At 37.4% G+C, this 144,179-nt stretch overlaps 1 protein-coding gene across 5 annotated transcripts; it reads left to right on the top strand.

Moving 5' to 3' along the window:
• The first annotated feature begins 65,153 nt into the window (after positions 1-65,153).
• LOC149814703 (alpha,alpha-trehalose-phosphate synthase [UDP-forming] 1-like) lies at positions 65,154-139,991 on the top strand. 5 transcript variants are annotated; one of them, XM_089990344.1, is made up of 19 exons: positions 78,493-78,976; positions 79,080-79,155; positions 79,526-79,990; positions 80,678-80,775; positions 80,952-81,340; positions 94,417-94,531; positions 94,744-94,845; positions 111,580-111,730; positions 122,611-122,699; positions 123,755-123,803; positions 124,398-124,498; positions 132,224-132,411; positions 135,352-135,469; positions 136,627-136,806; positions 136,898-137,020; positions 137,131-137,218; positions 137,306-137,436; positions 138,587-138,685; positions 139,342-139,991. In XM_089990344.1, the coding sequence occupies exons 3-19, from the start codon at positions 79,615-79,617 to the stop codon at positions 139,741-139,743; spliced, it is 2,799 nt and encodes a 932-aa protein (XP_089846470.1). In that variant the 5' UTR covers positions 78,493-78,976; positions 79,080-79,155; positions 79,526-79,614; the 3' UTR covers positions 139,744-139,991. The 5 variants fall into 5 exon arrangements, with proteins under 5 accessions (XP_089846471.1, XP_089846474.1, XP_089846475.1 ...); XM_089990345.1 differs by lacking the exons at positions 78,493-78,976; positions 79,080-79,155 and adding an exon at positions 65,154-65,217; XM_089990348.1 differs by lacking the exons at positions 78,493-78,976; positions 79,080-79,155 and adding an exon at positions 69,941-70,030.
• Positions 139,992-144,179: the final 4,188 nt, after the last annotated feature.

Raw genomic sequence — 144,179 nt, 5'->3', positions numbered from 1 at the left:
TCCATTTAGTGAAGCAAGCATAGTATTTTGCATGACACCCATAAATAGATTTAGGTTCCAGTCATCCATGTCGCCATTCCTGTGATTAGGACCTCACCAATGCAAGTTGTTTTCATCAAATTGGACCCTGTGTATGTGATCTACATCATCCATTTAATGAAGATCGGCATTTGAATAGACAGAATCCGACTTATGTGCAAGACTTTTTTGTTGATTAAAAAATCAATAACCAATTAATAAAAACATGATTTTTTTTGTTAAAGAACACTGTCAAAATAAATTGAAAATCATGGTTTTTTTTGTTAAAGAACACTATCAAAAGATTGATTTCTATTAAATCAACTGTGTTGAACCCATCGATAGGGCCAGATTGATCAAAACAACTTAGTACCAATGAGATCCCAGAGGGAGTTATGACCACAGAGGATGATACAGGGATGAGTGGAACCGGGTTCCCCATAAACGTAGGTTACACGGTTTCACAAAGAACAAATGACGAAAGAAGAAGCTGGGTGATAAGCACACAGATCTTCGTTGAATATTCACAAGAGAGAACTCCAACTCCCACGAACTAATAACCCGTCTCTTTTGCAGTTTTTACACAGTTCAATAAGGTAAAAAAAATTAAGGGAAAAGATTAGCACTACCATCGTCAGAAGAAAACACACATGGACGCATATTCTTTCTTTAACATCGTCAGAAGAATTTTTTTTTTCGGTTTCTAATTCTGGGGTGGGCGACCGCCCACCCATGCCCACCCCTGGCTCCGCCGGTGCAAACATGGCACATTTTATGGATCATCGATACGATCTTCGGTTGAGGAGAAATTGTTCTGGCAATATGACCGAGGGTTAAACAAACAATACTTAATGGTTTCAGGGAAACAGATTATAATCTCAGATAAAAGAAAAATAGCAACCGACCATAGAAATTTATAAAAATTTCACAGAATAAACTAGACACTCGGATGAGAAAGTACTTTTTACGGATCGTTAATACAATCTCTAATGAGAGAGATATGACCTCAGAAAGATGCATTTGGATTTTCACAGCATTTTCTCAGTTCAGAAAATAGGTTCCAACTTTGATTTTTGAAAACAGGGTTACAGATCTTAAAAAATATGTTTTTTTATTGGAAACCTTGGACAAAAGCATGTTTATACCATAAAAATTTTGGATTTAAATAACAAATATAAACATGTGAAACTGCATCATTATCAGACGACCAAAATTGCATATCTCAAAAATAAAACCCTAATCATGATATATTCTGATTTATGCATGTAAAAATCATAAAAATATGAGATCAAGGGCTCTTGATCATGATTGAACATGTAGATGATGAAAATAACATAAACACAACATGAAAACAAATAAAAAATCACTGAAGCATGAGTCAAATTTGATTTAGCCATTAAAAGAGAGATTTGATCTATAGAAGGGTAGAATTTTAATCTTTTTTTAAGCATTAACAAGATAAATGAAATATAAGCATGATTGATGGATCAAAAATATGTAAAAAACATTCGATGATCAGTGGATCGTCTTCTTGGAGCTGTCATATGGTTTCTTGAAGTGAAAAGAAAAAAAAAGATCCAACAAAGGGGGCGACAATGGGGTTTTAATGGAAAATAACATAAAAAAAGAAGAGGAAATCTCACCTTGGGCTACAATGGAGGCTGCTAGGGTTTGGAGCTTGAGGAGGAAGACAGAGAGAGAGAAAACCAGATGTGGGGGTCGACCCCTAGAGGGCCCTATTTATAATTTTTAAAAACACCTAATTAAGATAGTTGGATTAGTTTTCAAGAGTTTTAAAAAAAATCAAAACTAAGGGGGGCGATTTTCCTTGGAGAGTTCCAACCTAACACAACTCTAACTAATTAAACCTAATTGACTTCTAATTAAACTCTAAAAATTCTCTAATGTAGCACCATCTATGTGGGCCCACATTTGGTTTTTAAAACCCTAAATAGAAGTTAAAAACAAGGTTAAAATACCAAAATAAAAATAGAGTTTTAAAATCAATTAGACTTTGACTTTTCAAACTTCTATTTAATTAAAACTCTACTTAATTCTAAATGGACTCAAATACCCTCAAATGTGGTGCCACATGTGTGGGCCCCATTTGGGTTTTCAAAAAAAATGATTTAAAAAAAGGTAAAATAAAGGGGTTAAAAACAAGATTTTAAAAGGCACCTATATTTATGATTTTTTTTGTATTTTTGAAATAAGACATGAAATGAGATGAAATTGAATAAAGATGAAAAAATTAGGGTTTGGTGCCCCTTACAGGGTAGGCCCCACTTGAAGAAATTGATAAAAATTAGAAATTGATTTAGAAATCAAATTTAAAACGAATCCAGATCATTTTTCTAAGGAAAATGTTTGAGATAAAGGAATATAAAGACTTAAAGGTTGGCCAAATGACAAATTTCGATTTAAAACCCATGTTTTTTAAATTAATTTTGAAAAAAAAAGGTTTCAAAATTGAATCTAGATTTGAGATTTTGAAAACAAGAGTGTTGGATCTCGAAAATGATATGCAATAACATGAAATTCAATCAAATGAAAGAAATAAAAAATTCTTGTTTGAAGATGAAATTAGGTATTGGATATTAGATTCGATATCAGATTTGATCCAAATGTGAATTGAAATTCGGATATAGCTAAAATTTTCAGGAAAGAAATTGATCTGAGCCCAGATTGGCAATTGTACCAGCTTAGAAAATGATAAAATTGATATTTTGGACATAATGACTTGAGAAATGATTTTTCCCCTACAGTGCAAAGAGTGACACTGAAAAATAGGGTTTTAACTGGTTTAAACTGAGTTTTAGGGTTTCTAAACTTAGAGAAATTAAAAAAACACTGACTCAACTAAACTCCTACACTAGATGACCAAGAAATGACATCATTCTCAGTGAAATGGTGAAAAATGAACATTGGAGTGAGGTGAGTTACGAAAATGTATTGGGTTTGAGCTGGAATGAAGGACAGTTATACTGAGATGAACTAAATCTAGAGCTCAAACACTAGCTGAGTTGTGTGGACTTAGCTCAATTTCAGCTGAAATGAGCTGAAATGGGCTAAAGTGAACTTCCACAGTATGAAAAATAGATTTGAATTGAAACTAGATCAATTGAACTCCTGGTGAGCTCAAGTTAGACACAAGGAAACAAGATTGATAGACTCTAGAACAATTGGCTAGAATTGAACTCATTTCTCAAGAAATGAACCAATTTTAGCTGAAATGATCAGAAATGAACAAGATTTACTCATCGTGAGCTTAGGAGAGCTAGAAATGACAATTGTTTTGAACTTAAAATGAGCTTGGTTGACTCTGACTGACTGAGATCTAAGGTGACCTAAGGGTAAAATAGTAATTTCACTAACAAAAGTGGTGAAATGATACCTAAATTGGGATAGATATGGAGATAGACTGACCTGAGAATGAATGAGGAAAATTTAGGGTGTTTACACTCTTCCAAATCATCCCAGCAATATTATTGGGATTAGGGGTCGATCCATCATGGTGAGCACTATTACGAATTTTCTAGAGTTGCCAACAAACCATATGAAAGACCATGTCCCAACATTGTTTCAACCAGGACACCTTAAAAGGAGACGTCATCCACCATTTAAGTTCATGGACAAACTCCCTATGTAGAACTCTTCTCTCCTCAAATTTCAATATATGTTTCCAATTTTTTTGCGAGATAAAACACGAGAAAAATAGGTGAATTGAGCCTTCTTCACACATTAACACTCCAAGCTACTCTAGGGGGAACGTTCTTAGCCCAAACATACACAGACCACAGAACAGGAGGAGACGTCTTCTGTATAGCAGCCTAAATATCACAGCGAGATAGCTTCTGGACATCATAAGACCCTTTCCACCACAACTGATCTTGCCCATCAGACAGCGAAAAGGATTGAACAGCATCACAAATATCATTCAGAGCTGGAAAAGGTGCAGCATTCCGGCTCCCATATTTGTGAACACCATCCTTCATGGTAAGCTTTTTCAGATTAAACAACAAATGCCTATCCGAATCTGAAATTAACGAATCTAGTGGAGGACTGATCCAATGATCCACCAAGAATCTAGTAGACCACCATTCAAAACTCGACATGAAATGAAGCACTCAATTTTCTTCCACACCCCATAAAATACCCGTCCAGCCGCTAGAACCAACATCCTCATTAACGCCCCACATCCTGATAGGCATTTGGCTATCATAAAAGACGCCCACATGGAATCCTGAAAATGGATATCCAGTGCAAGCCTGGCCAAGTACGCTGCATTCATCTCCTCAATCCTCCTCAGGCCAATACCCCTTCCTCCTTAAGTTTGTAAAGAACCTCCCAGGACAATAGATGAGGCCGCCTACCGGAATCCAGATCCTGTCACAGAAAATTTTTACATTGTTTCCAGCTGATTGATAATTTTTTTGGGTTGCTTAAAAAATAACAGCCAGAACACTGAAATACCTGATAAGGTATTTTGGATCAATAAAATACGTCCTACATAAGAAAGTAACTTCCATCTGCCATCCGTCAATTCGTTGTTACACCTTTTGCAGTGTCTGTTGGCACACTACCGAATTCAGTAAACCAGTAAAAAAAAGGCAAACCCAAGTATGTCAATGGCATCACACCCAGCTGCCATCCAGCGTAAGAAGACAGTTGAACGGCCTCAGACTGCCCTATATTAAGCAGAACAATAACTGATTTGTTATTATTAACTTTCATGCCCGCTACTGACTCAAAATCTAACAAGATTTTTCTAATAACCATGAGCTGACCCTCATACGGTCTACAAGACAACAATGCGTCTTCAGCAAAAAACAAATGAGACACATGTTGGTCATTGTTCAAAAAATTCAAAACCTGCAGCTGATTATGTGCCACATTCAAGTTTAAACTTCTCGATAAGCTTTCCATAATAACCAAAAACAAATAAGGAGAAATGGGATACCCTTGCCTCAACACTCGATCGATGACCAAAAAACTTCCGCACAGGGCTGCCATTAACCACTACCTTGTAAGAGGCTGTAGAGACACATAGCATAATTCTATGTATAGGGTGAAAACCCAAACGGAGTAAAGAAATCTCTAAAAAATGTCAAGAAACCCTATCATATGCTTTACATAGATCAAGTTTGAGGCAAAGTGTGTCTCTCTTATGAATAGAATCAATAATTCCATGGGCAAGCAAAACACTTGAATATCCTTTCCTTTTAGGAACGCACCCTAATTCCTGGAAATGATTCTAGTTAGGATAACCCTCATCCTGTTGACCATTGCCTTTGAGATAAACAAAAGTTCTTAAGCTAGTCCACACTTGAAAAATTTGGAATGAGAGAAATGAGCGTGGAGTAAACCTTTTTCACTATTTTCCCCTTAAGAAAAAAGTCTTTCACATCTGCAACGACGTTCACACCAACCACATGACAACATTTTTTGAAGAATAGTACCGGGAAGCCATCTGGCCCAGGCGCTTTCTTCCCATTTGCTTGGAAAACACACATTTAATTTCATCATCTGTGACCGGGGCCAATAACGCATTATTTTCAGATTGGGAAACCAAAGATCCATCATTGAGCGTCATTAAATCAGGTTGCACCTCTACTTCCGAAAAAAGATTTTTAAAAGCTGTTTAACATTCATCATCTATACTCGAAGGATCAGTCAGATAAGAGCCCTCTACTAGAAGTCTATTAATCTGATTATATTGATGTCTCTCTTTAACCGATTGCATACAAAAAACTTGTGATCTTATCACCCTCTTTAAGTTATAGTGCACGAGATTTTTGGTGCCACTGCAATTCCTCCTGGGCCAGCACATGACTTACGTTCTTAACTCCCCTCTCCAACTCAATGTCATCAACTAAAGGGCTAGGACAGTCCATCCTACTCTGCACCTCCTCAAGTTGTTCACGCAAGATTCTAGCATTGTCTTATAACTTTCTGTTTTTGCACCAACAGAAAAGTTTAGCTTTAACCTCATCCAGCTTATTAAGAATGTGAATCATGAGACAACCCACCTGAGGAGTTTCCCAACACTAAGAAATTGATAAGAATTTATGCAAATTATCTCCTTGTGATATGTATGCTGCTGGTAGTTGTGAGAAAACATTATGGTATTTGGTGCAATTTTTGCAAAACGGTTATTTTAAAACAAGAACTGCACACCAAATAATAAATTTAAAACCAGTCCTTGCACTCGTGTAGAATGACAAGTCGAATCATCTTCTTAAGGAATAAGAAATAAGGCATACTATTTCACTAAAAAACCAAACTTTATTAATATTTTAAAAGAAAGTAAAATAATTACATTATCTTTTTAATTACAATGCGAAAAAAGTAAGCACAATTAAAATGAAAGCAAATCTTAAACTAAGCTCGAGACTTTATCTCTTTGAGCTCAATTAGAGAAGTAATGATAGATATCCTTCTCTCCAAAGAAGCAACCTCTAAGAGAAAATACCTGCAAAATAAAATACACAACTATATATACTCACAAGACTATTATCAAATAACAAAAAGCCCGCACGACTAATAATTGAAAACTCACACAAATTAAATTTAACTAAATTTGAGAACAACTGAAAGGAAATCAATAACTAATCAAATAATCAACGATAAATCTATCTAATTTAACACTACTACAAAACAAAAACAATAAGATTATACTAACGGTCAACATAAAAACCTCTATTTTTTTGACAAAAATCATGCACACACACACACGTACCAGACCTAATCAACACTAATATATCGACTAAACACAAAGCGACAACAAAAAACTAGAGAAAACCCTAAACTATTTTACCCAATTTGTAAATAAAGAAAGTCTGAATTCAGTAGAACCTATCAACTTTGGACCGAGGATAGGCAATGTCAAAACACATCAAAATCTCCTCAAATTTGGCATAGACCTCACCAATATCCTCTAGTTACGTGTTCGCTTTGTCTCTGAATGAAACTCTACACAAATTCACATGAAATGATGCAGTAAGACACAAAATTCACTTTACTGATTTCTAATTCTAACGATAATGTAATTAAAATTTAATTAAAACAAGCCAAATTAATCTAATTAAATACTAATCACAATAAAGACTTCTAAAATCAATTCTAAACTAAAAAAAATAATAACTAACATGATGATGCCATGCTGGAAATTAATTAAAGATACAAGAAAAAACTAAAACGCATGCTAAATGATCTACTTCTAACTCAAGCAAACACTCAGCTAAAATTGACTAATTTAATCCTAAAAATATGGATGAAAATAGAATATAACATAAACATCAAGATAAAAATAAATTTAATCTAACTACTAGTCACTAAAATGAATAAACAACTGAAATTAACTAGGACATGCTAAAATTGTAGGGTACGGTATACCGATTGATGCTATTTAAGTAAATCTAATTCTAATTAATTTTAATTAATCTAATCTAAATAATATTTCTAAAATATGAGAAAATAATTTAATTAACAAATTAATAATAAACTATATGTCTAATCGAATTAAATCTATTCTATGCCTAACTATAAGCAGTGGGTGAGAAGACTTATCTCAAGGGTTATCCGACGAATTTTAGGAAGAAGAGAGCAGTCCACCTTTCTTGAAACCATATACCCACATTTTCCTCTTGCTGCAACGTTGATATCCTCTTGTTGCACACGTCCTGGAGTCAAGTCTATGAAGGGAAAGATCGATGGATAAGAAAAGATGGTCGGTGGTTGCTAGACGAGATTCTTGATGGCTGGCAATGATGGTAATTAGAGTTTTCATGCCAAATCTGATTTAAAGATCCAAAAGATTATACCTGCAGCGATTAGATACAAAATACAACAAGAAGAATAAAGAGAATGTAAAAAACACAAAGAGAATCATAGAGAAAACTAAAAAGAAAAGAAAAGAAGATAAAAAGGATAGAGAAGAAGAAGAAGAAGAAGAAGAAGATGTAAAAAAGAAAAATGACACGGTTTTTAACGCTGCAGAACGAGTTTAGGGTTGTTGTAGCTTTCGTTTTATATAAAAAATTTACCCTATTTCCTAAAATGGCCCTTAGTTTAAGCCATTTTCAAGAATCACCTTCAAATTATTAAAAATTATAACTTACCTCAAAGCGCCACATCTTTGAGGGTGATTCGATCTTTTCTCACCTTAGATCTTCAGATCTTAGATGGTTTCAAGTATGGATCTGATTCAAGGTCCATGGTAAAGGCTTTGGGTCTGATTGGGATCCAAATCTCCTCGAAAACCATTCCCATAACCTTGAAATAGCCCTATCTCTTTCATTTTAACTCGGTTTCAAGCAAAATTTGAACTGAAACCTCTTTGCACCTAAAATAATACAAACATGGATACTTAAGCCATAAAACCATATATAAATGCATGAATGTATGATAAAATAATATGCATTTTATGAATTAACAAATGACCCTATTTCTGCTTCTTTGCCAGTCCCTGAGCAACCCAATCCTAAGCAACCTCTAACTAGATATGCTAAGAAAATGGAAATAGCAATGCATAAATTCAAAAGCAATACAATTACAAGTCCTAGTTAGCCTAACTCACTTTCGTACGAATCGTGATTGCATTTAGTATATGCAACAAGCCTTTTAAACCCCTGGGTTACCCCAGTGGGCGAGTTTGGTCTCATGAGGGTTTACAGTGATGCTACCCATAAACATCTTTGTCATGAATATATTAAGTCTTTTCCAAAAATCATTAGACATTCGAGAAAAAAAGTTTGAACATATATTTCATGCAAATGCATTCTCATAACATGTTTAGAGTCTAACACACCTCCACAGTGATAAAGATTTTCCTTCTACCTTTCTAGAGTTTGCAATTATCTATGCTTTCCCTTAAAAAAGCAAGTACATCCATATTATTGCCCATCTATCCTCACATGTATGTTTTTTGAATAGTTTTCAATATTCTTTCTAAGCAATGAATTTTTATTAAGTTTTTTTTTTTAATTCAAGTACTATATCAATTTTCAAGATTTCGCAACCTATATAGCGAGCTTTGGGTCAGTGACTCCCAAGTGAGATGACCTTAGGGCACCAGATACAAAGTATCTCTCGGACTTAATTACTCGAGTCACTAAGCTCTAGATTTTCATAGTTATACATAGTTTTCTTCCTATCATGTGCAATGCCTACACCTCTTAGGCTTTCAAATGGGTTCATGTAACGAGTGTTGGGCTGGTGACTACCAAACTAGACGGCTTTAGGACACCAAGTGTAGAACATCCCTTGGGCTTACTTGCTTGAACCCACCAGACCATAACTGTTGACTAGACAAAGAAGTTTGAGCATCCCAGTTGCCCTATTCACGTGAATGCAAGCAATTTGCATTGTACCTAAACCCAACAACTAAGGAACAACTACGAATTTCAAGACAAACTACACATGTGCTCTTTTTTTTATCACTTTATATTTTCATTGCTTAGTTTTTTATAAAATAATTGTTCATATTCATTCATGTAATTCAAAATGAACTCGAACAATTATATCCTATCATTTCTTTAAAATCCACACAAATAACTACTCCTTCTAAATTAGAATTAGAAAAAAAAATCACATCGGACTCAAAAATCCTCTAAATTGTTAGATCATGTAAAAACATTCATATAATGCTAAAACTTGTTTCTCAAAAGCCTAACTTCATAAGTTTTTACCAAAAATCAATGTATGAACAAAAAAAAATTGGGGTGTGCATCTCATACCCTCCCCCATGCTTGAATGATATTGTCCTCAGTGGCATACTAGAATGCAAGAATGCAAATGTTCATGCACACCTAAGAAACATAAAAGAAAGATGGAAGAAAGAAAATATACAACCTATTTCTGTGCAGAACCTGATGAGTTGAATGTTACCTCATTCATGCCCCCACTGCCATGCACACGCAAACACACAATTTCTTGTTGGTTTGGTATATGAAATGCTCCCTTCAAGGTTCTATCTTGTCCTGTAAACTGTAACTCATAAACACTAAAAGTGCAAATGATTAAAGCAACTTTCATGATAGTTTATTAAAAAACTAACTAACAACAAAAAGAAAGTAAAGTAATCTAATCTATTCCTAATCTATGATTATGATAAAAAGTCCCTGCTCAGTCTTACTTCTCAGCAAGATCCAAGACTTTGCACTCTCCTGCATGTGAGCCATTTGAAATATAGGGATTGAGTCTTTGCCCATTGACCTTGAAAGTATCTCATGTGCAAGGATTGTATAGGGTCATTGCACCATGCATAAAGACCTCATGCACCATGTATGGACCATCCCATCTTGATTTGAGCTTTCCTGGGAAGAGGTGAAGAGGAGAATTGAAGAGACACACTTTTTGCCCAGGCTTAAACACTTTCCTGATAATGTTTTATTATGAAATACCTTGGTTCGAGCTTTATAGATCTTCACACTCTCGTATGCATCATTTTTAAGTTCTTTGGGCTCACTTAACTGCAATCGTTGCTCCTTGCCAGCCTGAGTCATATCAAAATTAAATTTTTTGATTGCCCAGTATGCCCTATGTTCTAAGTCGATAGGGGAGTGATATGCTTTCCCGAAGACTAAACGATAAGACAACATGCCAATAGGAGTCTTAAAGGCAATTCGATAGGCTCACAATGCATCATCAAGGTGTTGCGACCAATCATTTTTCTATGGCAAAACTGTCTTCTAAAGAATCCTCTTAATCTCCCTATTTAAAACCTCTACCTGCCCACTGGTCTTAGGATGATAAGGGGTGACAAACTTGTGGTGCACATAGTATCTTCTCAAAAAAGAGGTAACCTACACATTCTTGGAGTGCTTGTCACTATTACTAATCATCGATCGGAGCACACCAAACTGACTAAATATATTATGATTAATGAACTTAAGCACTATTTTATGATCATTGGTCTTAGTTGTCAGGACATCGATCTTCTTGAAAACATAATCAACCAGCAAAAAAAATATATATATTTTTGAATGATGGTGTGAATGGGCCCATAAAATCAATGCCCCAAACATTGAAAATCTCCACTACAAGTATGGGGAGCAAGGGCATCATGTCCCTCTTAAACATGTTCCCTAATTGATGGCAATAAACACAATGTTTATCAAACTCATGAGCATTCTTGCGAAGGGTGAGCCAATAAAGTCCAGACTACAAAACCTTGGCTGCACTCTTTCTACTGCTGAAATTCCCTCCATAAGCCAAAGAATGACAAAAAGTAAGAATGGACTCATACTCTTCCTCTGGGATGCATCTCCTTATCACTTGGTTTGCACAATACTTGTATGAATCTGGTGCATCCCAAAAATAGTGATTGACCTGCACTAAGAATTGATCTCTTTCATTCCTTCCCCAATGCACAGGTAGTTATTTGGTTACCAAATAGTTCATAATATTGGCAAACCAAGGCAACTGCAATGATCCTACAACCATAATTTGTTCATCTGAGAAAGAATCGTTGATTGGTATCTGATCCATTATGGAATCCACAACTAGCCTAGAAAGATGGTTGGCTACTACATTCTCACTGCCCTTCTTGTCTTGAATCTCGAGATCAAACTTCTGTAGTAGCAAGACCCATCGAATGAGCCTAAGTTTGGTGTATTTCTTACTCTGTAGGTATTTCAATGCTGCATGATCAGAATAGACAACAATGTTGGAACCAAGTAAATAGGACATAAACTTGTCTAATGTGAACACTAGGGCAAGCAACTCTTTCTCTGTCATAGTACAATTCATTTGAGCATCAGAAAGAGTCATGCTCGTGTAGTAAGCCACATAAGGCTTTCTATCAATCTTCTGCCCTAAAATGACTCCTATGGCATAATCGGACGCATCGCACATGATCTCAAATGAGAGCATCAATCCAAAGACGTCAAAATTGGTGCAGTGGTCAAGGCATCTTTGAGTGTCTCAATTGCCTTTCAGCACTCCTTATAAAAAATCACAGAGTTGCTTTTTGACCAATAAAGCACACAATGGTCGAGAGACTTTGTTAAAATCTTTAATAAATCATTGATAAAAGTATGCATGCTCTAAGAAAGAGCGCACCTACCTCATAGTAGTAAATGGGGTCAATCTGAGATTGACTCAACCTTGGCTTGATCTACCTCAATCCCTCTCTTGGACACAATATGTCCAAGCACAATCCCCTCGTGGACCATAAAGTGACTCTTTTCCTAACTGAGAACAAGATTTGTATCCATACAATGTTTGAGCACTTTGATCAACTTATGAAGACAATCATCAAAAGAAGAGCCATACGCTAAAAAATCATTCATGAAACTCTCCATAACATTAACCACCATATTGAAGAAGATTGCCATCATGCACTGCTAAAAAGTAGTTGGGGCATTGCAAAGCCCAAATGGCATACTTTTAAAAGCAAATGTGTCATAAGGACATGTGAATGCCATCTTCTCTTGGTCATCAGGGTGTACTGCTACTTGATTATATTCTGAATATTCATCTAGGAAACAGAAGTAGCTCTGTCTAGCGAGTCTCTCAAGGATCTGGTCAATGAATGGTAACGAAAAGTGATCCTTTTGCATTACAATATTTAGCTTCCTATAGTCCATGCTAACTCACCACCTTGTTGTGGTCCTCATAGAAATACTCTTCCCCTTATCATTTTCAACTATTGTGAGTCCAAGACTTCTTAGGGACCACCTAAACTGGACTCACCCACTGACTATCCGAGATGGGATAAATTATCTCTGCATCAAGCCACTTGACCACTTCTTTCTTGATAACTTCTTTCATGTTGGGATTTAGTCTCCTCTGCATGTCTCACACATGCTTGAATCCTTCTTCACAATAGATTTCATGCATGAAAAAGGATGGATTTATCACTCTAAGATCTGCCACCGCCCAACATATCGTTGCCTTGTGCTCTTGCAAAACCTCAATCAATCTGGTCTTTTGATCTTCTGTGAGGTTTGCAAAGATGATCATAGGCAACGTATGGTTGTCTTCGAGGTATGCATATTTTAGTGAAGTTGGTAAGGGCTTCAACTCAAGCTCTGAGGGATATTCTATTAAAGACTTGGCTGGTGCCTCAGCTAAAGCGGGGAGAGGCTCGAATCCTCCTCTCTAAGGAAGGGTACTGAAAAATATCGATGACACAGTTAAGGACTCCCATTCTAGGTTGTCTTCTACTGTACAATAAGCTTTTAGTGGATCTCTAATCAATAATAAGTCAGAGTCTTCTTCTATCAAATCCTCAACAATATCCATATGAAAGCAAGCCTCATCTCTAGCGGGTCTCATGGCAGCATTTAAGATATTCAATCTTACTTTTATGTTGCCAAATGAAACATACATCGCTCTGATATGACAAATGATACATGCATTAGCCGTTGCCAAAAATGGTCGGCCCAAAATGATTAGAGTCTGATGATGCCTGTCTATGCCCTCCATATCCAAGATAATAAAGTCGACTAGAAAATAAAACTCATCTACTTTGACTAGCATGTATTCAAGGATTCCTCTCAAAACCTTGATAGAATGATCTACCAGTTGTAGGGTCATAGGAGTCGGCTTTATCTCTCCTAATCTAAACGAATCATAGAAATGCCCTAGCAAAAAATTAACACAATTGCCCCAAGATCTAGCAATGCTCGCTCAATCTGGATATTTTCTATGACACATGAGATAACAGGAGTACCATGGTTTTTGAGTTTAGGTGGAGTTTGGTGCTGAAGCACCGAACTCACCTACTCTTTCATAAGGACCATAGTAGGAACCTTGCCTCTTGATTTGTGTTTTTGTGTGCATAGTTCCTTTAGAAACTTGGCATAGGCAGACACTTGGTGACTGGTATCAAGCAGGAAAAGGTTAATTTGCACTTGCTTAAAAATTTGGAGCATGTCTTGTATTTTAACTCCTTGCTTGTTAATCCCTCTTGGAGACTCTAGGGCTTTGCGATAGCGTGGTTTTGGGACATACACTGGAAAATTCTTTTCCTTTTGAGGAGACTCACCTCTATCATTGCCTTTATCAGAGTTAGATGATTGAGCAAAAATTGAAGGCATGGTCTCTCCTGGCTCATTTTTCATCTCTCTTAGAAATGACTAATACTCTTGTCCACTCCTAAAGGGTCTTAACTACCTTAGCCTGCTGCTAGTGAGGATCTGTCATACACAGGCTAGAAGACATGGGATCCTTGTCCTTGGGGTTTACTATAGGTTGGCTCGACAAACTACCCTCATCCCCCCTAGTCAATGCCTCTGCTAATTGTCCCATTTGTGTTTCTAATTCAGCTATGGACTGCATGTGCGAGTTTAGCACTTGGTTGCACTTTTCAAAGGCAGTTTGGTTGGAGGTTTTCACCTCCTGAAATACCTAATGAAGTCTCTCCTCAAAGGACAATTGTTGGGTGGTCTCCTACATAATTGTTGTTGAAAACATAGGAGAGAGCTGGGGATAGCTTGGCGTCTGATACGTCTGAGTGAAAGCATTAGGCCTAACCTGCTGTGTTGGAGGGACAAAGACTGAAGTATGTGAATTCTTTCATGAAAAATTAGGATGGTTTTGCCAACTCGGATTATAAATAGCATAAACTGAGTTTTTCATGGGTTTGGTGAACCTCTGAATAGCTTGAACTTGTTCTTAAATAAATTTAGGGTACTGAGATGCTGAAGAACAGTCATCAACATGTATCGGGCTAGCATGTAGAGCGCACACCATATGAGTAGGTGATGTGCTAGCAAGAAGCTGATTCATTTTCTGAGTGAGCAAGTCCACTTTGTTGTGCAACTCAGCTATTGTACCCACCTCAATAGCACCACCTTTTTTTACAATCCCTGGTGTGTCCCTTTCATCCCATGAAGTGGAGGCATGATGTAATGAATTCTCGCTCAAGGTGTTAAACAGATGCCATGCCTCATCAACACTCTTTAATGTGAAAGTACCCTCACACGAAGAGTCGATCATCTGACAATCCTATTCAAATATACCATCATAAAATCATTGAACTAGTTGTCATTTTGGCACCTAGTAGTGGACATTTTCTAAGAAGTTCTTTCATTCTTTCCCAGATCTCATAAAATTGTTCACTATCGAACTCTGTGAAGCTTGTGATGGCTCATCTAAACTAATTAGTACAACCTATCGAGAAATACTTCTTGAGAAACTTCTTTTGTATTTGATTCCAAGACCTTATTTCTATGGTATCTAGGGACTTAAGCCAATACTTGGCTTTGTCTTTCAATAAGAACGGGAACATGGTCAATTTTAAGGCATCATCCCTGAAAATTTTGATTTTGACAGTGGAGCATACCTCAAGAAACTCGTCTAAATGCTTATAGGGATTCTCTTGACTATGGCTATAAAAGGAAGGTAACATCCAAATATCACTAGCCTTAATCTCATAATATGGTCCTCCTACATCAGGTCTCTTGATGCATGATGTCTGGGTGTACTCTATGGGTAGAAATTATACCCTCAAAGGGTGTGTAGGTCCAGTAAGCTCCATTTCACTTTGACCTCGAGAAGAATGAAGCAATATCTCAGGATCTTTGATAAAAGGATGCAATGGTAAGCCTAAAGATCTACACCCTTGCATACACTGATGTTTGTGTCAGGTACGAGTGCACTAACTATTCTAAACAAATAATCTTAAATATGACAATGCAAAAGATCATGTACCTATATTTACTAACTAAGTTAAAGCCTATATTTACTTACTAAACAAAAAATAATAATAGAGTAATGAATTAGACCTTATCTGCATTGTTTCCCAACAATGGTGCCAAAAATTTGGTGTGATTTTTGCAAATGGTTATTTTAAAACAAGAATTGCACACCAAATAATAAATTTAAAACCAGTCTTTGCACTCGTGTAGAAAGGCAAGTCGAATCGTCTCCTAAGGAAAAAGAAATAAGGCATACTATTTTACTTAAAAACCTCACTTATTAATATTTTAAAAGAAAATAAAAAAATTACACTATCTCTTCAATTACAATGCAAAAAAAGTAAACATGATTAAAATGAAAGCAAATCCTAAACTAAGCTCGGGACTTTCTCTCTTCAAGCTCAATTAAAGAGGTAATGATAGATATCCTCATCTCCAAAGAAGCAACCTCTAAGAGAAAATACCTGCAAAACAAAATGCACAACTATACATATACTAACAAGACTTTTATCAAAATAACAAAAAGCCCGCAGGACTGACAATTAAATGCTCGCACAAACTAAATCTAACTAAATTCGAGAACAACTAAAAGGAAATCAATAACTAATCAAATAATCAATGATAAATCCATCTAATCTAACACTACTTAAAAACTAAAATAAAAATAATAAGATTATATTAATAGTCAACTTAAAAACCTATATTTTTTTTAACGAAATCAATGCACACACACATACCAGACCTAACCAACACTAATATATTGACTAAACACAAAGCAACACCCTAAAATAAGAGAAAAACCTCAACTATTCTACCTGATTTGTAAATAAAGAAAGCCTGAATTCGACAGGACCCGTCAACTTTGGAACAAGGATGGTCAAGGTCAAAACAGATCAAAATCTTCTCAAATTTGGCATAGATCTCATCAATATCCTCTAGTTACATGTCTGCCTTGTCCATGGATGAAACTCTATAAAAATTCACATGAAATGATGCACTAAGATACGAAATTCACTTTATCGATTTTTAATTCTAACGATAATGCAATTAAAAATTAATTAAAACAAATCAAACCAATCTAATTAAATACTAATCAGAATGAAGACTATTCCAAAATCAATTCTAAACAAAAAATATTAATAACTAACATAATGATGTAATGTTGAAAATTAATTAACAATACAAGAAAAGACTAAATTGCACGCTAAATGATCTACTGCTAACTCAAGCAAACACTTAGCTAAAGTTGACTAATTTAATCCTAAAAACATGGATGAAAATAGTCTGACATAAACAGCAAGATAAAAATAAATTTAATCTAACTACTATTGACTAAAATGAATAAACGACCAAAATTGACTAGGACATGCTATATCGATTGACGCTATTCAAGTAAATCTAATTCTAATTAATCTAATCTAAATAACATTTCTAAAATATGAGAAAACAATTTAATTAACAAATTGATTTAACAAATTAATAATAAATTATACATCTAATCGAATTAAATCTATTCTATGCCTAACTTTGAGTAGTAGGTGAGAAGACTTATCTCAAGGGTTGTCTGACAAATTTTAGGAAGAAGTGAGTGGTCCACCTTTCTTGAAACCATGTACCCATGTTTTCCTCTTGCTGCAACATTGATATTCTCTTTTTGCACATGTCCTAGAGCCGAGTCTATGAAGGGAAAGATCGATGGAGAAGAAAAGATGGTCAGTGGTTGCTAGACGAGATTCTCGACCGCTGGCAATGAAAGTAATTAGCATTTTCACTCCAAATTCAATTTGAAGCTCCAAAAGATTATACCTACAATGATTAGATACAAAATATAGCAAGAAGAATAAAGAGAACACAAAGAGAATCATGGAAAAAACCAAAAAAAGAAGAAAAGAAGAGAAAAATTATAGCAAAGAAGAGGAAGAAGAAAACATGAAGAAGAAGAAGGGAGAAGAAAGGCACGGCTTCAAAGGCTGTTGGACGAGTTTAGGGTTGTTGTAGCTTTCTTTTTATATAAAAATTTTACCCTATTTCCTAAAACAACCCTTAGTGCAAGCTATTTTCAAGAATCATCTTTAAATTATTAAAATTTATAACTTACTTGAAGGCACCATCTTTGAGGATGATTTGGTCTTTTCTCACCTTGAATCTTCAGATCTTAGATAGGTTCGAGTATGGATCTAATCCAAGGTCCATGGTGAAGGCTTTGGGTCTGATCTGGATCCAAATCTTCTCAAAAACCATTCTCATGACCTTGAAATAGCTTTATCTCTCTCATTTTAACTCGGTTTCAAGCAAAATTCGAACAGAAGCCTCTTTGCACCTAAAACATCACAAACATGGATACTTATTTCATAAAACCACATATAAATGCATGAATGTATGATAAAATGATATGCATTTCATGCATTATCAGTGTTAGTGGTACCTAGCTTTTAGGTAGTAAAGTCATGTTGTGGTAATGGGTGAGTAGTGTAGGGGTGTAACTTAATGGTAGTAATGGGCCTTATAAGTGGCAGTTGTTGGCCACTTGTTATCACTTTTATGTTTTTTATAAATAGCAATAAGAAGTATAGTTTGCAGTTTATAGTGTGTTAAAATTTTTATACATTTTTCATCCAATTCAGTAACAAAGTTGTTCTATTTTTACTTTTTTATTCTCATTCTTGTCTCCAACATACTGGTGAAGAGAAGTTCATTCTTCCTTGTTATTTCAACATTTTTGGTATTAGAGATAGGTTTTGATTGTGTTGGGCATAGTGTTATGTTGCAAAGATTATTATCGAAGCAAGAAGTCATCAAAGGAGAGGTGATGAATTGGAGGTGATTCATCATGACGAATATTTTGAACACACTCAACCTCTCATAATCCTTGGTGCCTATTTTTAATGGAAAAAATTATGAATTTTGGAGTATCAAGATGAGGACATTTTTTATTTAACAAGATCTTTGGGATCTAGTTGAGAATGGCTATGAAGAAACATAGAGTTCAAAAGCCATGAAGAAATAAACAAATGTGAAGGAGTTTTGCAAGAAGGATATGAAGGCTTTACTTGTTTTGCAAGAAGTAGTGACAGAGGCAATCTTGCTTCGTATTGCTACTACCACCAAATCAAAGGATGCTTGGATTACATTACAATACAAATTTCATGGTGACAAGAAGGTAACAACATTGAAACTTTAAACTCTCCATAGAGAATTTGAGACTTTGTTCATGAAGGGTGGTGAGTTTGTTCAAGATTTGTTTTCTAAAATTTTTATTACTAAAAATCATATGAGGACATATGGAAAAATTATCTCAGACCAGAAAGTTGTATAAAAGGTTCTGAGAAGTTTGCCACCAAAATTTGATCATGTTGTTACTGCCATTGAAGAGTCTAAGGACTTGTCTGTTTATTCTCTTAATGAACAGATGGGTTCTCTCCTAGCTTATGAGGAAGGAATGAACAGGTCAAGTGAGAAGAATATTGAGCAGACTTTCCAGGCCAAGTTGAAGGTCAACAACAAAGATAACAATGGTGAAGGCACTTTTGACTAAAAGCATGTCGGTCGAGGTCGTGGTAGAGGTGGTTACCGGGGTTATGGTCATGGATGTGGGTGGTTTGACAATGGCTATCAAAAGTCTGAGAATGGTGATAAAGACAGTCAAAAGCAGACCCAAAAGAATAGATATTGCAACTTTTGCAAGAAGATCAGGCTTACAGAACCTTATTATTGGGACAAGTCAAAGCAACAAGCCAATGTTGTGGAGGAAAAAGAGGATGGTAACTTATTTGTCCTTACTCACCTGGATTTAAAACAAAATATGGCCAATCATGTGTAGTTTTTTCATAGTGCCTGTAGTAATCACATGACAGGTGACAAACTTTTTTTGTAGCATTGATGAGTCAGTGAGATTGCAGGTTCATCTTGGGAACAATAAACTTGTGCAGATTGAAGGCAAGGGTACTATTGCAGTTAAAGTCAAATTAGGTAATGAGAAATTAATTCATGATGTTTTCTATATACTTGGTTTAGCTTATAATTTACTCAGTGTGGGCCAACTAGTTCAAAAAGTCTACTCTATTTTATTCCTTAGAGATATATATGAAATCAGAAAGGACAAGCCAACCTTACCCCTTGTGACAATCCCCATGGCTGAGAATAGAATGTTTTTACTTAAGCTTTCTCACCTTGAAGATTGTACTCTAGTTGCGGATCTCAACAAAATATCTCATCTTTGGCATTTACGGTGGTCACTTGCATTTTAATGGGTTGAAATTATTAAGTCAAAAGCATATGGTTAGTGGTTTGCCTTCCATTGGTTGTGTTGATGATGTGTGTGAAGGATGTGTTCATGGAAAACAACACCGCTTGTCATTCCCAATTGGAAAAGCATGGAGAGCCAAAATACCACTTGAAATAGTTCATGTCGACATATATGGACTGGTAAACACTCTATCTCTGAACAAGAGTAAATATTTTCTATCATTTGTTGATGACTTTTCTCATATGAGTTGGGTGTTTTTTCTTGTTTAAAAGTCAGAAGCATTTGAAAAATTTTGGAAATTTAAGGCTTTTGCAAAAAACGAAAGTGGACATGTCATAAGGTTCTTCGCACCGACAAAGGAGGAGAATTCATATCTGATGAGTTTGACTCATTTTGTAAGAAAAATGGCATTCATAGGCAGTTGACTGTGAGAAAAACACCATAGCAAAATGGGGTTGCGGAAAGAAAGAACAGAACAATAGTAGAGATGGCTCGAAGCATGTTAAATGAGAAGCATCTACCAAATGATTTTTGGGCTGAAGCAGTGGCTATAGCAATTCATCTTCTCAATATCTCTTTAACAAAGGCAGTGCACAATATGACACCATATGAAGCTTGGTGGAACCAAAAGCCCAATGTGAGTAATTTAAGGATTTTTTATTACATTTTTTATGCCTTGATTGATTCTAGCAGCCGTAGCAAGATGGATCGAAAGAGCGAGAGGTACATTTTTTGGGGTTACAGTGATGAGACAAAGGGTTATCGCTTGTATAATCCAATAACCAAGAAGTTAATCATTTGGCAAAATATGGTTTTTAATGAACTAAAGTTATGGGATTGGAAAGTGACACAAAATCAACATCTATCCATTCGAGAGAATGAAATACGTCCAATGCAACTTAAAGAAGAAAGTGTGACTTCTCACTCATTCCCTACATCTAGCAGTGCATTAAGGATTTCACCTATGGATGTAACAACTCATGACAACAATGATCTTGGTCTAACATGTGATACAACACTCCACCAAGAAAGGTATGGTCCTTGCAAGAAATTTATGAGTCTTGTACTTTTGCCTTTATGGTTGTAGAACCCATAACCTATGAAGAGGCTAGTGAACAAGTTGAATGAAATGAAACTATGATAGAGGAAATGACTGTCATTGAAAAAATAATACATGGGAACCTGTAGACTTGCTATTGGAGAAGTCTCCCATTGGTGTGAAATAGATTTACAAGGTAAAATACAATGTTGATAGAAGTGTTCAAAAGTACAAGGCAAGGCCTGTTGTCAAAGGATATACACAACAACATGGTGTAGATTTTCTTGAAACTTTCTCTCATGTTGCTAGATTTGAAACTGTCAGAATTATTTTAGCACTAGCAACTCAAATAAAATGGCAAGTTTTTCAATTTGATGTAAAATCTGCATTCCTAAATGGTTTTTTAGAAGATGTATATATTCATCAACCACATGGATTTCTTGTTGTTGGAAAAGAGGAGAAAGTATACAAGCTTAAAAAGGCTCTTTATAGCCTTAAACAAGCTCCCCGAGCTTGGTAAGGAAGACTCAATTCATATTTGATAGCAAGTGGCTTCCGTAGGAGTGAAAATGAGCCAAGCTTATATGCAAAGGAGAATGGTAATGATATTCTCATAGCATGTGTTTATGTGGATGACATCATTTACACAGGGTCTTCTGGTGCTCTATCAAAGAATTTAAAGAAAATATGATGCATGAATTTGATATGACTGATTTAAGATTATTACACAATTTTCTTGGTCTTCAAGTTCAACAGGCAGATGATGGTATTTTCATTTCTTAAGAGAAATATGCATTAGATATAATTGAGAAATATAATATGTTGAATTGTAAGACCTGCTCTACACCTATGATTGTTAATGAAAAGTTGACAGTGAATGATGCCACTACTAAAGCTGATGAGAAAATGTACAGAAGCATAGTTGGGAGATTGATGTATTTGACACAGACATATCCAGATATTGTCTTCCCTGTTAGCTTGATTTTTAAATTTATGCATTGTCCTTCAATACATCATCTTGGAGCGGCAAAACAGATTCTTCGTTATGTCTAGGCAACAACCAACTATGGGATATGGTACAAATCCATTTCTGGTACTGATAGTGATTGGGCTGGTTTTGTAGATGATAGGAAGAGAGCACTAGTGGTTTTGTATTTAGTCTTGGCTTAGGGCTTGTTTCTTGGATGTCAAAAAGCAAACATTTGTTGCTCTCTCATCTTCTGAAGCCAAGTACATTGTCACTTCTGCCGCAACATGTCAAGCAATTTAGATGTGAAGGATACTTGAAGATTTGCACCAAATTCAAGCCCATACAACAGAGATCTATTGTGACAACCAATCAACAATAGCCATGACAAAGAACCTGGTGTGTCACGGGAGAACCAAAGACATTGAGTTGCCCCGGCACTTTATTCGAGACATTGTTGCAAAAGGTATGATCGTGACAAAGTACTGTGTATCTAGTTTTGCAGACGGATTTACTAAAGCTTTGAGTTATCCAAAGTTTGCTAAGTTCATATAGTCACTTTAGTTTTGCATGAAGGAGTGATAAGAATTGATGCAAATTATCTCCTTGTGACGTGTATGCTATTGGTAGTTGTAGAAAAACGTTATAGTGTTAGTGGTATCTAGTTTTTTAGGTAGTGGAGTCATGTGGTAATGAGTGAGTAGTGTAGGGGTGTAACTTAGTGGTAGTAATGGGCCTTGTAAGTGGCAGTTGTTGGCCATGTGTGATCACTTTTGTTTTTTTATAAACAACAGTAAGAAGTGTAGTTTGTAGTGTGTTAAAAATTCTGTATGTTTTCCATCCAAGTAATAAAGTTATGTTTTTACTTTTTGTTCTCATTTTTGTCTCCAATCTCAAAAAGGCCCCCGGAAGATAAAAAGTCATTGAAATTGGAAGCACAGTACGAATTAGGAGGCAAACCGGTTTTCTTAGTCTCATTAAGAACACAATTAAAATCATCAATTATAACCCAGGGCTTGATAATAGCCTCCATCGTAGCCAACAAAACCCCAAACTGCTGCTAAGGGAGACCATAATGATTACTAAGGTACAGACCAGCCACCATAAAGCTCTTACTATGAGAGCGATTCTCATCGAGTCCCAAAAAAGACATAATATACATTCTATTTGTAGCACACAAAGCAGCATGGATAATGCGGAAATCAACATACTTTGTAATGCCTTGAACCTCCTAAAGAGATCATAAGTTCAATAATAAACATCATCTCAGGCCTAGACGGTCTCTGTGAGCAGAAGCCTTAGCAAAACCCCCAAGGTTCCAAAAAAAGAATCTTCAAAGATAAATAATTTTCTTCCCTCCCCCACCTCCATGAGGCCTAAGAGTGATATTACTCATTCCCACTGGATCCAGGCCAGCTACTTTTTTAGGCCTGCCCCCCACCTTGAGCTTGACGTCATGCTGCTCCCTTTTGGATGCCCCATCTGAAATATCACTACGCTGAATTAACGTCTCCTTAGATAAAGTGTCCTGCTCTATGGTCGACACCCCCACTAATGGTAGGGCCTGAACTTCCTCTATGTTCAGATCATCCTCATCAGGCTAAACTTCCTCAACGTATTGCTTCAATGGCTGGTCATTGTTAACAGCACCAATACTAATAGATGATTTACCACCACCAGCAAAACTATTCTCCAGAGATACAATTTTTGCCTCCTTCGCAAAGGGCTCCTCAAGCCGAACAGCTGATACACCCTCATCCACCTCCTGCACAACATCCTCAATATGCTAATCTGAGCAGTGCCTATCCTCCACCACTTCATTAAGGATTTCAAATGGATTATGGTTGCCCTTGCTAGGTTGCTTAGGCACCAGTGATTTTTTTCTTGCAAACTTGGTTCCACCCATCATATGTATCTTTCCTGATCCTTCTAGGACAACCGTACGAGATTCATATTCAAAACTGATAACTTCACTAAACGAATCTCCAAGGAAAAATAGGTAAAGAACTGCATTACTCGCAATTAACAGGAACTTTCAGCAGGATTCTAGCAAAGTGAAAATGCACCTTAGTAGCCGTGTGCTCATCCACAACCACTAGCTTCCCTTCCAAAGCACTTGCAATCATGACAAACATGTCGTTACACCACATAGCGGGAGGCAGGCCAAAGATACGCACCCAAATAGGAATGGAGCGTTTGGGATCCCGGCTCCATCCCACTGCTCCATTAACATAGTCCTCCCTGCCAGCGTCCATGGACCCTCATCATGATCGACATCATATCCTCTTTAGAATCAAAGAGCACCAGAAATTCGTTGTCATGTAAGGATGAAAAGGAAGGAGCAGATTTCAACTTCTAGCATTTTGTTGGGTTGGGTACCGGGTCCGCCCATGATGGGCGAGATCCGAACCCGGCCCACCACTTAAGGAGGGGACGGTTTTAGAAACCGATGCCTCCCTTCTTTTTTTGGGCACTCTCTCTCATTTTGAATACACAGAGAAGAAGTGCAAAAAGAGAGAAACGGTTGTGCACATTTTGCTGTGCAAAAAGAAGAGAAAGTGCTGTTCACATTTTGCTGTGCAAAAGAAGAGAAAGTGTTGTTCACATTTTGTTGTGCAAAAGAAGAGAAAGTGCTGTGCACATTTGCTGTGTAAAAGAGGGAACCGGCTGTGCACATTTGCTGTGTAAAAGAGGGAAACGGCTGTGCACATTTGCTGTGTGTGTACACAGTAGTTAAATGTGCACAATAGAAGAAAGAAGAAGCAACGGTGATAGTGAATCAGTGGGCATTTGGTCTGTGGATAATCATCCTCTCCAAGTGAGAGCACGAACTCGTTGAGCAAAGCAAGCATCATCGATCCGCTGTTCTTTTCGCTTCCGCAACAAACTGAAAGGTATGTATTCATATCTCTACATTGGTATCAGAGCAATGGGTTTTAGATGCTCGTTTTTGCTTGCGAATTTATTTTTTTGTTGATTCATGGCCGGAATAAGAAGGGGTTCATGCTGGACTCATTCTATGGGGCTTGTTTATATCCCTAGTGCCGAGGGCAACCCGATGGGCCAAGCCTACTCGGCTTGCCATGGGACAGGTTAGGGATGGCATGGGCTGGGCATGAGCCATGTTGGGTCTGACCTGCAGCCAGAAGGGCTGCTAAATGCTGCAGCACAGGCCCGGTTTTGGACCAAATGCTGCAGCACAGGCCGCAGGTCATGCCTTGGCAGGCAGCACAGGCCGCAGGCCTGCCCAAGACCTGTGGCGGCAATGGCTACAATTTTTTTTCCCAGCCTGCAGCATATGCCACAAGCTCAGTCCAGCCTTACCCGGCCCTGTGACACAGGCCGCAAGCTTTCTCATCCGACCTGACCCGGTTTTGCGGGTCAAACCGCAGACTTGTTTGCTCCTGGCCCTGCGGCATAGGCCGCCGGCTTAGCCCGGCATGACCGGCCTTGCGGCAAAGGCCGCAGGCCGAGTTCTTGGAACTGCAATGCGGGCTGGAAATTTTTTTTGAACCTTAGAAGGGCCAGGGTCCTTGTGGGTCGAGGCATTTTAGCTAATGGTTGGAGCCACGAATGAGTCGGGCATTCATGAATCCATTTTTTTTATTATTTATTATATATTTTATTCATTTATGTGAATGAATATGATATAATCATATTGATTATACGATAAATTTTTAAGTACTTTGGAAGTACTTACTCTATGTGTTAATTTTTAAACAGTCATAATACAGTTTAGGTAAATATAATTATCTTAGGGAAAGCGGGAGATGATTGTGAACATAGTGAGCTTTCGATTCCACGCCCTGTGAAAATTATATGTTATCTAATCGTGTGATTATGACTGCATATAGATGTGCTAATGATTAGATCATAACATGCTTGAATAACATTTTTTTGCGCATTGTTTTATTCTTATCTAAAAGGACATGGCTGCACCAAGTAAATCAATAATGGACTTGGCACGTATTGAAAAACTGAATGGTGATAATTATGATATATGGCATAGAAAGATTCAGTTTACACTGGAGGAGGCTGAGAACTTGGATGCTCTCAACCATACTGTGGAACGACCTGAAATTGCTACTGGGGCACAATCTTGTAAGGATATGGAAACCTATGAGAAATGGAAGCGCATGAATACTGTTGCGCGTGTCACCATGCTATGTTCTATGCAGGATGACATCATGTGCCAATTTGAGCATTATAAGACTGCTCAATAGATGTGGATGGCCCTTAAAGATAAGTTTGGGGGAACATCAGCCACAAAACTAAGGAGGCTGACCATCAGGTTCGATTCATACAGAAAGTCCCCTCAGCACACCATGAGCCAGCATCTCAGGGAGATGGCAAACATGATTAGAGAGCTCAATAGTGCAGGGCATACCCTTACAGATGAACAACAGGTCCAAGCTGTGATTCGTTCTCTGCCACACAGTTGGGAACATATGAAAATCAATATGACTCATAACGAAAGTATTAAGACTTTCGAGGATATCGCCCGTCATGTAGAACTGGAAAATGATCGCCTTGAAGCGACTCAACAATCTGTCATGAGGGCATATGTGGCAGAAAGTTCGAATAAGCAAAAAACTTTTAAGAAGGGATTCTATGGACCAAGAAGGTTCAAGAAGGGTAATAAGAAGGGACAAGACAAAGAGCAAGAAAAGAAGCCTTATCAGCGCTCTGGGAAGCGTGGAAGCAAGAAAAATAAGGCAAATGCAAAATGCTTTAAGTGTGGCAATTTGGGTCACTATGCTCGTGAATGTCATGAGCAGGAGAAGGTACATTCTCTTATGACTCCTGTTTTTTGTACAAATGTTTGTAGTTGTACACTAATTATTGAATCTAATCCTATGTGGATTGTAGACTCAGGAGCCACTGACCATGTGACCAAAGACCGCACAAACTTCGTCGAATATAGGAAGATGCCATCTGGTTCGAAGTGGTTGTTCTTGGGGAATAACACTAGAGCAGAAGTCAAAGGAATCGGGACTTGCAAATTGGATTTGCAAGGAAGACGATCTCTATTATTATATGATGTTCTGTATGTTCCAGAGATTCGACGAAATTTAATTTCAGTTTCTGCTTTGTTTATGTTAAACTATAAACTTGTGTTTGGGGATGTCAATGTTGACATCATTTGTGGACAAACTTCAGTTGCTTCTGGTTTCTTGATGAATGGTTTCTATGTGTTGGACACAGAACTTATTAATTTGAATGTTAATGATGAATGTTTTTCACTTGTTTCAACTGCTAATAATATGGATGTGGATGTATCTGTATGGCATGCTCGGCTTGGACATATAGGGCAAAAGAGAATGGATAGGCTCGCACGAGAGGGTCTTTTGGGATCCCATGCGAAGATTGAAATGCCTATATGTGAGCATTGTCTTGCTAGAAAAGCAACTCGATTACCTTTTGGAAAGGCAATTAGAGCAACCAATTCTCTTTAATTAATTCATTCAGATATATGTGGGCCAATGAATGTGGCAACGAGGCATGGAGCTTCATATTTCATCACTTTTATTAATGATTATACACGATTCAGCCATGTGTATTTAATTACGCATAAATCTGAAGCATTGGATTGCTTTAGATCTTTTATGAACATGGTAGAGAATCAACTTGATCGTAGGATCAAGGCTTTGAGAACAGATCGTGGACGTGAATATCTATCCGAACAATTCAAGGGATTGTGTGATGATAAAGGGATAGATAGACAATTAACTACTCCTCGAACTCCGCAACAAAATGGTGTTGCAGAAAGGAGGAATAGGACCCTCTTAGAGATGGTCAGGTCCATGATGGCGCAGACAAATTTACCTATTTCCTTTTGGGGTGATTACTTATTAACTGCCGCTCATGTATTAAATTGTGTACCATCTAAATCTATTTCTTCAACTCCCTATGAATTGTGGAAAGGCAGAAAGCCAGAATTGGCTTATCTCAAACCCTGGGGGTCTGCTGCATATGTCCATAATCTTTCCCATCAATATGGAAAATTGGGTCCTAGGGGAAAGAAGTGTATCTTTATAAGATACTGTGAACATTCAAAAGGATATGTATTCTTAGGAGAGAATACTGATGGGAGTATTTCTAAAATAGATTCTAGAGATGCCACATTTATTGAAAGTGAATTTCCTAAAAGGGGAGAGATAGAGTGTCACTTCCAGTTCTATGAATTGGATGATGAAGATCAATCTAAAGAGATTGATCATCATGTTTTAGAGACACAAGAGGATGTGTCTATACCACTATTGGATAGTGGGAGTAAGACTCAAGTGGATATAGATTTTGATGAAGATCTGACAACTCGAAAGAGTCTGAGGAAGAGAATTCCTCGTCGGAGATTCCAAATCGAAGGGGAAGCCTTTGTGGTTTTGCCCCAAGATGATAATATACCTAAGAGTGTTAGAGATGCTCTATCTTGTCCTAAAAGAAATGAATGGCACAAGGCAATGGAAGAGGAAATGAAATCCATGGCATAGAGATAAAAAGAGACCGTTCAAAAAAAAAGACTTCTTTCTCTTTCACAAGAGTCATATATAAAGAAGGTCTTAGCACGATTTCATATGCAAGATAGTAAACTCATAGATACTCCTGTTGCAAAAGGGAATGATTTAAGTCTTAAGATGTGTCCAAAGGAATCTAAAGAAATAGAAGCTATGTCCAAAGTCCCTTACTCCAGTGCAGTAGGCAGCCTTATGTACCTTATGATGTGCACCCGACCTGACATATGTTATGCAGTAGGGTTGGTGAGTAGATATCAAGTTAATCCAGGACAAGACCATTGGAAGGCTGTCAAGAGGATTATGAGATATCTTAAAGGCACATCGGATTCAGTTCTTTGTTACCATGGTGGTAACATGCGTGTGGTAGGCTATACTGACGCAGATTGGGGTGGGGACCCTGATGAGCGTAAGTCTACGTCTGGCTATGTGTTCTTGATGAACAATGGAGCTATATCTTGGTGTAGCAAGAAGCAGACGTGTGTAGCCTTGTCCACAATGGAAGCTGAATTTGTTGCAGGATCGTTCGCAGTGCAGGAATGTGTTTGGTTAAGGAGATTCATCAAACATTTGGGACTCTCTTCTGAAGCAAAACTGCCAATGACTTTATTTTGTGATAATCAAGCGGCAATTGTGTTTGCTAAGGATCCCAAGTTTCACAATAGAACCAAACATATTGATACAAGATACAAGTATATGCGTGATATTGTATCTAAAGGCAAGGTTGCCTTGGCATATGTTAATACCCAAGATATGGTGGCAGATCCCTTTACTAAGCCAATCAATAGGGATTCTTATGTTAAACATGTAAAATCTTTGGGTATTTGTAAGATTTGATATGCTAATGTTATTCATATTTTCTTTCTATGATCATTGTATAGCATGTTGCACATCTATAAGAGTATGCTACCAGGTTTGAGATAAATCTTCTCACACGGATTTATCGCCTCAGACGCTGCTTGTGGGCGGGCTGAGATGAGATGTAACAAAATCCAGGATTGCTGAATTAAGAAGCATGTCGGATTTTGGGGATATCATGTAATTATAACTCAAAAGAGTGGGAGTACAATGAGTTATGATATCCGCCATATATACATATATGGGATGCATCGCCCTAACCGGGTTAGGATGAGGTCTTGTGTATATTTAACTATATGGAGAGACCGACCTTGATATCTAAATATCAAGGGTAACCTGGTTGACCAGATCTGAGGATTTGGATAGACATTGCATGGGAATGTGGATCCTGAAGGACTCAAGTTAGTTTCTCGGGGAGGAACTGAACTAATAAAAAAAAAATCTGTACGGCAAAGAATTTATGGTGTATGTATACACTCACTGGAGTGAGAAAGTCTTGCCGTAATACGTGAGTCATACCACGTATGTCACACCATGACTATAAGTCGACCATAAAAGGAAATGAAGAATGGTCACTGCTTCTTCATTGTGTGAGTCCTTAATATATATATAGATATAGATATATATATTTTGATGTCCTTATTGACTTTTAACCTTATTTAAGGAGAAAGATGAGTGTTGCTACTTTAGCATGTTGCTTAAGGCCATGTATGATTCGGTCTAAAAGAACATGTCTGGGAAAGCAACTTATCTTGATTCAAAGAATAAGAGTTGGAAAGGAAGATCATTTGACATTTTCATATTATACACATGTTAAAAGCTAGCTTATTTTTCTGCATCCTGGGGATGTTTTGGGTTTATGATGAAACATGTGGCATAATGAAAGGCCTTGTCTAGCATAGCTTAGCACTATAATATGTGCAGAGGGATTCAGTATGCTAGAGTATGAAAAATGTATTTGATCTAGGACACAGTGAGCTTCTTACTTGGCTTGTGCAGGTATACCTTGTGTTATCTTATTGTTTGCAGGTTTAGACTATTATGTTACACTAACCGGTACATAATATGTCTCCACTCCCTAAGCTCACGGGTCGCACGGTCCATTTGCCAGTATGAATACTTGATGTTATTCACCATATGAACACCTTTGGTGTTCTTTCTTCTTATATCTCTTCCCATCATGTGCGAGTGGGAGAATGTTGGGTTGGGTACCGGGTCCGCCCATGATGGGCGAGATCCGAACCCGGCCCACCACTTAAGGAGGGGACGGTTTTAGAAACCGATGCCTCCCTTCTTTTTTGGGCTCTCTCTCTCCTTTTGAATACACAGAGAAGAAGTGCAAAAAGAGAGAAACGGTTGTGCACATTTTGCTGTGCAAAAAGAAGAAAAAGTGTTGTTCACATTTTGCTGTGCAAAAGAAGAGAAAGTGCTGTTCACATTTTATTGTGCAAAAGAAGAGAAAGTGTTGTGCACATTTGCTGTGTAAAAGAGGGAACCGGCTGTGCACATTTGCTGTGTAAAAGAGGGAAACGGTTGTGCACATTTGTTGTGTGTGTACACAGTAGTTAAATGTGCACAATAGAAGAAAGAAGAAGCAACGGTGATAGTGAATCAGTGGGCATTTGGTCTATGGATAATCGTCCTCTCCAAGTGAGAGCACGAACTCGTTAAGCAAAGCAAGCATCATCGATCCGCTGTTCTTTTCGCTTCCGCAACAAACTGAAAGGTATGTATTCATATCTCTTCACATTTAATCAATTCCCTCTCCATGGGTCGCGAATCCCATTTACAAACCAGAGAGTGTTCATAGAATTTCATCTTCTGCTCGTATAAAATCTAGGGGATACAAAGAGCTTTCCTACAATCGACGAGATAAGGTTGAAGCCAGTCCAGGTCTGCTGGAATCACACCACACCCCACAATCTATGCCCAAGATTTGTTCTATTGAACACGTTGCATGACCATCATTCCTCTATGATCCCACAGCGTGGATTGACCCATCCGTTGAGAAGATAAACTCAGCACTACCCACGTTCTTGGGGGTCGAAACACCCACCGAACTTGACGGAGATGATGACTTATGTATGCCTTTGTACCTCATCCCTAGAACTAGGATTGTGATGTGTTAATATAAAATGGATCGCAGAAGAGTCACTTACCAGATGCGGTCTTGGACGATCCAAATGGCATTATGCGGATGGCATTATGCGGGTGGTCGACGTTCTACTCAACTTATCGACGTCCTCAATGAGCCCAGAGAGAAAGATCACACACGAATGTAGCACTCAATAATCACTCATGGTAGTCCTCATCAAGCTACCATGGATCTCTCCTCTTTAAAGGGAGATATGGGAGAGGCCTATAATGGGTCCATAACATGTTCATAATGGTTCCTAGTGGAGGTCCCTAATGGGCATGAATGGATAACTATAACCCCCCAAAACCCAAAAGCCTCTCTCATTTATGCCCTTCATGTGTTCATGTCAATATGGGTCACATCTAGGTTGGATCCGATCTGATCCAATCCAGAATATAACATTTTCCCACTTGACACATTGATATGGAAAAGCACATAATCGAGGTTCTTTATTGTTATCTCGATTTAATTTTCAGGTAGGTTCACATGCTATTCGGTATCACAAGAATGAATCATATGAGTCATAGAGATAAACATCTCTATATCACTACAAGAAAAACATCATTTAGCGATAGAAATTTACGACGGATTAGCAAGAGAAAACTATATGTCCCTAAAATTGGAATTAGTTGCAGAATTAGCAACAGAAAAATTTTATCTCACACTCTGTCGCAACTTCACGACACCATTTTTTCATCGCTACTCCATCGCAAATTTGCGGCGGCATTTGCGATGGAATTTTTCCGTCATTAATTGATCGCTAAATTTCTCATAAAAACCTAATGTGAGCCCCCTTTCTTTTCTCTTTCTGTTTCATTTATCGCACACCGGTAGCTTTCTCTCGCCTTGTTGCTCGCCCTCCCTTTTTCCCCTTCCAGCGACCGCCTCCCTCTCTAACAGCTTCGTCGGCACCACCTTTCTTCTCTCTCCTTCCCTCTTGCTCGTCTGTCGGCGACCTCCTGCCCCAGGTATGTCTCCTCCCTTCCCTTCTTCCTTCCCCTCATCTCTCTCTCTCTCTCTCTCTCTCTCTCTCCCTCTCTCTCTCTCTCTCTCTCTCTCTCTCTCTCTCCCAGCGAGCCGGCGGAAGGGGTCGGGCCCTTTTTTGTCTTCTTGGTCAGGGAGGGGCCATCAGCCCCTGTCCCTCTTTTATTTTCGACAGGGGTCGATGCCCCTGCCCCTCTTTTCATTCCCGGCATGGGTTGATGCCTCTGCCCCTTTTTTATTTTCAGCAAGGGCCGATGCCCCTACCCCTCTTTTATTTTCGGCAGGGGCCGATGCCCCTGCCCCTCTCTTGCCCCCGCCCTTTCTCTCACCCTTTCTCACCTTGCTCGCTCGATGTAACCCCAGCCTTTGTCTCGCTTCGCAGCCGACCTGTGATCGGATCCCCTTTGCCGGTGAGTCTGCAGGTATACCGCCTCTCTCTCTGTCAGGCGGTGGCGGAGCCCCTGTCGCCTCTTGATTTGTTGCTACCTCTATCGTATATAAATGTGTTTTGCAGGTGTGTAGCTGAGCTAATTGCGTGACGCTTAGTACTAAGCATCGCATGAGGCTAAAAATGCAATACAAAAAGAAGTAAGAAAAAAATGCAAAGGCAATTGCATGCAAATCGGGTAAATACCTGTGGTGAGTAAGTGATGCAAGTCCATCACAAGTTATTTAATTTCTTGGATGCAACAATTTTTTGTTCACACACTCACTTAGTTGTGGATATCTAAGACTACTTTGATGGAGTTCGGAGATCATGCTGAGCATGATTTTAATGTATGAAAATAGAAGTGCTTTTATTTTTGGAGTTTGGATTCCATGCTAGTCATGGTAATAGTTAGCAGGATATTAGAGTGTGTTTGTTGCAGGTTTATGTTTGACATTGTTTTGATATGAATGATTTGAATGTATTGCAATGTTTGATGTGACTGTATTCATGCTTGCATAAAGTTATTTTCAATTTGATTATGCTTTCCATGTGAAATTGTATCATGAAAACATGCTTCAAATAAATGTATCGTGTTATGAATGAGTTTGCACATAAAAATGAATGATAAGTTATCAATGCTTCAAACATGCTTCAAATGAATGGTTTTGCATGTGAAAATATTAAGTTATCAATGCATGCATCATAGTTTTTGTGATTGAATGACATCATATATATATATATGTGTGTGTGTGTGATATATATATATATATATATATATATATATATATATATATATATATCAAATCATTATATCCACCATGTATGCATGATAAATTAGATATTTTTTTCATCATAATATTCTTATGGTTTCCTTTTAACTGGTTAGGATAATATCCGTAACATTATAGGACAAAATGACTGCAAACCGTGAATAGATGTATTATAGGATAGTTGACAATGAGGTATGCTTGAATATATGGATGGTGTTGACAGTTTTATTGAATTTGCAATGGCAAATGTTAGTACAATGGATCCCAGAGGTCGGATCACGTACTCCTGCACGATATGTAAGAACAATCGATTTGTAGAATCTCATGGCGTTAGACATTACCCATACAGAAAGGGTTTTGTGAGTGAACTCCATGAGATTTGTACAGTCTCAGCCTTCATCTTCACGAGCTGCTTCGATAGGTATATCATTTAACTAATTGTATACTTGATTAGTTTAAATGCGCATTATGTGAATTTCTAACTCATTTTTCTATAGATGATGTTTTGCCTACACATGACCCACTTACACCAGCTATTCATACACATCACGAGACAAAGCCGGATACAGGGTCTTCTTAGTCTGACAAACGATGACTCATTCAAATAGTGTATATCGATAATCGATCGTAAGTATTTTATTTTTACTTATCCAATACTTATCTTATAAATAGTGTATATCGATAATTAATATGTATCAATTCATGTACAATGCGAGGTTCGATCCATAAGAAGTAATACAAGAAATTAGGCGGTCACTAGTTCAGCATCTTCCAAGATCGATCGCTCAATGAAAAGAGTACCCGAAGGTGGTGTTGGAGAGACTGTGGTCCTCATTCATGTTATACAATTGTTTATCATAGCTAATGTGTTTCATATTTAATTTTTTGTTATAGGCATGTCTACTAACTTTCTGAAATTATTTATAGGTTTCGAATCACTTCGTGACTGCGATGGAGGAGCAGGACGTGAGATGGGTGTAGTAAAAGGTGGTTGTCAGTCAATTTGCAAACATGCTGCACAATATGAAGACTGCAGCAATAAAAGCATCTGGTAGAATAGATGATCCACTGCAGTGTAAGGGCCATGACCCTCCTACTATCAGGTCAGATTTTTGGGATGTAATGTGCGACAAGTGGGCAGGGCATGAATTTTGAAATCACTCAACAAAGGCTGCACAAAACTGAGTGAAGATGCCCAATGCCCATCTACACACAAGTGGATTTAGGACTTTTGGGAGCCACCTGAAGAAAATGGTAACTCGTCAATATATATATATATATATTGTCAAATTTATAAATATTGTTGCATACTTTTTAAATAATTTTTTTATCATTTAACCTCGCAGGAAGTAGAAAAAGGAGGCATTGTGCCTTACAATGATGTGTTTGTTGAAACACATAAACGTAAGAGTACAAGAGAGTTTATATTAGAGAAGGCGAGAACGACAACGGTATGTATTTATTGTATTAATAAACATTGTAATATACAAGTTACCATAAACATTATAATTCTTAATTATTAATCCATACTGTAATCATTATTTTGTATGAGTCATACGAGCAGCAGATGGTAGAGCGATATGGCGATGACTCCACTCAGCATCCACCTTTTGATCCTGCAGCATGGGTGACTGCAACTGGTGAACCCAAAAAGGGTCGTGTGTTCGGGTTTGGGAGTAATATGAACATCACGCCAGTTGTTGTCTCCTCTAGCCAGGACTCTTAGAGTTCTCTCACCAGCATTAACTCCAAGCGTCCGATTGACCCAGTTAATTCTTGGGATGGTGTCCACCAGCTTATTAAGGACACAATGCGTGACTATTTACATGAAGCAATTTTCGACATTGTCTGTAATGAGTTATGTAGTTTTTTTTGGAACATGGGAACTTCGTTTGTAGCTGCCTGTCAGGTATGAAAGTTTCATGTCGTTAGATTTTAAGCTAGTATATGCATGATTTCAGCACATATGAGCATGATTTCATCACTATGAAAGTTTTTGACTGCCTTATAACACATATATGCATGATTCAATCACTATGAAAGTTTTTTGACAACATTAGAACACATATAAGCATGATTTTATTACTATGAAAGTTTTTGACAACCTTAGAACACAAATATGCATACTTGAAGCACTATGAGAGTTTTTTTTTACAACATTAGAACACATATAAGCATGATTTCATCACTATGAAAGTTTTTAACTGCCTTATAACATATATATCCTTGATTGAATCACTATGAAATTTTTTTGACAACATTAGAACACATATAAGCATGATTCCATTACTATGAAAGTTTTTTGACTGCCTTATAACACATATGCATGATTGAATCACTATGAAAGTTTTTTAACAACCTTTGAACACATATATGCAAGATTGAATCACTATAAGAGTTTTTTGACAACATTAGAACACATATAATCATGATTTCATCACTATGAAAGTTTTTGACAACCTTAGAACACAAATATGCATGATTGAATCACTATGAGAGTTTTTTGACAATATTAGAACACATATAAGCATGATTTCATCACTATGAAAGTTTTTGACTGCCTTATAACACATATATGCATGATTGAATCACTATGAAAGTTTTTTTATTGCATTAGAACACATATAATAATGATCCCATCACTATAAAAGTTTTTTAACTGCCTTATAACACATATATGCATGATTAAATCACTATGAAAGTTTTTTGACAACCTTAGAACACTTATATATGCATGATTGAATCACTATGAAAGTTTTTTTAGAACCTTGAAACACATATATAAGCATGATTTCATCACTATAAAATTGTTTGACTGCCTTAGAACACATATATGCATGCTTGAATCACTATGAAAGTTTTTTGACAACCTAAGAACACATATATGCACAATTGAATCACTATGAGAGTTTTTTGACAATATTAGAAAACATATAAGATTGATTGTGATACAGAAGACATTTATTTGACAGCCTTATAACACATATATGCACGCTTGAATCACTATGATATTTTTTTGACAACCTTAGAACACATATCTGCATGATTGAATGACTATGATTTTTTTTTTGTTAGCCTTAGAACACATATTTGTATTTTGTTAATGTCCTTCACTTTATTGCTAGCTAGTCTATGTGTAATTCATTCATGTTACTTTGATTGCCTTAGATTAGGTGCATTGCATATAATTTATTTCATTATATTTTGTTTATCAATAATAACCTTTCTTTTCTCTTGTAGGATGTTAGAGATAATCAGCGTAGAGGAGCTGATGGAGGCATGGATGAAGGGGCAGATCGAGACAATGAAGAAGATGATGCTCAGAATCTTGGCGATAATTAAATTCATGTGTTGAATTTATTATACTTTCTTATTGTTTCAAAAGAGACTCTTTGTAAATGTTCACTTTAAATAATTAAAACTTGGCGAGGATTATAGTAAATCGATAAATTGTTTCAGCTATTTTGTATATGTATTTTGTATGTGTACTTTGTTTTTTATACACAAGATATATAAATTGTATAACGAGAAAATTTTTCTTGATATTTATATTTTAAACAATTTTTTTTATTTTTTTTAGCTTTTGCGATGAATTAATGATGGATATTATCTGTCGCTAATTAGTATTGGTCTCTAATTTAGCGACAAATTAGGGATGGATATTTATCCATCAAAAAACTGAATCGACTGATATTTTGTGATGGATTATAATCTATCATAATTTTGTTGCTACATTAGCGATGGATGTGTATCTGTCACAAAACCAAATCTCTGTGAATTAACGACGGCCTTGCGATGAATCATGACATTTGCTAATTCATCACAAATTAGCGACGAAAGTAGCGACACATATTTTTTGTCGCTAATTAGCGACTAGGAAATTGCGATGAAAGTTATCCATCGCTAATCTGTCGCTAACCCGTTGATAAATTGTTCAGCAACATATTTGTGATGGATTAGCGATGTATTACAACCGTCGCTAATCTACAAATTTCTTGTAGTGTATGAGATGTCATATTTTTGTACACTATAATATTATTTATTTTCAGTGTTTTAGCATGTTAAGATTATCTTTATGAATATGTTGGTCTCTAACACATTTTATTGGTTCTTTAATATTATTATTCTGTTATTCTCTATACCTAAATGAGAGATTCTTCATGCATAATTAATAATACACAAAACTATAGATAATCAATTTAGTTTCACGAATGTGATCACATATAACCATAATGTATTGTCATATAATAAAAGAAATCAAACAGACTCATCCCCATTACATGTTGAAAATATAATCTTGGTGCTAGCCTTTTAGTAAGGGGATCTGCAGTCATATCCTTCGTATTAATTGTATTAATACACATTAAATGATCCTCAGTCTTTGTTTTAACCATAAAGTATTTTAACTTCATGTGTCGACATAAGGTAGAACTTTTGTTGTTATTCGAGAAGGACACGGTAGCTTCGTTATCACATAATATTTTTAGTGACTTCTCAATAGAGTCCACTATACAAAGACCCATAATGAAGCTTCTAATTCATATGGCCTGAGATGAAATCTCATTTAAATCAATAATTTTTGCATCCATGACTTTTAAAAATTCTCTCATTGTCTTGCAGTGAGAAATGATACCTCGAATATTCTTAGTCACTCACAATTATAAAAGTAGCAGGCTAAAATTATTTGAGCATTCTCACTTCTCATAGACATCTTTCTAAGCACTCCCACTTCTCATAAACATCTGTCAAAGCGGTTGTTCTATTCTCTGTATGAGTGGAAAATTAATCACTCTATACGATATTCATATCGAAGACTTTATTATTTATCTATTCTAAGGCCTGCATAATAGAGTCATTATTAATTTACTTTGGTAAAAATAATAATATTTTGAGTTGTTTCATCTCTTCAATTCTCAAGAAATTAACTTCAATTAGTGAAAACTAGTAGATCATGTAACCAGAGACAATTTGACACTATACATTTGGTTATGAACATATTTTATAAGCTAGTATATGCATTGAATTTGGAATACAATGACCTACCTTTGGGTAGAATGATTGTTTCATAAAGTCACATACAATCATAATATTGAATCTTAACACGATCCAAAGAATCTATAATTAACACAACTCAGATCACTTTGGTGATTGTATGAGTCAGATAGTCAAGATCTTTTACCACAAACATATTTGTATTATGGATCATGTTCATGCACACATGATAATGCATGTATATTCTTAATAAAATATATATTATATCATAAAGAACATAAATTCATGCTTAAACTTATATGCATAAATAACATTTTGATGAAAACACATTATATATGTTATGAATTTAGTCATAATTCATGCTTAAATATCATATATAACTTAAACAACATAAAAAAACATGCATAAAATATGTAAAAAGTCATGCTTCCATGATAATATACACCTATAAACTATGAAAAAATGATAAAAACATGTTCTTATAGGTAATACCTGGGGTCCCCATGTTAGAACTAATAAAAAAGTACTCTAAACCGGTCTAAAAAGGCCTTGAACCAATCAACCTAGGCCCAAGATAGGTCCCAAAATAGCTGAACTAGTCTAAAACATATACAACGGCCTATAAACCCTACAAACCGAATTAGAAAACCCTTATTCCTTCACTGATTCATGAAAACAGGGTCTTTACATTAAGGAACCGATAAAAAAAGGCTCTGACTTGATACCAGAACATCTCGTATCGGTCACAAAATCGATTCAGTCCTTTAAAAGGTTTAAACAGTGCATAGACCTTATTTCAGACTTGATCTAATCCAGTTCGAATCCAAATCTTATTCTAATGGATCTCGGGTTGGATTATATGGTCTAGATCCAGATCTGATCGTGATCGAATCTCGGGTTAGATTGCATGATCCAAACCTAGTCTAGATCCAAAACCTAATCCAAATCAGATCATGTCTGAGTGATTTGAGCGTTATCGAAGTTGTGTGGAGGGATTTTGGCATGTTTTTAGGCAACTCTACAAAATTTTGGCAGAAATCTGTCTATGCATGGTCCAGCACTTTAATTTACATTTTTCAATGAACTGATATGGAATTTGGTAACAACATCAAAATAAAAGTTGTTCGCAATTAAATTTTGAGAAACTTTTATTCAGACCTTATTAGCATTTGAGATATTCAACATGATGTATTTAGAGAATAGCATGTTCATAACCATTGTGGGCTCTAGGCGGATCAGGTATTGAATCTACTTGTTGTGGGCCCATAACTCAATTTTAGCATAAAATGGCTCATAGAAAAGCAACTTACTAGATGCGTCCTTGGACTATCTGAATGGCGCTTCGATGGGTATGGGTGGTTGGTGTTCTCCTCAGCCTATCGACACCCTCGATGAGCCCAGGCCAAAATGTCGAGAGGTGAGCAAGACCCTTGAACCCAGAGTGGGAGATCATACATGAATGTAGCACTCAACAACCACGTATGACCTCATGGTAGTCTTCGTCAAGCTACCATGGATCTCTCCTATTTATAGGAAGATCTGGGAAAGCCCATAATGTGTCTATAATGGGCACTAGTAGAGGTCCCTAATGGGTATGAATGGACAATTATGAGACCTCATAATTGTCCTGTAACCCCTCTAAAACCCAAACTTCTCTCCCATGTATGTCCCTTGATGTGCCCCTGTCAATATGAGCATTGAGGTTGGATCTGATCCGATCCAAAATCCAACATGCAGCACCAAGATCAAAGGCTTGGACATCACAACAAGGCCAGGTGTCTCCTTCATTTGTTCCTTATCATCAAGACCTTCCTTATCACTATCTTGTGCATAAGGTAGCTTACCATAATCAGCAATATCAATGATACCACGTTGGGCCACTAACTTCATGACAACGTCTGATCCAAGGGCCACAGCAACCCCAACCTGCTGTGTCTTGAGACCAGATGAGTCCTCCCCTATGAGGAGAGGGGAGGATGGTCGATCGTTTAAGGCCCGGTCCCTCAACTACCCCTACCAGGTAGACTCAAGAGGAAAGGAGTCAAACACCACCACGTAGGGCACATCAGTACCCGGGTGGAGGAAGACGACCAGGGAGGGAGGCTGAAGCGACCAGAACTGACCTGCCGGCCAAAGGCCGGCAATCTCAAGAAGAACGACCATCGGGAAACTCCAAGGAGGAAAACCCTAGCAGGGATTTTGTCACCTTTCCAGTAGGATTCTAGGAACAGATGACTTGAAATTGAATCTCTCTAAACTTGTCTCTCTTCTCTAGCTCACATCCCTCTCTCTAAGGATGTCACTCTCTTGGGCTCTCTCAGCTCCTCTTTTCTCTCTGATCGCCCCTCTCTTACCTTAGGATGCTGACCTCAAGTAGGTCTAGTTAACTAAGTGGACTAAGGTTGTTGTCAAGGCCCACTTAACTGACATGGTTAAACAGCGACCATCTTCACTTTTCCAAGCCAATTTCATGGTGCAGTCGACCTCAACCAACTGACCCAGTTGTTGTATAAGACTCTACTTGAGTCATCCAAAATCGAGTAAGTCAATCAAGACATTCCCTTGACCCAAACCTTGGTTAGAACCTATCCAACTCACTTCATCCTAATGAATCTAGAATTTCATCAGACTTCTAAAATTTACCTAGGAATCTGAGTTTGAAATTTAGATTCAATGTTCTTTAGGGTGTCTAGTTTTAACCCTCCGATTTTAATGATTTATAGACCTCTCTGTATGGAGAACTCTATTTTTCAATTTGGGTCTATTAGCCCAAAACCCATTTTGCCATGCATAACCCTAAAAAAAATCCATCACTTTCTGAAATCGTATCTTCTTGGTTTTGAGTTCCCTGACCTTCAAATTTGGTCAGAGCTTTGTTCGAGGGGTCTAAAATCATCACTCAAACTTTGGCATTTTTCTATGATACCATTTGGGAGTTCTAATTTTTCTCTTCGTCCATGTCTATCTGAGCTAGTCTTTTTTACCTTGACTTGACCTAACCAAGCCAACCCCTGCCCAAAATTTAGAACCCTTGGCCCAGGCACACATCAGATGCCACCATCGGATGAATCCCCATTGTTGATCATGCCTACGATCATGGTAAAAACAACCACAACCACTGCTAATGACTTTTTTTTTACAGATGTGTTTGACCTTGATCACACGCATGTGTTCGAGCATTGGTTCCAAGGTTGTTAAATGCGATGAGGCGAAGCCAGGCGTTGAGCCTGCGCTTCGCCTCTGAGGCGTACGCCTCTCACAACTGGTATGAAAGTGAAGCGGTGGGAGGGGAGGCAGGGAGCGGCGGAGGAGCAGTTGGCCGGCACGTGGCGGTGGATCCACCGGCACTTGGGGTTAGCACAGCCGGCAAATCGGGCGGAAGAGGAAGACTTGGGGATGAAGGAGGGGATTCTGGAGGTTGATGAGGGGCAATTTGCGCATCACAGCACGCCTCAGTACCTTGAGCGTGCGCCTCGCCTCTGAGGCGTACGCTTCAGGTACTGAGGCGTACGTCTCTCACAACACTGATTGGTTCAACGAGAAGGGTGTTCGACAATACGCCCTTCCCTCTCTCTCTCTCTCTCTCTATATATATATATATATATATATATATATAGAGAGAGAGAGAGAGAGAGAGAGAGCACTGGATACAAAAAGCCATCCACTCCACCAATCACCATAAAACCAAGTTGCAAAAAACTCTCACCTAAGGAGACAAAGCTTAAGACTTAGTTCATGAGTAGCAATAAATGCTAAAGAATGAAGCACTAGTGCAGGGCATATGTTATGTGACTAGACAAATAAGATCCAGCTTTTGGACATTCCTTCGTCTAAAATCATATTATTATTTTAAGAAAATGGTAACAAGAAACCTTTTTCATGGCCCTTTCATCGTCCAATATTCCAACATCTGGAAAAGGTAACTCCACTAAAGTCCAACTATAACAATAATGGCTGCTTGCTATACACAACCATGAATCTTTAAATAGTTAACATATGCCTTGCCCATAACAAATTTTACTTGCGCTGATAACCATAAGAAAAGGTAGTTGTGTGCTGTCCACGTCCTTTTGTTTATTCATATTTTCCACATGCTAGTATTTTAGAGCATACTCCATGTATGAGTGAGTGGTAGTTAGGTGCGCAGCTACCTGCGCAACCACACTGCATCTTTTCCACATGCTTGTGTTTTAGAGCATACTACATGTATGAGTGAGTGGTAATGCGCAGCTACCTGCGCAACCGCCATAGCCGTCCATCACAGTCCATCACAGGGGTATGATGGACAGCCACAAAAAAATGCAAAGAAAAGGGCAAAAACATGCTTTTCGTGCATTTTTTCCCTTTAGCGATGGTTTTTTAAAAGGTCCCAGCAGAAAATGAGACCTTTAGTGGTGGTCAAAAACAGCCACTAAAAATGGATTTTTTTTAACAGTTTTTGTGCTGGCCGTCCATCACGCCCTGCAATGGACGGCCAAAGTGATCTCGTAGGTTGCTGTGAACCTAAGGGTCACGCAGCTACCACTTTTTCCTCCATGTATATGTACAGAGAACATGTGCATACAGGTTGGTGAAAAAGGAAATCTTCATGAAGAATAAGATGGAAAAGAATATGATCTGACATTGCGGGAGACACTATATGTTTAATATGGCAAGATTTTAATTCATTTATTTATTTTCTCAATACACAGAACTGTGTAGCTAGCGAGAGCAAAAGTTTGAGTACACAAACTTGTCCTTGTTTTTTTGTCCAAGTTTTAAAGGTTAACAGAGAAAATAAGCACAGCCTTAAAAAGGCCTACTCGCATGGTTAAGGAGATATGTACTTATCTGCTCTCTAGATTCTGTGCGCACACTCGTGTTAAAGGACTCAACGCATCTGTTTTCACCCTGAACAGGTTTGTCTAACACCCTGAACAGGTTTGATTTTACAAGACAAACACAAAATTGATTTACTATAAGATATGTTGTCTAAATTTTTTTACATAAAGGAGATTAAAGAACTGTCACAAATACTTGGTCCACACAATTTCAAATAGATGGCATTTGTTTAACTTTGTTAACATATATGAGCATTTAGAAGGCTCCACAAGCATTTCCCCAATATGAAGCTTTCTCTAAGTATGTAGCTGTTTCTGCGTCCATAAGTTTTCCTATCTTTATCCTTTTGGGCCATCTTTTTCTCAATTATGAAAAAGCAGATGAGCCCTCAGAGTGACAATCATTTGTGGTGGGGAATCAATGTCACCATTCTCAACCAAAACTTAGTTTTTTTAATGAAAAAATTCATTTGGAGCCCACCTTTTGCCCCCAATTCCAAATATGAGCCAAACTTTTTTAAATTTCAAAGTTTTCTTGTAAACCATCCATCTATTGTTGTCCTTTAACTCAGGTTAAATCATAAGTCAAATTGCAACAGTAACCTTCGTTATTACGACTTCAAACTGTTTATTTTTTATGAGGATGAATGATTACTTTTCAATTTTCAAGGGACAATACAAAAAATCAAAAAGGTCTCACATTTTCCAATATAATGAATGTTGACATTGTTGGCCTAAAAAGGATACACAGTTGGCCATGTCTTCCCTCTCAAGCTTGGGATCCATGCGTTAAGGAGAGAGAAGGGTTCTCTCTCTCTCTCTCTCATTAATGCACGGATTGCCTGCCTGTTTAATGAGAAAATCCAAACTGATTGTGACATTTTTGAGAAATTAAAAACAAATTTTGATTTTATTTCTCTGAATTCTTAAATACATGAAAATACACATTATTGCTGGGGAAATGGCAACCCAAGAGGAGGGCTATGTATACCCCAGCCCCTGTGCACCGCAGGATATCAGAGTAACCCCCGCCCTTAAAGCAGGTCGTATCCAAAAACCCTCCTCTCTCTCTTTTTCTCTCTGTTTCGCTCGCCCTTTATGCATATCTGTGATCATCAAAAGCCAACAGTGGTATCAGAAACTCGTTACCTAATGTGCACAAAGACTTGGCATGCATGAGGTCTACCTTCTCCTCGATCTAAGTCATCGATCATGTGGACACAACCACCTCCAAAAAAACAACAAAAAAGTTAAGGAAAACAAAAAAGGTTAGTATGTTTTTACTATTTGGGGACAAACGCCAGAAAATTTAACGTTTTGAGAGGGCTACAGACCTAAAGACTCAATAAAATTTGACGTTTAAATAATCGATTTTATAGCCCTCAAAACATAAATCATCAAAATGGTCTTAGATTTAATCGTATGCACATGAATTAGCAAGAAAATTTAGTTGATACTGAAAAATATTGATTTTTTACCTATAATTAGGCATGAACTTCAGTTGATGATAAAACACTCAAATCAACACCAATTTGAGCTTGTAGATAGTTGATTTCAATACCCATGAAATGAGGAACATCAAGGTCAACTCCAATTTAATAGATGAGTCACCGATCAATCAAAAATTTTGCCGAAACAATAATGACGTTGTTTAGAGCATCCTACCCTATGGGTCCAATTTATTTGAGATTGGATCAAATGGCCTCTTGAAATACTAAAATATTAAATTCAGCATGATCTTAATTATATGATTAGTACTTTGCTTGCGTACCTTGGGTAGAGATTATCTACTAAGACTTGGAAAGTCTAAACCCTCAACATTAACAATTTTCAGATCAGGATGAATGATCAACATGAGTTGTAAAAAGAAGCATGGTTGGAGTTGTGAAGATCACATCTTTCCTTGCCGATCTTGGATTTTGTCTTGATTGTTTCAAATATTTACACTTAGCATTATTTTAAGGAATGTAATAACTCTTTAAATTTTAGTTGAATAGTATCTATATCAGTATTTTTATCAAATGCAAATTTATTTGTAATTGCCTAAGATTTTTCAACTTTACTTTTAATATTTCTGATGTGTGTTAAAAAAAATGGATAAATTTTGGGGCCTTACAATAGAAGGTTTGTGCGAAGTTATGGAATCATTGTTGTCCTTTAGACAACAATGCTAAAGAAAAATGCCTTCACTTGGATGAAAGGAGTCGAGCTTGCATTTAAAAAGCTCAAGTGAGCCATGTGTGAGGCCCTAGTGCTTGCCCTACTTGAGTTTTTAAAGTATTCAGCATGAAAACCAATGCATGTGACATCGAGATTGGAGTCATATTAATGCAAGAAGGCCACCCATTGGCTTTCATCAGCAAGAGTCTCGATAACCTGTTATCATGCAAAATTTTACTTTCGCAAGTCAACTGACCTTTTGAAAAGGTTTTTAGAAAACTCACCTATGTTTTGAAAAATATGGAAAAACTTGAGAAAGAGAACTCGCCTGTCGGTACGAGGTTCAATCATTCCTGACGCCTTAACCAGCGGTACTCGAACCAATGATTGAATTGTATGCCTTTCTTTATTTAAATGTTTAAGATATTATTCTGAATCCTAGAATGCAGAGAGAATCAAACACACATATGATATGATTTTGAAAAGGTTTTAATGAAAACATGATGCATGTCTGGAATTATTGAAAACACTTTTGACAAGAAAGATATTTTGAGATATTTTAAAATTAAATTTTGAAATGGAGCAAATAACTAGGTGTGTGGCCTGTGGACCCATGCAATGATGCAATCTAAATCTAAATGATACATGGATGTGATTTATCGGAATTTCTTTTTTGAAAGATTTGAGAAAAATTAATTTGTAAACCCTCTTGTTTTGGAAAATTCTTTTGATAAAAAGGGGTTTTTGTGCCTTATACATTTTTAGATGAAATAAATTCACCATATATCTATGACTATGACCACAAATATATTTTGAATATATCTCATTTGATTCTTAAAAGAGAGGGCTTTAGAAAATATTTGAAAAGCTTTTGAAAATATGCAATGATTTTAGAAAATAGCCTAAGAGTATAGGCTTTTTGTAACTTAAAAAAATTTAATAAATCTGAATTTTATTCATATTCTCACTATGGCCACAAATATGAATTCAAATAAGTTTATCAACTTCTTAGAAGAAGGTACATGTGTCATTCGTGTTTCACCATTATAGAATTAGAAAAGTGCATATGCATGACAGACCATAGCAATTAATATTTAAGAAATAAACTATATAAAAATGTAATCTATCTATACAGAAAAGTATATTTTCACTATTTTTGATATTTGATTACAATTTATATTGAGAAATTAAATAATGAAATTAAAAAAAAAAAGGAAAAATAAAGGAAATAAAATCTTAAGCTTTTATGCAAAATCAGCAAACATGTTAGTAGAAAAATGTAGACTTTTCAGGATTTATTCAACAATATCTGAAAATTGAGGGATATTTATCCTAAAATAAGTCTTTCTCCCATGCATTCATAAAATAAAAATTCTAAATAAAATAAAGGATGGCGCATGATTTAATAAAATGTGAAACTAAACTGATTATAAATTTAGAAATTCAGAATTAAAGACAAAAAGACCAAAATACCCCTAAAAATTGAAATTAATTGTAAAACAGTGTTAAAAATCAAGGTTTTCATAAAATGGTTTTGAAATAAGCCTAATCTGAAGACCAAACAGATTTGGATCGATGCCAAATACGGTGAAGATCATAGGACATGATCAAGAAAATAATCAGAATATAAAAATATAAAAACTATTTATAAAAAAGATAAAAATAACTAGAAAAATATTAAATATGCTCATATTTCTGCACAACATGGCTCCTGCACTAGTTTTTGCAAAATAATAAGATAAAATATCAAATGATCTCTAAAAATCATGAAAATCGACATGGATACTGTTAACAATCCTAAAAATAACATATAATAAAAAAAAATTAATGAATATGTTAAAAATATATATTAAATTAAAAAGTGAAAACAAGCTACATAACAGGGTATTTTGTACCTCTCACGGTTTTAGATCAGAATAAAATATCAAACAGAGATGAAAATTCATGGATTTCATCAAAAATAAACTAGACATGATAATGAAAAGATATTTTTATATGGATTAGAAAAATCATCTCTGGTTACAGAGATATGATTCCGGCAAGATGCACTTGATTCTAGATAATGCCTGATGATTCAAAAAAAGCAGATTCTAGTTCTTGGCTAAAATAAAATAGTAATCCATCAACAAAATTCACTAAAATCACATAAAAGAAATTAGACATGCTGACAGTTAGGTCACTTTTTATGGATCGGAGAGATCATCTCCGGTTAGGGAGATATAACTCTGGAAAGATGAACCTGAATCTAAGTAATGCATGACGATTCAAGAAGCATAGGTTCTGATTTCGAGATAAAATAAAATAGTAAACAATCATAAAAAATTACCAAATTTATATGAGAAAAGCTAAATACGTAGATAAAGAAGTCACTTTTTACGGATCTGAAAAATGATCTCCAATTAGAGAGATATGACTCTGACAAGTTGCTTCTGATTTTGCATTGTGTTTTGATGATGAAGAAAATAGGTTTTGGTTCTTGATTTTAAAAATGGGTCATCAGATGCCCAAAAATCATGAAATTTTCCAAATTTATGCAAATATATTGATATAACTTTCATAAAAAATTTAGATCGAAATAATGAAAATACGCACATAAAATAATTATGCTAATGTGTGGCCAAAATCAAGATTTATGTTGGACTGTCAAACAAGATTAAGGAACTTAATCTAAATATGCATAAAATGAAAAAGAAAATACAGATGCAATATTTTTTTTATTTTGTATAGATGAAATAATATAAATCTAAATCCAAGATGCATAAAATAAAAAAAAAAAGAAATAAAACACTAAATGCATGGGATCGATTTAATATAGCCGGTTGAAAGAGAGGCTCGGCCCATGAGAGGTTGAATCTCCTTTTCATGGTGGCTAAGATAAAATCAATAACTAAGAATAAAACAAATATGAAAAGAGCAAGAGGATGATGGTTTATCTGCGGTTGGATTAGTCATTGTTGCCACCATACAAAAAGCAAATCAAAGAGGAAGAAAGAAAAAGAGGGGGCGACACCATAAAAAAAAAGAAAGAAAGAAAATAAATAAGAGATAGGGAGAGGGATTTTACCTTGGGCTGGAGGAGAAGCCAAGAGAGAGAGCATATAATGGTTGGACGTCCCCCCAAGGTCCCTATTTATAGGCAAATTCTGATAGAGGATAGAGGTTCTAGAGGATTTAATTAGTTGGCCTAATTAGCAACTAATTAGCTAGCATTAGGGGGGCAATTTTCTTAAAAGAGTCCTAATTGAAGTTTTATTTTGACTTTTCTTTCTCTAACTTAATTAAAACTCTAATAAAGAAAATCCAAATGTGGTGTCACCTAGGTGGGATCCACATTGGTTTTTAAAATAATTAAAACAAATATTTTAAAAAGGTTAAAAATAAAAGAATAAAAATAAAGGATAAAAAGTAAAAAACAAAGTCCTAAACCAACTAATTTTCTGAAATAACCAAAATATGAAAACCAAATGAAAGAAATGATCAAGAAGTGATGCCACCTAGGTGGGTCTCATCTAATGTGAAGGGATTGGATCTAAGATCTATTTTGAAATTTGAGCCTGATAAAAATGCAAATCATAATATGATCCAGATCTGACATATTAAAAAAGATATTTTTCTGAAAAGGGCATTTCAAAATGTCAAATGTAAAGTATTGGGTTTAGATTGAAATATATAAAAAAATCAATTTTAAACCTAGGTTTGAAATTAGAAGAAGGTTTGAATTCATATCTGGATCTGAAGTTTTACAATGACAAATGGATCTGGATCTCAAACAATGAGTTTGATCCATACTTGAAAATGATGGATGGATCCTAGATTATAGGTAAGATTGGAAAATAAATCCTGGATTAAAGATAGAATTAGCAAGTGGATCTCGGATATTGAATAAGAGTTGAAAAATGAATCTGGAATGACAAGTGATTGGATCCTGGATATTTGATAAGATAATCCAGGTTCAGAAAATAAATTGGACTCTGGATATAGATAATAGAATGGATTAGATAAAAAGATCCAGGTCTGGGATAGAAATTGGGTACTGAACATCGGATCCAGTAATAGATCAATGAATTGGATCTCGGATATATACAAGATATCATACACTAAAATTGATCCGAGTTTGAGCTAGAAATAACTCTGGCTTAACAGTTCACTAGACTGCCCCTCTAAATGGCTCAAAGGGTAGACGTAGTGGTAGAGTGAGTTCAAGAATGAATTTGGAAAATTTGGGGTGTTTACAGATGCCCCTCTTTGCTACTAAGCCGGTTGAAAGTTGGGATTAGTGGCAAAGAAAAATATACCAAATTTGGAATAACAAAAATGCTCTAGCGAGAGAATCTAAACTGAGTGTGGAACAATTGATTTTGAAAATCCCTCATAAAATGAGGTTCAGGTTTAATACCTTATCCTAAACGGCTTTGAAAAGAATGGAATCCTCAAAAATAAAGAACTTTGATAACAAGAGGTGAGGAAACCATGATAAAGCTTCCAGATTTTGCCCAAAATCTAAAAGAGGTTGCAAAAGGTAAGGAAAATAGGGTCCCTAAAATCTTTGAAAAGGGAGATTGGTGAGGGGGCCTCATGACTGAGACATAGAAAGAGCTTTTAAAAATAACCTTTTACGGGGTTTTAGGTTTAACCCTTAACCTGGACGGGGATGAAAGAATGGAATCCTCGAAAATAAAGGGCTAGAAAAAAAAGGCGAGGAATCCCAGAAATAGGTGTAACAAACTCTATGAAAGCCTTTGAGAATGAAAAATTTAAAACAAAAGGTCGGTTTTGCGATCAAAGATTCAGGTTTATCCCTTAACCTGAATGGGTTGAAAAGAATGAAATCCTCAGTTTTTTTTAAAAGGGGGTGAGGAAACCATGATGGAACCTCTAAATTTTGCACAAAATCTGAAAGAGTTGCAAAAGGTGAGAAAAATTGGGTCCCTAAAGCTTTGAAAAGAGAAGTTTGTAAATGAGGGTCTCATGACTGAGACAAAATAAGCTTTTGAAATAACATGTTGCGAAGATTCAGGTTCAACCTTAACCTGAGCAGGAACTGTCTATAGTGGGACAATGGAGAAAAATAGGAAATATGCAAAATTTGAGAGTCTAGGCGCTTAAACCAAAAAGAAGGAAAGGACTTTAAAAACTCTTATTTTCGAATCCTAAAGAGAGATGATAAAAAAGGTGCAAGGATGGATCAAGAGACATCAAGCTCTTATTTCATGTCAGGATAGCCAAGAAAATTTGCCAATATCACAGAAATTGTAGTTGATCAAAATGTTTTAAAATGTGCACGTATGTGCAAAAGATATTCTCTCTTCTACCTAGAGTATCACCTCCAATTAAGCTAACCTCATAAAATCAAGAATCAAATTCAAGGTATTGCTATCGGGTTTCTTCAAGGAAGCTATCCATTTCCTTGGTATGAGAAGAGAGGAAACATTCTCAGCTTAGGACAACTTTAGATATGCCTACTTCTACCAACCCAGAAATAGGTTTCTCCTCTCCAAAATTAGGTTTCTCCCTTGGACTTCCTTTTTCTTATTTTAGAGAGACTTCAAAACTCTCATACATGACTTTCATGGGCTCTAATTGTGGTTTGGGCACCAAGGAGGTAGGTTCCACTGAGCCATCTTGGCCTAATTCAGGAGGGGCATCCCACAAGTGGGCCTCACTTGGCCTATTTCTGGAGGAATCATTCTTTGATTGGGCCCCACTTGGTCTTCAATGCTAGAAGGATGATGTGGCACCCTAGGTGTGAGTCCCATAAGCTTTAGCACTTGGAGTTTGGTGCTTGGATCTAGATCTACATCACTAGCATCTGCATCAAGTACTCGAGACAGTAGATTTGGGTCTTTATCAATTTGGTATGCATTATTTATAATTAGGCTTAGGCCAAACTTACACTCCACAAATATCCCAGGCCATTAAGGGATTCTCAGCTCTTAACTTGCTCCATAAGTAGGGGAGGACATCTCCTTTGGTGGGTCCTATGAGCTACAAGCTCTCAATTGAATGGAGTTTGAATCCAGATCAACCTAACTCGTTTCTTCAAAAATTAGTCCTACATCAATTGTTGATCTTTTAAACAAAGGCATATTTGAAGAATTATTTTTAAAACATGTATATTGTATGGGATTAAGATATGTGTAATTGAGATATCTAGCTGGATGGGTGAAAGAAAACACATCATTAATAGAGTTTTTTATGCAAGAGCAATACCACAATAGTGGGAGAAAAAAATCATGTATCATGATTCGACACTCATGACCAAGTGGGAGTTGTTTGCCTAAAAAGTCTATAGAAGAGGCCTTGTTGCCCCCTCTCATGCATGGCATCCATTAATTAAGCAGAGAGAAGGGCCCTCTCTTATTAATGCATGGATTACCCATTTAATGGGCTAATCCAAACTAATTACATAGACTTTTTTTATAATAAAAATAAAATACATTTTGATTTTATTTCTCTGGATTCCTAAACACATGTAGATAAATTACATATTATTGCTGAGAAAATAGCAATCCAAGGTATAACGCCCCAAAAATTCTAACTTAAAAACATAGAATTTCAACCCTTTTTTTTAAATAGCACAGCGGAAATAGGTTATATTCAAACTATCATTACAACTTAGTTATCTTTTCTTTTTACTTTAACTAATTATTATTTTATTATTTTTTAGATATTCTATTTAGTTAGATTCAAACTATCATTACTATTTAGTTGTCTTTTCTTTTTACTTTAACTAATTATTATTTTATTATTTCTTAGATATTTCATTTAGCAACCTCAATTAATGCTAATCCTATATTAGATCTTTAATTTTTTAAAATTTTATCTTGAGTCTTTATTTTTTTCTGAAATTCCATTTAAAGTCTTTATTTTTCTCAAATTCTAATTCAAGTCTATATTTTTCTAAAATTCTAATTCAAGTATATATTTTTCTGAAATTCTAATTCAAGTCTATCTTTCTACTTTGGACCTTCTAGCTTGTTCTAGTATACTAAGTTAAAAACTTTACATAAATATTGTAATTAAATAAAATCATGGTTTAAGGCATAATTCAAAACTAACTAGCTTTTCTAAACTAATTGGATTAGATTCAATAAATAAATACTAAATCGATAATTTTGTTTACTTAATATAAGAACTCTATATTTTAGAAATATAAGCAATCTTATAAAATCAATATTTTCGCATCTAAAAATTCCTCAATATTGGATTAAAATACCTAAAAATCTGTGGGTCTTACGCAAGGGGAGGGCAATATATACCCTAGCCCCTATGCAGTGCAGGATACCAGAGCATAAATGGCCCCCTTGTAGCAGGTTGTATCCAAAAACCCTCCCCTCTCTTTCTTTCACATTCTGTCTCGCTCACCCTCTGTGCACATCCAAGATCATCAAACGCCAACAGACATGAGGTCCCTGTTTGACATTTTCCAAGAATAGGTTGGTTCATATTTGAAAATTCAGAAACGTGTGTCCCATAGTTGATATTAAGAGCCAAAGGTTGCCTCCTGAATGTAATTTTTTCTTTTTTAATTTCTAATTTTGACAACTCATTGGTTGGATAAGATAGAACAGTTAGAGTGGAATTAGGGCTAACCAAACAGGGCATGTTCAGTTACCAGTTGATTGAGCGCATGACTGGGCTCGTGTTTAGCTAAGCTAAACTCGAGCTTGGCTCATGCCTGAACAAGATGAGCTAAACACAAGCATGATCGTTTAAAATAATCCATGCTAATTATTACATAGAATATATATAATATTTATATATTACACTTAAAATTATATTTATTTTACATATCACACAAATTATATACGTATTTTACCTATACTCCTGAGCCCAGCTGAGCCAAACATCTAATATTTGGGCTTGACTCATTTAAGCTGACTGAGTTGTCGTGACTCGGACGAGCATGATTACACTCAAGCTTGGCTCGCTTAAGCTCGAGCAGAACTTGTATTAAGAGAACATATATATTGTCTCAAAGAAAGTACCCGTGGGTAGGGGTTTCAATGGATCGGGTTTGGTTCTGACCCAGGTAAAATTAGACTTGAACACAATTTTTGGGTATGGTATCGGGTCTGGATCCGAGTCTAATTGGGTCCACCATAAGAGAAATCATACCCGGACCCGATAAAAATTACATGAACCAGTCTCAGACTATTCTCGATAAAATAATATTTTGTATCATTTTTACAATTAAAATTTGTGGGTCTTAAGCGAAACTCGAGTTGGGCCCGGGTTTGATATAAAATTCCACAAACTATACCCCGATCCATGTATTAATCGGACCTTTGAGTCCAGACCCGGGTCTTATTTATCACCGTACTCGAACCCTATACGGTTTGGACAGGGTTGGGTCCACGTAAACCCGACCCGTCGTCACCCCTACTCGTGGGCCTCACACGTCCTTAATTAATATACTAATACCAAAATGTTCAATAGACTCTGAGAGTCTGAACCGAATCGAGTGGAATCGGCTGATTTTTAACCAGCAGATGACACGTGCCAACTGAAAATCATGTGTATCTTTTTGAACAGATAGCATATCATAGGGTTCAATTTCTTTTCTTTTTTTTTTTGAGAGAAAAACACATACGGTCCAATTTTTAACTAGATTGAAAAAATATTATGGCACCTGAGTCGGATATGGGTCTAAAACTAGAACCAAACTTCAAAAAACAAATAACAAAGTAGATCTGATCCATGTTTTCATACTGGACAGCATACATTTGGGCTTTTTCAGATCCGTGTTAGAACCGAATAAGTATTAGAGTTTGGTAAAATTTGGGTCCAATGATACCTTTTTCTTTCTTTGAATAAATAGGTCTATTGTGAGATGAGATCCAAAACCGGATCTGTCATTTTTTTTATATGTGCAAGTTAGTGTCAGATCTAAGGATGTGAAGGCAGGGTATTACTAGAGGTGTCAATGGGTCGGGTTTGACCAGGACCCGACCAGTACAAAACCCTATGGGGTTTGGTGATAAATAAGAAAGCTCAATTAAAATTCTGGTCAGATCCGAATGGTCCCATTAATATATGAAGTCAGGTATGGTTTGTGAAATTTCATACCAGACCCGGTCCTGACCCGAGTTCCAATTAAGATTCATAATTTTTTCATTAAAAATGATAAAAGATATTATTTTATCAGGTATGGTTTGGGTCTGGTTCATGTAATCTTTATAGAATCTGGGCATCATTTTTCCAAGTTCCGATTAGACCCAGGTACGGACCCGGTACCATAATCTCAAGTCAAGTTTGGGTCAGGTTCTACATGGGTTCGAATCAAATCCAACCCATTGGCACCCCTGGTATTACCGGTAATCATTGAAAGTCTGCCCCGTTGGCATTAAACTGATCCATAACAAATATATTAGTTAATGAAAAGGAAAATGAAAAAGAGGAGAAGGATAATTTTGGCATTTTAAATATTTAACTTATGTTAATTGGGAAAGGGTAATGATAGGTTAGATCAGGTCCTTATTTGACCATTGTGGAAGAAAATATTGGTATGTGTCACAATTTCAGAAAAGGTTGTACCTTACATGAAATTTCAGGTAAAAGGTGGGCCTGTAATAAAAAAATTAAGATAGATATCATGCGCGCAACATGGACTCACCAGCCCTTTCCTAAAGTTAAAAAATTACTTATTGCCACTTTGTAAAACAGACCACCAAATAGTGTTTCCACGTATAAAGGTATTATTTGCTCTTTTCCCAAGAATTTATGCATTAATTATCCCAAGAATTTATACATTAATTCATGTATTTATTTGACCTTAAATATAGCTAAAATAATGATACAATATTGATATTCAATAGTTTGGAAAAATGAAGTGATTTTGTTTTTATTGAAGGAAGAAAATGAAAGGAGTTAAAATTGTCATTTTAAGAGTTAACAATGAACAGGCAGCAACTCTTGTTAATAATATTTTCTCTGTTCTCAAAAAAAAAAAAAAAACTGTCTTAAATATTTGATAGCTATGAACAAATTTGCCATATATTAGGCCCCCATATGTAAATCACACTAAAACAATTAGTTTAAGCTTCGTCAAAAGAAGATTATGCAAAGGTCCTTTGACCATTCCATTACCTTTGGTGTTAAGTGGGACCTACATCTTTAAAGGTTTGACAGAAGCTCGATTAGTTTTCAGCATGTACCTTGACTTGAGGACTAAAAAATGTTATCAGTATGGGTGCATCGTACCCACAGATATTAAATTCGATAGGCTTCACCCCCCTGAATCCGCTATTTTGATAAATATAAAAAATTACTAAAAAATACATTTTTTAATATTAATTTAATAGTTTTAACATGTGTCACGTTATGATTAACACGTAATAATTTTTTATTATTTTGAGTCAATACAAAACGATTCAATTGAGTAAGGGACGATACTCTTCTCTGTCCCCATTCCATTGTTCAGGGCTTGCCAACCTAATTTCCGGCCTTTTTATCAGGTTTTCTGTTATCAGGTTTTAATAGAGGACAATGTAGCATGCTGATTTCAATCAAACTAGGAGCAAATACAGCTATGGGCCTTTTTTTTCCCTCTCTCTTTACACGTGGCAGCTAATGCTAGCATTTCTTTCTAGATGCTGCCCCTAGCCTTTTTCTTCTTAAAATTGAATAGGAAGAAAAGAGGAGAGCGGGGTACAAATTCCCTGATAAATGATCGGCCAACCGAGAAAGGCAACAAAAGATAGCCGCTAGATATTTAGGATTCTCGCTTCCCCATTCCCTAAAGTGAAAAAGAGCGTTTGGAAATGCGTTTCTCCAGCTCGGTGAATAAAGAGAAAAAGTAGGAAAAATAAGGAACTTCGGAAAGAAGAAACATGTGCGGCAAGCCAAACTCTCTCTCTCTCTCTCTCTCTCTCTATATATATATATATATATATATATATATATATATATATATATATATATATATATATATATATATATATGATGTGGGATCCAAGTTTTCCAATAAAGAGATAAATATTATCCGTACCAGCAGCATCAGATCCTATCCACTGATCCAACAAGAGTCCCAAGTCCAGCAGATCCAAAAAGAGTCTTAAGATGAGAACTTTCCTCATGACCAGTTTTATGAAAACTCACGTAATGTGGGACTTTTGGGCCTATGGCAATCCCAATCTAGTTGGTAACTTCTCATCCAAAGTCCGGCCTTATGGAAACCTACTTGGCAAGGAAACTAAGAAGAAAATAAATATAAGCAAAGAAGGAAAGGAGGTAAGAATTGTGGAAGGGATTCCTTTATCAAAATGTAAACCCTTGGGTGTGGAGAGTTCTATAGATTGTAAAGGCTTTAGGCCTAAGGAAACAATAAGAAAAGATCATCTCCCTTTCATGGACGTAGGCACAAAAGTGGTTAAACTAGGTAACTCTCTCTCTCTCTCTTTGCAGTTTTCTTCATCTCTCTATCTCTATCTCTTGCACCACTGATTTCAAATTGGTTTATGATATCAGAGCTATAGTCGTGATCTCATATGGCATGTATGTCAACCTCCTTATCCTCTTCCAAGTTACCCTATTCAGCAACACTAGCTAAATGTTGCTAACTTCATCTCGATGAAGTTGATCCATCCGAAGTATTTACTTTGGAGGACTCAACTCTTGTGCTTGATCGAGAGTCAGGATCTATCCAGCAATACTCTCATACAAGCAGCTTGTGTCCCTTCTTCAAGGTCATGAGACCTTTAGAAACATGGCCTTCATGAGAACGTCAAGACAAAAATTCCAATAAGCGAGGTGGCTATCAAACAAGTTTTCCTCTAGAGGGGAAAACAATTTTCTCGTCAGATGAATCAAAGCCCAAACTCAAACCAAAACTCTCAGAATACCCAAAAACCAAGACAGAATAACCAGCAGAACAATAAGCCCAATGTATGTCAGATTTGTTTCAAGCTTAACCATACTCATTAAAGTGCTACCAGGTGACATTCCCCAGGCACTAGCAGCTATGTCAGTTTCAAATAGACAGGATCACGCATGGTTCCTGGGCACGAGTGTCAGTTGTCACGTAACAGCAAACTCAGAACCTTAGTATTTTGGACATGAAAAAATTATATTTGAAAATGGTAATAGGCTATAAATTACTCACGTTTGGACGACATATTTGAATGTTGATACTAAAAAACCTAGACTAGGTAATGTCTTAGTTGTTCCCGAAATGAAAAAAAAAATCTTATATTTGTGGGTCAGTTGACATCTAATAAGCTTTTATTTTTTGAAATTTATGATGATTAATTTCTAATAAAGGAGAAGAAGAGCAAGAGAGTGATAGCATTGGGTCATAGAAGTGGAGATCTATACATTTTAAAGCCAAAAAACAAAGTGATTTTCTTCTCTGATAGTGTAGACACCCCATTTTGACCCATTTGGATCCTAGGTAAATTGGATCTTGGATTTGATTTCTCAAACGGTTGTTTCAGGTCCAAAATAGGGAAAAATTGACTTGCAATGTGATTTTGACCCACAATAAGACGCTTTTACCAAAAAATTTGTTCTAGAATGTCTTGTCTTCCAAATAAAATAAATATAGTTCAAAATGGATGCTTTGGGAGGGGTTTATGGACAAAATAATAAAGTCGGTCCAAGGTTGACCTAATTGATTTTCAATTGGGTCCTACTTAGAACAGATTTTCTGCCTATGAAATTATGTTTTTGGGTCTTGAGATTAAATTTTTTTTATAGATAAACGTGTTATCTGTCAAATAAAATATTAATACCAATTATATTTTGGGAGATATAGTAAAAATGGTGAAAAATGTTTTAAACCTACCATTTTGGACCTATTTTGCCTAGGGAATTATGCCTTGGCCCAAACCAACTTACCCAAATTAATTATGAATTCTTGAGTTTATGCCTTCAAAAATGTTAGGATAAGCCTAGTAATTCTTGCAAAATGATTCCTTAGAGTAAGTCATGCAATCTCAGTGTTTCATTCAAAGACAACCCATTTAGAAGTCGTCTATCTAGATACATCCCGAATACATAGAAAATGTATCCAGAACCGCCTAAAACTATAAATAAAAAGGCATCCTCTCTATTTCATCATCTAGTGTCCATTTGGAGTTCATTTGTTTCTACGTCCTCACTATGTTTGAGTCTTTACAAGGCCTAGCCTAGCCAACCTAGCTTAATCCACCTAGCATAGGACCTAGATCTCATGTCTCACCCTCTTTTTTGAGCTCGTGCCTAGCCAAAGTGTTGCACGTGCTTTCTCACACTCATCAACGTAGAAAGGGCTACCTAAGGTCGAGGTGAGATTTGTTTTTTATTTTTGTTCATTCTTTGTTTATTTTGTGTGTTTTTCTAAGTTTATGATAGCCTTAATGTTCATATGTTGTTTGTTTTGGTATCTTTTTCCTGAGTTTTGGTAGCTTTTGACATTGAACTCATTTTCTTCTAGGTCTCATAAATGAGGTACAAAAATCTGCAACGTTTTCGCTCCAAAAACAATAATCGAGGAATTTTTTGTTCAACTGATCCTTGCTCGTCAGAGGAGAAAATGCACTTTACCTTGAAGAATAGTCTCCACTCTCTCTCGAAGTCCAAATCTAGTTTTGGATCCATTTTAAACAAAAGAAAAACATCTATTGGTGGAAAACCCTTGCTTTTATTTTTCAAAATCAGAGAGAGATCCACAAATAAGCAACAGGCAATGAGTAGAGAAGCATGACATCATCATTTGGATCACCTTAATATGAAGTTGGTTAATTTTTTGCAAAATAAAAAAAATTATTTATTTTTCTAGTAGCAAGAATAAAAGTGTTTGCCACAGTTGTCTTATGGCTGTCAAGTCATCTTCCTTTCCCACTTTCTAAGTCTTCTTGTAGTGAATGGTTTGATAAGATTCATTACGATATTTGGGGTCCTGCATCTGAGTTCTCATATCAAGGATATAAATATTATATTATCATGGTTGATGATTGCTCTCGTTATGTGTGGTTCTACTTGTTAAAGTTTAAATATGAGTTTTGTAATCATTTTTATGAGTTTTATAAAATGGTCATGAATAAATTTCAAAAGAATATCAAAATTTTTTAATCTAATGGTGGAGGAAAATTTATGAGCCATGAATTTGATAACTATTTGAAGGACCATGACATTGATCATAATGTCTCATGTTCTCTCACCCTTGACCAAAATGGATGGTTGAAAAAAGTATAGTTGAACTTGGTCTCACTATGGTCTTTCATGCTCATCTACCCAAAAAATATTGGGTGAAAGCTTTTGGCATTGTCGTTTGACTCCTTAATAGGTTGCTCACTTCATTTTTAAACATGGCATCATCGTTTGAGAAGTTTTTTTCACAAAAAAAAAGTATGACTACCTTTGTATTTTTTAAATTGTTGCTTTCCTTGTTTGAGAGATTATGCCAAGAATAAATTCTCCCCAAGGTCATTGTCATGCATATTTTTAAGATATAACGATAATGAAAAAGTGATAGTTGTGCAACCCTTAGGTGCATAGCTACCTACGGGATCATGCTGGCCATCCATCGTAGGGCTTGATGGATGGCTAGAGCAAAAAACATAAAAAAAAAATTGAAATCATTTTTGTGCATTTAGAGTTTTTAGCGATGGTAAAAATTGTCACTAAAGGTCTTAGTTTTCGAGGAAAAAACAAGATCATTGAATTGCATAATCAGATGAAAGACAAAATTCTACATTTTGTACCATATTTATGATCGTTGTAGAGTAACCAAGTTTTGAACATGTCCACTCAGTTATAGAGTATGCAGAGCTTTGAAAAGAAGAAAAAAAAAACTCAGAACCAAACATAATAAAATAAAAATATTTTGGTATATCATAAAATATGTAACTAGATGGATATCCTAGTCACGAAACAAACTTGGCTTATTGTACGTGTAGGCCCAACCGATCTTAAAGTATTGAACTCATCACCTCTAAAGTCATATTGGAGAGATGGCTATAGAAATAGAAACTGTACATTAAAAACAAGAAGATATAAAAAAATGGCCACAAAGGAGGTCTTTAGTGAGTTTTTTTTTTACCATCGCTAAAGGTTTCATCACAAATAACATGTTTTTAGCCCCTTTTTTGCATTTTTTTGTGGTCATCCATCACATCTTATGATGGATGGCCAATGCAAATTGCGCAGTAGTTGTGCACCTAAGGGTTGCACCACTACCACTCACTCTAGCAATAATTACAAAGGATATCATTGTTTACATGTTGAAATTGGTTGTGTTTATATTAGTCAACATGTCATCTTTGATGAAACATGTTTTTCATTTCAAAATAGTTGTGATTGTAATCATGATTCTCATGTGCTCACTGATTCTTCTAAGTGGTTCCTAGATGATAGCGCAGTAGGAAACCCTCAGCGAAAGGAAATGTTTGATGTTGGTTATCGAAATTTCAGTGATCATGATACCGCTAATCAAGTCCCTACAGATGTAGTCCAACAAATTGACCCCCATATGGCTGATGTATTAGATCCACCGGAGGAAGAAAATTCATCTCACAACATGGAGTCACTAGGCGACTCACCTCTAAGTCTGACTTATGGTACCACCTTTCATGCTATCAATAGACATAGCATGATCACCGATGCTAAGCATGGGATCATTAGCCTAATCTCAAATATTTTGGTATCTTTTTTCTACCTTGATGGCCACATTTATGATAAAACTCAAATAAGAGATTGGAGTTGAGCTTATGGATCTAGACCCTCAAACATTGGATGAGTGTTATGTGAAGGCACAATTAGTTGAAGAAAGGTGAAAAAGATCCAACAACATGAAAAGACCTACTCGACCTCCTCTGATAGGCCATGATAGCGCACCCAAGTCAAGGAAGATGGTGTCAAGCCCAAATTCGGACCACTTATCAAGACTGAATTTATGAGCAAATCTCAAATGACAGATTGATGCAACAAGGGGTTGTGTTATAATTGTGATGAGAAATAGTGTTCAATGCATAAGTGTAAATTAGCTCTAAAGAAGTAGGTCACATGCAAAAGTGAAGATGATCCCATCCAAACTTTGGGAGAATAGGAAGAGGGATTGGACCAAGGACATAGAATCTCCTTCCATGCTCTTGTGGGAGTGTTTGTTCCCAACTCCATGCATGCTAAGGGAAGAATGAATGAGCATCCAGTGAAAGTGTTAGTAGATACTAGATTGACCCACAATTTTTTTGCGGGAAGATCTTGTGGTGATGCTAAAATGCCAAATAAAGGAGCAACTAATGTTCGATGTCATGGTCAGGGATAGCAACCTCCTCCAATACATGTGTGTTCCCCAAAGCAAATTTGGATTTGCAAGGATCCAAGTTCAAAGTGGACCTATGTGTTATCCATCAGGAAGGTCAATAAAGTTTTGTGAATGTGTTATCTTTGTTCCCTAGGAAAGGTTCATTGAAACTTCAACAAGATGGAGATGAGTTTTAGAAGAACAAAGAAACAACTTGCCTAAGGGCCCATAGGCCAAAGGAAAAAGATGCTGAAGGCCTTGAGGTTGCTCTCCAAAAATTGAGAGTTACTCAAGAATTTGTCCCATGCGAAGTCCAAATAAAAGGGAGGAAGGGTGTCAACAGAGAAGCAAAGAGAGTAAGATTAAACGTATTCTCTATCACAACGTATGAGTTATGGAGTAAGACATGACAAATTCAAGGGAATGACGAAAAGATTAGAAATTTGAAAAATGCCATAGCGGAGGATCCAAGAGGATACCCCCATCACCAAATGAAGGGTGAAGCCATGTTCTATAAGGGAAGGTTCCTACTCTCCGAAGATGCTAAAAATTTCTTAACCTTTTGTACCATTACTACTCGTCCCCCTTAGGTGGTCACAAGGGGGTCTTCAAGACCCTAGAGTGAATCAAGGAAGAATTATATTGCCCCAAGATAAAGGATAATATTATGAAGTTTATGAGAGAATGTCACATGTGCCAAGCCAACAAGTACGAGACAATCAAGCTCATCAGCTACCTTTACTCGTTGCCCATTCTGGATTGAGCATGGTTTGATATCTCTATGGACTTTATAAAAGACCTATCTCCCTCCAATAAAAAAGAAGTCATCTACGTCGTAGTAGATAGGTTTACCAAGTTTGCATATTTTATGGCCCTATCCTAAAAGTACTCAACCCAAACGGCCATAAAAATCATAAACCAAAACATAGAAAAACTCTATAGCATGCCCAAATCTATAGTATGTGATCGTGACTCCCTATTCACCAACCATTTTTTGAAAAAATATTTTAGCCTCTTAGAAACCAAGATGAAATATAGCACAACCTACTACCTCAAACTGATGGTCAAACCGAATTAGTGAACTAAATAGTTAAAACCTACTTTTATTGTTTTGCGAATAAAAAACCCCAGTCATGGACCAACTGCCTACCTTGGGCCGAATAGTCCTACAACACCTCCTTCCTCTCTTTAACCCAAATGATCTCCTATGAAACCATCTATGGTAATCTCCCACCTAAAACTCTAACTTATGAGGAAAGAAGCGCCAAGTCCCAAGAGGTAGACTGGTAACTGAAAACAAGAGATGAGCTCCTATGCCTCTTGAACGATAATTTGGTTAAGGCTCAAAATAGAATTAAACAAATTCATGATAAGAACCAGAAGGATAGAGAGTTTCAAATTAGAGACTAGGTATGGCTCAGAAGGATATTCTGAAAATAAGTGTCGAAGCAAGAGCGAGACGTCCACAAACTCACACCTTGCTATATATTATGTCCCATACCAAGTTTTGGAGAGAATTGGTCATGCGACATGTAAACTCAAGCTGCCCCCATCGGTTGATATTCACTCGGTGTTTCATGTGTCTGGATTTAAGGCATGCCATGGGGACCCTCTCGAAGGAGTAGCAGCCTTTTACCAATGCGTCCGAACCTCAGAGTCTGATTCAAATTCTAAAGACTCAAATGCTGCATAATCGCCAAGTGAAGAAATTCTCATAGAATGGGACTCAGAAGAAACTCTAACTTGAGAGTTTGATTATGATCTTCGAAGAAGGTATCCCAGATTCTTGCCTAGTAGACTTGGCAAATCTCAAGGGAGATAGGATGATGCATATCAAGTTGTGAAAGAGCCCAATCTAAATCTGAAAACATAATCTCCTTATATGGATCTTCGAATGACAAGTTCGGATCTTGAATTCAAGCTCTAGCTGCTCCAAGCCATGGGACCCACCCATGGAATGTGCCACCTCAATACTTTGGCCAAGTAGGACAAGTGCGACCTATGCCTAGGATGCCCTTCCTTATTTATGAGGAGTTTAATGCAAGTAGGACTCACATGGGGGACACTCATCTTAAAGAAGGCCAAGAGAGGTCAAGTGGGCCCCACCTTTTTTGGCCCTCCAGCCATTTTGATGTCCTAGGAGACTCGTCTAGTCCTCGTCCTCTTGAAGTCTCTCCCCAAATGGTCTTGGAGAAGATCAAACACTATCTTGTAAATTGGGCCCTACATTAAGTGAGTCAAATCAAAGAAGGTTTCATCTAGGGTGATAATAGGTTTGTCTATGTTTAAGCTTTTTCCATTTAATTTGCTTTGTATGGTGTGTTGCGTTAATGAGGCCCCATTAGCCTATATAAAAAAGCTCATTTTGTGTATTGGACATGAAGAATGAAATTGACATATTACGCGCTCTCTAGGATGCCTCTCTCTCTCTCTCTCCAACGAGTCCCTATCCCCTTGACTCGTCTCTCTCTATCTTTCACTTTGCAAGTCCTTACCCCCTGAATCTCTCTCTTTAAGGGTTTAACTTTATGGTATTGCGGTGTTTAGATCTCTTGTACGTCCGGACTTCTCACTAAGATTGAGTTGCTACCAAGTTCAACTTGGTGCGGTGTAGTCAATCATCTCAAACATCATCGGTGGATCCCTAGCCTTCCTCAGCCTAGCTCAAGCCTTGGCAGACCTCAAGACACCTAGCCCAAACCATAAATTCTTGTCAAACTTCACTAAGCTGCCTAGCCCAAACCATAAATTCTTTGGGTCTAAAATTTTAACCCAACCTTTTTTAGGATATCTAGTTTAACTCCCCCAAAAATATCAGATTTATTAAAGTCCCTACTCAGAGATTAATTCTTTGGGTCTATTTTGACCAAACCCAATTCAGTATGCAAAAACTAAGCCTTTTACATTGATTTTTGGTCTGTAGCTTCCTTAGGGTGACTAGTTGAATCCTAGAAATTTTGGAAATCAGCCTAGCTTTTAACCAGATATGATTTTTGACCCATTCTTGACTTAACCGAGCCCTATAAAACCTAACCCTAAGATCCAGCTAACTAGGTCTATGAAAACTCACATAATGTGGGACTTCTACCCTATGGCAGTCCCAATTCAGTTGGTAACTTCTCATCCCACGTTCAGCCCTTATGGAATCCTACTTGGCAAGGAAATCAAGAAGAGAAAAAGAAAGATAAACAAACAAGAAAATGAATCCTTTATAAAAAAAAAACTCATGAGTGGAAAGTGCAGAGAGTTATATAAATTCAGTGGACGTACGTAAAGTGGTCCAACCGCGTAACTCTCTCTGCCCTTTTCTCTCTCTATATATATCTCTTCCACCACCGATTTCAAATCGGTTTAATAGAGCGCTAGAAAGGCCGAGAGGAGAAAGCGTGACGAAGAAGATTCTTCCAGCAAGGTAAGAAGCCTCACGATTTCCAGATTTTGACTTGTGTTTTCACGAACATAATTCTAGAAATAATGGAATTACAGGATTGATGAGTTTTTTTTTTCATACTTTCACTTGATTTCGTCTCGTTGTAAAATCGAATGCCTATTGTGAATCTTTTTTCAATACTTTTTTATGATCATATTCCTAGGAAGAAGAGGACTATGTGATTCTGGAGCTCTCTTTTTCGTTCCGTTTACTTAATTTTTGTAGTAAAATTGAATGTCTATCATGAACATTGTCGTTCTTTTTCCTGAGCATTATGATCTTAATTCTAGAAAGAAAAAGTATATAATCGTGTCTTTTTTTTAATTCATTTATCGTAGAATTATATGCTTATCGTGATCATTTTCGTCCTTTTTCCCTGAAATTATTTTCTAGATGTAATTTCTTTTTTTTTGATAATCAAGCTGGGGTTAGGCGGACCCCTACCAGAGCAACTGCCGCCCCATGTGGTAGAGGGATTCTACACAGGACCCCGCTCACCACATGGGATACCACCGCGTTGGTTCAAGATGTAATTTCTTGATCGAGATCTTATAGATTGTTTAGGAGCTTGAGTTTGTTCGAGATCTTGATCTTGAGAATGACCTTGACGAGAATGATCAGCTGCTCTCGTGTGTTTTCCGGAAATTGAAATGCAAGGATTTTCAGTTTTGGATGAGCCCCCAGATCGTGATCTTGGATCTTGATTTGCATCCCAATTTGTCCGTACGGACATGCTTAATTCCTAAGGGCGAGGTTAGCGAAGAGAAGTCTTTCCGATGGATTCCTATGGATCGTGCTTCACCTTTCGTATTGTTGATATGCTTTACTCGTACCTTTCTAGAAACGGACGGACAGCCGCCCGAAAATGGGTTTTCCGGTCACTCTGAATCGAGAGTTTTGGATGAATCTCGCCGGAGAATAAGTCGGTGAAGGTTCGCGTCGGATGATGTCGGCCGGTGAAGAGCGCCGAAAGCGTACAGGTGGTGTAGCGGTCAAAAAATGAGACCGGGAAAATTGGAAAATTTAAAAGATTGTGATTGGAATTACCAAAATACTCACCGTATTCACGGTAAGGACGGATTTGGACTTTCTTAGATGGATTTCATAGGGTCGAGCAGCTGTCTTAATTTGAACGGATCGGATAGCAAAAAAACGATCCAGTTGGTTGTGGTAGTTGGGCAACCTTTGTCGGTGTAGGTCGAACCATCGACCAACCAGAAACCACATGTAGCCAGTTGCCACTCTTACAGAGGTGGAGCCTTTTCTTTTAGCAGATGCATGCGCGGCATGGACAAGTGCCAGACATAACCTAATGGCAAGATTTTGCTTTTTGAGCTTATAAGATCTGTACCACCGTAAAGTATGGTGGTACCAATGCTATCAGGCTTAATCTCATCGGCAGAAAATCGATACAATTCAAGATTAATTTTTAATATTATTTAATATTAATTTAATGGTTTTAACATGTGTTATGATTGACACGTAATATTTTTTATTATTTTCTAGCTGATATAGAACGATTATGTTTATCAACAAAATATGTTTTATGGTATGAATCCAGATTTTTATAGGTTTTTTGCAAATTTAACCCTGCAGGTGCATTGGGCATGATATATTTGCTGGGAATTGACTCTTGAAACATTGTAATCGGATAAAAAAATGTGATTTTTTATGCTTGAATATTTATAAAAAATTTAAGTCATTGATTTTTAACCCTGAAAAATTCTTCTTTATACATCGTAATTGGATGATCCAATAGTCTGTTTCTATAAAACTAAGCATCTAGATCACATTCGAACCGTGAAATTTTGAAAAAATAAAAAAAACCTATAAAAGTCTTGGTTCATACGGGTTAACATATTTAATTGATAAATATATTTTAGTTACCCTATATATATATATATATATATATATATATATATATATATATATATATATATATAAGAGAGCGATAGAGAGAATCACTAGAATATGAGAAAACTAGAAATATTGACATTTTCGACATTTTTTTGCAAGTCCAACCATGTGAATGAACTTGGCATGGTGAATTTGCTAGGAATCAATTATTGGATAGTGTATTTTCGATGAAAAATGTGATTTTTTAATGCTTGAATATTTATGAAGATTATGAGCTATTGATTTTAAAGCCTTAAAAAATTTTCTTTTATGCATCAAAATAAGACGTTTCAAAAGCAGCTTCTTATAAAACGAAGCATGATGGTTAGATTCAATAGAAAATTAAGAACAACAAATTCATGAAAATCATGGTTCACACATTAGCTTTCATATTTTCAGTTCTCATATTCAGGGATTATTGACTAGACTGTTTTGTATAGTCAATAAAGAACTGCCACTTAGTCAGGGATTTTCTGTCAGGAAGATCACTTGGCCTTCAAGAAAGCCCCTTTTCCAACATGAGGCATCTGAAATTGGGGTAGTAAAGGTAGAGCTTCTTCAGAGATTCGATCAAGATAACTCATTATAAGGACGGCAGCCACTAGACTGTTTGGGTCCACCACTTTGTTTACGTTTCCTTTTAAAAAACAGAAGCTGCTCTCTATTCCTTACACTGTTAAGCTAAAAGCTTATAAAAAAGGGAGAAGGTCTACACTTGCTAGTCGGCACTAAAATGTAGAAAACTGCTCTCTGTTTCCTACAGTTGCCACTTGGTACGGAAAAGGGAGCTTCACCACTTGGTCGCCTTTGAAGGTTTATTCGCATGCACTGAAGAGATGCAGGAGTATGGCTAGGAATGTGGAATATCTAGGAGGATAAAGTTGAGGACCATATCAATAGTGAAACATCTCTCTATTCACATTTTCTTTTTATTTTGCTATTATATCAGGCATCTTCTAAAAAATCGTCATCCACATGGGTGTCAAGAAAATACCGAACCGTACTAACTTTCAGATTCGGATGTTTAGTTGTCTCCCTACCTTTGGTTTCTTTCGAGTGGTTGATGCTTGGCATTAGGATTAGAGATACTAGTGTTCTTGTCTAACTCCTTGATCATTACAGTAGAGAGGTAAGTGCAGAGCAAAACAAAACATTGCACTTGACACTAAGGCAGGGTGGTCGTGAGGTCCCACCGGGGCTTTTCCTTGCTTCGGTAAGGGTTCCTGGGATTTTGGTCATAAAAAAAAAGGCATTGCACTTGAAAACTAAGTAATGTCTTCACATTGTCAACAAAAGCCAAATTATGCATGACTACGCAACATTATGTTTTATTATTTTTAGGCATAGAGTTAAACCAAATTGAAAAGAAAATGTGAATAGAGTAAATTATATATGGCTCTCCGTCCGGCCCTCCAATATATATATATATATATATATATATATATATTACAAGATTAATATCCTTATAATCAAATATAAAAGATTAGGCCATCTATTTTTCAAAGTTACCACATTCGCTTCTTGAGAAAATTCTGAAAACAATATATATATAAAGTAAATTTTTAATATTATTGAAGGTACCAAAAGTATTGTGATGAAAATCATAGGTTCAACATGATTGGTTTGCTAATTTTGAAATTTTAAATTATATTTTTCCTGCATAACACAAGTTTTTGAGCCCTCAAATTTTAGTACATTGTGGGCCATTTATTTTTGGAGCTCTTATGAAACCTACTTACATGCCACAATCACATGATCTAAAAACCATTTCCTTCTAAAGAAACCATATAGATTGGTTTTTCATCATCTCAAAAATTAGATCTTACGGTATATTAGACATGGAAAGACCTACCATAGTAAATAACTTATGTTAAACACATGTATAGTTGGACCGATCAAGTGGTTACTATATTCATGCAAACACGGGTGCGTACCACTACATGGCATGGTATAGTGGTACATAACCACCACCCCGCACACACACAGATTTCTAAGTCAACAGCTCGCTCGCTCGGTCTCTCTATCTAGAGAGATCTAGAGAGAGATTTTTTTTTTTAATTTATAACCCGAAGAAATCGCACCTGGCATGAAGACCTGGTCATGCTGGCTCAGCTTGCTATACCTATGGTTGTCGTGCCAGCAGTATAAAACTCCGAGGCTAGGAGCCCTGCCCCCAGAGCCTATGCTACGCATTGGCTTGCACAGAGGGGCAACACTCATCATAATCGAACCTTGACTGCCCATCTAGCAGCCAAGGCCCCAGCCCACTAAGCCAACCCCCCTTGGGGCCTAGGGAAATCAAAAGTGCAAATTGTACCAGCTTAATCTGATTGATCGCTAAGTATCATACTTTGGATCATGTTTAAAAACAATGTTTTGAGTCATGAAGTTTTGGCACATTGTAGGTTGACTTTTGATCTCGCTTATTTGTCAAAGTCACATATTCAAAATCCATTTTTTTCTAAAGAAGTCGTGTAGATCACATGCATAAGGTCTGACTTATAAAACAAATAGAAAAAATGTGAAAAGAACTGTTAATTTATATTTACTTTTAATTCTTTGTTAAATTTATGGTTTGCCATAAGATCTTTTTAAAAGGTAGGTATCATGAATAATTTTTTCAAAAGGTAGGTATTATGGTTTTCCAATATGACCTATATATATATATATATATAAGGGGATACAGAACGTGAGTCAAAATGAAGTATCCATGTGACATAGCCTTACAAAGGCAATGAATGCTGCACCAATGTTATCTTTGCTGTTACTAAAATAAGTAGATTTGCTCATTCGAGCACTTGGCTAGCAGGTGTGTTACTTGATATACAAGATAACAAGAAGCAAATTTTTTATAAAAGGGGTAAGGTCCATTGGCCCAAGGAGTTCGTCTACTAGCTAGGTATGCAATTTTCTGGTTACAGCCGGATGGAACTTATTTTGTATCATGCATATTTTCCAATATTTTGAGAGCCTTTTGCTTTATCCTCTGTGAACTTTGTTGCCTTGAACATTTTTATTGTATTTTTAGTTTGCACAACCACGGGCTTATATCGCATATGAATTTGTGTGTGTCCGTGACCTTTCCTGTATGAGGTCATGCGCGCAAGAAATGAAGTTGCAGTTTCATCTTGAATTTCCAACGGAGAAAGCCATTTATATATTGTGTGGTTCCACCTTGAATGATGAATATTTTCTTCAATACACTTTAATTTCCATACACTGTTTGTTTATATAAAAAACTGCTAATGCAATATCTATCTACCTATCTATCTATCTATCTATATATATATATATATATATATATATATATATATATATATATATAGAGAGAGAGAGAGAGAGAGAGAGAGAGAGATACAGTGTGAACTGTAATTTTCCTTGATTTTTTGTTATTTTCTCTTAAATCTAAACGTATGGAATTGATCTACATACTTGGTTTGATAAGGACCAGCCCTTGAATTATCCAATTGTGATGCATAAACAAGATTTTTAAGTCTTTAAAAATCAATGGCTCATAATCTTCATAAATATTCAGCATCCAAAAATTGTATTTTTCATAAAAGTATACGAAAATATACAATCCAACAGTTGATTCCTAGCAAATTCACCATGACAAACACATTTAAATGGTTGGATTTGCAAAAAAGTGTTGAAAATCCCGTTCACACGGTAATTCTTATATTTTTACTTCTCATATTCTCGTGACTCTCTCTCTCTCTCATGGTTGATGGTTGGATAATACTATCATAATTAGTGAAGCCTCCCTTTCCTTGAAAAGTAACAAGTTCATGGGGAATTCTATAAAAAAAACAAAACATGTTTCACAAAATGGAGGGTCCCAACCCGAAACCAAATAGAATTTATTTGTGGTTATGAGAGACAGAAAATTTTCAAAACAAGAATTTCTTTGGACCATTCAATTTTGGTTAGATATATCTACATTGCGTATGGCCTTCCATTTCACTGTCATTATCCATACCCGCGTGTATCTTGCTTGCCTATATGACTTTGACAAGAACCATCTCTCTTTGAAGGTATATTCCGGCATTGCCTACATGACATTGTCAACTATCTTTCGAGGGAGACAAATATATTAGTACTCGTGGTTGCTAGGAAAAGACAAGCACGCATATATTCTCCACTATTGTCATAAAATAATTGACCATTATAGATTATTTTATGCCGGTTCACAGCAAAGGATTTGGTTTCCCGAACCTAGGGATGCCTAATGACCCGGTGAGCTCAATTTTAGTTAAGATGAACCCATATACCACGGTTAGTGGATAGGGGCGGAAGCAGAAAATTTATACAGGAGAGGCCCGACTGCATCTCTACCAGATGATATCCGATTGCTTGAGATCGTCAATTTTCGGTATTTTTTCAAAATTCTGACCTTATGGATGTGCTCAGCATGATTGATTTACTATAAATTGACACTTGGGTCATTTGATTATGGTGCATGGATAGGTTTTTATAGGGTTCAAAAATCAATGGTCTACAATGTTCACACATTTTTGAGACTTCAAATACCTTTTTTTTCATCTAAAATGCATGATCCAAGTGTCAATTTGAACACATCTGTAAGGTCGGACTTTCTAAAAAACACCAAAAAAAATCTTAGTGGGTAGGGTTGGTACGTTTTCTATCCTGTAGGTATCCATCTCTCTCTCTCTCTCTCTCTCTCTCTCTCTCTCTCTCTCTATATATATATATATATATATATATATATATATTGTAGTATTGCTTTTCTAATTCTATCGATGATCATGTATAAACATATAGATTGAGAATCTTAACCAAACCTTATGCATAAGAAAAATAAAAAAATGAAAAAGAATAAGAAAAATTAAAATTAATATAATTATCATGACCCATAATCAAACCCCGCAGGTGCATGAGAGCTGCCATTGTTTTATCACGGTTGGGACTGGTAAGGCAGTGTAGTCATATCCTCAACCCAGAGTTTTACCTCGCAGGGAAGTCATCCCATTAAGTGACCAGGTTTCTTTGTGAGGGTTCCTTCATCATAAAAAAAACAAAATACATTTTCTTGACCTTTATATATATATATATATATATATATATATATATATATATATATATATATATATATATATATATATATATATATATATATATAACAGAAAAACTCCTTCACATTTCTTGACATTTCTAGATTTCTATTTGGCCATGTTTGGATAAACGTGATGCCATTCAACCCTCAGAGAAGGGCATAGGTGCCTGCCATAGCTTGATAACATATATATCTTGGTACTTTCAGCAGAATGTGCATGGATGAAACATGTACATAGCCATCAAATAACAGAACATGCATATTTATATTTTATAGGCATACATGAAACTGAAACTCCTCTTTCCAATATTTTATGAGAGAAGAAGAAGGAAGACCTAAACTTGCAGGTGACTGCAACTCCTCTTGAAAAGGTCTGTTAGGCTTCTTCTCCAAGACAGTCTGCAACAACCAGCATTCTATGGTATGAAGATTAGAGGATCTAGATGAAAACGGATACTAAGCACATCTAACAGTTCAGACCTATCATAAAACACTTAAAACCTATGGGGCAGAATAGGGTAGAACGAGAAATGAGGACTAATATGTTCAGTTCTCTCTCTCTCTCTCTCTCTCTCTATATATATATATATATATATATATATATATATATATATATATATATATATATATATAAGAAAACTGTAATATGTTTGCTGGTATGAATCGATATTTTCACAAGTTTTTTGAAAATATAACCTTCTTGATGAATTCAACGTGTTCCATTTGTTAGGAATCGACTGATGGATCATCGTAATCAGACCAAGAAATGTGATTTTTTATGCATGAATATTTATAAAAATTTAAAGTCATTGATTTTCAACCCTTAAAAGATCCTTCTTTTACATCATAATCTGATGATCCAAGAGTCTATTTCTATAAAACAAAGCATGTAGATTACATTCGTACGGTAATTTTTTTGAAAAAAGTAAAAAAAAAACTATAATAATTTATTTGGTTGGTAAACATATTTTAGTTTTGTCATTGCTTTTTTTTCGATGTTCTTGTCTCACGCGGAGAGGGAGTTTGGTGAGCTGCTTGGGTCGTGCGACACAAAGCTTGTCTTAGAGGCAAAGAGCTACGTAAGCTTGATGAAAGCAAAATCAAGGTCATGCATATCTCATACACGCTTAGCAAAGCAGAATGTCTGAAGCAATAGAGTCAAACAGGTCAATAGTGCAAGGTGATAACAAAGTCTTTGGTGTATGAGCATCTAAGCCAATGAGAGACGGGTGTGTCACCTTTTTATGATGAGCACACAAGCAATTGAGGGTCGTAGAGCCAAGTACGCGATCAAATAAGCATTACAGATATTAGAGTGAGCATCAAGTTCCCAAGATGCACCAAATGAGGGGCATGTTATATTTTGACACTAGCGGAGCCCACAGAGCTATTAGTGCATCTCACGGGAGCCTCCCGTCATGATGGAGGTCTTTCGACCCTCAACCGAATCCAGTTGCTAGTATGACATAGTAAAACTCCCTAACAAAAAGGAATCATCATTGTTCGATATGCATTCATTTAACCCCTCGTAAGGGTGCAAAGTTGACAGCACAATAAGGAACAATAATGGGCTTTACACGTACTTTAGATGTCCAATAGATATAAGGGTTGTCACTCAAGAATGCATATATATATATATATAAGCCTATAAAAGTAGACGTGCAAATCATGCACTCTTATCAAATGACTATTCACCGTTGATCATACATAGATCAACGACAGACACTTTTTTAATGAAAAACAACAATCACGACCACAACTAATTGGCTGAAATCAATGCATGAGGCACATCTAACATTTAAGTAGTTCACTCTTACGTGTTTTCCTATATATATATATATATATATATATATATATATATATATATATATATATATATATATATATATATATATATATATATATGGGTAATACATCTGTGTTAAATGAATGTGCAGAACAACATTCGTCGCATCCATAATTGGTCGTTATTTATGTTCCACCCTCTTGTTATAAAAAAAATAGGGATATGAGGTATGGGCGATTTTTGAAAAAAAAGTTGGGGGAAGGGGTCCCCCAACTCTCTCTCTCTCATGCAACGGTCTGGGGGGAGGTGGCATTGGGATTCCCCTTCTTCTTCTTCTTCTTCATTCTTGCAAACACCTCCCCCTCAGGCAACGGCCTGGGGGGAGGTGGCGTTGGGATTCCCCTTCTTCTTTTTCTTCTTCTTCTTCTTCTTCTTCTTTTTCTTCTTCTTCTTCTTCTTTGTTCTTGCAAACACCTCCCCCTCAGGCAACGGCCTGGGGGGAGGTGGCGTTGGGATTCCCCTTCTTCTTTTTCTTCTTCTTCTTCTTCTTCTTTGTTCTTGCAAACACCTCTAAAATTACATACCTACAATATTTCAAAGGGTAGTGAATGTGACAGAACCCTCCAAAGAATAATTATTATTTCTTTGCTTTCTTCTTTTTTGTGTTTGGGCAGAGGGCGAGAATCAAGTTCTTCCACTCTTATTTCTCTGGTTCGTGTTCTCTCTCACTTTCTCAATTTTCTAAGGTTTCTACATCTCTCTCTTTAATTTTCTAGGGTTTTTGTATCTCTTCTCATTCTGAATTTCAGGGTTTCTTCTTTGTAATTCTTGCCTTTTCTTTTCGCAAAAATTTGTTGAAATCAGATTTTTTTTTCTCGCATTTGATTTGTGATTTCGTAGCATTTCTGTGTTTCTAGCATGATCGCCGTTGCATTTCTAAAAGATTTCTAAAAGATTTTGCTTTATTTAAGCTTTTATGGGTTTCTTTTTTGGGACTTTTGTCTATTGTTTTTTAGATTTTGATAATTTTTTTTCTTTTTATTGAAATATTTACATGATTCTTTGGAGCTAATTTCAAGTTTATAAGTCTTTTCAGTGTTTCAGTGCCTTAGTTGATTCAAAATTTATGGAAAATCAGATATTTTCCTGTGTTTTCCGTTGACTTTGCTATATGGGTTTTAGTTTCTGGGATTTGATTGATTCTATGTTATTATTTGTTTGGCAAAAATTAGTTTTTAATTGCACCAATTATGGGTTATGGGCAATTTCTTAGTTTTAAAGGCTATATTTCTACTTTGCCTTTTAAAATTGTAAATCATATTCTTATTTTCCGTGATGGGAGGATATTCGGACGAGCATGTGGTGGTTTTCGATTGCTTGAATTTGCATTCGCAGTTTATTTCTTATTCATGTTTTACAATTTTTTGTTGGGTGGGTGAAGCCTATTCTTTAAGAAAGAGACGGGGAAGAACTTAAGAAAAAAAAAGACGAAAATCTCAAGGGAAATCATTTCATGTGTTTGAACATAAAATGTGATTTTGAAAAGCAGTTTTGAACATTTTTAAACATTTTTTAGTTTTTAGATCTAGTTCAAGATTTTAGATTTTAAACCTTTTTTATGTTATGGTATTTGAATCCAATTTGAGATCCATTTTTGAAGCAAAAATCTATAATAAACTTGTTAAAACATGTAAAATGGTGTGTGGATCAGGTTCTATAATCCAAACAAAGTAATCTGGCCTATTATCCATAACTGTCCAAGTTGTCAATATATCGTCATCAAACAATGAACATTTGAAACACAACAACCAAGTAAGGTCCAAACAAACATTGCACTTGATACAATTGTTATAGAACGAATGTTTTGTCTTTTTTTGTTCATTTCGTCCACTCTTTAACAAACCATCAAACATACCCTAAGGGAGCAATATTAGGATGTTCTCGTCCCTAGAGAAGGTAGGCTATCATCATGCCACAGAGCCTTGTGCAGTGGGAGCAGACACCAAGCATAGTTATTTGTTTTTTATCATTTTAGTGAGAGCAGATCAAGTGATTTAATATCTTCACCGTCCACAATGTACACAAGGACCATTTGGTCCTTGTGGGATAAAGCAATGGAAGGTAAAGATGTCAAATCACTTTATGTTAGGTAACAACTGTACTTTGGTTAGTGTTTGTTTCGTCTCTACAAGAAGTTGTGTTCCTTGTGTTCAGTATTTGATTTATATTGTACTGACAGCTTGGACGCAAAGAGAGAGGGAGAGAGAGGGACATGCTAGAAGGATGCCGATTATACGCCAGACGACTGGAAGGGGGATTTTCATAGAGAGGGGAGAGAAGGAGAGACACGTGGAGAGGAGAGGGGACGGGACCCAAACTTGAATTGAGATGATGATATCGGGTCCACACTTGGGTCTAATTGGACCCACCATAAGAGAAACCATACATGGATCCTATAAGAATTACATAAACTAGACTGGTAAAATATTATTCTTTTATCATTTTTATATTGAAAAAAACACCGATCATAATTAGAACTCAGGTATGAAATTTCACAAACCATACAGGACACCATATATTAATCGGACCGGCACCGGATTCTAATGGCCACTTCTTATTTATCACCAAACCCTAAACCTATAGGGTTTGGTACGGGTTGGGTCTGGATCAGACCCGACCCATTGACACGGTCGACAGAGCGAGCAATATCAATGCTTCGATTTATTTTATCGAGATTTTGCTAGATTACCAACATGGTTGGTGATTTTGCAAAAGTGGGGACAAATGAGTAGATCCTGTCATGGGACGCAGATTTTACTTTTGTGTACCGTGTACGGACTTTTGTGGTCTTGATGATGCTCACATCTTTCAATGAAAAAGACTAAGCTGCCCTTGGCGGCAACATGTTGATAAAACTGCAAAACCGTATCACTGGAACATTGAGCACGAGTAGACTAACGAACAGGTTTGTTTTTTAGGATGTGACACCCATTGAAGAAGAGTGATGATAAAAGGGTCAGTGTTTCCAGAGGCATGAGTACTAATAAAAGTTTACCTTCACTTTTGCTTTCGGTTATTACTGCTATTTATCACATATACCATTATTGGGCTATCCTGTTGGAAGTCTAGTAAAATTGAGAAGCTCTTGCTCACTACTTTCAGTTAGGGCTGGGAAATGAGACCTGCCGCTCATGGTTTTGGCTTAAAGAGCTCGTTCAAACTTGTAAAATAAGCTCAACAAGACCGAACATGAACAATGGGTGCTCTGCTCGGCTCAGCTCGTGTAAGCTTGTCACTTAGAAATAAATATAATTTACCTCAATTTTTACTATAGAGCATTGATGGTTGAAGTATTTTGCTGCAAGCAATAAGCTTACAGCCATGAAATATGATGGTTCAAATAATATTACTTGCAGCCATGAAATAGCGCATTAATATTGTAAATGAGCCAGTTTGAAGCATAAACATTATTATTTCAAATTTAAAAAAGTAATGTTGAGCAAACGAATCAGCTGGAGTTCGGCTGGTTTAGCTCAGGCTCAAAATGAGCTTGAGCTCGGCTTGGCTTGCCAAAAGAATGATCTTAGCTTGAACACCCTCTGTTCTGCTTGTTCGGCTGCTTTATATGAGACCTACTTTCAGATTAAGGTTACAGGGTATCCAAATCTAAAATAGGTTAAATGCAAGATTCGGTTGTAAATGAGTTGCAATTTTCTTTGAGGGTCGATCATGGATGCAAGTGGGTTGGATTCAGGATTGGCGTTTCGTAATTTTGGCAGTTTCGTATCTGACTATTCTGATCTGAATCAACATACATTTAGCTGTTCCACATCCGAAGTGTTTGCATCTGTTAAAAAAGGATTTCAGGGGTAGGGATGTAAAGGGTTCGGGTTCAACCCGATACCTGACCCAATTCTGAGTTCATTAAGCGGGTTTGGTAGCCAAATCTGAATCTGATTAATAATCGGATCCAAGTTTGGTATTAAGTTTTCCATTCAAACCCAAACCGGAATCCTACTAAAACCCTACCCGTTTAAGTGCAAATACGTGGTTTTAAGCTAGTCGGATCCGGGTTTGGTTTTATCTTTTTTCATCTGAATCAAAATCCAAGATTGCAGAATGCATCGTTGTCAATGGTCAATACTTTGCTCCAACAGAACGCTTTGCACCGGTGTCCATCTACTCGTCTTTTGTCTGGTTTAGCACGTGGAATTGGAATCTGCATGGCGCTAAACAGTATCTCGCGCTCTTAAAAGAGCAAAACGGTGCAAAGTTCGTGTATGGACAGCCTTTCAAAGGGATACAACCGCGTCTTCACTCCATATGCATTATCTCTGTTTGCATCTAGACGCGAAGCTTCTTTTTCTTTTTTTCTTTTTCCCCTCCTTTTATTTTTCCTTTTCTCTATCTGAGACTTCTGACCACAACAATGCAAAATATCCGCTCCAAGTGGCTTTCCTTTCATAAAAGAAATGACAGCTATTCAGGTATGTCTTCGCCCAAGTTGGATGACGGGGTGTGTGTAAATCTGGGTGCATTTCGGAATCCTTTCTATCTTAGCTCTAAAAAAAAAAAAGATAACCCATTTGTTTTCTTGCTATTTTTCCTTTGTATTCATTTTGTTACATTCATATATATGATAACAAAGGATGCCGCCTCCTTTCCGTCTTCTTGCTTAATGGATGTCATAATATGGTACTTGTTCTTACTCATCTTGCTTTAGCGACAGAAAATGCAGCGAACTCGGTTTGGTGAATCATGGTATTCTTGGTTCTTAATGCAAGAGCCTTTGAGGTTGTCTACTTTCGAAAGAAATTTAAAAAAGAGACCCACCACCACAACCCACTGACACTGCCGAAAGAAGAAAACGGCAAACCGGCGTGCATAAAATAATTTGCTGTTTGGCAGATGCAAACTGAGGCAAATTGTGGCTCTAGAAAATTCACATTAGTGGAAACATGCGCACCAACTTTTGGCTTTACGAGGTCTGAAGAAAATAGAAACTCGTGAAGAGCGTCCGTTTGATTATATCTTTGACGATTATGACAAAAACTAAAGGCACACTTTTCTTTTATGGTTTAATGGCAGGAGTACTTTGGTCAGAAGCGCAAACACGGGCGTTTTAATTCTTTCCTATCTGTGGCTATACCATGTTTTTCGTTTGGTTAGTTTTTCCCATAATTTTATATATCTGGTTTCGTGGTTTATCCCGTCCCCAACTTCCTTTCCCTTTTCTTTTTTAACTCAATGGTACATACTGTCATGGCTGTTGATGTGATGAAGAAATGTTAAAAAGCTTCTTTTTGATTGTATAAATTCCGTGCGAACTCTACTGTTGACTGTTATTGTACTTGTTATATTATAATATTCTCTTCTATTGAATCCCCTCGCGAGAATTTCGGCCTGTCGTCCATATGTAGTTATTCTTGATCGGTGAGAATGAGATTTCGGCCGTGGGAAGTCTAAATATACATACTGTAGTTGCCTTGTGATGGTTTTCCTGAACCTGTAATCAGATTCTGATGTGAATGCAGGGAGGTCATTCATTTCTCTGTCGAAGCAATAGGCCAGAGTTGTGTTTCTCTATTGACACCTGGTGAGGCTCCGTGAAAGGTTTGCGCCTATGCCGGGGAGCAACTACAACCGCAACCCCGGTGTCCCTACCTCTAGACTGGAGAGGCTGTTGAGAGAAAGAGGATTGAGGAAAATTAACAGAGGAAATAATTTGGGGGATGAGAATCTCGATCGGTGCGAGAATGGTGTAGTGGAGAATGAGGCGACCGTGAGCGGGAATAACGACTATGATGATGAATTGCTGGAAGCGGTGGCGGCTGCAGTGGCAAATTCGTATGGTGAGAGGTGCGGAAGCGAAGATGGAAGGCCTGTGAAACAGAGGTTGTTGGTGGTGGCTAACCGGCTTCCGGTATCTGCAATCAGGAAAGGAGAGGATTCATGGTCGTTGGAGATCAGTGCTGGTGGTCTGGTCAGTGCTCTTCTTGGTAAGGGAATTCTGTACTGATCAATTCAAATGGTGTCCTTTTCTTTTCTTTCTTCTTCTTTTTTGTTCTTCAGTTTTGGGCTGGTACAAAATCAGAAACCAAGAAACATTTTTTAAGAAAAATCTCTCTAGTATAATGCTTGTTCATTTATATTGAAATCTTGACTTATTTGCTTTTAGAGCAACGCAGAATTGTTTCATACGATAGTTCATTACTCGAAATGGAAATTGCCTCGACTTTGGCGGTGCGTTTGCAACATTAACGCGCCATGCTTTGTTTCTTGCGCCCCTCCTTTTTTTTTCTTTTGTTTTTCTTTTTCAGGTAAAACCTTTGTTCTGTTCATTACCATCTTTGAGAAAATGACAAAACCATAAACCAAGAAACATGTTTTAAGGAAAAAAATGTCTCTTAAGTATAGTGCTTGCTCATTTATATTGAAATCTTGAATTATTTGCTTTTAAAGCAACATAGAATTGTTTCATATGATAGTTCATTACTCGAGATTGAAATTGGTCCAGTTTGAAAATGCGTTTGCAACATTAACTTCCAAGGCTTTGCTAGAATGCTATACTTGGTTTCCCTTCTTTTTCTTCTGCTTTTTTTTTATTTTTCTTTCAGGTGAAACCCTTTTACTGTCTGTTGCCTTCTTTGTAAAGATTACATCCTTTCTGAATGCTTGCATTGTAGGTGTGAAGCAGTTTGAAGCCAAGTGGATCGGATGGGCTGGTGTCAATGTGCCAGATGAAAATGGTCAGAAGGCGCTCACCAAAGCATTAGCAGAGAAGGTACCCAAAAGAAGATATTTTCTTTTGTGTGGTTTCTGCATTTGGGTTATTAGAGACGATTCTTGTTTTTTTACTTCTGTTTTGATTAGATGAGGATTACCATTGTGAAATATTTCTTGCCTGAGGCAATTATTCTGAATCTTGAGCTTTCACAAATTTTTTCATGATGGATGCAGAGGTGTATACCTGTTTTTCTTGATGAGGACATAGTCCACCAATATTATAATGGTTACTGCAACAACATTTTATGGCCTCTGTTTCACTACCTTGGGCTTCCTCAAGAGGACCGACTTGCTACCACTCGCAGTTTCCAATCTCAGTTTGATGCATATAAGAAGGCCAACCAAATGTTTGCTGATGTGGTAAATGAGCATTATCAAGAAGGAGACGTGGTATGGTGCCATGATTATCATCTGATGTTTCTTCCTAAATGCTTAAAGGAGCGGAACAGCAAGATGAAAGTTGGTTGGTTCCTTCATACTCCTTTTCCTTCGTCTGAGATCCACAGGACATTGCCATCCCGTTCAGAGCTACTAAGATCTGTTCTTGCTGCTGATTTAGTTGGGTAAGAAATACATGCACAAAAAAATTATTCACTACTTTATTTTGTGTGAGGCATTTTTGTTTTAATTTTTGTGCATCTTTTGTTCTTTATATAAGGCAATTTCAAGCTTTGTTCAGATCTTGTTCAATCTAGTCTTTGTTGTGTTTCCAATATCCATGTTATTGGAATTTCAAAAGCAAATGTCTGTCTTGCCTTCTTAGGAACTTGTTTGCATTGTCTGTGATCATCCACCTGTCATGTGTGACAAGGACACAAATTGTTCATTGTTGATTAATTGTATATCCAAATGGTAGAGTCGAAACTGGAACCCTGACTTAGTTTTCTTATTCAAGGATACGTGATCAATCCTTCTGATAGGAATAGTGTTGACACAAAAACAAAATTGGCACACAGATAAGAAAGGTCATGAGAAGCGACAATTATGAAACTTTGGGGAAAACATAATGAATACCAAGGGTTTCATTGGTTGTGGATCACGGGTCAAAAAGGCCCAAAAACACATGCTGCGATACTAAAATGCATTCTGACATACTTTTGAATGCTGGGTTGTGCAGCATAATTCTGTGCCTAAAGTAAAGAACCTCGCGATTATGATGTCGTGCTATAAGAGGCACCACTGTTGTCACGGGCTTATCTGGAAGTACTGTGCGACACCTGGTGATTCCAACCAGGTCAGCCTTTCGAGCCAAGGAACCAACGCGAACACCCTGCACTAGGGTGCATAATCACAACAGAGCACGCACAATCTCAAAGGGAGTAAGCGAGAGCAACAGAGAGATAAAAAAAGAAATCAACTCTTCTTGATAAGTTTCAAGATTTACAGAGAGAGAGGGGGGGGGGACCGTTACCATTGTAGTACACGGGGGATCTAAGGCCAATGGTCATTTATGTACACTACAAAGAACCAAAGAGGTATTTGTATCAAGGAAAGAAAGATGACAACATGGTGGGCTGGAACACACTACGCCGCCTAAATTGGCGCCGTCCTCAGTGCGATCTGTTGTTGGTATTCCTTGATGGACTGCTGAAACTGGCAATTGTTGCGTGGAGTCTCCCAATTGGCATCGCTCTCTGGCAATTCTTTCCATTTCACGAGATTGCACACGTGAAAGACGGGGTGAACTTGGAAACTGGCAGGAAGATCTAGCTTATGCTAACTTGTTGATCCTCTGGATAATGAAAAAGGGTCCATCATATTTCTAAATGAGTCCTCGATGATGCCCCCGAAAGATAGCCGTTCTCTTGGGGTATAACTTGACCAACACTTTATCTTCGACTCGGAATTCGCCAGGTCGACAACTTTGATTTGCCCATTTCTTCATTTACTTTGCAACTTTACGTAGAAACGCCTTTGCTAATTTAGTCTGATTATGCCAGTTCTTAACAAAGTGATAAGCAAAAGGCGCCTTTCCTCGACCTTGGGCCGCTATGGAGTGTGGCATTTGTGGTTGTTGCCCTGTCACGATCTCGAATGAACTATGCTTTGGCGATTCTCTCTTTTGAAGATTATAGAAGAATTGAGCGATATCCAATAGCTCCATCCAATTTTTCTGATTTGCACTCACAACGTGCTTCAAGTATTCTTCTAGCATCCCATTAATACGTTCAGTCCGGTCGCCCGTCTACGGGTGAAAACTGGTAGAAAAGTACAGTGCAGATCCTAACAACCAAAAGACTTCTCTCTAAAACTTACCTGTAAATTGAGCATCACAATCACTGATAATGCTCTCTGGGATGCCCTAATACTTAACATGCTTCACGAAGAGTCGAGTTGTAACTTCAGCCGAACAGTTGTTGGGGCCAGACGCAAGGTTTCATATTTTGAGAACCTGTCAACCACGACGAAAATGATGTTGCACCCCTCAGTCTTTGGCAGGCTAACAATGAAATCCATGAAAATTCTCTCCCAAGGTCCATTTGGAATGGTGAGAAGTTCTAATACTCTCCCAATCTTCTGTTTCATGGCCTTGTCCTTTTGACAGATCAAACAGGTGCGTACGTAGCCGTCTATGTTATCGCATATTTGAGTTCAATAATAAACCCATTTCATCAACGCAAAGGTCCTTTCTTGCCCTAGATGTCCTGCCCAGGAAGAATCATGACACCCCTTCAGTATCTCTTGGCGTAAGGATCCCTATTCGGGTACATATACTCGATTCCTAGTTGTCATCAAGAATTCTTATTGTTCTCAAAATCTCCTTGTCTTTTCCTCAGGGTCTTCTCATAAGCCCTCTCGAATCCTGTCGAGAAGGTGACTTCAAGGTTCGGTACCCTCACTCTTATCTTCAATCAAGGCTGCTAACCTGGCCTTCCTACTTAATGTGTCTGCCACTACGTTGGTTTTTTCGGGTTTGTACTCCAAAATCATGTTAAACTCAGCTAATAATTCCTACCACTGAGCTTGTTTAGGACTAAGCTTTTTCTGTGTCTGGAAATAGCTCATGACAACGTTGTCAGTGTAGATAACGAACATTGAACCCAGTTGGTAATGCCTCTAGGTGCGTAAGCAGTGTACGATGACGGTCATCTCCCTTTCATGTACTGTATACAATGTCACAGGGACTCGGCAAATTGGGTGCCGCACCCGCGTCGACGCGATGCGATGCGGGTGCAGCACCCGGTGCGGTCAATGGGACCCTGGGTGCGGTCAATGCACCCAAGGTCATTTGTGTTCAATTTTTAAACAAAAAAATCTCTCGAGTCTAAACTTTTCTTCCGACGAATGCAGAGAGAGAGAGAGGGGAAGGACGCGGCAGGGGGGTGCCGACCTTCCTACGAACGCAGAGAGAAAGGGGGAGGGCACGACAGGGAGTCGTCGGCCTCCTGCCGTCCCTTCGGCAAACAGAAGAAGGAGACGAATAAGAAAAGAAGAAGAAGAGAAGGGGAGAAGGAGATGCGTACCTGAGAGAGAGCCGACGTCGTCGTCAGCGTCGGGGTTCAGTCGCACGCCAAGAGCTAGAGAGAGTGCACAATCGAGAGGGAGAGGAGAAGGAGCGCAGGGGTGAGGGCTTCCCCCTCACCCTTGCGTGATTTAAAGGGCATGGGAGGACGCAAATCGGGAAACCCCAAAGGGGTTTCCCTTATTAGCAAAGGGGGAAAAAAAATGAAGGCCCGCAGCTGCGCAGGCGTTAAAAAGTTTTTTTTAAATGGAAAACTCGGTTTTCCCCGGACTCTGTTCCGGTCCGGGTCCGATTTTTTTTTTTTTGTAAAATCATGGGTTGAGATAGCTTAAGCCCTCAGAGAGATGAGACAGCTGACCCTGGGTGCGTTGACCGCACCCAGGGTCATTTATGTCCAACTTTTGGACTTTATATATATATATATTATTTTTTTGCCATGTCCAACTTTTGGACTTTATATATATATATATATATTATTTTTTTGCCGCACCCCCGCACCCAAGTTTTTTGAAAATGCCGTACCCCCACACCCGCACCCATGTGACATAGACCGTATATCGCTATTCAACATTGTTCAACTTTCGACTCTCGAAAGCGATAGGACGACCGTCTTGCATAAATACGTCTCTAATGGCAAAATCAGACGCATTTGTGTATACTTCAAATGGTTTTTCCTGGTTCGGCAACTGCAATATCGGTTCTTTTGCCATGACATCCTTAAGAGTCTTGAATGCTCTCTGACATTCTTCTTGCCAATCCCACTTTTTGTCCTTCAACAATTCTGTTAGAGGTGCCGCAATAGCTGAATATCCTTTCATGAAATGATGATAATAGTTTGCTAGACCCAAAAAGGATCGGAGCTCGGGGACCTTGGTTGGAATTCCTCAATCCTGAATAGCTCTTACTTTTTGTCTGTCCATCCTTAGACAGCCCTTTCTAACCACATGGCCCAAAAAATTGTTCTCTTCCTGGCCAAACATACACTTTTCTCTTTTGACATACAAATCGTTGTTCTTCAGAATCTGAAACACCATGCGTAGATGTTGCACGTGTTCCTCCATGTTTTGACTATAAACAACGAAATCATTCAGATATACGATCACAAAGCAATCAATATAAGGATAAAATATCAGGTTCATCATCGTAGAGAAAGTTGTAGGTGCATTCGTTAAACCAAAGGGCATCACTAAAAACTCAAAAGCACCATATCGCGTAACACAAGTAGTCTTGGCCTCATGTCCCTTCGCAATCCTGACTTGCCAATATCTCGATCTCAAATCCAATTTTGAGAAAAATTGAGCTTTCCCTAACTAGTCGAACAAATATGCAATTAGGGGCAAGAGATATTTGTTCTTGACAGTCAGTTTATTGAGTGCCTTATAGTCCACACACAACCTTTTGGACCAATCATGTTTGGCCTGAAACAACACAGGAGCTCCGAATGGGGCCTTTGATGGCTGGATGTTTCCAATCGCCAATATTTCGTCCAGTTGCCTTCTAAGTTTTGCCAATTCGAGCGGAGCCATTCTGTATGGCATCATTGTGGGAGGTCTGGCACCTGGCACCAACTCTATTTGATGATCCACTTCTCTTCGCGACGGCAAGTTTTTTGGCAACTCTTGGGGCATCATCTCTCAAAATTCTTCCAATATTGTAACAATAGGTAATGGTACGTCTTCAGGAGACTTCTCTTCTTCTTCTCGCACAACAACTAGAAATGTTTGATCGCTGCGTTGGAGGTCCCTCTTAATCTGCAAAGTAGAAACCATGCAGGCGTTCGACATTCTCGGTGTTGAAGCGGGGATCATGTAAGAAGACTCCTCACTCATTTTAACGCTCCAAAATCTCGAACTTCTATTTTTTTGAAAAAATTTAAATCTTTGCAATCAATCCTTTTTTAGAGTTTAAAATGGTAGTTCAGCGAAAAACAGTGGTTTGAAAGAACAAGTCAACGAACCTTGAGATCATTATAGGTAAACTTTCCTGTACACAATGGATTTGTATTTTCATACAATCATTAAAACCACATAGATTCAAAACAAGGTTTTTGATAATTAAAGTTTACAAAAAAAGAAGAATTTTAAAAGAAGCCCTTATACAAAATTATAAAACGTACTCAGGAGCGAAACAACAGAGAAAGAGTAAGATCTTCATATCATCACATCATCGCACCATCGCACCATCGCCTGCCACATCAACCTAATCATCACCTGTATCCCATAAAATGGGTCAGAATTATGAAAGCCTGGTAGGTGCATAGATATCAAAAATCAGATCAAGACTAACATATGCATTATTTCTTACTAACATATGCATTATTTCTTTCATGATGTGCAATTTTATAGTAAGTAAAATGATCATGGTAATCTTGTTTCGATAATTAACTGACTTGTGGGTATGTATAGGATAAACGTAGAAACAACTGAGACTGTTCGGGGGTTTGTTATTCTATGTATTTTGATACCCCAGACAACTAGCTGAGTCCACTCCAAAGGGAACGACCTATGACCGAGAGAGAATTCTTTAAGGTCCCTTGACTTGTTCTTTCAAATTTACGGCTTTGAATACATACTAGCGTAATCTGAAGTAGGTAGAAGTACACAAAACTACATACTTTATAATATTATATATGTATAAAGAATATATATTAAAGCATAAGCCTATGCACATTACAGTGCGACGGCAAAGTAAATAACATAAAGCAAAGCCCGATGTGTGAAATCACACATCGAGCTAAATAAATTGCGTTAACGATGCCCGATGTACGAAACTGTATATCGGGCTAAGTAAATTGCGTAAACAAGAGCCTTTGCATATTACAGCGCGACGACAAAGTAAATGACATAAAGCAGAGCTCAATGTGTGAAACCACATATCGAGCTAAATAAATTATAGAAAGCTAGAGCTTGTGCACATTGCAGCCCAATGACAAAGTAAATGACGTAATTTAAAATGGACAAGAATACACAAAACTGCATCCTTGAGTTAAAAACATATATATATATATATAACGTAAAATAAGTGTGTGTATATATATAACGTAAACATAATACGTATAAATTAGAAGTATTCTGACATTGTTCTTTTATGCTACTTTTCCCTACATCGGAGATGGTCCGAATCTCTGATGATTTTGAGCTTAGGTTCTTAAAGGCTTGTGCCATAGTAAGTGTGTCTCGTCCATTGTGCTCGTGTGGAGCTCTAAAAAGGATTCTATGTGCTACATAAAGAATGATGTTAAAACCTTATTTTAGCGGACGAGGCAACGATTGTGTCGCAAGGGTCAAACTCGAACCCAGTTCGAGCCGACCGGACTGAGCTGGGCTCGGTACAAGAAATCAAGCCAGCTTCGCTAGTCAAGCCGAGCCAAGCATAACGAGGCATAAGAAGTTGGTTTGATAGGGAACCGAGTTGACTAGGTTTGATCGAGCTGAACTCGGTTTGACCTAATCGAACTCTGTTCTGAAAAAGATGGATTGTGCTGAGTTCGGCGCTTGGCGAACTTAGCTTGGTTGAGCCAAGTAAGAGGCAACCCTAAGCTGTCTCTTGACTGATCCGGGTTCGGGCCAAGAAGGGGGTAGAGCATGACCGAGCCAGGCTCAATTTACCAACTGAACCGGCTCGGTCTGAAAGCATAGACCAAGCTGAGCTCGGTTCCAACTGAGCTCAGCTCGACAGGCTAAGCAAACTGAGGGAAGTGGGTGGGCTGGGTCGTCAGGCCGAGCCTGGCTTGGTCCCATCCCTGTGCCAGGATGTTGTAGGTTAAAACCCAGAGGTTTGTTAAAGAAAGAAAAGAAAAAGAGGAGGCATGCACAGGTAGCACCTATCCTCTTTTCAGCCAGAGGGGTAGGAGGGAGGGGCATCAGGCCCTCTCTTCGATTGCACCTTTTGGAAAGATGGAAGTAGCCTCTGGCTGCTGCCGATCTTGCCAGAGAAGGGAAAAAGGAGAAGGTGCTCGACACCCTCTCTCTTGGCGAGCTAGAGCCACTGTTGTCGGTGGCTCTGTGTTTGCTGACGAAAAAAATACATGAAGGGAAGAGGTAGTGGCAGTGGCCAACCGAAAAAGAACTGTGGTGGCAGTGGGAGGAGGCGGCATTAGCCAGCCCCTCCGGCCAGCCACCGAACGGCAACAACAGCACTACTGGTGCTGCCATCCCTAGGGAGAAAAAGAAAAAGGGGTGGGTGTCGGGTGGAGGTGGCTCAACCCCTCCATCCAGCCAAACCATGCGAGAGGGAGAGAGATAAATGAGGGGGTGGAGGTGGTTCGACCCCTCCATCCGGCCAAACCAAGCGAGAGGGAGATTAAGAGAGAAAACTTACAGGTTGGAGAGGCTCCAACAAGGTGGTCTTGGCGAGGTGGTGTGTGGGATTAGCCAAGAAGAGCGAGAGAGATGGGGGTGTCGGGGTTCCTGTGAGGGAAAGAGAGAGTGATAGTGGGGGGGGGTGGGGCCTTCGTCGTGAGTGAGAGAGAGAGAGATAGGAAGAGATGAGGGTTGGGGGGGTGAGAGAGGTACGTAGAGGGGAGAGAGTGAGAGTTGGGGAGAGAGATGCGGGGCGGGAGTCGAGGCCAGGGTTTAGTTAAAAAAGTAACCCCCTTTAGGAGGTTTAAATAGACCCCAGGGGGGAGGGGGATGTCGATTGGTAAGTCGACATCTCATCCGGATCAGGTCGGATCCAACATGGATCCATTTTTTTTTAAAGAACCATGTAGAATTTTATATTCTAGCCCTCTTAAAAGAATTTCGTCCTCAAAATTTTCTTCAAAGGTTATTTGCAAAGATCATAATCTAAGTTAATCAGGGTTAAGGAAGATGCACACACTCTTTGTGTAAACCTAAAGATATAAGCTCTTAAAGTGGTCAAGACAACTCACAATGAGTTCCTGGGAAAAGTTTTGCGTTAACCACTTGGTTGAACAAAATTTATACGTGATTTCATTGATTTAATTTTGTTTGAAAAAGTTCACAATTTTACTGTATCACAAAAAGTCTCAACCTACGACTATTTGTGTGTCTACTCACTATTTGTGTGTCTACGCATAGACACGACCTACCACTAATTTTTGTTGTTGCTGCTGAAGTTGTTGTTGCTGTTGACTTTCACCTGCAATTTGTCTCTGCCAATCTGTCACCTTCTTGCGACATTCTCAGACGTAATGGCCTATCTTTCTGCAATATAGACAGCCTCCAGTGTGTCTTGGGCATGACTGTCCAAGATAAACATAGTTGCACTTTGTGCATGATTGATTTGGCTGTTGTTGTAGCTCAATTCCTCTATCTTGATTTTACTTCTTGAATGAGGTCTCTGTATTTTGCCATCAACAAGTTGTCGTTTGTTGCTTCCTCAACAGATTTTCTGTCTTGTCTACCCTTAACTCACTCTTAATCATCATTTAAAAGAATGGCTGCTGCAATAGCTGCAGAGAAAGTTGAGGGCATACTCGTTAGGACTCGGTGATGGAGTCTTTCCTTTAGTCCCTGAATGAATTTTTCAGTCCGCTCGCGATCATCTGTGAACAGGCTAGAGCAATATCATTCCAAGTTCTGAAATCTCGTGGTGTAATCCACCAGACTTGAGTTACCTTGGCATAACTCTAAAAATTCTATCTTCTTTTTGTCTCGTGCATATGGGAGAAAATAGTTTGCCAGAAAGGCACTATGTAAAAGCTTCCCAAGGAATAACTGTCGCTCTCAAGAAATAGATACCCCGGGTCACGTCCCACCATTTTCGAACGTTATCCTTAAGCCGATAAGTATTGAAAATAGTCTTCTTCTCTTTGGGTACCTATAGTACTTGAAAAGCTCGCTCGATCTCCTCAACATAGTTTTCGGCGAGCTCAGGATCAACCTTGCTAGCGAAGGTCGGGGGATCTTGTTTTAATTTTTTTTATAAGTGATGATGTTATGATGATGGTTTGTCTCAGTGGATGCAGTTTGATCCCTCTAGGCACGAACTTGACTTTGAATTGCGTTGGCTAGGATGCTAAGGGAATCCATGATGAATTTCGTTGTTCAGACTATTCGTTATTCATACTTTGCGTTATCCTTTATTCGCATAAAAAGATGGGTAAGCTGGGATTTAAAGTTGTTAAGATAAGTCGACTGATTAAGGTTTTATCCATGCTTAAGGTTGTTTCTAATATTTTAGAAATATTAAGGGACTTAAATGTAATTTTTCTGTTTTGGTTAATCTCTATTTAAACAAGAGATTAGCCCTAAATTAAAGTATCGTTTCTCTCTCTCTCTCTCTCTCGGTATTCAACATGGTATCAAAGCTGTACGTTCTTGGGAACGTGTGAAGGCAGAGCTCGTGAAGAAGATCGGGCGTAAAGGTGATTGCGTAAAGGCAAAACGTGTGAAGGCTGATCGCGTGAAGGTGATTTCTGGATTTTTTTTGAACAGATCGTCTGCAGAAGATCGGGTAAGTCTTTCCCTTTTGTTGGTACAGATCTGATAACAGATTTGTAGTATGACAAATGTCATAACTCTGATCTGTAATCAGATCTACAAGTCGTGATGAATCTATGGGTTCCCGATCTGGTGAGTGGTATGGATGTTGCGCAAACGTCGTGAAGCAGAGTAGCAGACACTGAACTTAAGGTTTTCGCTGGCAGCGTGAAATATGTTTTTTGTTAGATCCGATACAGATTTCAAAGTTTATTGGCAGCGTGAAACAGATGTTGTCATCTGTATTTATGCTTTGGTGTTTTCGCTGGCAGCGTGAAGCATGTTTTTGTTAGATCCGATACAGATTTCAAAGTCTATTGGCAGCGGGAAAATGAAAATGGTTTTATGAAAACTAAAGATATTGACGAAAGTGAATATGCTTTTTTATTTGATCTTCTCTCTCAAGAAGATGAGACTCCTCAAGAAGATGAGACTCCTCAAGAAGAGGAAATCTCTAATGAGTCTTTGAATGACCTAGAGGATGTTCCTCTTGACAATGTTGTAGATGAAAGTGATAGACCAATCCAAACTTATGTTAGGCGTGGTCAACAAGCTCAAATGAGCGCCTTAGAAAGATACTTTCAAGGATCCAACATAGAAGAAACCTCTTTAAGGAGATCCAGTCGAATCTCCAATCCTCCTAATAGGTTTGTTTCCTATGAGTCTCTAACGCCTAGGTATAGAGCATGTCTAATTGCATTGCACTCTTTTCATGAACCTTCACACTATAATGAGGCAAAAAACATTCCCCAATAGGTTGAAGCCATGAACTTAGAGCTTAGTGCCCTTGAAAAGGCAAAAACTTGGGAAATAACTTCGTTACCCACTGGAAAGAAATCGATTGGATGTAGATGGGTCTTCAAAATTAAAACTAAAAGTGATGGTTCATTAAAACGTTATAAAGCCCGATTAGTAGCTAAAGGATATGCTCAAGAATATGGTATAGATTATGAAGAAACCTTCGTACCTGTAGCTAGGATGACTAGTGTTAGGACTCTTATTGCCATTGCGTCAGTCAAAAAATGGCCCATCTATCAACTAGATGTTAAGAATGCATTCCTAAATGACGAATTAAATGAAGAAGTTTACATGGATCCCCCACCAGGAGTATATATTGGTAAAGATAAAATTCTCAAACTTAAAAAGGCATTATATGGTTTAAAACAAGCCCCAAAGGCTTGACATGATAGATTTAGTAATGTAATGACTAGTTTGAATTTTCGTTCATGTTATACTGACACTGCTTTGTTTGTGAAAAATGCAGGGTCTTCAGTAGTTATTTTACTACTTTATGTTGATGATATGATCATCACTGGAAGTGATGAGCAATGAATTAATAATATTAAAAAAGTTTTAAAAGAAAATTTTGACATGTCTGACCTTGGTTTCTTAAGATATTTTTTAGGAATTGAAGTGGCGTACTCTCCTCGAGGGTACATTCTCTCTCAGATGAAACTTGCTGCGGACATTTGTTCCAAGTCTGGTATCTCCGTTGATAAGAATATAGAAACCCCTGAAGTCATCAATGTGAAGTTAAGGATGGAAGATGGAACACCTCTCGAGGATCCTACTCCCTATCGACAACTTGTTGGATCGCTAACCTACTTATCCATCACTCGGCCAGACATAGCTCATGCCGTCCACTCAGTCAGTCAGTTTCAATATGCACCTACAACCGTGCACATGAGTGCAGTCTTAAGGATCGTCAGATACATCAAGAACACCATAACTAAGGGAGTTTTTCTTTCCTCCTCCTCATCACTTGATTTAATTGCTTAATTGATGCGGACTGGGGAGGAAATCCCAATGACCGAGTCTCAACTACGGGTTTCTGTGTTTTTTTAGGTGACTATGATTTCTTGGAGATGCAAGAAGAACACAAAGTTTCCTTATCCTCAACGGAAGTGGAATATCGAGCTATGGCCACTACAACCATGGAACTTGTGTGGCTAAGAAGTCTTCTCAGTGATATGAGCATTGTCATCTCTACTCCTTCGAAGATGTGTAGTGACAACAAAAGCGCAATTTATATCGCAAGCAATCACACCTTCCACGAGCGTACTAAGCATATTGAGATGGACTGCCATTATGTACGTGATGAATTCGTAAGAGGAACCATAACACTTCCTTACGTCACATTCGAGTACCAGTTGGCGGACTTCTTCACTAAAGCCCTTGCTGCTCCTCGTTTCTTGCTTCTTCTTAACAAGCTTTCAGTTATATCCCCGTAAAGCTTGAGGGAGGGTGTTAAAATACATATGTAATCTATATATCTATATTTATATATATATATATATATATAGATTGTCTAAGTATACCCACTAGGGGTATTTTAGACATTTCACAAGTACCCGATAGGGGTACTTGTCATTTTTGTTTTTCTTTTTGTAATTATTTTGCACTTTATTTTTTATATTTTTTGTTTTATTTCCAGCCACATAAGGGGCCCCACCATGGAGTCGATGGGGCCCCCAATGACTCCATGGGGAGCCCTCTAGGTGGCTCTCCTTTTAAGGCCTAAGGCCACCCCTCCTCTCCTCTTTTTTGTGTATATATAGGGGTGAACCCCTCTTGTATTCTTCACTCTAGAGAGCTCTCTCTCTTTCCAATAAGAGACATTTATATTTTTATGTTGTGTTGTCTCTTGTGGGTTTGGGTGTTACCCCTTTTGTTTGTTCATTAGTGAATGTTGTAAGTGCTTAATGCACTCTTTGTCTTTCCGCATATTTCATTACAGTCACAACCTATTACAAGGACTGAAATGAGCAAAATACCCCTCATGGGTACTTACCTATTACATCATTATAAATAAAATATACATTATATATATATATATATATATATATATATATACACATACACGTGTGTGTGTGTGTAAACTTAACATGCTTTAGTACAATAAGGAGGGAGGTTTCTCAACTCTTATCCAGTATAGTTGTTTTCTCTTCAGGCAATGATGGTTCAACATGATCAAATCCAGTCATGCATATCATGTCAATAAGAACAATGTACTTAGGGTTAGGAACATGTATTTTCCCAGTCAAGGATGACTCTTTCATGCTGTCAAGTTTGCCTTTGTAATGTGAATTCCGCATGGTAACCCACCTTCAAATGGACCATAGGACTGACAGATTTGCCTGTCCTCTTGGCACATCAGGACTGCATGATTCACCAAGTGGAGCATGGTCCATGAAAATCAGCTTAGGTTGTGTACTATTGATGGAACATGGTAAACTCATTTTTCTCCATATGGAAGTGATTTGGATAAATAGGCATGTGGGTGGGGAAAGCCTCAAAAAATGAAGGCCAAGTGTCCCTGCACTGAAATTTGGCTGGCTGGGTTTTCTCCTGGTTAAAGCAGATCACTTGTCCCATTGGTTGGTTGAACCGGGACAGCCCCTTCCGGTGGGGGGACTTAGAAATAGGTGTCTGAGATATTGCCAGACAGTGTACTTTTTCTTCTACATTATCCCAGTTGTCTAAAATAGTTCAAGGCGATCAGGAGAATTGGTTGACTGTGTACTTGTAAGACCCATCCTTATTGTGTTTTATTTGTTCTATATATAGCTTCTTGTGTTCATGTTAATGGAGACAACTGAAAAAATGCAAGATCTGTTTTCAACTTTTTATTGCCTCTTCTGTGAAAAAAGTCATCCCTTCTATCTGGATTTCCATGAATAAGATGTAACTTAGCTTCCTCTCTTCTAAGGCTGTAAAATTCTGTTTGCAGTTTTCACACGTATGACTATGCAAGGCATTTTGTTAGTGCTTGCGCTCGTATCCTTGGACTTGAGGGCACGCCAGAAGGTGTAGAGGATCAAGGAAAGCTAACTCGAGTTGCTGCGGTAGTGTTGCTTTTTAGAATTTTCTTCTTCATATAGCTATTTTTATGCTTGCGTTTTCCCACGCTTGACTTGACATGTCGATTTAATTTAAGCAATTATCTGCTTCTTTAATGCTGCTTGTTCAAATTGTGGCATTATGCTATGTAAGATGTCTCTGTGCAATGTGATAATATGTTTGTGTTTATCCTTCTCATTTTTTCTGGAGACTCCAGTTTCCTATTGGGATAGACTCAGACAGATTCATTCGAGCGCTTGAGCTTCCACAGGTCCAAGAGCACATCAGGGAGCTGAAAGAACGATTTGCTGGAAGAAAGGTGAAATCTGCTCTCCTAGAATTACGACACATGGTGAAATATGTTGTTATTTTAGAAAGCTCTGTGGTGTTCTCAACTAAGATTCTTGACTAACATCTTTAATTGAATATAATCCCTCACTGAGTTTACTCAATATTCAGCCTAGAATTTGTGCTTCCATATCTCAGTTGATTTCTCTATCCCTTGGAAGCTTGAACTATTACACTGATGCAACTATGTGCTTGGTCGGGAAATTAATACTGCAAATAGCTGTAGTAGACAATGGTCTGGATATCTTTGACAACAACATTACACTTTAAAAACCTGTTAAAATATATATATATATATATATATATATATAATTTTGTATTTCTTTTGTATTGCCCGATAGGGGCATTTTGATCTTTTTACTTTTCTTAGAGTTGTTTATTAGAAACAACTTTTTTCTTTCTTTTTCTATTTTTCTTTTTGTCTTTTTATTCTCTTCTTTTTAGAGACTTGGGCCCCCACTCTTGGAGTCGTTGGGCCCCCAACGACTCTAAGAGTGGGGAGCTCCCAAGGGCCTCCACTCTCTGTAACGCCCTAAAATTTCAAACTTGTAAATTTTTAAAAATATTTAGAAAACCTTTCATTTTTCAGAGTTTTTATCAGCGAAAATGATTTTTTTGAAAAGCAAAACACGTTGACAACTTTGGGCACGTTACCGTAAAAATCCATCATCGAAACCATCATTATAAAAAAATATTTTATACAAGACAATTTGTGAGCTAGATATTCATTATGAAAACTATTAGTTGTACAAAAGTTAGGGTTTTACCTTATACAAAACTCCAACTAAAACAGGTGTCCTAGACACAAAACTGCGAGCAGAGGAGTGAAGTCTCAAGCTATCTCGCATCCCGCCATCGGCTGTTTGAAAAACCTATTCGTCACCTGCGCCTATAAAATGGGCCAGTTTCACAAAAAACTGGTAGGTACGCAAGCAAGACAATATAAAACCAAAATTAAAGCAAGACATATTATGCTAGCATGATAAGTAGTAATTAAACTACATTAGCATGAGCAATTAATTACGCATAAAATACACAACCAATCTTCTCACAACAACCATGAAATCTTCACAAAGAGTATATACTCATAAGAAGATTACAAGGACCGAAAGGCCTCTCAAAGAGAGTTCAAACACATAATCCCCAAAGGAGGGTACACATGAAAAAAAGAAAAACTTCATTAAAGTGGGAGAAATCCCAACAAAGAAGAATAATAAGATTGCACTGTGGCATAAATCAAACATTTATTGACGAGGAGAAATTCATAATTTTATCAAAAATATATGACTTAATAGGTTATAACCAACTCCTAATGCAATAAATATGCACCAAACATTAATGAAGACCATAAATTTTATAATGAAACACACTTTTGAAATTAAATTGAAGAATCTTTTAAGAGTAAAAAGATGCAAAGAGAATAACCATATTTCATAAGATCATTTTAAAAACTTAATTCAACTGGTATTATAAGATGCCTTCTTAGTCAAATATTGCTCATATGAAAATGACACATTAGGTAGGGGAATCAAAACTTGATTAAGAATTTTTCATAGATAATATATGCCAATCATTTTTCAAAGAGACACACGATATTATGAGAAACCTCATATAGGACTTTTTAGTGGATAAACACATACCTTCAATACGAACCAATTAACTATGATGAGAGAGTATGTGATCAATAGTTTTACACTACATATCTCATAAACATTTTAACATAACTTTCTTAAAGACTTACCTTTCATATAAAAGGTATTCTTATAAACAAAATTAGGTATAAAATATAAGTTCAAAACTCCAATGGTCATAAATTTTTACCGACCCATTAAAGCATGTTTTGAGCAATCATATATTTAATTTTTTGAAAAAACAAGTTCACCGGTTTTAAAAAATTTCAAAGAAAGACATACGAAAAGGTATAATATATGAAAAGAGTTCAATGGAATGTTAAGAATCCAAACTCATAATGACAAAGAGAACACATATGCAAAACATATCTAATTCTTCATAATGCACGACACTTAAAGGAATGGAATGCATACTGAATAACTTTAAGAAAGAAAAGAGTGAGAGAAATGAAAACTTCACCATTTTTTCTTTAAAATTTCTTGAATAACACGCTTCTCGATGCAACAAAGAACAACTCGATCCCAACCGAGCTCTAATACCATATAAGGAAACGACTTTGAATACATTAGGTTCAATAATGAACCAATAAACGTGCACATGAAGTGCGAATACACACACCTACTAATGGGTAAACAAAAGCACGTAATGTGCCGACACATAAACCCACGAAGGGGCAAAGCCACAAAGGCTACAAAATATACATCTTCATTATGTGGAAAGGGGTAAAAACCCTTATTCTACAAGAGGGAGAGCCCTCAAATATATAGAGGGAGAACAAATGAGAGAGAGGGGCCATTGGGGCTCCCTTCTAGTCGTTGGGAGCCCCAACGACTAGAAGGGTGGGCACCCCAATGGTCCTTCTATTTTGTAATAAAAAAGAGAAAAAAGAAAGAAATAAAAAGAAGAAAAATAAAATGTAAAAAATACAACCATATTTCAATTGAAATATGTGTAAAAGGAAAAAAGACAAAAGTACCCTTATCGGGTTTTACAATGATATGTCAATATATATATTTGTATATGTATAGAGATATATATGTACATATATACATAGTATATATGTACATCTCTCTCTCTCTATATATATATATGAATATATATATATATATATATATATATATATATATGAAAAGTTACATTTTAACATGAATGTGGAACCTGGGAAGTTGTTCCCAGACCACCTGACAAAAATGTTGTCAGATGCAAATGGGTCTACAAAATAAAGTATAAACCAGATGGAACCATTGAACGATACAAGGCAAGACTGGTGGCAAAAGGGTTCACCCAAGAAGCAGGGCAAGACTATGATGAGACCTTCAGTCCGGTGGTGAGAATGGGAACAATTCGAATTATTCTTTCCCTGACTGTTGAACATGGATGAAAGTTGAGTCAGCTTGATGTGAAAAATGCATTCTTGCATGGGGATTTGAGGGAGGAAGTTTAAATGAAACACCCCCCTGGATATCAAGAACAAAATTGTAAAACTCATGTGTGCAGGCTAAAGAGAGCTATCTATGGTCTAAAACAAACATCTCGTTCTTGGTTTGACAACTTCTCACTTGAAATTCAAAAACATGGATTTTCACGTTCCCTACTGGATCACTTATTATTTATTTTTAGAAGCCAGAATGTGACCACTCTACTGTTAATTTATGTTGATGATATTGTCATCACAAGAAACTCTGAATCTCACATCAAAGAAGTAAAAAACTTATTAGGTCAGAGGTTCAAAATGAAAGATCTTGGCGTCCTGCGCTATTTTCTTGGTGTAGAAGTTGACAACCAGGCTCATGGCTTGACGCTCACTCAGCACAAGTACACCGTAGATGTTCTCAGCAAGACAGGCATGAAAGACTGCAAACCTCTAGGAACTCCAAGTGTGCTTCACCAAAAACTTAGGGCTCATGATGGAGATCTATGTGAGGACCCCACCAGGTATCACAGTCTAATAGGGATGTTACAGTATCTCACATTCACTCATCCTGATATTGTTTATTCAGTCAATCAAGTGTCTTAGTTTATGCATGCACCACATACTGGACATATGGAAGCGGTTAAGAGGATTCTTAGATACCTAAAAGGGACCATTCGGGATGGATTGATATATTCACCACAGTCATATGGCAAGGATGAGCATGAACTTACTGTATATTGTGATGCAGACTGGGCAGGGGATCCTGATGAACGAAGATCTACATCAGGATATTGTGTCTTCATTGGAAGAAATTTAGTCTCTTGGAGCAGTAGAAAACAAAAGGTTATCGCTAGGTCAAGCACTGAGGCTGAGTATAGATCCATGGCTGCCACTACTATCGAAGCCACATGGATCAGACATCTACTAACTGAAGTAGGAGAAAAGATCTAACACTCTACCTTGCTACGTGACAATCAAAGTGCTCTCAACATGTCATTCAATCCAGTGCATTACAGTCGCGCTAAGCACATTGAGATCGACCAACACTTTGTAAGACAAAAGGTTGAAGAAAAAAAGATCGAGCCTGAGTTCGTCAATACTGAAAGACAAGTTGCAGACATATTTATAAAGGGCTTGACAAAGGATCATTTTTGGATGCTTAAAGGCAAGTTGTTCATGGTCCAAAACCATGATCAACTTGAGGGGGGGTGAAAAAGTGTATTCTGGGTTATTAGGACCCGACCCAAATACACCTTTTTGTATGTACAGTCTGGATAGGACCCGAGACATGTAAAGTTTGTAAAGTTTTATTTTATTCGGGTCTGGACAATGCACCAGACTCGAATCCATATTGTTTCTTAAACATATTAATACAAGTTTAGGTCACGATTTCAATAGTTGAAATCGTGACAGCCGCAACCCCTTCTTCTCTTTCTTCTTCTGTTCTTTCTCTCTCTTTTCTTAATATAGGTACCAGAGGAGATTCTAACACAGACCACATTCAATGAATTAAAGTTTTATTGAGTATGCGGTTCAAAATAAAAGATCTTGGGGAACTGAGATATTTTCTTGGTGTAGAGGTGGACAGACAAGATGGAAAAATGTCATTAACTCAACATAAATACACTCTTGATCTTCTGGCTAAAGCAGGAATGACAGATTGTAAACCTCTACCCACACCCAGTGTTGTCAACCAAAAGCTCATTATTTGTGATGGTGAGTTATATCCTAATGCAGTCAAGTATCATAGTTTAGTGGGTATGTTATAGTACCTTACTTTTACTAGACCAGACATTGTATATTCTGTTAATCAAGTATCTCAGTTCATGAATGAACCAAAGACTGGTCACATGGATGTTGTTAAACACATCCTTTGTTATCTAAAAGGAACGGTGGGTGATGGTGTAAAACCTAAGAAAAAAAATATTTATTTGGGCCCGGGTCGGACCCTAACCCAGACCCGACCCAGATCTGTCACGGGCTTAGTCGGCTGCGTGCTAATAAAAGCACGCAACGACAAAGGGAAGGAGGTCTCTCGAAACCTCCTTCCCCCCCTCTGTTCTCTCTCTCTCTCTCGATCGACCTCCCTTGCCGACCTCTGCGTTGTTGAGCACCCCCATCGGCGACCCCCCTCCTTCCGGCGACTTCCTTTCTCCGATGAGCTCCTCTTCGGCAGCCTCCCCAGGTACGCCCCTCTCCCCTCTTTGCTCTCTTGTCTCTCCCTCGATCCCCTCTCTTTCTCTCTCAACTTTCCGTTGCGCAGGGAGGCGGTCGAGCCGCCTCCCTGCTGCCCTAAATCACAGGGGAGGGGCAAAGCCCCCTCCCTGCGACTCTTTTCAGTGAGGGAGGGGCCGAGCCCCTCCCTGCGACATGTTTAGTAAGGGAGGGGCCGAGCCCCCTCCCTGTGCCACTATTGGGAGGGGAGGGGTCGAGCCCCCCTCCCTGCTCCTTACTCTCTGTGGGGTCACGAGAGGGGTCGAACCCCCTCCCTGTGCCCACTTTTAGTAGGGGAAGGGCCGAGTCCCTCCCTGCTCACAGTTGCAGCATGGGAGGGGGTCGAGCCCCTCCCTGCACCCTCGTCTTCTTCTTCTTCGTGTTCAATTGACCGAAAGGGAGGGGGGGCGAAGCCCCTTGTCGTCGCCTCTTGTTGGCAGGGGGACCCCCCTTGTCTCCCTCTTTGGTTCGATCGACAGGGGAGCAGAGCCCCCTGTCGTTGTTCTTTCACGTCAGGCAGAGCCCCTTGCCTGTGTCTTTTCTTCGATCAGTGGGCACGGTGGGAGGACTGGGCCCCTTCCCGTCGTCCTATGCTTGCTGGGTAGGGGAGAGTCGAACCCTCCCTGTGTTCTGTTTCTGCTTGGCAAACAGGGGCTCGTCCTCTGTCTTTGTTTCTTTTTGCAGGATGGAACAGGATCGTCGTCGTTGCCCTTTTGCAGAGATGGCAGAGGACCGAGCCCCCTAGCCCTCTTTGCATATTCAGCAGGCAGGGGCGAAGCCCTCTGCCTCCCCCTTAGTGGCTTGCAGGGAAGGGCCTCGCCTCTTTGCTCTCTTGGCAGGCAGGGCGAAGCGCCTCCCTCGTTGTCTTCTTCAGGCAGGGGTGCAACCCCTTGCCTCCCTGTTTCTCGCTGACAGCAGGGGCTCGCAGCCCCTGCATCTGCTTCTTGCGCTTATAGCAGGTGCGCAAGGGCACGATGCTCCTGCGTCTGCTTCCCTTATGTCAGGACGACGACAATGCCCCTGACCTTCTATTTTTGGTATTAGCTTGTTAAGATCGTTACTTTTGCAGCTTGTGCGACGGATTCTGCTCGCGCTCCGCGACCCGAGCCGTCCATCGCTTACACTCGCAGACGCCAGCAAGCTTGCAACTCCCAAAGGTAGGGGAAGATTGCACGAAAGACTTGGACAATTGAATTTAGTTTAATTAACTAAAAAGGATCTTTAAATAAATATATATAGAAATAAATATATTTATACGAGTACACATTTAACTCAAGGACGCGGTTTCACGATCCTTGTCCTTTACTTTGCCGTCGCGCATCGCGCAAAGGTTTTGCGTTGCACTCCTGCTTACAGTCTTTACTTTACCATCGTGTATCGCGCAAAGGTTTTGCGTTGCATTCCTGCTTATAGTCTTTACTTTGCCGTCGCGCATTGCACAAAGGTTTTGCGTTGCACTCCTGCTCATAGTCTTTACTTTGCCGTCGCGCTTTGCGCCCAGGCTCTTGCTTTTGCATATGTGTTGTTACTACCTTGCTATTGCAGATGACGCTCAGGTTCTCGCTCATTGTATACGCTTTTGAGGCATCCTCGTGGAGGATGCAAGAGACATCTACCACTTTCCCTCTTACGACAAGAGTTCAGTCGGAGCGAGCAATACATCCTCATCTAAGGAGAGAGATACCTCGCAAGGATCCTGGCTCTTCATGTACGCAGTCCTGCAGAGTCGACTTGAGATTTTAGGGAGCTGCGCAAAAGCATTAAAGACTGCCCAAATCAAAGCATTTGGAAGGAGGTGATTGGCTGGTTTTGTTGAGAAACTCGTATCTCGTCTATCGAGGCCGGTATCGAGTCATGCGAGGCATGGAGATACCCCGATAGCGGATGAGATTCGAGATAATCACATGCCAAATGTTGGCACAAGCTGTTGGCTGTTTCAAAAGATAAAAAATGTCAAAAGTAAAGCTTGAGAAACATTACATCTTTGTGAAACACTCCTGTTGAGGTTTCTATTGAGGAACTATACCCCTTTCATCCTAGAGTACTTGTAGTCGTGCACTATACGTTAGTACTGCGATGATCGGATGAGACGGTCGTGCGACCTTGAACACTGCTAAATGCACAATACTGTAATCACATAAATGACTTTACATTCGCCTTCACAGGCAAGATGATCGAGTGGTTTAAAGACCACAACATAGGATGAGTCGTTAGTTAAGCAACCTCTAACGCACCCATTCGCTTCTTGTTGTTTGTCAAGGGAGAGGAGAGAGCGATACAAAACTCCAATGGACAAGTTGTTAACAACCACCCCACGGGCAATGATCCGGCCTCCCCAGTCATTGGAGTTAGGGGAAAGGGGCTACAATAGTTAGCTCGACACTTCTGCAGAAGTTGGATGCATCTGTGACACTGCTTACCTGCCTTTTGGGGAATCCTCTCTCGGCTAAAGCCGTCCCTTTAGGAGCGGACTCAACTAGCTATTCGGGTTATTGAAAATACATAGAATAACAGGCGCTCGAACTAGTCTCAGTTGTTTCTACTTTTTGCCTGCGTGTACCCGCAGGCCAGTAATATCGAAACTTAAAATTTGTTCACACTGGTCGATTGCTTGCTTGCTCGATAGTTCAGTATGCTACTCGTTGAACTGTACCCGTTTGTCGAGGCGTTACTCTAGTTTGTTAAACTGCTTACGTAGTTCTTTGCTAAGTAACATCTAGCTTCTCATACTAGTTAAATGCTTATAATAATAACATTATGCCAATTGCTACATATTAGCATGTGACTTGCTTTACCCCTTGATCAAACTGCTTGGTGCTTATTGTAATGTAGCACGTTGGCTTGCATCTCTTATGATTGATGTGATTGCATACAATTCATAATCTACGAACTGGTGGCAACTAGGATTGATGTGACCGCTTGTCTTATAAGCTGCTTACACATTGTGATATAACTGCTGCCGTATGATTGCTTATCATGTATAGCTTATGAATGGCTTGCGATGCAATGGTTTATGCCTTACGATTAATTTAATTACCTGCTAATGGACTGAGCCGTTTGATGGTAATTATATGTATCGCGAGCTTTGTTATAAGTGTTTGTCTTATTCAGTTGTTTTGTTTGACTGTCGGATAGAGTTAGTTACTCTTTGCTTATAGAATCAGCTGGATTGCCATATCTGCGTGTTCTCATGTGTCGTTTACGCATGCTTTGAGGTCCTATTTGAGGATTGCAATGTTCTTTGTGGCAATAACACGATGTGTAGTATTATATGTTTCTGTGTGATGTGATTGATATACCACGTGATAAGAAATGTTGGAAGTATGCGATAATATGTTCATGGTTCATGAAACCTTATTGGAGGAATGGGTGATCTTGTGTCTTGTTTTACCATGTGAAGTGATACGATGCATATTGCTGATTTGCATGCTTGTGCCCATATTGTGGCTACTGACCCCAAGAGCGGTCACTTGTTCGGAGCAGTCGATTGTATTAATGCATGTATCACTAAGTAGGGTGTCTGTTGAGGATCGGATCTTCAAAGGATTATCTGCGAGGGCGTGTATGATCAAGACCAGGTAACCGACTAGAGTGATAGATTCTCTATGAGGATGTACACTGTCCACGAATGGGCAACCGCAAAGACGGTGAACTCCTATGAGGAAGTGTATGGTCGAAGATCAGGTATACCATCTAGGGCAGAATTCCTTGTAAGGTTATACATTTCCCAGACCAGGTGATCCGGCGTTGATCTTGTTGATTGTAATAGTGGCTATCGACCCTGAGAGCGGTCATTTGTGTTAATGCGTGTATTACAATGGTTTTCATCGTATATGACATTTGTTGGGGACCGACTTTTCAAAGGTTTCGCAGTGAGGGTATGTATGATCAAGACCAAGTGACCCGGCTAGAGTGGTAGAATCTCTGTGAGGATGTACACTGTCCACGAACGGGTAGCCGCAAAGACGGTGAACTCCTATGAGGAAGTGTATGGTCCAAGACAAGGTATACCATCTAGGGCGGTAATTCCTTGTGAGGTTGTACATTTCCCAGATCGGGTAATCCGACTAAAGCGGTAGAATCTCTCTGATGATGTACATTGTCCACGAATGGGTAGCCGCAAAGATGGTGAACTCCTGTGAAGAAGTGTATGGTCCAAGATCAGGTATACCCTCTAGGGCGGTAATTCCTTGTCAAGTCGTATATCTCTCGGACCGAGCGATCCGACGTGGATCTTGTGTTTTTGCTTACCATAAAAAGTTATGGTGAGCTGTGATGATCTTCTGAGATTGTTTGAGAAAGTCGGTTATAAATCTATAGTTTTGTCTTTCTGTTTTAGCATGATTACATGTTGATCCTTGATGTGAGAATCAGATATTTAGCGATTTTAGATCATGATTATGTTTTGGACCTTCTATTGAAGGGTGGACTTTTTTGAGAAAGTATGACGCCTTAGTGAGTCATAACCGGTGACAGTTGGCCGTGTAAGGCCTTGAGATGGGAATAATTTAAGGTGGTTCGAGACAAAGCGTTTGTTAGAAATAGTGAGAGCGACAAATGATGACCTGATAATGATTAGGTGTAGAGACCCCGTTCTAGGAACGAGAACAAGCTTGTTAATAGTTTATAGCTTGCGATCAAATGAATCGTCTTGCTACATTTTGACAGTTGTGCTGCTTACTTGCTTTGAACTGCTTACCTTGTTGCACTACTTACCTGTTTGCACTGCTTACTCGCTTGCACTACTTACCCGTTTGCACTGCTTATCTGCTTTAAACTGCTTAACATACTGAATTAAATGTACTTAATTCAGTTTCCTGTAGTCTCTCTTGTGCACCTACTAGTTTTTCGCAAAACTAACCCATTTTATGGGTATAGGTGATGATTAGGTACACTACGGGCGATGGCGCAATTGCAAGATGACTTTAAGACTCCTTCCTATTCTTAGCTCGCATCCTGGACGTTTTGGGTTTATAAAGGATTTTCCTTGGGATATCTGAATTTTTGAGTTTTGGTTCTTTTAGCTAACGTGCCCAAAGTTGTCAGCTTGCCTTCTGAATTAACAAAAGAATAGTCTTTCGCGGATTCTATAAACAAACTCTGAAGAAAAGAGATTTTTCCTAGTCTCTTGCCTGTTTTCTGAAAGGTTCGCAAGTTTGAAATTTTGGGGCATTACAGATGGACTCACATATATTCAATCTTCATGAAAGACACCAAAACATGACATATTGGCCTATACTGATGCAGACTGGGCAGGGGATCCAGATGAGAGGAGGTCTGTTTTAGGATACTATATTTTTATTGGGAGAAATCTTGTCTCATGGAGTAGCAGAAAACAGAAGGTTGTAGCAAGATCTAGCACAGAGGCAGAGTATAGATCTATGACAACTACCACAACAGAAGTGACCTGGATTAGGCATCTACTTACAGAAATGGGAGAGGATATCTCAAGTTTGACACTTATGTGTGATAATAAAAGTGCTATACAAATTGCATTCAATCCTATCCATCACAGTCGGATTAAGCATATTGAGATTGACCAACATTTTATCAGACAAAAGATAACAGACAAAGAGATTGAACCAATTTATGTGTCTTCAGAAGACCAAGTTGCTGATATGTTCACAAAAGGTCTCACAAGTCACCGTTTCTGGTATCTGAAGAACAAGTTGCACATGGTTCACTCTCATGCACAACTTGAGGGAGGGTATTAGAATATGGACCGGATATGGATCCATATCCATTCACGGGTTTTGTATTGTAATGTAATATGTATTACTAATACAAGGCACTTTCATCCATGTAAAAAGTATTATAACTCTATTAAGACTAATGAAGCATTACCGCAACCATTAAGAAAATTCAGGCTGCTGAACTCTGAAAGCTCTCTCCTTCCTCCTTACTCTTTCTTGTATTTCCAACAGAGCACGTCAGTTCGTCAACAATTTTATCAACAACATGCATGATTTAGAATCTCCATAAATCTGAAATGCTTCTCCCAAGTATACCAACTTTGGAGGAAATCTAGTTGCAATTTGCAACCCACAATATCTTCTACGAACTCAAGAAGCCAGGATCTGTGCAAGGAATCCTCTTCTCGAGATTGAAGCGCCTGTACGCAAATTCACGTCTTTTCGAAAAGAGCAAAAATGGTATGCACCCTTGTGCACCATGCGAGACTTGCATTTAAGGAGTAACGAGTACCCAAAAATATAAGTCTGCACTCTAAGTGCGGTGGCAAGGAAAAACAAGAGCAGTAAAGCGAAAGCAATAGCCCGTGCACTAAAACGCGATGGCAAAGCAAGTACAAAACAGTAAGTGCAAAAACAAGCTTATGCACTATAGCGCGGCGGCAAAGTAAAGACAGTAACTAGAAAAGACAGAAAGGCAGTAAAGAACAAAAAGTAATCTACGAAAGCAAAAACCTGTGCACATAAAGCACGGTGGCAATGTAAAGACAGGAACAGTAAAGACAGAACGCAGTAGGAACAAAAAAGTAAATACAAAAATAAAAGTCTGTGTAAATCAAGCACGGCGGCAACATAAAGCAGTAAAGACAGGAAAGTGAAAAGAATAAGGATCGCGAAACTGCGTCCTTGAGTTAAAGGCATACGTATATAGATATACGCATACATATATATATATATATATATATATATATATATATATATATATATATATATATATATATATGGTCCATTGTCATTTCTTTTTTATTTTAATTTTAATTACTTTATTTTAGTTCATTCATTGTCCTTTCTTTTTCATTTTAAATTTTTAATTGCTTTATTTTAGTTTATCCTATGTCCTTTGCGCAACTTTCCCCTACCTTAGGGAGTCACGACGTTGCGTACATCTCTAAGTGTATGTGACATATGTCTCTAGCCGTGGGACGCGAGCGGGCTCTATTACACAAGCTGCAAAAAACCTAAAACATTAGCATGATATAAGAAGGGACAGGGGCGTAACCCCTGCCCGTTGTCCGGTCTGCGAAAGAGAGACAAGGGGCACGCCCCTGTCGGCCTGCTGAAGAAAAAGAGACAGGGGGCAGGGATACGGCCCCTGTTCGCTGGTTGTCGGTTTGACCAAAATTGGGGGACAAAGGGTGTCGCTCGGCTGTCAGGCCGGGCCCAGCCGTGCTTGTCAGGGGGAGACCAGGAGGGAGGCAGGGGCCCAGGAAACGCAGAGGCAGGGGCAAAACCCCTGCTTCCCTGAAATGAGGGGGCGGAGGCAGGGGCCTTGCCCCTGCTAGCCAAGAAACAAGAGGCAGGGGCTTCACCCCTGCTTGCCGAAAAAAAGGGTGGAGGAAGGGGTTTTGCCCTTACCTACCCGAAGAAAATCATAGGCAGGGGCTTTGCCCCTGTCGACTGAAAAAGCAAGAGGTAGGGGGCAAAGCCCCTGCCTGTTGGCTATACACAGGCGGCATGGGGTGTTGCCCCTGCTGACTTGCCGAAAAACGAAAAGAAGAAGAGGAATAAGACAACGCTAGGAGAGGGAGAATGAGAGGTTACTTGAGGGAGACGGTGAGGGGGGGGCAAGCACCGGTGTTGACTCTCCTCCGTTGAACCGAAGAGGAATGATGAAGAGAGGAGGCAACGTGGGGGCTGTGGGTGGCCGAAAAAGGAAAAAGGCGAGAGGGCGTGACGGCCGACGTGGGGTCACTTGCGCCAATCCCGACAATAGCAGAGGGCGAAAGAGAGGGGAGGCTCGACCGTGGGTCAGGTGCAGGGTGGGGTCGCCGGTGGGGGCTCTGGAGAGTCATAGGTGGGAGAAAGAAATGGAGAGGGAGTGGGGGTCGGTCGAGCGACTGAGAGAGAGGGTGAGCACAGAGAGAGGGGAAGGGTTTCTCGAATGAGAAACCCTACCCATCGTGTGCTTTAAATAAGCACGGGGGGGAGGGTTATCAGGTACCCGGTTTCGGTTTTGGGTTCGGGTCGGATTCAAATCCAAATATATATATTGGGCCTTATATCCTACCCTCCTTAAAAATAATTTCATTCACCTTGAGTTATAGTTCCCAAAGTTCAAACAACTCGTTATAGTATTTTCTAATACTCTTGTCGCCTTGGGTTATAGTTCATACCTTGTCTTGCAAGGTACAATATCTTTAAGGGAATGCATATTTTTAAGGTATTCCCAAGTTTTATTGGCATGCTCAAATTTTATAAGATGAGCATTTTTTGATATCTATACTATTAATTAGCCAAGACATGATCTTGACATGCCCCATTTTTTATTCTTTCCATTTTTTCTTATATGTGTCAAGGCCTTAGTCTTCTCTCCTTCCGTGAGAGGTACTTCTTTCTCATTTTTCATTTTGGTGAGGATTAGTTTTGGTTCTGGATCAGAACCATCTACTAACCCCCACAACCCCTTTCCTCAAATGTGATGCTTCATAATTGAAGCCCATATTACATAATTGGTATGATTTAATTTTATAGGCATGATAATGACTTTATCATTGTCATCTATTCTTATAAGGGTGAAAAAGAGTGGAAAAAGAAGGTGAGATAAAAAAATATGAGAGAGAAAGAACAATAGCACAATCACGGTTCCACGATCTTTGAGAGGAGTCAACAATCACACAAGCCAACAAACCACTCTTTTCTCCAGCTATGCAAGCATAAGGACACTTGAATCACGAACGGAGGAAGAGTCTTTTTCTTGCTTCAAAGGCATGGAAAATGAGGCAGCAACTTTAAAAATACTCCAAGAGCTTCCAAGCATTGATACCATGTAATAAAATACTAGCCTTCAACAAGAACACAAATGTTGACAACAAGTGTCTATAAAAGACACATTAACAAAAACCCACAAAAGGGCAGAAATAAGAAGTCACAAGAATAAAATGAATAATCTTTATTTAACTTTACATAAAATGCTTAAAAATCCTTAATACAGTTGGAGGTGGATGACCCCTATTTATACACATGAATGAGCTCTTGGAATAGAGCTAAGAGAAGCACAACAGTCATTGGAGCTAGTCCAACGGCTCTATTTGTAGCCGCTTGACTAGCTCCAACGGCTCTCAAACTAGTCAATAACATGTTGACTAGTTTAAGTCTAGTTCAAATGGAACTAGATACTAAAAAGAAATATAAATTAAGAAAAAATATATATTATATATATATATATAATATACATATATACTACGTGTATATACATTGGATATACACATAATATATATATCATATATATATATACTTTTTAACAGATTCTTGGGTCACTATGATAATTTGAAAGTTTTGGTACGACTGCTATACGTGTCACAAATAAGAGGGAAAATAGAAGAGGAGAAGGTGCTGGTTGGCCCAAAAAGTTGTCTGTAAGGTTAGAGGCTGCACTTATGGCATATTATTTGTATAATGAAGTCCTAATTAGGTAATTTATAATTACAATCCGTCATAGAAATCACAAGAAATTATAACAATATGTCACCAATCCATATGTTGCATCCCAAATGAACGACTAAATTACAGCAACAATGTCATTATTTAAACATGTTCAAACTTGAATACCTAAAATATCCTTATCATGTGTATGTCTTCACATTAACACTTCCTAAGTTCTCCCTTTCCTGTCCCTTAAGTGGTAGAAGTTAACTTTCAACAGTTGAGGACCTTTAAAGGAAACTTAATAAATTTAATATAGTTTTCCTGCGTAGTTATCTAATCTTTTCCCTCATTTAAGGTTTTAAATTTTGGCATAAAAATGAGAGGAGATGAGTAGCATTATCTGTGGCAATTTCTGTTCATCTTTTAGCAATTTGGTAAACTATATAAGTTAATAAGGAAGATAATATATTTTTTTTGTTCTTGTATTGATCATTGCTGCTAAGAAATGTGATCTGAATGTTGCTTCTCATAATTAATAGGACATGTTTGTGCTTTACTTCAAGGTGGCAGGTAACTGTGCCAGTAAATAGGGATGTGAATGGTCTGGATTCAGGTCGCATGTGACCAATACCAACTATCCAGATTTGCCTAAATGGATTCACATTCTGATTCAGACTCAGATGGTGAAAAGTTCATATCAAATCCACTTCTTTACATGTAATAAGATATGTATATTCATCTGAATATCTATTGGATTCGGTAGCAACATTCAAAACCATATCCGCATCTGATTATAATCGGATATGGTTTTGGCTTACCAAATCTGAAAGTTGGATTTGGTTGGATATTGGATAAAATTCAATCCATTGACATCCCTACCAGTAAATAAGGGGGATTGGATTGGTCCTTACTACATTGGGTTTAATATCCTTACTGGTGTCTCTTGTTCAAGAAGATAACTGGTGGTGGTCATTACCATTTGCTAAATACTGCATTGGTGGTTTGCCAAGTAACTAGGAATTGCATTCTAGGTGACGCGAGTGTAAGGGACATGGAGGGGATGGCAAAGGTTTTAAAGTTTTATAAAGAAAGAATTAGGATCAAACACAATAAATAGGTCTTCATCAACTAGAAGGAGACTGTCAAGGATTTGACTAAGTTCAGGTTGTCAGGGCAGGCAAATGCGATGATTTCAAGATGTTCATTATTGGGATAACCTCTGTCGAATCTTGTGATAATTTTCTGCTGGAATGCATGGTGTAATCTGTTCATAGGAGCACAATTTGCAAATATAAGCGCTCAACTCATGGGGTAAAATTTCCAGTTGGCTGATTTCTTCCTATTGAATGGATATCCTCAAAATGGTTACACCCATTCGGAGGGACATAGAGCCAATGTTTTTGATCAAACTTTGTGTTCATATTAGCATTTCTATGCATGTAGACATCAGTCAACTGTACCATGGAAGGATAAGGCATAATTGATCTGCCTCCAACTTTATTTGGGGAAAAAATGGAAAGAAAGAGCTTTTTCTCCAAGTATATGTAAAATTTCAGGAACAATTAGTGGATGTTCTCACTAAAGCACTTGGAACAAGTACACCAGTTTGAACTTTTTGATGTTTCATCCAAGTTTGACTTGATCTACATTTTGCTCCAACCTGAGGAGGAGATTTGGGAGTAGTGTTTATAAGGTTATTATTCCCCTCACGGTATTTTGTGTATCTAATACTCATGATTAGGTCATAAGAATTATCTTTCCCTAGCATGTTCAATGAAAGAAGGTCGGTCCAACTCCATTGGCTCCTCTTCACTTTTAATCTATTCTTTGTTCCATCTACCTAACCTCTTATTTGAATTAAGAGCTTCCTTTCTTGTTCTTTTTTTTTTGTATGGAATATGACATCCATGCCATTAAGAATTACTAATGTTGCAGATTATTTTATTAAGGAATGCTATTTAATTTAAAGGTTTAGGCTAGGCCCAGGTTGGCCAGCAAAAATAGAGGCAAATATTCTTCAGTAGCTTTAAATTTGTTACATACTTTAGTCTTTGTTGTACTCTTTCGTTTTTCATTCATTTTTACATAGAACCATGCTTCTATTGGACAGGTGATGTTAGGTGTTGATCGTCTTGACATGATTAAAGGAATTCCTCAAAAGATTTTGGCATTTGAAAAGTTTCTTGAGGAACACCCTCATTGGCATGACAAAGTTGTTTTATTGCAAATAGCAGTGCCTACAAGGACAGATGTCCCTGAATGTATGTTTTTCCTTTAAAATTGAAGTAGCTTTATACAATTTAAGTTTCCAATCGATTACAGGCATGAATAAAAACAAGTTAATTTCCTTATTCATGATATTGTACATATGTGCAGTTATTAAAATGAGATTTCAGCTATGACATTCCATGTCCTTAACAAAGATTTCATTATTTTCCTGCATAAGTATCATCAGTTGTTCAGAGAAATACAATCCAGAAACTCTTATGGAATCTGTTGACTTGTTTGTGATTTATGCTGTCATCATTCTTGGCAACTATTTGATGTATATACAGGTTATGTCTTGGCCTCCCAACATCCCTGTTTCATCCAACAAGTCTGAGACATCTTTCATTTGTTACAAGAAAACCCCTTTAATTTATGTGTGTGTGCATGCCGGCATGTGTGTGTAGTATCATGACAACTAGTAAGAATTAATAAAATTATTTTTTCATAAAATATGTGCAATGTATATAGTGGACAGTAATCAAAGAAACAAAATGGTGTGATTACATTAAATTAATTGATTTCTCCATTTCATCAAATACATTTTATCCTTCATAGCATTAAAATGTCTAAAAGACTTATAAGTATTTTAAAGATAAGGACCTATTTGGATCTATTTTTATTTATTGTTTACATACATAAATTAAAGAATCTTACCTCTATTTTTAATCAAGTAAATGTTCGGATCACAAATTATTTAAACTAGAATGAAGAAAAAGAGATCAGCATGAGAAGCGGTGTTGGTGTTGTTGTTGGTGGTGGTGATGATGGAAATTGAAAGGCTGATTGTGGGGGGGTGTTAAAATATGAATGTTTAAATATATATATATATATATATATATGATTATTTCAAATTTTTAGGATCCATCATTCAAAAGTATGGAGAAATTGATGGAGATGTAAATTATAGGATAAAGGTTGGGTGGATGAAATGGAAAAGTGCAACTGGAGTGTTGTGCGATCGTAGAATGCCATTGCGGTTGAAGGGAAAGTTTTATAGGACGACTATTAGACCCGCTTTACTATATGGTACGGAATGTTGGGCTGCCAAGAGACATCATATTCAAAAAATGAGTGGTAGCTGAGATGCGGATGCTTAGATGGATGTGTGGAAATACAATAAAATATAAGATTCGGAACGAGGAGATACGTAAGAAGGTAGGTGTTGCACCCATTGAAAATAAGATGCGAGAGAATCGTTTACGGTGGTTTGGACATATTCGGCGAAGGCCTAATGATGCTCCAGTTAGAAGGTTGGAGAAATGGGAAAATATATTAGTTAAAAGAGGTCGGGGTAGGCCTAGGAAGACTTGGATGGAGATGATAGGAAAGGATATGAATGCTTTGAACCTCACCGAGGACATGGCATTGGATAGAAATGATTGGAGGAAAAGGATTCATGTGGAAGACCCAAAATGAATTTCTTTTTTGGTTCATATCGCTGACCCCAATTGTTTTGGGATGAAGGCGTAGTTGTTGTTGTATATATATATATATATAATGCCCACCAGGGGCATTTTGGTCATTTCACATTATGTAACTAGGTTAGGAATAGGTTAGTTAAATAGTTTTTTTTTTTGTTTTTTTAATTAATGTAATTTATATTTAATGTAAGGGGCTCTATGAGAATTAACCCATAGAGACATTGGGATAGCTCCCAACGGCTACAAATATAGTCATTGGGAGCTCCCAACGCCTCTATGGGAGCTCGCAAGGCTCCCTCTATTTTGTATAAATAGGGACATAATGTCCCCATTTATTTTCAAGCTTCTCACTAAGCTTCTTGACAATAAAAAATATTTTTTATATTTTGTTGCAAGCCCTAGTTGGCTTATTGTGTTATCCTTAAAATGGATATTATGTGTTTGTATGCCCTTCGTTGGCTTGTACTTTTTTTTCGCTCATTTTATTACATGGTATCAAAGCTATAGGGCTCTAGATCTTGAGGAAAGTGTTTATGTTCATGAAGAAGCATCCAAAAGTGTTTGTGAGATCGTAAGTGGTCATACTCTTCTACATCTCTCTCTTTCTCTTTCTCTTTCGCTTTCTCTATCATTCAAATTGGGCATGAACAAAAGATTGATCTTTCCTTCAAACTCAATGGTACCAACTACATGATGTGGGGCTCCGCTATGGAGAACAACCTCAAAGGAAAGAAGCTTTGGGGATACGTGATGGGCATGATTCTCGAACCTAACTCAAACTCACCAAACTTGAAGGAGGTCAAGAAAAGACCCTTGGAGGAGATGCTCGATCAAAAGCCATTGAAGAACATCAATGAATAGAAGATTAGGGGAGTAATCATGCTAAGATCCTTGCATGGTTCATGAATAATGTAAAATGAAAATTTGTACTAATATTGCCAAATTTAGAAAGGCAAATGAAGTTTGGTTGTTTATGAAAGATATGTACACTAAAAAAGATCTTGCAAGATAATATTACTTGCAAGAGAAAATTAGAACAACCAAGCAAGGGGACTTGAATGTCTGTGATTTCTTTAGTGCATTATCCCCTCTTTTGTGATGAATTAACACTATTAGAGCCTAAGTGGATGGCCACCAAAGACTTGAAATTTAGGCGGGAACAAATGGAAAAGAACAATTTTTCTAATTTTTTAATGGATTACATTCGGAGTTTGAACAAGTAAGATCTTCTCTTCTTCATAGGACATCTTCACTTCCCTTAGAAGATACTGTTGCTGAAGTATGCCAAGAAGAAACTCGTTTAGGCATGGCTAAAAGAGGAGATGAAGTAATGGCCGTATTTAGGCCTGAAAACAATGCTAAATCATATAGACCTCCATAATTTTGAAGGCAAAATGGCTCATGAAACAACAACTATGGAGCATCAAAAAAGCTTATTTGACACTTTTGTAATGAGCTGAGTCACATTAGACTTCTTTGTCCAAAGCTTAGAAATAAGGTGGCTTCCGTAGAAGAATTCACAACAAAGAAAGAGGAAGAAGGCAAAAGTAGAGGAGAGCTAAAGGACACACTTTGTCAATTAACTATGGCGTTTCAACAAATACTCGAATCTTCATCCTCTACATCAGGTGCCGCCATTGCCTCCTCTTCATATCCCAGTGAGTGTTCATGGATTCTTGACTCTGGAGCTTCCTTTCATATGACTCCACATCAGATTACTTTATCCAACATATGTACTAATCCAAATTTGTCTTGTGTTTCCACCGCCGATGGAACGTCTTTAAAAATTAAAAGTATTAGAAATTTAGAATCTCAATTTTTTTTGTTCCAAAAATTAGGATTGTTCATAAGTTGAATTTAAATCTTTTTTCATTTTTTAAATTACTGACCATGGATGAGAAATCTCCTTTTCATCTAAAAGTTACTTTGTGCAGGATCTCTAGTGCGAGAAATGGATCAGGCAAGGCCATAGGATGGGAGATCTTTATTCCATGGACTCTTTATCTCTTCCACCAAAACCTTTTTGTAATTATGTCCAAGATAATGATATTGAAACTTGGCATAAAAGACTTGGACACTCAAGTTATTTAAAAATGTATCTTTTTCCTTTTAAGAATTTTTTTTTGTAAATAAAACGATGTGGTGTGCAAAGATTGTATACTTGGCAAAATGAAATTCATCCCTTTGCCAAATAGAACTTTCATCTCTAAAAAAACCTTTTGAGTTAGTGCACTTAGATGTTTGGGGTCCTTCTCCGGTTATATTGAAAGAAGGTTATTCATATTATATGACATTTATAAATGACTTTACTAGATATGTATATGTCTACTTTCTCAATTTAAAATCCAATGTATTTTCTTTCTTTAAAGAATTTCATATGATATTTAAAAATCAATTTCAAAGTAACATTGTCATACTTAGATCCAATTCGGGTGGAGAATATTTATCAAAAGAATTTCAAAACTACTTAAAACAAAATGAAATTTGCCATCAAAGATCTTGTTCTAGAACTCCCCAATAAAATGGGATAGCGGAAAGAAAACACAGACATATTATGGAAACCGCTAGAACCCTCCTTATTTCTAAGAATATTCCAAAATCCTTTTGGGCTGAAGCTGTTTTGACTTCAATATATTTAATAAATCGAATGCCATCATCATCATTGCAAAATATTTTCCCTTGTGAAAAGTTATTTTAAATAACACCCGACTTCAAAAGATTGCGGGTTTTTGGTTGTAAATGTTTTGTACTCCTACACAAGAGAGATAAATTATCCCTAAAAGCCATTGAATGCGTCTTCATTGGCTATGGGAAAAATCAAAAGGGATATAGATGTTTTGATTTTAACAACAACAAACTTTATGTTTCCAATAATGTGACTTTCTTAGAAAATGAGAATGACTTTAACCAAAGAAATGAAAAAGAGGAAGTAAACTATACTTTTTTATTTGATCTCGCTCCAAGGAATGATAATGAGACTTTAAATAATGATGATAAGCATCCTAGTGATGAAAGTATAGAACCTTGTGATCATCATACTATAAATAGTGATATAGTAGATAAGAGATCTACTGAAGGCATATGTGTTTATACCCGGCATGAGAAAAATAATCCTCAAAATGCTTTAGAGAAGCATTCTTCACCCGAAGAAGAATCATTAGATAAAAATTTAGAGGTCAACCATAATTCTTCTATAGAAGAATCCCACCTTAGAAGATCTAGTCGTCTATTCAAACCACCTAATAGATTTATGTCTTAGGACTCCTTGTCCCCACACTATAGAGCATGCCTAATAGCATTACATTCTTATCATGAACCATCTAATTATAATGAAGCTAAAATCTTTTATAATTAGAAAGAAGCTATGAAGATGAAATTAGATGCCCTTATAAAAGCCAAAACATGGAAAATAACTATTTTACCATTAGGAAAGAAAACCATAGGTTGTAGATGGGTGTTCAAAGTTAAAATCAAGAGTGATGGAAGTGTAGAAAGATATAAATCAAGGGTAGTTGCTAAAGGCTATTCTCAAGAATACAGAATTGACTATGAAGAAACTTTTGCCCCTATAGCTAGGATGACTACTGTTAGAAACCTAATAGTCGTATCTTTCATACAAAAATGACCTATCTATCAACCAGATGTCAAAAATGCATTTCTCAATGGAGAATTAAATGAAGAAGTTTATATGGACCTCCCATCGGGTTTTAGTATTGACAAAGGGAAAATTCTTAGATTAAGAAAAGTGTTATATGGTCTCAAACAGGCCGCAAAAGCCTAGTATGATAGATTTAGTAGTGTCATGATTCATTTGAGATTTCATTCTTGTTATATTGACATTGCTCTTTTTGTTAAAAGTACAAGTACCAATATTGTCATTCTCTTGCTATACGTGGATGGCATGATAATAACAGGGAATGATGAACAAGGAGTTATTGAAATTAAAAATGTTTTAAAAGAAAATTTTGATATGTCTAACTTGGGCTTTTTAGGATATTTTTTAGGTATTAAAGTCGTCTACTCTCCTAGGGGGTATATTTTTTCTCAGATGAAGCTTAGTGTAAGTTTTTATGAAAGATATTTTGAAAGTTGTTTTTGATAAAAATAATTTGTGTAAACCAGACACCAAATATTAAAAACCGGCTCACACTAGGGTAAGATCCGAGTCGAACAGAGGGAACGTGAAGAAAAACTTTTGTACCCCACACAAAGACAAATCTTTATTGCCCTCAGAAAAATAAAATGTAAATAAACTGTACTACCCTCTGCGGAGGGCTCAAAAAAATAATAAAGCGGCTTATTACAACCCAATGAATTGAAATGGCCAATGGCCCTACAAAAATAAAAGTCTGCAGGGCTCTTGTTGCTAGCAATCGGACTTTCTCGTTCGCACTAGCATGGCCTTCGCTATCGCGCTTTTATCCCAAAAGTGAACCCACATGCAAAACACAATCACAAAACAGAAGGGCTAGTAGACTACCTAATCTAGTAATGGTAGATGCAATAAAGTAACAATTAAAATAAAATTTGAAAGCAAAAGTCTATATATATCTAACGCTAAGAAAAAATCAGAATCTAAACTACATTCAATCTAACCTTGAATCAACTAGCTGAAGAGAAACACGCAAACTGGACGAAATCATAATCAGCAATATTTAAATATTTGGTGCAATAAGAAATTTAACTCAATCGATGCTTAAACAGGCAACTCGGTTGGATACTGATTGAGTATAATCTGAGTTAGACTGCAAGAACGTTGCAGGCCCAATATGCCTTCCAGAAATTTCAGTGTTCAGCATACCCTTTTCTGCCCTACTATTTGAGTAAATAGGTCTGCGTGATCTACTGATCCACGCAGGTCTATTTATATCAGTTAATCAGACCCAACCTGATTGCTCAGGATGACCGAATTAGATCGGGTCTGGGCAATCAGTGTGGGTTGAAAGTTGGCAGATCCAAGGGAAAAATACCCAGCTTTACTTGATCTGATCCGGCCTGACAGATTGCAGGTCGTCTCAGATCTGATTCAGGTTCACTCTAAAATTCTATGCAGATCGGCCTGCTGCATGGGCGAAAAAAAGCATTTAACTTTTGTACCATTCAGTCTGCATCAGTAGACTTGATCAGCTGACGCCTGAATAAGTTATAGTGGGACTAGGCTGGCGATTTTGGCACGCAGATTCACTGCCGCTGTGCCTGATCTGGCCTGAGCACTATTTAAACATGCTGGATCAACGTCTGTCAATGTGAACCTAACCAGATCTATCAACAATGACAGATCTGATATAGGATCAACAAAACTCGCACTGCAGTAGCGTGCTTTCCAAGAAAAGAAAACAAAACAAAACAAAACAAAACAGCATGCACTACCAAATAAAACTAACTATACACAATTGAAATAAATTTTATGCTCTCCTACATGCACCTAGACTGCAGAAAACAAACTATGTTGTATGCAATGCTAATGCACAATTTTATGTAATCGATGTAACAAAATAAATCTAAGCTAAATGCAAAATAACTAAGGAGACGGGGGAGAAGAAGTGTACCTAGCGGTTCGCCTCCGACCGAGAGGTTGAGAAAAGAGCGGTCCTCCAATGAGATCGCACGCGTACCACCACCCTTCGATGACGAGGAGAAGAAATAACCGGCGAGGAGCAAGGGAAGAAAGGAAGAAGAAGAAGAAGAAGAAGAAGAGGAGAATAAAGAGGGAGAGGGAACCGGCTGGGGAAGAGAGAGAGAGAGAGAGAGAGAGAGAGAGCCCCTTAGCCTCTAAAATTAGTATTTATAATTAAGGTTAGGGTTTAGAGGGGCTGATTTAGCAATTTTCTAAAAAGTATTCTAATTCCAAAGAATTTCAAAAAGCCTTAAAAAAATTCTAAAAATTAAAATTTTCCAAAATACAAATGGGTCCAAATTGCTTCTTATTCTTCATTTTAAATGCGATATATCACGACACAAGCTTTCACGTAGGGCAATGCATCAAAATTGATTAAACACGGGCTTTTAACACTAAATTTGTGCCATATCATGCATAAAAATATATAAAAATATGGATAAACTGTGCATGATCAAAGCTTTTTGCTGATATTTGTACTAGGTCTGGTATTACAAATAACAAGAAAGTGGAGACACCTGAAGTTATCAATGCAAAGCTAAGAGTTGAAGATGGGAGACTTCTGGACGATCTTACTCCATATAGACAGTTGATTTGGTTACTTACCTATTTAACCATTACCAAACCAGACATAGCTCATGTTGTTCACTTTGCAAGTCAATTTCAGCATGCTCCAACCATCGTACACATGAGTGTTGTATTGTGGATTGTGATATATATAAAGAATTATATAAATAAAAGACTTTTCTTATTCTCATCCTCATCTTTGGATTTGCTTGCTTATTATACTAATGCTGATTGGGGAGGAAATTCAAATGATAGGGTCTCAACTACTAGTTTTTGTATTTCATGGCGGTGCAAGAAGAAGCAAAAAGTTTCACTATCATCTACTGAAGCTGAATATAGGGTTATGGCTACAACAACTATGGGATTTGTATGGCTAAGGAATCTTCTTAAAGACATAGGAATAGGCATTGCCAAACCTTCAAAGATGTGTTGCGACAACAAGAGTGTTATCTACCTTGCCAACAACCACACCTTCCATGAGCACACCAAGTATATCGAAATGGACTATCATTATATACGAGATGAATATTTGAAAGGAATCATCGAGCTTCCATATATTACTTCTAAATATCAAATTGCTGACTTTACCACCAAAGCTCTTGCATCACCTCGTTTCATATTCTTGCTCAATCGTAAATTTGAGGAGGGGTGTTAAAATATGATTGTTTAAATATGTATTTATATATATATTCTTAATATATATATATAATGCCCACCAGGGGCATTTTGGTCATTTCACATTATGTAACTAGATTAGGAATAGGTTAGTTAAATAGTTTTTTTTTGTTTTTTTAATAAATATAATTTATATTTAATGTAAGGGGCTCTATGGGAATTAACCCATAGAGACGTTGGGATAGCTCCCAACGACTACAAATATAGCCGTTGGGAGCTCCCAAGGCTTCCTCTATTTTGTATAAATAGGGACATAATGTCCCCATTTATTTTCAAGCTTCTCACTAAGCTTTTTGACAATAAAGAATATTTTTTACATTTTGTTGCAAGCCCTAGTTGGCTTATTGTGTTATCCTTAAAGTGGATTTGTGGTCGTATTATGTGTTTGTATGCCCTTCGTTTGCTTGTACTTGTTTTCTGCTCATTTCATTATAGTGGTGATGGTGGTGGTGGTGGTGGGACGGTGATGATGGAGTTGGTAATGGTGGTGGTGATAGGAATGATGGTAGTGGTGATAATGGAAGAGGCAATGGTGGTGACGATGGTGGTGGTGATAAAGTGGTGATGGTAGTGTCAATAGTGATGGTGGTCATGGTGGTGATTGTGATAGTTGTGGTGGGGAAGTAGTGGCAATGGTGGTGGTCCTAGTGGTGGTGGTGGTGGTGATGGTGGTAGAGTGGAAAAAACTAAGTAGTGAAAAAAAAGGTAGGTCCCCCATATTTTTGAAAAAGGGGTGATTTCTCTTAAGCCTAAAAATGTAGTTTATCAAGCATTAACTCCTTTTCTTTCTTGGTCTTTTTTTATTAATCCTTATTGATCCCTTAGACCCACGGAAGCGAAATTCACAAAAAACAGTACTACTAAGTGTACAGTTGCAGAAGATAGGTGCAACGAGCAACAGATTGAGTTATAAAAAGGATCAGATACTACCCAATGTTTATGATATGCAGTGGTGAACCTGATTCAGAATATGTCTATCAAAAGGGGGTAGCATGAATTATGACCTAGTGTCTAGAAAGGCATATACATCTGGACATCTAATTCTTGATTAACACGTGCTTTTCTTATGAGGATGCTTCAGTTGTCATTGTGTAGGATCTGAGTTGTATGCACTCATGTAGATTCCATCTGCAGACAATAGTGCCCATGTATTGTCGACTATAACCTAAGTCACATGGGTGCGGGTGCGGGGATTCGGCACTTCCAAAAAACTTCCACTATGATATAGATAGTGAACCACTACAGCAAAGGGATTTCTCTCTCCGTCCTGTGCAGAAGGCAAGTAGGAGTGGAAGTTGAGTGCATATGAGGTCTAGGCATATCATTGTTCCATGATTTTATGTTGGCTTCTGTTTTCCCTCTTGGTTTTTTTCTTCTCATGAGTTCTTTTCATCCCATGTGTCAGATAGCTAAATTGAATGACATGAAAATGTTGTTTGACATTAAAAGCTTAGTGCAATTAGGTTGTCAAGTGACAAAGACATGATTAGATGAGGGTTATAATTGTGTGTGGTGATGATAATGAAGAATATTGAAGGAGAAGGATATATATATATATATATATATATATATATATATATATATATATATATATATATATATATAGAGAGAGAGAGAGAGAGAGAGAGAGAGAGAGAGTTTCTCCTAAATAGTTTATGTCCTAAACCATCCTAAATGCATCCAAAAAGCATAGTTGCATGCACTTTTTGCTCAATCCTAACCATTAGATGCATTCATCATTGCTTATTCACTAAAAACCATGTTCTGGATCGAATCAATTTGATGAGAAACCTTGAGTTCTATTTCACCAAGTTTTGGTGCAATATGAGCTGTCGATTTTCATTCGCTCTAAATACACATCTAAATGTGAAAATTCCTAATACATGTTTTCTACTAAGCTATAGAATTCTGATTAAGCAAATACCTGGAACTTCGTCATTTGAAGCTGTTTATGACAGTTTGGGAGATAAGACTGTTTAGGAGCTACTCATTACCCTCTCTAGATATACACACATATACATAGATACATAGATACATACATATACATATGTGTGTATATGCCCAAGCATTAAATGGTGAAATAGTCTTTTTCTGGTGGTTGTATTTTACAAAAGGGCAAAATGATAAATATGGAGTAAAGTGGCACAATCTAACAAAAGGGGCAGGATATGGTAAAGGGTAAAAGATTTCTTTTTTGATTGGCTATACTCTAGTAAGGGGCTGTAAAGTCTTCTCAACTTGTGTATTTTCCAGTTAACTTAGCAGAATTCATAATTTCAAAAACTTGAGCTGGTGCTTGCATTATGCCGAAATTAAGTTATGCCCTTTTGGGATGAATGAAAAATTCAGCAGGTATCTAAACATTGTCCTTGATATTATCAATAGTTTTGATATATTTTATGGCATTGACAATATTTTAGATTAACTCATTAATTCGTGTCAATATCATTATTATTTCAATCTTCTGCACTTTATTTGTTCTATCCATGCTTTTGAGAGAGCTATCTCATGTACTGGAAACAACAAATAAAATTTAGCTGAACATATTGAAAATAGGTAATAGTTGAGTTTTTTCTTTTCTTCCTTTTTACAGATCAAAGGCTCACGAGTCAGGTCCATGAGATTGTTGGGCGTATCAATGGTCGCTTTGGTACATTGACAGCAGTCCCTATACATCACCTGGTATGTGTTTGTTTTTAACATATACATGAGTTCAAACAGGAGTTCATAACTGACCTAGGACATAAATCCTTTTATGTGGAAACAAAAACAATTAAAAGAACTTAAAAAGTAACATATCAGGTGTGATTACTGTCTCAAACTAAACTTTATTTTTACAAAATGACCTCAGCAAATGAAATACTTTGATTTTCTTAAAGATCAGAAAGTTTTTGAGTCCTCTATTTTTCAATTCAAATGGAGCTCTCTTTAGTGAAATAATTAATCAGTTTCTGTCAAGGCTCTTGGCCAAGCGAAAAATATTGGTCTTCTCCCATTGAAGCCATCCATGAACCTCCTCTGGCACTCCTTAAACCTGATTCATTGCATTTTGTCCATTGTAAGTGAATACTTAAGGAGGAGCTGCTGGATGATGAGCTGCCCCCTTCTCTTGCTCATTGAGAAACTCTATCCTGCAAATTGCGGGAGTGGTTCTAGTAGAAAATATCCTTTCATTGGAAACCTAGGTTAAAATTGACCACAGTGAGATCTGGTAACTGAATATATTAATTCGTGCACTGTCAAGTTGTCCTCATCCATTGTGGGATAACCTCTACCACATGCCCACACATGCTTGCCTTCTCTCTCCCCTTGCCTCTCTAATATGTCATCTTAAGAGAGGCATGATCTCCTAGGAGAGGGGATGTCTCTGCACTTGGCTCATTAGAGGTCATCAAATCCTTCCTATCCTCCTCCTTTTGAAGCAGGGTATATACCGTCTCGAGCGTTTGTAGCTTCTGTGTTCCCACAATATTGGACTTAACATGCTCATAATTCTATTGAACCCCCACTGAAAGTCAAAAACTCTTTTTTTTTCCAATTCTTCACACAATGTGATTACTTGATTTTATCTAAATAGCTTAGTTTTTCTCATAGATTCTTAAGCTCATTATAGTGCTCACTTTGCTTTCTTCTAACCTTATGCATGACATCACACTTCTTGGCCACGTATGTCCTCTTCAAGTATGCATTAAACATGACATCACACTTCTGCTGATTTGTTTCTTTTTCATGTACAGGATCGTTCGCTTGATTTTCATGCTTTATGTGCACTATATGCAATCACTGGTATTCAAATTTTCTTTATTTTAGTTCATTTCTTAATCTTTATTCCAGTCCTACTCTTGTTGCAGTCAATATTTGTCTCATAGAAATTGTAAGACCCCAAAATTTATGTTTGATGTTTCTTCGATAATGATGTTTATGAGAGACACTTGCGTTTTGCATCCTGGGATATGAAAAATATCTGAGGACATTAATCATGCAAGAAACAAGAATGGATTGAAAAGATTCCATATGGGTCTTTTCCGCTGTCTCCATAAACAATATTCTGCATTTTGCAGTTACACCATCTAATTATTCATTTCTGTTTTGGTGATTAATGATTTTAAATCTGAAATGTTTTTGCTATTCTTCAGGCTAATGTGCAGATTTACTGATTTGAAAACAAAAATAATGCAGATTTACTGGCAGAAGATTTGAATTATTTGCTCTCTTGAGGAACTTCTTTAGGCTGAACAACTACCATTAAGTGCATTTATTCTCTAAGTTTAATTATATGTTCATGATTGATTCATACTTATTCCTTGCACATTTGCATTTACTTCAAATGTTAGTGATACTTCCGTTCTTGGACTGATATTTTGGTACATCACCTGACAGATGTCGCATTAGTTACTTCCCTCCGTGATGGAATGAATCTTGTTAGCTATGAATTCGTGGCCTGCCAAGATGCAAAAAAAGGGGTTCTTATTCTTAGTGAAGTAAGTAACTTAAGCTCTCATATTAATTTGAAATTTGTGCAATTTGTTGGTTCATATGTGCGTGGTGTATTCCTTCCATCTTGTACATCCACTCTACTGCATTTATGCATAGGAATTTACTCTATCCATTTGGGTGGATCCGTGTAAATGTTGTGCCCTTTTGGATGCAGGTGGTTTTTTCTTTTGCTACTGTTTACACATTCCTTCTATCTTCCTCCATCTTAATAGTTTGATTGATGCATGTGTGCATGCCTATAGAAATGTAAACAGATGAATGGTATCCAACTTCGAATATGCTTTTCATTATATTTGAATCATATGCAAACAGATGAATGGTATCCTAAAGACATGATATGCCGGCAACAGTCTGGTTAGTGGTTATGATATAATGATATGAGAAATATTCATGCTTTAGGAGAGGTGAGCATTCACGATTTGTACATGCTTGGTCTAATTAATGATCTTCTGCAAAGACTGGTGCAAATTTAAGGTCACTATCAGATGTGATTTCTAATACTGGACAATGAGAGATCACATGGACTGTCTAGTTTTCCACCTCTGCAGGTGGAAATGTCTAATTTCTTGCATGAAGATGAGATGATAGAGAAAACTTAAAATAAGTTTGTCAAATGAATCCATCTTTTACTGTTTTGGTGTGTTTGATGGCGCCATAAATTTCTCTGCCAAGAGAAATTCTCCGGTCAAAAATAGTTGGAGGTCTAACTCTCGCCTTCCTCTGACTTTTTCTCCCCATTTGTAGGAAGAAAACTTCCCAGAAACATGCAGAGGATTAAGTAAAAAATTTACCGTGTTTGTTACGGAGGCAGGCCCCACAAGAAAGGCAGGTGAAAAAAAGTTGCACGGCTTTTTTCACCGCGCCGTCAAAGATGCCCTTTATAGAAGAAAATGCTTAAAAGAAAGTATTACCATGATATGTGCTATTCAACCATAATGATTAAGGTAGTCTGGATAAGACAGCTCAATTGGTCGCAGAAACAAACACATGTAAGTATACTTTTGTGTCTATAATACATGTTTTCGTGCTGCATGCATGCGTGTAGTTAAAACATATCTTTATGCGTGTGGAAATTACAGAGTAAATGAATTGCAAGAATAAAAATGGTTGTTTTTTTAGCTTTGTTCTATTATGACTCACCATCTCAAGTCAGGTTAGCACCTTGGGGCAGCTCAAATAGGTTCAACCCATCCAGCCAATAGCAGTTTCAGCTAGGTGGTGCAAATGTAATAACTGTCATGAACTGGCAGAGAAGGTGATAGATATTGCAAACAATGTGTTACAAGAGCAATAAATTAAACACAAACTTCAAGTCTACAAAGGAACAAAGAAACAATACCCCAAATGCACTTAAAGTGCTAATACAAGAGCCACAAAAGGCAACACCACATAAAAAATATATACTTTTATTAAGAACCCTTTCAAAGAGGATGTTTTACAAGATGGGCTGAAAGCCCTATTTATAGAGAAGTGGGGAGGCCAATATGGTTGTTGCACCTCCCCAATGACTAGAAATAGAGCTGTTGGTGTGGTCCCTACTGCTCTATTGGCCTATTTACCATACTGCCCCCACTATTACATTATAATATTATAATATTAAAAAAGGAAAGATAAAGAAGAACAAAGAAAAATATGAACCTAGTGGGCACGAGCTGTATAAATTGGTGAAATGACCAAAGTACCCTTGATGGATATTTTGGTTTACAAACAAAGTACATATATATATATATATTATATACCTCTAAGCGTGTATATATAATATATTTTAATATCCCCTCAATCTTATAGTGAGATCACTGAAAGTTTGCCAAGAAGTGATAGAAATTGTGGTGCATGGCGAGATTTTGTAAAGAAATCAACTAGCTGATATTTTGAGGTCGCATAGGATAGTTAAATAACTCATCAAAGATATTCTTCTTTGACATAGTGGCAGTCGATCTTGATATGCTTGCTTCGTTCGTGGAAGGTGTGATTGCTTACAATGTAGATAACTCTTATTGTCACAACACATCTTCGTAGGACCAGAGATAACTAGTCCCATGTCTTTGAGCATACTTCGTAACTAGATGATTTTCACAGTAGTGGTGGTCATAGCTCTATATTTAGCTTTAGTAGATGACAAGGATTTGTTGCTTTTTGCACCTCCACAATATGAGTAAGTCTCCTAAAAATACACAAAACCCTGTTGTTGAGACTATCATTGAGATTACCTCCCCAATCAACATCAGTGTATGCAATTAAATTTAAAGAAGATGAGGAGGATAAAAATAGCCCTTTAAATATTTAATTCTTTATATATCTGATAATACACAAGACAACAATCATATGTACTGTTGAAGGTGCATGTTGAAATTGACTTTCTGAATGGATTGCATGAGCAATATCCAGTCCAATAATTGATAAGTACGTCAAGGATACAACTAGTTGGCGATATGGAGTAGGATCTTCAAGAGGAACACCATCTTCTAGTCTTAGTTTGGCATTGATGACTTCCAGTGTGTCTACTTTTCATCTGATATTTCAGACCTTGCTATGATTTCCGCAACCAACTTCATTTGAGACAATACATACCCCATTGGAGAAAAAGCAACTTAAATACCTAAAAAATATCTCAAGAAAGCAAGGCCAGACGTATCAAAATATTCTTTAAGAATATTTTATCTCACCAATTCCCTTTGAGTCACTTCTTATAATAATCATACCATCAGCCTATAATAAGAGTACAACAATGTCAGTACCTGTAACTTTAACAAAGAGAGCCTATTAGAATAATAAGATTTATAACAAAGATTTATCATAACATTACTAAACTTGTCATACCATGCTTTTGGAGTTTATTTAAGCCCATACAAAGCTTTCATTAATCAAAGAACTTTTCCTCATTCAATCTCAAGATTGGAAGGAGGATCCATGTATAGTTCTTCGTTTAAATCTCTATTTAGGAAAGCATTTTTGACATCAAGCTGAAATATAACCTACGAAGAGCCAACACATGAAAGAAGGGAGGCCGTCCAACTAGCTATTGGATTGCCTCCAACAGTGCTGTTGGACTGCTCCAACAGTCATATTTTCAAGTCATGTTGACTTTAGTCAACAAAACAGAAATAAAAAAGACTGAAAAATAAAAAATAAAAAGACTGTGCAGCCCCTACTGGGCTGCCCCTATTACATACATTAAATGACTAAAATACCCCTGTAGAGTATTTCAGTTTACATACAGAAAACATATTATTATATATAATATAAAGAAAAAAAATATGTATATTCACATATATAGAACTATATATATGTTTAAATATAGATACAATATCTTAACACCCCCCTTCAAACTCATAGTGCAATAATCGAGAGTTTGCCAAGGATAAAATGAAACCTGAGACCATGAAAGAGATTTAGTAAAGAAGTCCGCCAGTTGATACTCATATGGCATATATGACAACATGATGGTCTTCTTCAGAAACTCTTCACGAACGTAGTGACAATCTAACTCAATGTGTTTGGTTCTTTCATGAAATGTATGATTGTCACTATGTATACTGCACTCTTGTTGTTGCAACACTGTCTTGAGGGTTCTGTGATATGAACTCCCAAGTCTTCCAAAACTGTCTCAACCACACTAATTCGAAAGTAGTTGTCATCATGGCGCAATATTCTGTTTTTTTGGAAGAAAGTGACACCTTCTATTGTTTCTTACATCTCCACGAAATCAATGAGTCACCTATAAATATAATTTATAGTGTTTTTAATATATCTAATAATTCTAATTATAACACTCATGTGTACTGTAGTTGGAGTATGCTGAAATTGACTAATAGAATGAATAACATGAGCAATATCAGGGCGAGTAATAGAGAGATAAGATAAGGTTCCAATCATTTGTCTATATGGAGTTGGGTCTTTCAGAGGTTCTCCATCATCTTTATTCATCTTAACATTAATGACCTTTGTTGTATCAACTTTTTTTTCATCGGAAAGTTCAAATCATTCTATTATCTTGACAACATACTTAGTCTAAGACAAAAAAATAACCACAAGGTGAATATGCAACTTTAGTACCAAGAAAGTAACACTAAAAACCAAGATTTGCCTTATCAAAGTTGGACTTGAGAACACCTTTGATATGACTAACTCTCTGCTTATCACTTCCTGTGATGATCTTGTCATCCACGTAGAATAAAAAAATAATTATCCCTGCATTAGAAGTCTTAACAAATAATGCAGTGTCAGTATAATAAGATTTAAATCTTAGTTGAACCATAGCATTATTGAATCTATCATAGCAAGCCTTACGAGCTTGTTTTAGGCCATACAAAGCTTATGGTGAGATTACCGAATGTTTGCTAAGAAGTGACATAAAACGTGATACAGGGAGAGCCTTTGTGAAAAAATCAACTAGTTGACATTCTATGGTTACATTTGACATCTCAATAACCTTTTGAAGATATTCTTCTCTAACATAGTGGTAGTCCATTTCTATATGCTTGTTCGCTCATGGAAGGTGTGGTTGCTTGCAATATAGATGAAGCTCTTATTGTCGCAATACATCTTTATAAGACAAAACATGATCAGTCCCATGTCTTTGAGAAGACCCCATAACCAAATGATCTCCATAGTGCTAGTTGCCATAGCTCCATATTCAGCTTCAGTAGATAAGAGGAAGATCTTCTGTTGATTTTTGCACCTTCACGATATAAGTAAGTCTCCTAGAAATGCACAAAAACTCATAGTTAAGATTTTAGCATTAAGATTACCTTCCCAATTGACATCAATATATGTAATTAAATTTAAAGAAGAGGAGGATAAAAACAACCCTTTGGATGTTAAAACAACACTCATATGTACTGTTGTGGTAGCATATTGGAATTGGTTTGCTGAGTAAACTACATGAGTAATATTTGGTCTGGTAATTGATAAGTATGTTAGAGATTCAATAAGTTGGCAATATGGAGTGAGATCATCAAGACGAACACCATCTTCCAGTCTTAGTTTGACATTTATAACTTCTAATGTGTCAATTTTCTTTTTATCAAATATTCCAGACCTCACAATAATTTATGCAGCCAACTTCATTTGAGACAATATATACCTCATTTGAGAAAAAATGTCAATACCTAAAAAATATCTTAAAATACCAAGGTCAGACATATCAAAATATTCTTTAAGAAAATTTTTTATCTCACCAATTCCTTTTCCTTAACAAAATTACAAAAACATTCTTTTAGGATTTGAAGAAAATCCATGCAGTAGATATCTCCTCTCCTATGGCCTTCCCCAATCAACTTCCCTGATTGGCGATCCTGCACCCAACATGTTTTAGGTGAAAAGGAGACCTCATACCCATAATAAAAAATTTGATAAACTGAAAACAAATTTAAATTGAGTTTAGGTATAACACTAATATTGAGTACTTAAAAAAAATTTGTATTTAAAAGGGTTCCTACACTTTTATTTTCAAGTTTTGTTCCATCAGCAATAGAAACACAATTTTTATATGAAGTTTTAGTGCATTCGGACGATAGGGACTCAAAGGGTGTCATATGAAATGAAGCTCCAGAGTCAAGAATCCAAGAGACCGTACCTGGAGTGGTGGAAGTAGAAACAACAACACCAGTTGTGGAAGAGGAAGAACTCTTGAGAAATTGCTGCAGAGCTTGTGTAAGATGACAAATAGATTCCTTCAGATCTCCTCCCTTGTTGGTGCTTTCATTTAGGATCTTCTTCTACTGCGGCGTTCTTTCTTTTAAGCTTAGGACATTCGGGCTTAATATGTCCTGGTTCTTAACAAAAATGACATACAACCTTTATTTTTTCTCCATTGTTATTTTTCCAAAATTGGGAGGATTTATATGTTCTTTTGTTGTTTCCAAGTCTTGACACAACAAGAGCCTCTTCACTTCCCTTATAAACTTGATAAACTTCACCAAGAGCATTATCAAGTGAAGTTGTAGAAGTTCTATGTAGAATGTTGGACCTCACTTGTTCAAACTCAGGCCTTAGCCCATACAAAAAGAAAATAAATGCACTTTATCTAATTGTTTTCTTCTTAATTCTATAGCCGCACCTTCCCATTTTGGTTCCAAGGGGTCAAGTTCATCCCATAAAGGTGAGAGTGTGCCACAGTAGTCTCTCATACTTTGTCTCCTTGCTTGGTGGTCAAGAGTTTCTCTTAAAGAAAATATTGCCATGCTAAGTCTTTTTGCATGAACATATTTTTTAAAAAGATCCATGCCTCACAAGCTTTTTTGAATTTCACAATGCTATCCGCAAGCTTGAGTTCCATACTATTAAGGAACAAAGATAAAATTTGAGCATTCTTTGCCTCCCAATCCTCAACTTTTTGTTGATATTCAATTAAAGCTTTTGCTTTTTCTTCATCACTTAGGAATTTTATTTGATCCCCATCTTTTTAACCCCATAATTTATTTCCTTTTAAATGGTTTTCCATGGCGGCCACCCACATAAAATAGTTTGAATCATTTAATTTGAAAGCAATCAACGTCATGAACTCTTTTTCACCCATGTTGGAAGAGATTATTAATGTAGAGAAAACAGAACCTTAAAAGAAGACATGAACCACGAGTTCTGAAAATCCTTTCCATCGAACCCGAGAACGGGGGATCAAGTCACCAAGGAGGCAAGAGAAGCAAGAATTTGAAGAAGAGAAGTGATGGCACACTTCCCATTACACCAACCAAAGCTTTCATGATCAAACACACTCTTTTAATCACACCAAAGCTATGATACCATGTCATGAACTGGTGGGAAATGCGAGAGATATTATAAATGTTGGATTACAAGAGCAATAGAACATTCACAAGCTTTGAGTCCACAAAGGGACAAATAAATAACACACAAAAATGCACTTAATGTGCTAACACAAGAGCTACAAAGGGCAAGAACACTTTGAAAATGTCTTTATTGAGGAACACCTCTTTGAGAAGCAATACAAACAAGATGGGCTTCAAGCCCTTTTTATAGAGAAAGGAGGAGGCCCATATAGCTATTTGGCCTCCCCAACGACTAGAAATAAAGCCATTGGGGAGGTCCCAACGGCTCTATGTGTAATTCCCCATTATGCCCTCCAATACTAAATAATGTACATTGAAGAAAAAGTAACAAAGACAAATGTGCCCCAAGTGGGCACGTTCTATACAAGACAGTGAAATGACCAAAATACCCTTGAAGGATATTTTGAGTTACATAGAGAAATACACACACACGTGTATATATATATATACATATTTAGGTGTATATATAATATATTTTAACATATGTGATGTAATTTTTTTTTGTTTTATATATTAATGAATCTACTTAGAGGTTTTCATGCATAACCTTAGATTCTGGTTTACTTTGGAATACGACTTCAAAGTATATTCTTGGTTGTGGCTGTCAGACCACAAGGGCAACCAACGGTATGTTATGGTTGTGTTTCTGCTTATGAGCAAAATTCATGCTTGTGTGGTTTAGTTGAGATCCATTCTTTCATTTAGTTTCTTGAAATGATCCCAATTTTGTGCTTCTGTACTTGTGACGTGAATTTATCAGCTTGAGTTTGTGAAACCAAATCCTGGGGTTGACTTATGGAGCTGTCCAACGTAAATTTTAACACATATTTTTAATAACTTTCTTGATAAGTAATTATTGTGCATTTGAATAGCATACTTCATTGTGTCAAAATTTTGAAACGATCACCTTTTGTTTTCTAGTTTGCAGGAGCTGCTCAGTCTCTTGGTGCTGGAGCTTTACTTGTTAACCCATGGAATATCACGGAAGTTGCTGCCTCAATTGGACAGGCTTTAGATATGCCTGCAGATGAGCGAGAAAAAAGGCACAGGCACAACTTTCACCATGTTACCACCCACACTGCCCAGGTCTGGGCTGAAACATTTGTGAGGTATAGATCCTAGGCCTTCTTATGTTCATAGTTCATACTAATAATTTTCCATACATTCATGTGTGCACATGTACAGTGCATGAGCATAGAGTCACATGCACCAGAACAAGAAAATTCCACACATTTTATATAATCTAAATCGTCCATTATGTTCAAACAACATTGTGAAGATGGTAACGTAATCATGGTTATGTCCTTTGTGTTTCTATTTTCTGCTTTTGTACTGCTGCATGATTGAAATTAAATAATTCACTGCCACAAAATCTGGCTATAGTTTAGTGGTAAATAATTTAGTAGAGTTATCTTCGGAAGTTTTACTTGTATCTAAATTTTATAAAATTTAGTTATATTTATATGTCTGGCCGAGTTCTCGGGTAGGAAAATGTCTTTACTCGTAATAATTTGTTGAAGAATGATTTCCAGTAACTGTTTGCTATTTCATTCTTAAGGGCATGAGAAAGGAATCTTGTGAACTATAGCCAGCCATGGTGTGTTCTTGAAAATGGTAACACTTCAAAGTGAGCAATTCATGGATGTCAACATTACTCGACCCAAAGCATGCTGATAGCATAATTGGTCTAATTGAAGAGAATAACACCTGAAATCATGATTTCTACTAGTTAGTATGCCATTATCATTAGTATCATACTTTACAACTATGGAAGGAACACCTCCCCTATGAAGGAGAGCCAATTTGGTCCCTTCAAACTCGGGTCGAGGCCCATTTACAAAATGATAAAAATGCTCTGCTTTGATTTATTTTTGATGGAGTTCTATGTCTACTAGCTGTTGCTAAAAGGTGCTTGATATGCAAATGGAACGGTGATGTTTTTTACTCTTTTCATACAACAGCGTCTGCCACCAATCTTTTGAGTACTGGTATGAAAATGCAGTACCTGTTAATCATTATATGAGCAGGCATGGGCCATCTATTTGGAAATGGAAGGAGATTTAATTGTAACATTAAAAAAAAGCATCAAACCTAGTTTGCAGTTTGCACATGTCCCTGTAAAACACAAGTGCTTAATGCCATCAGGCCACCAAAATGACATACCAAATGAACTCATAATTTTATGGAGAGGGATTGCTAACGCTCTTATCATCATTCCTCAGCCATTAGACAGTTATTGGAGTCTTTTACAAAAAAGTATAAAACCATTATCTGTTCAATGCACAGTCTAACTTGTGTCCAATCCAAACCATATATGATACGCAAGTTGCATACTTTTTGCAGTGAACAGGATGAGACTAACTCTACTACCATGACTTAAACAAATGTTCATCTACCATGGAATTATTTGAATGCCTCAGATTCAAGGTCCTAAGTGTTATAGATTCTAGGATCTCATATCGTCATATTTTTTCCTCAAGGAGAAGGGTTCGTCAGCCCAGAAATCCTTTTATTTGAGATCTATCTTGGGTCTTAGATTCAAAGATTAGAGATCTACTGTTTGCATAAAACAGGTATTTGGCATAGTCACCACATTATATGCGATCCTTAGATTCTAGATCCAAGACATTAAAGCAAGGCCTTACGACTGTCAATGAGTTCGGTTCGGGAAAATATAAAACAGACCATTAAATCAATTGTGAACAATAGAGCCCTTTGGACCTTCATTTACTTTTGTCCAAAAATAGTTTGAAAAAAATTGTTTTTGTAGTGAAAACTTTTTGCATTCTTCTGCCTAAGTGGTGCACATATTATTTGCAAAGTTCTCGTATTGTATATTATCTCACATTCATAAAACTTGAAAACTCAGTATGAAGGCTACGATTTTTTTTTGGTTACTTATAAAATATCTTATTGGATATTGGTTTCATGGCCCAGCCAAAGTGTTTTTGATAGGTACTTTTTCATAGAGTAGGGGGTAGCTGCCTACTCCGATATGTGCCTACCGCCAGCATACCGGGCTTCCGAAGGATTTTTTATTCATGTTTATTTCAAATCTGAATGAACAAATGTGTTCTACATGCTTGATTTTATAGGAATGGACTCTTGGATCATCCGATTCAGACATGTGGGTAGGCATTTATGAGGTTTGAAAATCGACGGTCTAAATTTTTTATAAATATTCAAGCTTTAAAATTCACGTGTTGATTCCTATAAATCAACCATGTTGAACCAAGGTTGTTAGTCTAAGAAGCAAAAGCGAGAAGTGATGCATTTTAAAATGTATAGGAAGCGGGAAGCGAGGAATAGTAAAAAGTAATATAAAAATTGAATGAGAAAAACACAAATAAAAACTAAAATAAAAGTGACTTTTCTTAAATTTCATGATTTTTTAGTGTAAAATTTTAATTTTTAACAAAATCTAAAAATGATGACTGCCAGTTTAGAGAAAGCACATGGAAGTGAGTGAGAAGCGTTTGAGGAAATATATTAAAAACATGAAAAGTACAGTGAGAGAACATATAAGAAGAGTAGATGAAGTGTATGGAAAGCATAGGAGAAGCGTGGGAGAATCGAGATTCTCATCAAGTTTCGGAAGTGAGGAGTATCGGGCTTCCGAAGCAAGCTTCCCACCTATCTAAGAAGCTTCCGGTAACTCTGTGTTGAACACATCTGCGGGGTTAGATTTGGTAAAAACACCCCGAAAACCCCTGTTCTCATGGTAGGCACCTATTCCCCACTCCTTTTTCATATTCCAAAACAAATGTTCTGTGCTTGCTAAAAATTATGTGATTCATGTCCATATAAAACTTATATATGTTTTTTTTTAAACATAATATGATTACTTTTGATTGCTTTGTTTGTATGAGATCTTTCATGAATGAAGAATATTCTCTTAAAACAAAAATTTGGTGATTTGTTTTGGGTGGCTCTAATTGCATATTTTTGTTTTTGTGTTGATGGTGTCGATTCCTTTCTTTGTATTCTTTATTACATGTGCTAGCTTTTCCTTGCTTATAGTAGTATTATTTACCTAATATTATTTTCAGTGAACTTAATGATACTATAGTTGAAGCTCAATTGAGGACAAGGCAAGTGCCACCCTCTCTTCCCATGAAAACTGCTGTCGAGCATTACTTGCAAGCAAGGAATCGGCTACTAATACTGGTACCTTTTTATCATGTACCTTTATATGATATGAAAATTTTCATGTATATTGTAGGTTAAGACTCAAAGTAAATATCTATTCTTTTTAGCAATTGACATGCCTATGTTGTATAAACATCATATTAGTTTATAAAATTAAGTAATATCATTATTGATTTATGTAATCTTATTTCTAAAACCCTAAGGGCAATTAACACATTTCGTTGTTGTGAAGGGGATGTCAATTGCTAGAGTTGGGCAGCCAATTATTATTGCTTCTCTGTTTTCTGTCCCTTGTAATCCACTATCATACTTGGAAAACCCCTGACCCAGCTGCTGAGTTTGGAAATGAATTTGACAACAATCTCCTGCCATGTCTAAAGTTGTACTTTTTTCCCCAAATTCTCCTCAATATTATTTGTTAGAAACATCCCTGATTTTGTGCCACAGGCAGTGTGACTATGGATTTTACTTTTTGGTTACTTTCTTCTAACGGTATTTTGTCCTTTAAATCTTTCTAATGTTTCTTTATACAAGGGCTATCTTTCTCATGCTTCTCTATACATTCTATGGATGATTATCAGGGAGTGAGTATGTCTTATTTTCTTTTGGATCATCTAAGTCAAGAAAAAATTCAATCATATGTTTGTATGGAATCACAATTTGTTGACCGTATCATTGTTGCATCTGTATTTTTAAGTTTGAACAGTTGCAACTTTGGTCAATTCTCTGAGGTCTTTGCATGTTATTACTTGAATTAACTGAACATGTTGAAGTTGACTGGGATAGTCATTAGAAATTTCTTTGTTCACTTCCATGGCAGCCATGTTTCTTCTTGCTATTGTCAATGTCTTCATGTTTCATTAATATTCTTTTGCATCAAGTGCTTCTGTATTTTTCTACTTGTGATTTATTGGAGTCGGTATTGAGGTGAAGTTTTGCATCTCTACCTTGAATAATATTCTTGTTGTTTTATATTTTATTAATGATACATTTGCATAAATATTCTTATTGTTTTTAATGTATTTCCTTGATCATATTCTATTCTAGAAAGAGGTCCCATTGGTTGCCAATGTAGTTATTCTTCTGTCAGAGATACCATGGAGAGTGGATATTTTTCTGTGATTGATATGGCAAGTATCATTTTCATTACACATGTTTCTGCCTTGGCACTCCAGGGATTCAATGCGACATTGACATCACCAGTGGATAGTCCAGGGAGAAGAGGTGCTGATCAAATTAAAGAGATGGAGCTTACATTGCATCCAGACTTAAAAGAGCCTCTGACGATTCTCTGTTCTGATCCAAAGACAACGATTGTTGTGCTTAGTGGAAGTGATAGGAACACATTAGATGAGGTATGGAATATACTAGATGATGCGTTTGTGTACATTTGTCGACTTTTAGACTAGGTTGTTGCCATTAGGGTTCTGAAAATTGCTTCCACAGAATTTTGGTGACTATAACGTGTGGCTGGCTGCTGAAAATGGAATGTTCTTACGCCTTACTAAAGGAGAATGGATGACTACAATGCCTGAACACCTAAATATGGACTGGGTTGAGAGTGTACAGGTGCACCAAGTATCACCTTTAGCACATTGCAAATTATCTAGTCTATTTGCACTTTATGATGTCGTCATTCTGTCTGTCAATATTATGCTGTTCTTTGTGGATGTGTACAGGATGTTTTTGATTATTTTACAGAAAGAACACCTAGATCTTATGTTGAAGTTCGTGAAACTTCTCTAGTATGGAATTACAAGTATGCTGGTGGGTTTGAAAATGCCTTTTCTCTTATTGTGTTTTCAGTATGTTAGGTATGCTTGATGCGTCATCCTTTTTATTTTCCAATTCTAGATGTTGAGTTTGGAAGGCTCCAAGCAAGGGATATGTTGCAGCATCTATGGACTGGGCCAATTTCAAATGCAGCTGTAGACGTTGTACAAGGTAGCCGATCTGTAGAGGTCCGCTCTGTTGGCGTTTCGAAGGTGTGTAGAATTCATTTATGTCTGTGCTACATGGTTTTATTTTGCTTTGCTGCTAGATTGAACTTTGATCTTAGATTTAAATCCAAGTGATTAAATGTAATCCATTTTTTTATCACATGGTGGACTTTATTGGCAGTTCTCTACTTAATGGTCATGGGTAATGTTGCTTCCACAAAGTCAAAAGATTGAACTTTGTTATAAGCATGGTGGTGTGTATATGCATTTGTGTGTTTTGCATCATTTTAATGATGTCAACATCATTCTTTGGATTATGGTTTTCTATCAAATTAAGAAAGTTTATAGTTGTGCTGAAATAAAGTTAAATATGACTATTCTGGACTAATCATAATTTCCAAGATATTCCACTTTTTCTGCTCTTTCATCAATTGTCATAGATGCTCTGATTTTGCTTAAGACAGTTGAAACAGACTCCTGTTTTCTTCCACTAGATTTAATGTGTTAAGTGATTGGAGGGCGATGCATTTTGGTCCCAAGAATCTGCCCTGAGTCTTTTTTCATTTATTTTTTAATAGTCCAAGCTGGGGAGGGCCCCCATGGGATATTATGGAATTAGGGCCCATCTGCTAGAAAATATCGCCCTTATCCATTTATAAAATTTGATGCCCTGAACTTTATATTTCTAATGATTGTGGTTTTGAGTTTTTTAAAGGCAAAGGTAATGGAAGCATGGCCAAGTGTTTCCAGCATGTAAGCATTTTTCATGTGTGTGTGTTTCAGGTGAATCATGAGTTGAATCAGGTCGGTTCTTGTGATTCTAGAATGACCAAGAAAATATGCCAATCTTCTTCCAGTTGTCCAGGCCCCTTTCTCGTTGTTGTGAATCGTTGAGCCAATGAGTCTCTGATGTCTTTTTACATTATTGGAGTCATGGATGTCAGACATTGGTTTCTTTTGTTGTATGGTGTTATTTACACTTACCTAATCACTGTTACAATGGCCATGCAGGCATAAAAATGTAGTAGCTAAAGTAAAAAAATATGTAGAGTAGCTGTAACAAATTGGCATTTTTTATATAGAAAAAGACTGTTGCTAAACAAAATTAACTTGTTCAAGCAACCATGCTGTTCCATTTTCTTTATCTTTTTTCTTTCTTTTTTTCCTGTTCTGAGCATTTTCATAATCCATTCAGGGTGCAGCAATTGACCGAATCTTGGGAGAAATAGTTCATAGCAAATGTTTGGCAACACCAATTGATTATGTTCTGTGCATTGGCCACTTTTTGGGAAAGGTGCTTCTCCAGGATCAACTGTGAATTGCTTTGCTCATAAATGCATTCTTAGATTCTTCACTTGTACTGCTGAGCACTTCCTCTCTGTTTATGTCCTATTTTATCACAAAAAATCATTCATTGACTCAGGTTTTTGCCTAGCATTAGCTCAACCATCAACTTACCTTTTTCGGAGGCAGCAAATTCTGCCATCATTCTTTAGCTGCTGTTTGATGCTGGGTGGCTGATCTGACAAAAGTTTTAGCAGGACAATTGTGCTCATCTTAGTTGCCTCAATTTGAGTCCACCATCAGACAACCAGTAGAACAGTCAGTTGCCTGATGGTTACCTTAATTTTATCCCGTCTTTTAACTGGATTGGTTATTTGATTTTGTGTGAACAATCAGTCGGAGTTTGGTGATTCTTGTGAAGATCATCTAATATATAGTGACTTGACCGAGGGTGTCTGAATAATGCTTACTTTAGCAGTTGGTAGGTTTAAACTCTCCCACATACCTTAATTTTGAGCCACTGTTTAAGCTGTAAATACCGATGATTGGTCTTACCCAAGAAGCAAAAATTAAATAACACAGTGAATAAAGAAAAGAGCATCTTTGCCTATTGCCAGATATTGTATATTTATGTTTGCTAATCGATATCCACTAACCATTTCTCAGGATGAAGACGTCTACACTTTCTTTGAGCCAGAGTTACCATGTGATGTGCCAGGAGCAGCTAGAGGAAAGGTGTCTGAATCTGTCAAATCATTGCCAGAGAGACGGTCTATGCAGAAATCTTCATCTGGGAAATGTGGTGGAAAGCTGACACATGGCCGGACACACAAGTCGTCTTCATTTTCAGAGAAAAGAACAAGTAACAACAGCAACAGCTGTAGACGACAGCAAGAAAATGCTGCTTGGCATGAAGGTTCATCTGTGCTTGATCTCAAGGGTGAAAACTACTTCTCTTGTGCAGTTGGCAGGAAACGCTCTGCTGCACGTTACCTGCTTAACTCAGAGGAAGTCGTCACTTTCCTGAAGGAAATGGCAGAAGCAAGAAGTGTTGGTGAAGAAAGTTGATGCTGCTGGGCTAAATTGTCAACTTAAAGGTGGTGCAACTTGTATATCTTCATGTTAATGATGCGTTTTCCAAGGTTTTCAGCATCCTTTCTCCTCAGCTTGCAAGATGTTCCAATGTTGAATATCATTGAGGCAGACCTGACTGCTGGAAATGTAGTTTACTCCTGCTCTACTCGCACTATTGGTTTTATTTGAGTATTGGTCATAAAAGCATTATTCTTCATATGATATTTCTTGTAGCTTCTCTCACGCATTTTCCTTCATATTCCATTTCTAGAAAGTGATGTTAATGATTCGAAGTTTACTAATAAGTAGGGGATTGGGCCTATTTTCTGTTGCACAGGGTCCTGCCCTTGCTGAATAGCACCGCCACCATCGCTTTCCAGTCACCTAATGGCGAGATTCGACACAAGAAAGACCAGGATGGAAAACCCTTTGTTTTGGGTTCTGGTTTTGGCAGTAACTTTCAGGGTGCGTTTGAATGCCTTGGAAACCTGAGGGTTTTCGTAGAAAAGCATAAGAATCCATGCATTTCCATGGATAAATTCTGAAAACCTACATTTGTTAGAATTGAGATCAGGTGTAATGTGACTGCAAACTTTAAGTGTGTTGCTGCACCTCATCACCCACCATCTTCTGTTGAGCCCCACAGCTGACGGTCTGTATCCCGAAGATGGTGATTGATCAGGTGCAACAGCACACTAAATGTGTGGGCAAATTACATTGCACCTGATCCTCCCATTTGCTACACTTAACGGCTCTGCCGGCCCATGGTGATGATTGATCTGTCCCAAGAGTTGGATGGATCAAAGCCTAAATAGAGCTTAAAGGGGTGCCATTCTGCTCCCTAATTAAAGGCCATACTAAAAAGTGAAATTGACCTCACAAATTATCAACTAACCGCAGAAGTGCTTGATAAAATCACCCACCCTTTTATTCTTGTGTAGATAACATAAATGTCGACATTTTAGTTGCTTCTTTCCTTTTTCTTTTTAACATATTTATGGTCAAATGATCAGTTACTGGACCGAACTTAATTGATTGGAAAGTTCGGTGGTCCTCTGTAACATTTTCAAAAAGTTGGAGCCTCCTACATAGTTGACCTGCATTGTGGGCCAAATCCAGATGGGTCCAGGGAAGGGAGCACGAGTCCTTTATATCGTGTAGGTTTGGCTCCTATCAAACCCTAAGTTTGGACGTGACTGGATTAGCATGTTGGATCCATATCCTTTAATGGAGTTGACTCAAGATGTGAATGTGCAATTCAGATTCAAACTGCATCAATCTCTGATCCGGTTTAGCTTGGGTAAAAAATCAAAAGAAATTAAGATTGTCAATTGGCAAGTTTGTGCTTCGGAAGGATTGTAAGCGGTCTCTAAGTGGTAGTCTGCCCATATTTGACTCTTGCTGCAAGCCAAAACCTTTTTTTTTTTCTCTGCGTCCTAGCAGTTCTTTATAATTGTGAATGTGAGCTATATGGTTACTTACCTAATCTCATGGAAGAATGAAAATTTCGACGTTTTTTTTTTTTTGGAAAGGCAAGCTGGGGTTAGGCAGACCCCTACCAGTTATACAACTATACCATTGGGTTTTGAACCTGCAACGTCCCAACACAAGGTGACGTGCACTAGCTGCTCCTACCAGACAAGCCGGGCCCCAACAGACTGTAGGTCAGTTTGCCTCATTTACCAGATTTAGTTTTGGGTGATCTTTTGTTGGCTAAACACCCTTTTTCCTAGTTGTCATTCCATTACCAGGCCTACTGGTTTGTGGTCCTTCTTGCGTCTCAAAGGGGCAGTAGGCACGACACTGTGTTTTATAGCAATTCATTTGTCCGTATGTGACAAAATATGGTGCAGACGTGCGGAAGAAGTGCTAACTAGGTCTGCAAAAATGAGCCGAACCGACCAAACATGAGGTGTTCAAGTTGGAAGTAATAGGATTTGAACAGTAGACCTGTTAAGTGAAGCTCAAGTTGGCTGGTTTGCAGAGAAATACATTGTTTCAAAGCTGGAAGCAACAGGATTTTAACTCTAAACCTATAGCTTGCAATCAACACAGTTCAACTATGTATTATATGATATAAACTATATTTACCACTACTTAACAAGCCTAAACAAGTCGAGCTGTAGGCCTGTTATTCATGTTTGGCTTCTCGAGCCTATTTTATGAGTTCGAACGAGTTCTTTATGAGCTGAGCCGAGCCAAGCCAAGCCGAATAACTGGTGGCCTGTCTGGTTTCCTGTCCAATTTATACGATGCCTGTGATGTCAATGAGCCATGTGTCAACTGCGACGTGTTGTGTGTGAGAGAGGGAGGGGGGTCCAAAAAAACAAAGTGGGATTTCCACTTTGTTACTTGCAGAGAGAAAGTCATTTGGCTGATAGAGCTTTCTGGTCAAGAAATGTTGTGGTAGGTCCAGTGCGGATGATTCAAAGCAGAATACGGTTAAAACAAGATTCCCGCGTGCCTCTTTTGACCAAAAAGGCCTCTAAGATTTTTGCAAAAAGATAGAGATAAGCATCTACTGTCTCATTCCCTTCAAAAGCAATCCTCTTCCATTTCAGTGCATGGTCAGCGTGGACATACAAACAAAAACGTTATGCCACACACACACCAACAATTGAGCTTGCGTCTTTTATTTGTATTTAGTGACCACCAATGGCTACCTTTGCACTCTCTTGAATAAACTTGGTGTTTTGTAATTGCGAAAAATGTCATACTGCAAGCAATCCTAATTGCATCCCTCGGATATTGGATGTGCACAAGGACTAGGGTACCAAAGTATCATTTCACCATCATGTGTTGCCCACATGGTATGAAATGCCTTCCATATTACTTTCTTTTAGCTTTGTTATTTATTTTTTTTTTTAAGCTGAAGATTGCAAACATATGTTACTATGGCGTCCATGAAGGGTTTTTTTTTATGGCACTGAAAAGAGTTATAGGGAAAACCAGACCCAAGAAAGAAAATAAGGAGAAGAGTGGAAAAATCTTATTTATTCCTCACATCTTTCACTCCATCTCATGAAAATTACATTCACAATGGATATATATATATATATAGTGTTGAGAGCCTTTGTACACACTTCTAATTCAATTATTATAACCTTTGGCCTTGTTCTCACAAGGCTATCCAGTGGCCGTATACCAAGTCTTCTCACAAGAAACCAGTACGCTTTTAAAACCTGCTCAAAACAAGTTTTTTCACATCTAAAGACTAACCCTACTTGAAGTGACACTTACTCCTAGTGCTTCACTTGCATCAACTTGAGCAGCAAAACTTCTTAGAGAATGCATGCTACCTCCTTGAAGATCTCCATATAAAATGCATCTCAACATGGAAGTCAGAAAATCAAACACTAACTTCTCCAATTTAGTCAGCCTTTTTGAGGTCGGTCTTTGGTTACCTCTACCACGAACTGCATACTTTTACATGCATGTCTATAAACCTGGTGCTAGCATATGCATCTTGTATTTTCGATGTTTCATTTGGCTAAGTATCTTGATGTGCCTTTATACATAGCCTACAAGATAACAACTTGAGCTAGATACCACGAACTGCATACTCTTACATGCATGTCTATAAACCTGGTGCTGGCATATGCATCTTGTATTTTCGATGTTTCATTTGGACAAGTATCTTAATGTGCCTTTATACATAGCTTACAAGATAACAACTTGAGCTAGTTAACTCCTCTACTTTGAAATGATTACCCCCACCAAATAACTCTACGGTGGTAGACCTACTCCAAAATGATTTTTTCTAAAAAAAACTCAATGGTGGTATCTCGTTCTTGATTCTCCAAAAATTGCCAAGAGCATGGAGTGCCCTCCTTCCTTTGATACCATATAGGAGAAACCACCAACCAATTAATCAAGAAGACAATTACCAACTCAAGAAAGAAAATAAAGAGTTGAGTGGAAAATCCTTTTTGTTCCTCACATCTTTCACTCTATCTTCTAAAAATTACATTCACAATGGATATATTCAGTACTGGGAGCCTTTCTACACACTTCTAATTCACTTATTATAAATTTTGGCGTTCTCATATGCCTCAACACGAACTACAAAAATCCATGTTAATTACCTAATGATGCATTACTTTCTATGATCTACTACATGCATAACTCATGTAACTCATGGACTCATCATATACCAACTCCACATACCAATAACATCCACATATATAGACCTTTCACATATGAACTACTTGCATGAACAACCACATCACATTAAATAAACTAATATGCCCATGCTACCACACATTATTATGCAAATGCCAACCTTGCCCTTAAAATCTCTACACCAGATTTTTTTTTGCTGAAACAGACAAGGCACATCAAGACAATTTTGATCTTTGACTAAAGACCCAAGCACACACTAATATACAACGAGTATGGTTTTCGTGTCCTGGACATGAACTCTTTCCATT

The sequence above is a fragment of the Nuphar pumila genome, chromosome 15 (assembly GCF_984573655.1).
Source record: "Nuphar pumila chromosome 15, dmNupPumi1.hap1.1, whole genome shotgun sequence".
In the NCBI taxonomy this organism is placed as follows: Eukaryota; Viridiplantae; Streptophyta; class Magnoliopsida; order Nymphaeales; family Nymphaeaceae; genus Nuphar; species Nuphar pumila.
This window is presented reverse-complemented; position numbering and strand designations above follow the sequence as displayed.

Coding starts and splice junctions, on each gene's coding strand:
- LOC149814703 (XM_089990345.1), top strand. CDS start 79,615: ATGCCGGGGAGCAACTACAACCGCAACCCCGGTGTCCCTACCTCTAGA. Junction 79,991..80,677: donor TCTGGTCAGTGCTCTTCTTG/GTAAGGGAATTC, acceptor CTTGCATTGTAG/GTGTGAAGCAGTTTGAAGCC. Junction 137,021..137,130: donor ACTGGGTTGAGAGTGTACAG/GTGCACCAAGTA, acceptor GGATGTGTACAG/GATGTTTTTGATTATTTTAC.